The sequence below is a fragment of the Molothrus aeneus genome, chromosome 1, assembly GCF_037042795.1.
Source record: "Molothrus aeneus isolate 106 chromosome 1, BPBGC_Maene_1.0, whole genome shotgun sequence".
Classification (NCBI taxonomy): Eukaryota; Metazoa; Chordata; class Aves; order Passeriformes; family Icteridae; genus Molothrus; species Molothrus aeneus.
In genome coordinates this window covers 1,081,256-1,193,460 of record NC_089646.1, presented here as the reverse complement: position 1 = coordinate 1,193,460, position 112,205 = coordinate 1,081,256, and the positions used below count along the sequence as shown (strand labels likewise).

Here is a 112,205-nt window from a genome sequence, read left to right as displayed (position 1 = left end):
TAGCTCCACACGCACGTGTGACAAGTTTGGGGGGTCTCAGTGGCTGTACAGACACCTGTCATCAGTGTGGGGGTCCCCAGCAGCAGCTGTACATAAGTGTGACAAACGGGGGGGGGGGGGGTCTCAGCAGCTGTGCACCCCCATGTCACAAGTTTAGGGGGTCTCAGCAGGTCCCCATATGTGTCATGAGTTTAGGGGGTCTCAGCAGCTCCCCACACATGTGTCATGAGTTTAGGGGGTCTCAGCAGCTCCCCACACGTGTGTCACGAGTTTAGGGGGTCTCAGCAGCTCTCCACACGTGTGTCACAAGTTTAGGGGGTCTCAGCAGCTCCCCACACGTGTGTTACAAGTTTAGGGGGTCTCAGCAGGTCCCCACACATGTGTCACGAGTTTGGGGGGGGGGGTCTCAGCAGGTCCCCATATGTGTCATGAGTTTAGGGGGGGTCTCAGCAGCTCCCCACACATGTGTCACGAGTGTAGGGGGGTTTCAGCAGGTCCCCATATGTGTCACGAGTTTAGGGGGGGTCTCAGCAGCATCAGCTGTGTCCCCCGTGTCCCAGGCAGGGGCAGTGGGTCCCCAGCAGCCCCTCACCCGTGTCAGGAGCACGAGTGGCCCCAGCCCCCCCGTCCCGTGTCCGAGCCCGGGGGATCTCGGCCGGTCCCGCTCTGGCTTTGGCTCCCTGCGCGTCCCTCCCGGCTCCGGCCGTGCCCGGCCCTGGCAGCCGCTCCTGTCCTGGCCGCGGCTGCCGAGCGTGTCCTGCGCTGGCCCTGCCACCCCGGCGAGGCCCCTCGGCTGGCAGTGACCCTTGTCCCCGCTCTGGCGGCCGTGCCACGGCGTCACGTGGGGCCGAGGGCACCCGCGGCGCCACCGCAGCCACCGCCGGGACGGCCGGGACAGCCGGACGGAGCCATGGACGGACGCACGGACAGGTGGGCAGGGCCGGGAGGGGACACGCGCGGGGGCAGGTGACACCGCGGCGGAGGGGACACGCTGCTGGAGGGTGTTCCCGTCCCGATGGAGGGTGGACTGGTGTCCCTGTTCCCCGATTTTGGCTCAGATGGCTCCATCCCAGGGTGACACAGCTCCCTCCGGGCATCCTGTCCCAAGGAGCGCCCCCAAAGTGCTCCTTTTCCCAGGTGTCTCAGCCCCAGGTGTCCCTCTGCCCCGTGTCCCCATCCCAGACCACCCATTTCCAGGTGTTCCTGTCCCAAGTGTCCCAATCCCAGCTTTCCCAGTCCCAGGTATCCCAGTCGTCCCAGTCGTCCCAATCCCAGGTGTCCCAGTCCCAAGTGTCCCTGTTCCATAGATCCCAGTCCCAGGTATCCCTGCTTCCAGTATCCCTCTCCAAGGTGACCCAGGTGTCCTTGTCCCAGGTGTCCCAGTCCTCAGTTTCCCACTCTCCCATATCCCAGTCCCAGCATCCACCTGATTCCAGGAAACCCCAAGGTGGAAGGGACACCTGGAGCTGCCCCAGCACCATCCCCACCCAAAATCCCCCCAGGGCCACATCCCTGGGGGATCCCACTGCCCCCACCCGGGGACAGGGACCCCCAGCACCCTCTTCTGGGGCTGCAGGGTGGTGTAAGGTGGGCACCAGGGGTTTCTGAGGGTGCAGGGTGGGTTCACAGCAGGTTCTGAGGATGCAGGGTGGGTTTAGGCTGGGGAGGGTTCACAGCAGGTTCTGAGGGTGCAGGGTGGGTTTAGGTTGGGGGGCGTTCACAGCAGGTTCTCCCAGCCCTCCCCACATTCCCAGCTCGTGGCTGGGAGCCCCCCTGGAGCAGTTGCCCACCCCGGCACTGACCCTGGACCTGGCCACGCTGCGCGGGAACGCTGAGAGGATGCGGGAGCGCTGCCGGGCGCTGGGGCTGCGCCTGCGGCCCCACGTCAAAACACACAAAACCCTGTGAGTGCCACCCCAGAGCCACCAGGAGCCACCCGGGGTCTCCCCTGAATCCCCCCCATCCCTCTGGGTCCCCTCAGTACCCCTCAGCCTTCACACAGTTTTCCCCCAGCATCTCCCCATCCTCACTCCAAAATCCTTCTCCAGCATCTCCCCCTCCTCCCCATCAGCATCCCACCCCAGTGTCCCCCAGTTTGTCCAGCATCCTCCCAGTATCCGTCCCAGTGTCTCCCCATCTCCCCCTCAGGACACCCCACCTTCCCACCCAGCATCTCCCAGTCCTGCCCCAGTTTTCCTCAGCTTCACCACCAGCCTCTCCCCATCATCCCTCCAGAATCCTCCCCACATTCCCCCAGAGAATTCCTCCAGCATTCCCCATATCCCCCCTCAGCACTCCTCACCTTCCCCCTCCCCAGTATCCCTCCATTATTCCTACAGATCCCTCCCAGTATCCCCCCTTAGCACCCCTCAGCTTCCCTCAGGCACCTCCCCAGAATCCCTCCCAGCACCCCCTCCTCAGCCCCACCTTCCCCCCAGGTATTTCCCCATCCTCTCTCTTCCACCCAGCTTCTCCCCCAGCATCCCTGCAGCATCTCCCCAGTATCCCTCCAGGAGCCTCCTCACTCTCCCTCTCATAATCCCCACCCTCCCTCCCAGTATCCCCTCATCCTCACTCCCAGTATCCCCCCACCCTATCTCCCAGTATCTCGCTATCCTCCCAGTACCCCCCCACCCTATCCCCAGTATCCCCCCATCCTCACTCCCAGTATCCCCCCACCCACATTCCCAGTATCCCCCCATTCTCACCCCCAGTATCCCCCCATCCTCACCCCCAGTATCCCCCCATTCTCACTCCCAGTATCCCCCCATCCTCACCCCCAGTATCCCCCCATCCTCACCCCCAGTATCCCCCCATTCTCACTCCCAGTATCCCCTCATCCTCCCTCCCAGTATCCCCCCATTCTCACTCCCAGTATCCCCCCATTCTCACTCCCAGTATCCCCCCATCCTCACTCCCAATATCCCCCCCTCCTCCCTCCCGGTATCCCCCCACCCTAACTCCCTCCTCCTCCTCCTCCTCCTCCTCCTCACTCCCGCATTCCCAGGGAGGGCGCGGAGCTGGCGACGGGCGGGACCCGCCGTGGCATCGTGGTGTCCACGCTGGCCGAGGCTCATTTCTTCGCGGCCGGGGGCTTCGATGACATCCTGTACGCCTTCCCTGTGCCGCGCTGGCGCCTGGCCGAGTGCTCGGCGCTGGCCCAGCGCCTGCAGCAATTCCAGGTGCTCCTGGACAGCCCCCAGGGGCTGGAGATGCTGCTCCAGAACCCCCTGCCCAGTGGGAAGCGCTGGCTGGTCTGGCTCAAGCTGGACTGCGGCAATGCCCGGGGTAGGTGAGACCCAAATCCCATCCCGGGCTGCAGGGAGGGGACCTCGTGTGCTGTCCTGTGGGGTGGGATGCTCTGAGTGCTCCCAGGTCCGGCATCTCAACCAGGATGGGGCATTGAAGCCCCCTAAAAGTCATTAATCAAGGGTGTTCCTCGGGGGAGGATGTCTTGTGTCCCTCCAAGACCCCAAATCCTCCATCAAAACCATGATGGAGCATCTCAGCCCCCCCCAAAATCGTTATTTAAGGATGGTCCATAGGGAGGGATCCTCATGTTCCTCCAAGCCCCCAGATCCTCCATCAAAACCATGATGGAGAATCTCACCCCCCCCCAAAATCGTTATTTAAGGGCGTTCCATGAGAAGGAATCCCCATGTCCCTCCAAGACCCCCAAATCCTCCATCAAAACCATGATGGAACATCTCAGCCCCCCCAAATCGTTATTTAAGGATGCTCCATAGGGAGGGATCCCCATGTCCCTCCAAGCCCCCAGATCCTCCATCAAAACCCCAAATTCTCCATCAAAACCACGATGGAGCATCTAAACGCCCCCTAAATCGTTATTTAAGGATGGTCCATGAGAAGGAATCCCCATGTCCCTCCAAGCCCCCAGATCCTCCATCCCAACCACGATGGAGCCTCTCAGCCCCTCCAAAGTCATTTTTCCCAGCCACACCTGGAAAATGCAGCAGAAATGTCCCCAGAGCCCCACCATGGCACTTTCAGACCCCATTCCCGCATTCCCACCGCCAGGATGCTCCATGGGGGCGATGTCCCGGTGTCCCCTCACCCATGTCCCCAAACCCCCTGCCACGCTCGTGTCCCCTCTCCAGCCGGGATTCGTCCCACGGATCCCGAGGCGCTGGCGCTGGCCCGGGCCATCGCCCAGGGTTCCCCGGAGCTGGTGACACTGGTGGGGGTCTACGCCCACTGCGGGAACACCTACGGCTGTCGCGACATCCCGGCCATCCAGGCCATCGCCAGGGACACCACGGCCGCCGTGCTGGAATTCGTCACCGCGTGAGTGGCCGGGATGGGCAGGATTTGGGGATTTGGGGACAGGAAGGGTCAAGGCGGCCGCTGTCCCCTTGCCAAGGCGCGGCTGTTGGCTGTAAATGCGAATCACCCCCATAAAGGGGCCCTCAAAGCCCCCCCGGGGGGCACCGGGGGGTGGTGGCGGCGCCGCTGGCCTTTGATGTGGCTGTGACCTGGGGCATTGTCCCCTCCCTCCCGCCTGTCACCCTTTCATCCCGGCGGGGGTCCGCATCCTGCGGGGAATTGCGGCCGGATGGGCCCTGCTGGGAAAAGGGGGAGGGACCCCCACCCCCCACCACGCCAGGGACAGGGATGTGCCCACCTGGGGACACGTCCCGGGGGCCACCGGCCCGTGGTGGCACCGCGTGGTGGTGGGGAAAGCCCAGATCCCACCCCCTCCCCAAAATCTGCGGGGGTCCCGGGCACATCGGGGGCTGGTTCCAAGCACATCTGGGGGTCCAGAAATATCTGGGAGGGGTGCCAGGCACCACTGGGGGTGCCCTGACACATCTGGGGGGCATTTCTGGCACATCTGGGAAACGGCCTGGCACAGCTGAGGGGATCCCAGGCACATCTGGGGGCTCCCAGAACCACCTGGAGGGGTCTCCAGCACATCTGGGGGTTCTCAGACACATCTGGGAGTGCTTTAAAACATCTGGGGGGGTTGTCCAGCTCAAACGGGTGGATCTCTGGCATATCTGAGGATGGCTGGGCACATCTGGAGAGGGCTCTGCCACATCTGGAGGGGGATCTGGAGGGACACCCACCAGCCCTGAGTCTTTGGAGGGGGCTCTCGGGCACATCTGGCTGGCACCTGGGTACATCTGGATGTGTCCCCAGCACATCTTGAGTTCTTCCTGGCACGCTGGGGGGAGGCTCTGCCACATCTGGATGGCTCCCCTGAGTGTTTGGGGCACCCAGAGGTGCAGGACCCACCTCTGCTCTTGTTCCCGGTGGTGCCCAGGGGTGACAGACCCACCTCTGGTGACCGGGGGGTGACATCCCGCACCCCGATCACCCAGAGGGTGCCCCCCGTGTCCCCCCCAGGCTGCGGCAGGCGGGGATCCCGTGTCCCCAGGCCACCATCGGCTCCACCCCGTCCTGCAGCCACCCGGTGCCGGAGATGTCGCAGCTCACCGAGGTGCACCCGGGCAATTACCTCTTCTACGGTGAGCGGGACGGGACCCCCCTGGCCGGGAGGGACCCCGGGAGGGTGGGACACGGCCAGGCTGAGCCTGTGTCCCCCGCAGACCTGCAGCAGACCCAGCTGGGCTCGTGCCGGCCCGAGGAGGTGGCGATCCGTGTCCTCACCAGGGTCATCGGGCACTATCCCCACCGCGGGCAGCTGCTGCTGGACTGCGGCTGGGCCGCCCTGAGCCTGCACGGCCGCGACCAGGGACCCCCGGGCTGTGCGGCCATCGAGGGCCACCCCCAGCTCAGGTGACAGCCGCGGGGCGTGCGAGGGAGCGGAGGGGACAGGCGGGGCCGGGGGTGACACCCGTGCCTCGCGTCCCCGCAGGCTGGTGGGGCTGACCCAGGAGCACGGGCTGGTGGAGGCCGTGGATGGGCAGCTGGATTTCGAGCGATTCCCGCTGGGAAGCACCTTGGCGCTGATCCCGTTCCACGTGAGTGTCAGCCCCGCGTGTCCCCCCCCGTGCCAGCGCCGTGTCACAGCTCGGTGTCCCCTCTGTCACAGGCCTGTGCCACGGCCGCCATGCATCCCGTGTACTTCGTGCACGCTGCCGGCAAGGTGGTGGAGCTCTGGCGCCCCGTGCGCGGCTGGTAGGGAGGAGAGAGAGGAGATTGCGAGGGGGATGCAGCCGCACCCAGACCCTGCACCCACCCGGGCACCCTGCACCCACCCTGGACCAAGGCTCTGCACCCACAGCGAGACCCTGCAGCCGCTCCGAGTCACTCTGTGCACCCACGCTGGGGTCCTGCAGCCCCGTCAGGGTCCTGCAACCACATGGGATGCTGCACCCACTCCCACACCCTGCACCCACTCCCACACACTGCACCCATTCCCACTCCCACACTCTGCACCCATTCCTACCCTGCACCCATTCCCACCCTGCACCCACTCCAGGATGCTGCACCCACATCGGGGCTCAATAAATCTGCTTCTCTCGCTTCCAGGCGCTTATTCCCGAGGGGAAGAGCCGTGGGGAGGTGGCGGGAGGAGTGGGTGACGCCGTCCCTTCGGTGCCCTCTATCCCAGTTCGGACCGGCCCGGTCCAAGTTGGACCCAAGTTCCGATGGGCGGGACTCGAACCCAGGATCCCGGAGTTGTGACGGGCGGGGCTCCATGCCTGGTCACGCCCCTCAAGCCGCGCGCAGCCAATGGGAGCGCACCCCGCCCGGCCCTGCCCGGGGGAGCCACGCCCATCCCGGCCCGGCCCAGGCGCGACGGGGCGGCCGAGAGGAGCCGAGCGGGGCCGAACGGAGCCGAACGGAGCCGAACCGGGACCGAAGGGAACCGGACCGAGACCGAACGAGGCCGAGCCGGAACGCAGCGGGGCCGAACGGAGCCGACCTGGGACCCAACAGGGCTAAGCCGGGACCCAGCGGAGTCAAGCGGAGCCGAACCGGGACCCAGCGGAGCCGAACGGAACCGAACGAGACAGAACAGGGACGGAGCGGGGCCGAGCGGTGCCGGACGGGACCGAAGCGGTTCGGAGCGGCTCGGAGCAGTTCGGCGCCGCTCGGCCCCGGTTCGGCCCGGCCCGGAGCGGGTCCCGGGCCGGTGCCGGCGATGCGGCCGCTCCCGGTGCCGCTGCTGCTGCTGCTGCTGAGCCCGGTGCGGGCGGGACGGGGGCGGGAGGGGAACGGGACCGGGATGGGACGGGCCGGGTCTCCCGCTGCCCCGGGGCGCTCCGGGTCACTTCGCTCCGTGGCTTTTGTTGAAGTTTTTTGCGTTTGGTTCGGTTAAATTTGGGTCATTTGGGTTCAGTTCCTTTTCCTTCATTTTATTCCATTTTCCTCCATTTTTTCCTCTATATTTTCCTTTTATTTTCCTCGTTTATTTTCTTTTTATGTTCCTTTTTACAATTTTCCTTTTATTTTTATTTTTATCTTCCTTTTTCATTTTTTCTTTTATTTTTATTTTTCTATTTTATTTCATTCTCCTTTTATTGAATTTCACTTTATTTTCCTCTTTTACTTTTTATTTTCCTTTTTAATTCTGTTTAATTTTCCCTGGTTTATTTCATCTTATCCTATTTTACTTTATTTTCCTACTTTACTATTTTACTTCACTTATCCTCTTTTCTTTTCCTTTCTTTTCCTTTCTTTTCCTTTCTTTTCCTTTCTTTTCCTTCATTTCACGTTCTTTTCCTTCCTTCCACTTTAATTTAGTTCAGCTTTTCCCTTCCTTTTTCCTCCTTTTATTTCGTTGGTTTCTCTTCATTCCTTTCCATTCCAATACCTTTTATCTCATTTTTATTTACTATTTATTTCCTTTTTTACTCTTCCCGTTTGATTCTCCGCTTTTATTTCTCTCCCTTTCTCATCATTTGTTTTTACTGCCCCTCAATCCCCCCCCGTCCAAACCCCTTTCCCACGGTAGGGGGGCTCCCAGTGGGAACTGGGGGATTGAAGGGAAACTGAGGCAGGACCGCTGTGCCCGCAGGTGCCGGGGCGGGGCGGGGGGTGCCCCCCGTGTCCCCGCGGTGTCCCCGAGCCCTGCGACAGCCGCTGCCCACCCTGCGCCCGCAGTGAGTACCCAGAACCACCCCGAACCCAGAAACACCCTCAAAAACGACCCCAAAAACCCCAAAATGCTCCAACCCCGCAGCGCGGAGCCCCGCGGACGAGGAGCCGGAGGAGCCGTGCCCGCCCTGCCCGCCCTGCAGCCGTGAGTGGCACCGGGACCCGGGGGGGCACCGAGGGGGCTGGGCCAGGTCGCCTTGTGTGCCTCAGTTTCCCCATGTTGCTCCCTAATTTCCCCTCGTTGCTCCGCATTTCATCTTTCCGTGCCTCAGTTTCCCCATGCTGCTCCCTAATTTCACCATTTTGTGCCTCAGTTTCCCTTTTGTGCCTCAGTTTCCCCATGTTGCTCCCTAGTTTCCCCCTTTATGCCTCAGTTTCCCCTTGTTGCTCCCTAATTTCTCCTTTTTGTGCACCAGTTTCCCCTTGTTGCTCCCTAATTTCACTTTTTTGCGCCTCAGTTTCCCTTTTGTGCCTCAGTTTCCCCTTGTCACTCCCTAATTTCCCTTTTTTGTGCCCCCTTGTGGTTCCCTAATTTCCCCTTTTTGTGCCTCAGTTTCCCCTTGTGGTTCCTTCATTTCCCCATATTATGCCTCAATTTTCCCTTGTTGTGCCTCAGTTTCCCAGCTTGCCTCAGTTTCCCTGTGCTGCTCCTAATTTCCCCTTTTCATGCCTCAGTTTCCCCTCGTCGTGCCTCAGTTTCCCGTCGAGGTGCCTCTCTCCTCATATCATTCCTTGATTTCCCCACACTGTGCCTCAGTTTCCCCTTGTTTCTCTCACTGTCCCCTTTTGTGTCTCAGTTTCCCGTCCTGCTTCGTTTTCCTCACATTGTGCCTCAGTTTCCCCACACTGTCCACAATTTCCTCCCTTTGTGCCTCAGTTTCCCCTTTTTGTGCCTCTGTTTCCCATCCTGCTTCATTTTCCTTATGTCGTGCCTCAGTTTCCCCATCATTCCCTAATTTCCTCTTGTCCTGCCTCAGTTTCCCCTTTTGGGCCTCAATTTCCCCACATCCTACTTTAGTATCCTCATGTTGTGCCTCAGTTTCCCTTTTTTTACCTCATTCCCTTTTTCTGCCTCAGTTTCCCCCATTTTACCTCATTCCCTTGTGCCTCAGTTTCCCCTCGTGCCTCAGTTTCCCCTTTTGTTCCTCATTCCCCCTTTTTGTGCCTGTTTCCCTTTTCCCCCTCATTCCCCCTCACTGTGCCTCAGTTTCCCCTTTTCCCCCTCATTGTGCCTCAGTTTCTGCTTTTCCCCCTCACTGTGCCTCAGTTTCCCTTTTTTCCCTCATTTCCCCTTCACTGTGCCTCAGTTTCCCCTTTTTTCCCTCACTCTCCCTCCCTGTGCCTCAGTTTCCCCCTCACTGTGCCTCAGTTTCCCCTTTTCCCCCTCACTGTCCCTCAGCTGTCCCCAAACCCGGGGCTCTCTCCCCGCTCGCCTCCCCTGCCCCTCTCCAGAGGGAAACTGAGGCAGGGCCGCCATGTCCTCATTCCCTTCCCCTTTCCGGGGCTCCCACAGACGAGGCCACGGCGCCGCTCGCTGAGGGGACGCCGCCGGTGCCGGGGACCCCCCGAGTGACCCCGCCGGTGTCGGGGGCCCCCCCCGAGCCCCCCGGGGACATCATCCCCCTGTACTGCGCCCTCCTGGCCGGCCTCGTCGTGGGGCTCGTGGCCTACGTGGCTTTCAAGTGGTGAGTGAGGGGTTCCGGGGGGCCGAGGGGGTTTGGGGATCCCCGGTGAGCCCCGGTGTCCCCGCAGCTGGGACACCTGCAGGAAGAAGCGGCAGCTGGACAAGGCGCGGGACACGGGGGACGCGGCGGTGGCGGCGGACGCGGAGAAGCAGCGGGGGGACAGCGGAGTCTGCCCGGACAGCGCCGGCCTGGAGCCGCCTCAGCCCCGTGAGCGCCCCGGGGCCGCGGGTGGGGGGGGACAGCCGGGCCTGGGGGTGTGGGGACACCCAGATCTGGGGGAATGGGAGGACATCCGAGGGTGAGGGGACACCCAGTCCTGGGGAGGGGGGCGGTTGGGGACACCCAGATCTGGGGAACTGGGGGGACATCTGAGGGTGTGGGGACACCCAGCCCTGGGGAACTGGGGGGACATCCAAGGGTGTGGGGACATCCAGATCTGGGGGGATGTGGGGACACCCGGCCCTGGGGGACTGAGGGGACATCCAAGGGTGTGGGGACATCCAGATCTGGAGGGTTTGGGGACACCCAGCCCTGGGGAGTTGAGGGGACACCCACAGGTTTGGGGACACCCAGATCTGGGGGACTGGGGGACAGCCGGCCCTGGGGGCATTTAGGGAGACCCAGCCCTGGGGGGGTTTGGGGGGACATCCAAGGGTTTGAGGACACCAGGCCCTGGAGGTCTTTGGGGGACATTCGCGGGTTTGGGGACACACAGACCTGGGGAGGGTCAGGGTTTGGGGGCACCTGAGAATTTTGGGGTGGAAGGGATGGGATGGGATGGGACGGGACGGGATGGGATGGGATGGGATAGGATGGGATGGGATGGGATGGGATGACCTGGATGAGGTCAGGGAGCCCCCAAAGGGGATTGGGGAGCATCCAAATAGGGTCGAGGAGCACCCAAAGGGGCCGGGAAGCCCTTAAATGGGATTAGGGAGCACTTGAATGGGGTCGGGAAGCCCCGAGTGGGATCGGGGAGCACCTGGATGGGGTCGGGGGTCCCCTACACTTCCCAAGGCGGGTCAGGAGCCGCCCCCGCCCCTCGGTCCGTCTGTCCCGGGGTGGATTTCGGGGCGCTGACCCCGTCCCTCCCCGCAGCGCCCCCCGAGGGTCCCTCCCCGCTCCCGGGGTCCCCGCGGCGCCAGGAGGAGCCGGGAGAGCTGGAGCGGCTCCTGGAGCTGGGAGCGCCCGGCAGCGACCGGCGCGGCCCCGGCCCCGCGGGGACACCGGGGGACATCACCTCCGCCGTGTGACACCGCGGGGACACCAGGGGACATCACCTCCGCCGTGTGACACCCCCGGCGACACCGGGGCCGCGCTGCTGGCTGCTCCCAGCGGTGCTCCCGCTTCCCGATGGATTCCTTGGGAATTTTTTTACGTGGGTTTTGTACTTTTGTAGGGATTCTGGGGGGTGGGACGGGGATTTTTGGTGGCTGGTGCCTGGGTGGGGGCATTAAACGTGTCACTGGGTGCCACCAGGGTTTGTGTCCTCAGGTGTCTGTGTGTCCGTGTGTGTTCCAGGGATGTGTCCCTTCAGGTGTCCCCAGGTGTCCATGGGATATGTTCCTTGAGGTGTTGAAGTATTCCCACAGTCCCTTCAGGTGTCTGTCCCCAGAATGTGTTCCCTTGGGTGTCCCCAGTGTCCATGGGATGTGTCCCTTCGGGTGTCCATTTGTCCCTGGAATGTGTCCCCTGGGGTCTCCCAAGTGTCCCCAGCTGCCCATGAGTCCCCTCGGGTGTTCGTGTCTCCCTAGGATGTAGCCCAAGTGTCCCCAGGTGTCCCTTTGTCCCCAAGATGTGTCCCTGCATCCCTGAGATGTGAGTCTCCAGGTGTCCCCTATGTCCCCAGGGCCACGTCCCAAGGACAGGACCCATGACGTGTCCGTGTGTCCCTGGGATTTGTGTCCCTGGGCATCCACGTGTGTCACCAGGATGTGTCCTGGGGTGTCCGTGTGTCCCACACCCATCCCAGACCAGCCCAGGGAGGAGGAGGAGGGGACACCCCAAAGACCCCAAGGCAGGTGGCACTGGGGACAGAAAAAGCCATTTCTAACCCCAAAATGCTCCCAGGTCACCCCAAACTTCCCTTCCCAGGGGGTCCAGATTCCCGGGAATGCTGAGGGTGACAGGAGGTCCCCAAGGGAGAGGGGACAGCCCAAGCCAGGTCCCCCTTGTGGCCCTGCCCGGCGTCGATTTTGGGGTTTGGGTTTTGGTTTTTTTTTTTCTTTTGATTTTTTATTTTTTTCTCTTTTTTTGCTCCTTTTTTTTTTTACATAAAAAGTTCCGTAAAAATTGGATAAAGTAAAATGCTGGAAGCAGTAAAATCAATCTTATCAACATGGCCAGAAATCCGCAGTATTTACAGGGAAACAGAGGAAACCTCGCAGAACCAAAAGGAAAAACCAAGGAAACAAAAAAAAACAAAAAAAACCAAAAAAAAAAAAACAAAAACAAAAACAAAAACAAAAAAAAACAATAAAAATCTGAGAATAACCCCCCCAAAGTCTCCTGCCAAACGTTCCCGTGGGATCGGCACGTTTGGGGCTGAAAGCAACGGGAAAAAAGCAAATTATTATCAATATATTCACATATACGTTAAAATATAATACAGAGCTTGGGAGCAGCGCCGCCAGAGCCGGGCTTGGCAAAGCCTGGATCAGCAAAAGCAGGCTTGGGAAAGCCCAGCTCATCCTCAGCGACGGGAACCAAGTTTGTTTTCCTTAAAAAACCAAAAATCCATCGTCATAATAATAATAATAATATAATAATAATAATAATAATAAATTCACAGGTTGGTGGCTCGGGAGGGCGAATCCCAGCGGGAATCGGGGCTCCCGAGGGCCGGGGGTTATTCCAGGGGCTATTCCAGCTCCGTGTCCTCTTTGGGCTTGTAGAGGATCCCGAATTTCTGCATGTACTTCTTGATGTATTCCTTGGTTTTGTGTTTGACGTTCTCGTTGCACTCCAGGTCCTCGGGGTTCTTGCAGTACTTGAGCTCCTTGTTCATCACTCCGTGGGTCAGCTGGGGGAATGCTGGAGTCAGGCCTGGAATTCCCACCAAGCCCAGGCCTGGCCTCTCCCCAGGCCACTGTGCTCCCACTTCCAAATACTTCCTCTTATTCCCAAATATTCCCCGTGCCACTGTCATATTATTCCCCAAATATTCTCTAAATATTTGGCATAGTTCCCTCAATATCTGCTGTTATTTTCCAAGCATTCCCAAGCTATTTTCTTATTATTCCACAAATATTCCTCCTCTTATTTCCAGATACTGCCCAAGCTATTGCTATATTGTTCCCCAATTGTTCCCTAAATATTTCCCAGATGTTCCCCAAATATTCCCGAAATACTCCCCAAGTATCTCCCAAATAATCTCTAAATATTTGGGATTGTTCCCTCAATATCTGCTGTTATTTTCCAAACATTTCCAAGCTATTTTCCTAGTATTCCCCAAATATTGCCTGTTATTTCCAGATACTGCCCAAGCTATTGTTATATTATACCCCAAATATTCCCAAATATTCCCCAAATATTTGGGGTTGTTCCCTCAATATTTGCTATTGTTTTCCAAACATCCCCAAGCTATTTTCCTATTATTCCCCAAACATTCACTGCTACTTCCAGATATTGCCCAAGCCATTGTTATATTATTCCCCAAATGTTCCCCAAATATTCCTCAAATATTCCATAAATATTTGGGATTGTTCCCTCAATATCTGTTATTTTCCAAACATTCCCAAGCTATTTCCTATTATTCCCCAAATATCCCCTGTTATTTCCAGATACTGCCCAAGCTATTGTTATATTATTCCCCAAATATTCCTCAAATATTCCCCAAATATTCCTGAAATATTTGGTAGTGTTACCCCAACATCTGCTATAATTCCCAAACATCCCCCAAGCTATTTTCCTATTATTCCCCAAATATTCCCTGAGCTGCTGTCATATTATTGCTCAAATCTTTCCTGTTATTCCCCAAATATTCCCTAATATTTACTATTGTTCTCCCAATATCTGCTGTTCTTTTCCAAGCATTCCCAAGCTATTTTCCTGTTACTCCCCAAATATTTCCTGTTCTTCCCCAAATACTTCCTATTACTCCCTAAATTGTTTTTCTATAACTTCCCAAATATTCCCCAAATAATCCCTAATATTCAATTTGCTATTATTGCCCAAATAGTCCCTAAATATTCATTATTGCTGTGCCAATATTTGTAATCATTCCCCAAATATCTGCCATTATTCCCAAATATTCCCTAAATATTTCCTATTATTCCTCCATATTATTTATCTAGTATTCCCCAATTATTCCCTATTATTCCCCAATTATTCCCTGTTATTCCCCAAATATTCCCTGAGCTGCTGTCATATTATTGCCCAAATCTTTCCTGTTACTCCCCAAATATTTCCTAAATATTTCCTACTGTTCTCCCAGTCTCCCCCCACCCTTTCTCCTTCCCTTCCCTCATCCTCCAAGGAGCTGGAGGCAGTTGGAATGACACGATCCCATTTCCTGGGACCATCCCTTGGTCCCCATGTCCCCATATCCCATTGTCCCTGTACCTCCCATGTCCTCATGTCCCACACATCCCTGTGTCCCTGCAGCCACCAGATCCCTGTGTTCCCAAATCCCTGTGTCCTGTACTTCCCATGTCCTTGTGTCCCTATGTTCCTGCACCGTGTTCCCACATCCCTTTATCCCTGTGTCCCCATGTTCCTGTACCCTCCATGTTCCCATGTCCCACATCCCCCTTGTGCCTGTGTTTGCAAGTTCCCACGACCCTCATGTTCCCAAGTCCTTAAACCCCATGTCCCTGTGTCTCCATATCCTTCTGCGTCCCCATGTACCCACATCTTTGTGTCCCTGTAACACCCATGTTCCCACTTCCCACATTCCAGTGAACCTGCACTCTCCATGTCCCCAAGTCCCACATTCCATGTCCCTGTGTCCTCATTTCAGCATCCCTGTGTCCCCATGTCCCCATGCTCCCATGTCCCAAATCCCCATGTCCCTGTACACACTGTCCCTATGTCCCCACATTCCTGTCCCTGTGTCCCCATGTTCCTGTGTCCCTGCACCCACCGTGTTCCCACATCCTGGTGTCCCCACGTTCCCCCATGTCCCTCCATCCCCGTGCCCCCCACATTCCCACATTCCCACCTTGCGTGCCAGGTGTTTGAAGTCCTCGGTGGTGGTGATCCGGCCCACCTTGCAGTCGGGCTTCCGGTAGGGATTCAGGCACTGCACGATGAACTGGGACATCTGTGGGACACCAGAGCACTGGATCCACTCCCTGCTGCCACCATCCCATCCCATCCCATCCCATCCCATCCCATCCCATCCCATCCCATCCCATCCCATCCCATCCCATCCCATCCCATCCCATCTACAGGCCCATCTCATCCCATCCACAGCCCCATCCACAGCCCCATCCACAGCCCCATCCCATCCCATCCCATCCCATCCCATCCCATCCCATCCCATCCCATCCCATCCCATCCCATCCCATCCCATCCCTCACCTCTTTCCTGAACACCTCCTTGCTCTTCTTGGCCAGCTCGCTGGACGTGTCAGCTTCCGCCGTCTTGGGCTTCTTGGAAGACTGAAGATGGGAACACAGGGATGGAAACGATTCCCTGGCCCTGCCTTGGGGACAGTGCTCCTGTCCCACAGCCTGGTGGGCAGCACAACTTCCTGCTCACTCCCAGGGACATTCCCAGAGACGTTACCAGCCCAGTGCCAGCTCACTCCCCAGTCCAATCCAGATCTTCCCAGACCGATCCCAATAAGCTTCCAGGCTCATTCCAGCGCTCTCCTCAGCCCATTCCCAACACCCTTCCCACCCCAGCACATTTCCCAGGCTGATCCAGGTACAAATCCCAGACAAATGCCAGCATGCTCCCACCCCAAACCAGGGACTTCCCAGCCTGGTCCCATGAATTTCCCTGCCCTCTCCTGGTGCTCTTCCCAGCCTTATCCCAGCAAACCTCCCCACCCAGCCCTGGTTCAATCCTGGTGAACTTTCAGGTGAGCTTCCCAGTTCATCCCAGTGAAATTGCCAGCCCAATCCCAGTCTGATCCAGGCACACTTCCCAGGTGATTCCTGGGGAGTTTCCCAGCCCAGTCCCGGCACACTCCACACCCCAAAGCAGGCATTTCCCAGCCCAATCCCAGTGAGCTCCCCATCCCAATGCCAGCAGGCTCCTCACCCCAATCCAGGCACAATTCCCAGTCTGATCCCAGCCCAGTCCCAGCATTTCCCAGCCTTGCTCCTGCCACTCCCCAGCTCAGTCCCAACACATTGCCCAGCCCAATCCTGGCACAATTCCCAGCACACTCCTGGGCTGGGAGGCACAGGGACCACTCCTTGTTCTTGTTTTCTTTGGAAAAAAAGCTGGAAAAAGATCAGGAGTGTGTCCTGGGGAAGTCAGGCTGGTCCATAGTGGGAATAAGTTCTGTGGGGGTGGATTTTCCTTCAGGAATTCCCTGGGAGGGCTGGGGCCCCCCACAAGCATTCACACGGTTTATCTTTAGCTACAGTCAAGATAAAGGGAATTTTCTAGGAATTTCTGGCTGCTTCTCTGAGTACTGACCCCTGATTTACCAACGGAGTAGAATCCACTCCAGCTGCATCCCAGAGCCCATCCCTTCACAATGGATCCACACCCACCTCCCACATGCTCCCATCCCAAACTCTGCCATCTCCTTGGAGCCTGGGAAGGGAAAAGCAGCATCCCTGCACCAGCACCATTTTCTGGGAGAGGTCTGGGATCCAGGTCATCCCAACTTGGATTGAAAGGACAGGAAGAACAAAAGGATTTGGTAAAGGTTTGGAAAGCTGGGGGAGGTCTCCCTTCTTCTGCTCTTTGATGATGTCCCAATATTTCTTTTAATTTAAAAAATCCCACTTTTTAAAAGTATTTAACACTGAAAAAAGCAGGAAAAAGAATCCCTTTCAATCCCTAAAAATGTGCCTGGCTGTAGGGCAGAGCTGCACAATCCCGGGAGCAAAGGGACAGGGTGTAAATCAGCCGCGCCAGGGAGGTTTTATGGCCGAGGCTTGGCCGGAGCAGGGACATCAAAGCTCCTGCTCCAGCCCCAGGCTCGGCTGCCACTTCAAAAGGCCGGGAATGGGGAGCAGATGGCTCGGGATGGCTCCGGCACCGAGCCCTGCAGTGCTCCATCGGCAAAGTCACTCCCGAGCCTCTCGTCATTCCCAAACCCTCATCATTCATTCCTGAACTCCGTCATTCCCAAACCCTTTGTCATTCCCAAACCCTCATCATTCCCGAGCCCCTCGTCATTCCCAAACCCCTCGTCATTCCTGAGCCCCGCCATTCGCAAACCCTTCCCGAACTCGTCATTCCCAAACCCTTCCCGAACTCCTTGTCATTCCCAAACCCTTCCGAAACCCTTCCCCATTCCCGAACCCCTCATCATTCCCAAACTCTTCCCCATTCCTGAACCCCTCGTGATTTTCAAACCCTTCCCAAACCCCTTGTCATTCTCAAACCCTTCCCCATTCCCAAACCCTTCGTCATTCCCAAACCTTGTCATTCCCAAACTCTTTGTCATTCCTAAACCCTTCTACCACCCCAAATCCTTCTCCACTCACAGATCCTTCTCTATCCCCAAACCTTTCCCCACCAAATCCTTCTCCACCCCCAAATTCCTTCCCCATTACCAATCCCTTCTCCATTGAGAAATCCTTCCCCACTCTCAAAATCCTTCTCAGTCACTAAACTCTTCTCCACCAATCCCTTCTTCACCCCAAAATCCTTCTCCATCACCAAACCTTATTCCACCCCAAATCCTTCTCCACCCCCAAACCCTTCTACATGATGAATCCCTTCTCCATCAGCAATCCCTTCTCCTCCCCCCAATCCTTCTCCACCAATCCCTTCTCCATCCCCAAACCCTTCTCTGCCCCCAAACCCTTCCCCATCCAACCCCTCTCCACGTGGGATGAGGGCAAAAATTGGTGTCAAAGTTGGCAGGGAAGGATGAGGAGGAGAAATGAAAACTCCGTTTCCAAGCTCCTCCTTGTGCCAAGGTGCCAATTCCTCCTTGGGGAATTCTTCCTAATTTTAGATTTTAGGCTAAAATTCCATTTTAAATTTATTTTAATATCAAAACCTCCATATCAAGGCCTTCCTCCCTGACCCCTCCAAAGTGAAATCCCATAACCCAAAGGCTGCCGGGAAAACAAACACAGGAAAATCCCCAGAATGGTGCTGTCCCTCTTTTCCAGCCTCTGGAGGAGATGGGAATGGAGAGGCCACAAAGATGGGGGGAAAACCAGCCTGGGATGGGATCAAGAAGCCAAACACTTGGGAAAACCTGGGATTCTCTTTTCCAGCAGCTGTGATCTGCTCCACTGACACCCACCTTTCCATGGAGAACCAATGGGCACAGACAAACTCATCCCAAATCCAAACTTTTTCCATCTGAAAGGATGCAAAACCTTCAGCATCCAGCCTGGTGTCCCTGCCTGCCTTCCTGCAGGACCACTCCCTCAGGAAATCCATTTTCCAAGGGGAAACCAGGATTTCAAGTGTGCTTTAAAGGGAATAGTGATCCTGGCTTCCCACTCCTCTTGTGCCTTTCCATCAAAATCCTCCCCCACAGCCCGGGAACACCGGGAATAGCAGCAGCAGCAGCTGTCAGACACGGTGCCAGTGGGTTTAATCCCTCCTGGGTGGGTTTAATCCATCTGGGAAAGGTGTGGGGTGGGGAGGAGGGTAAAAAATCCAAGGAATGTGGTTGTAATTTCAGGGTGGAAGCGTTGGAGGCAGAAGCTGCAACCATGGGAATTCAGTGCCAGGAAAAACCCGACCTTCTGGCCATCCTGGCCCAGAAGAAAAGGATCAAAACTCTGGAGTGAGTAGGAACCACCTCAGCCTGAGGTCAGCCAGAGCCACTGCTCGTTTAGGAATGAAGGATTCAGGGAAATTCAGGGATTTAGGGTTTGGAGGGAGCAACAAGACCTGGAAGGAGCAGTCAGTTGGTGTCCAGCCTGAGGTGAAGCCCTTGGATGGTCACCTTGGCCCTCAGCTCCTCTTCATCCCAATTTCTGGGATAAAAGGCCACATTTATGGAAGCACCTTCCCCTGCTGCTGCCTCTGCTGTGCAGGCAGCACCGAGACCCTCAGAATTCCATGGGAAAACAACTCCCAAGCTGGAAAGCACCAGCACAGATCGATTTCCCTGCTCAGAAGAGCCCAACCTTCTCCTCAGCACCTCATTCCCATCCCAGGGATGTTCCCAAACATCCCCAAGCTGTTCTCCACCACTGAACTTCAGCTCATCCCTCCACAGGGATGCATTTCCCAGCTATTCCAGCTTCAAATCTCCCTATGGAGCCTCCAATTAACATTTTCTTGCTCAATCCCAAAATCCTTCAACAATACTTGCAACCCCAAGATCCCAGAATGTCATGGGATGAATGTGACACTGATCCAGGGATAAAAATCCTTGAAAAGGCTTCCCTGGATTCCTCTGTGGAAGCAAGAGCCCCTTGGCTGAGCAGGGAGTGCCAGCTCTGAGCTCATTTTCCAATTAACTTTTTTCCAGGGAGATAAATATTTGTCCGTAATTTCATCGGAGTGAACTCGCCAGGATTCCTGGCTGGAGCACTCGGAGGCGTTCTGGGAATGGGATTAACCCTTGGCATCCTGGCAGCACATGGAAAAGCAACAGCAGCCACGTGGAATGTTCCTGGGTACTGCAGGATGGACAACACCCCCAGGAAAACCCCAGGAATGTGGGAGCACCAGAGCAGGAGAATTGACTCCTCTCTTTCCATGGATTTTCTCCAGCTTGTTAAGGAATCAGAAAGGTATGGGAAAGGTTCCTGAGCGACACCCTTAGTTGGTCCTTTTTCACTGTTGCTCCCCCTCATTCCTGCTTTTCTGGCCAGCTCCACACACAGGCTGGAATCCAGGGCAGAACTCCAGGGAAGTCCGGTGTCCATTCGACACCAGAACAGCCAAGCCCTGAGTGTGGCCAACGGAGCCACTCCAAAGGATCCGGGCTCACTTCTGTCCCCCTGCCACCTCCCAGCTCCACAGTGACCTCCCATCCCATGGTCTGTCCCAAAGATTTGTCCCCCCCTCACCTTCATGGGGTTCTCGTCGTAGGTGGGGGTGCCCAGGTCCATCTCGGCCTCGTGCTCCAGGCTGGCATCGTCCCCGGGGCTGTCCCAGGTTGGAGGATCCCACTGGGTTTGTCTGGAGGAAGGAAAACACACCACTGACACCTCCTCAGAGAAACTGGGACTTGCTCATGGATTATCCCATCAGCTGGGACATCTGGACCCCATCAGAATTCCCGGCATGCGGAATTCACAGCCTCGCTCTTGATTTGAAGGGTTCTAAGTTGGAGAAGGTTAAAACCAAGCAAGAAGAACAGAAAAAAATGGAATCTGCACCATTTTCTGCCATGGTGACACTGTGGGATCAAGGATGTTCATCACCAGGATGGAATTCCCAGCATGGAAAGGTGGGAACATCCCAGCAGAGAGCCCAGGGAAGGTTCAGCCTCCACCAAGGCTCCCTGGAGTCTCCTCATCTCATCCCAGGACTTCCAAACAACACAATTCACCAATTCCTGCTCCACTGGTTTGAATTCCAGGTGTTTGAAGGTCTCCTGCTCTGCTGTGTGACAGGGAGCAGGGAGGAATCCACAAGGGAGATGGAAAAGATTTATGGATGCAGGGAAATGTGTGCCAGGAGCAAGAACTGATAGCAGGAAATGGATATGGAAAAAAATATTCTTGCTTATCGTTTCAGACGTGGATCCTCATCCACATCTCCCATGGAGTTGGAAATGTTAACAAAGTTCTTTTTAGAAGCTTAACATTCATTTTAATTTCAGGTAAATTCATAGGGATTGATCCAAAACCTGGTTCTTTCCAAAACTGATGGGAAAGGTGTAGGAAAAACATTGAGAAAATTGTGTTTCTTCCCATGGAGATGGGAGCTGGGCTCTTCTCCCAAAAAACAAGGAACAGGACAAGAGGGAACAGCCTCACGTTGCGCCAGGGGATGTTCAGGTTGGATACTGGGAAAACCCCTTCAGGGAAAGGGCTGTCCCTGGACAGGGGTGCAGGGCCCATCCCAAGGGACCTCCAAGCCTGTGGATGTGGCACCTGGGGACAGGGGTCAGCGATGCCCACACCCACCTGGTGACCACGTGGTAGTAGTAGATCTTTCCCTCAGGATCCCGGGCTGTTTTCCAGTTGGGAGGGAGGACGATGGTTTTGGGTTTGGGAGGGGAAGGCGGAGGCAGATCCAGGAGGTTGTTGGTGACCACCAGCTCTGGCTGCAGACAGCACGGAAGGGATGAAGAGAAAGTTGTGAGGAGTTACAAAAGGTGCCCTGGCAGCTCCTTATCCCACGGGAAAACCTCCCCATCCCTCTGGATGCTCACCTGCTGGATGGGCTGGGGCTGCCCGGCTGCCACGATGGTGGTGACGGCCGTGGGGGGCTGCACGATGACTCCCTGCGGGTGAGCCGTGTAGATCTGCTGGCCCTGGATGTACTGGAGACCTGGCTGGGCGTAGCTCTGGAACAGGGAATCACAATCAGCTGCTGTTCCCAAAAAATCCTTCACTGCAGGAGCGCAGATTCCACCAGACCAGGTGCTCCAAGCCCCGTCCAACCTGGCCTTGGACACCTCCAGGGATCCAGGGGCAGCCACAGCTGCTCTGGGAATTCTACCCCAGCCCCTCCTCACCCTCACAGCCAGGAATTCCTTCCCAATATTATCCTCAGATTTTTGTAATGTCATTAATTCTGGTAGCTCCAGACTCTGCTTCTAAAAGCCAGTGAAGTTGAGCTCCCACATCCAAGTTTTACTCACGGGCTCAGCTTTTATCCACACATCTCCATTCAGTCAAAAAAACCAAAATACTCCTGCAAACTGCCAGTTCCTGATAGTCCCCAACAACTATGGAATCATCACCCCTGGATGTTCTCAGTATCTCCCATCCCTGGATGTTCTCAGTATCTCCCATCCCTTGGAATGTCCAAGGCCAGGTTGGACAGGGTTTGGAGCAATCTGGGACAACAGAAGGTGTCCTGGCCACGGCAGGGGGTGGCACTGGACACTCTTTAAGGTTCCTTCCAACCCCACCCATTCCAGGATTCCATGATTCTCCAATTTATGCCATTTGTAGATGGAAAATACCCTCGGATGTGCTTTCCTCCTGCTCCTGGGTAGGAAGCTCCCTGGGAAGAGCTAAGAAGATGCTCCAAGAAGAGAAGCACAGAAGTTACAGTGAGTAACTTGTTGGGGAAGACAAAACAGGAAAGCCTTATCAATATGATTGTCTGGCAAAAGATTTTGAGAATATGGAAACTATAAGCGAGATTGAAATGAAAGCAAGCTTTGAGATCCCTCAGTTAGTGAACAACTGGAAAACAATGGTGTGGCTGGACTGAAGGCAATCAAACAACACCCTCTGCTCTCAGACAGCTCCAAGGGTCAGAGCAGACCCTACAGCTTGGCAGAAGGGACCCAAAGAGGAGTTTTTAGGGTTTAAAATGTAACACAGGATGGTAATGTAGTGATTCTTATAGGCTGTATGTAAATGCTGTAGGATTTGTATTTGTACTAGATTGGTTAGTGAGAATTAGAATATTCAACACAGAAGATTTATGGTATTGTAAAGGGAACTTTGCTCTCTTTACCCTTTTTACTCTCTTATCCTTTTTACTCTCTTACCCTTTTACTCTCTCACCCTCTCATCCTCTCTCCCCCTCTCTTCTCTTGTGCCTGCTCTGAGCTGTGCCTGGCAGCTCCCAGCAGGCCCCTGCCCCCAGGTCCTTTGCAATAAACCCCGAATTCCAAGACCTGGCTTCAGAGATCTCTCATCTCCATCCAACCTGACCGTCCTACCCCCCGGTGCTCCTACAGTATCTCAAGTGTTTTCCCAGCTGGCTGCCCTGGTCCCATGGTGTTCCCAGCTGGAATTACCTGGACGATGGGCGGGGTGGTCTGCGAGTAGGGCGAGGTCACCCCGTAGACGGTCTGGCAGGTCTGGCCCTGGTAGTAGATGGCAGGTTGGGACTGGGCTGGGGAGTAGGGCTGCTGCACAGCCACGGGGGGCTGCTGGCTGGAATCCCACACCGAGCCGTAGCTCTGGCTCTGCACCGCGCCGGCCGCGGCCACCGGCAGCACGGCCACGTTGGCCTCCTGGTGCACCACGGCGGCGTCGCCCTGCGCCCCCACGTACTGCGGCGTGGTCACCTCCATGGTGGTGGCCACGTGCTGCACCACGGGCACCGGCTGCGCCGTGCTCAGCGCCGGCTCCACCGCGTGCCCCACCAAAGTCTGGGAATGCTCGGGGTATCCCGCCGGAGAGCACATGGAGTCCATGCTGGGCGTGGGCAGCAGCACCTTGCCGGCGTTGGGGTTGCTGGGATCCACGTAGGCCTGCATGGGGTATCCCGGTGGGTATCCCATGAAGCTGTGGTGGGGGGTTCCGTAGCCCATGGAGTCGTAGGGAAGCGGGGAGGTCATTCCCAGGTTCTGGAGCTGCTGTTGCTGTTTCTGGGCTTCCCGTTGGGCCACCTCCTGCTCGAAGAGCTTCCGGCGCTCCTCCGTGGACAGCTTGTTGCGGTCCTTGGGCCGGACCTTCTTCTTGGAAGATGCTGGGGTGTCGTACCTGGGAGAGAGGGAACAGGGAAAGCACCTGTGAGGCCTCAGGAAGCGGCAGGCCCAGGGCTCCAGCAGCAAAAGGGACAGTGGGAAACCTGGAATGCCCAACAGCAGCATGAATTCCTAAGAACATTCCCCTTTTTCCAGCTGTTTGACCAACTCAAGAGGAACACCCGCTGGTCCTGCTCATCCACAGGGAGCCAGGGCAGAGGATGAGCAATCCCAGTGGATTGGCCAACATCAGCCTGGTGATGAAGGAGATGCAAGGATGCCACAGAAGTTGTCTGGAGGAGCTGCTCTGAAATACCTGGAGAGGGAGGGAACATCTCCAAGAGAAGCCAAGGAAAGGTCACAATCTGCAGGGCATCCCATACAGGCCCTGCTGGAAACACTCCACCATGTTTTCCCCAAGCAGGACAAACAAGGAATTTGGAAGAGGCTCCCAAACAGGAGCAACTCACAATGTAGCACCTTCCCCCCCAAATTCCAGTGCTGGGGTGAGAATTCCATCCTTCCCGTCCAGAACCCCCACATGGGAGCTGCAGACACAGCCAAGAACAAGGGAATCACAAGCAGCACATTCCTGTTTGGAATTCTGCTCGTTCCCAGGCCGCAGCTTCAGCTTCAAAAAATAATGGTGTGGATGGGTTTTTTTAATTCCTTAAGAGTTTTCATCCCAAAACACGCAGCAGCTGGAAGGATTTTTCCAGGGAATTAAAGGAGGAGGGGAAAAAAAAAGCCTAGGGACTTTGATCAAAGCCCAACCAAGGAAAATTTCAGATCAAAGGTGGATATTTCCAGACGTTACGAGTGTGGTAAAACAGGGATTACAAGGAAAAATGCTTTGCAGCCTTAATATAATGGATTCTACAAAGCATCCAGGATATTCTCCATATATTCTGTGTTCCTGGGATCCATTTACATATCAAAAGCACATTGCTACCAACAGATCCGCTGGAGCTGTTTCCAGGCACTCCCAGAGGAGCTGCAGGATCCATTAATGGGAACCTCATTGCCGGGAGGAGTTTGATTTCCCTAATTAAACTCTTTCCTGGCACTGCCTGGAGAGTTTGGAAGAGAAGCAGCTGCCATGGAGGGAGTGGGAAGAAAGAAACCGAGGGTTTAGCGTTGCTTTCTCCATCTATTTGATTATTTTAAATCAAAATATTAAATCCCTGGAATAACAAAGAGGGATGCTCAGAGTGGGGAGAACATTCCCAGAGAAGGAATTTGGTCCTTCACTGACACAGACATGGCACAGGGGGAAGAGCCAGAGCAGCAGCTGCTCGCCCAAAAAAACGCTTGTTCTGTTTAAAACAACCCCAAAAATCCAGGTTTTACTTCCTGGGGATGTTTCCAGCCTCGTTACAGAGGGATAGATTTACATCTGTACTTTTCGTCCAGATGTTTCCAACTTTCCCAGCTCAGCTCAGCGCGAGGTTTCCTCGTCTGGCTGACTCGGCACCAATTGTTCCCTAATTATGGAGTGGCTTTGAGAGGGACAACAGAGAAGTGACTTCTTTAAAGGAAATTCCATGGTATTTCTGCTGCCTTTAACACGATCTCCAGTCTCTCTGAACTGCAAGACATGGAATATTTTCCTTCTCTTCATTAGGAGTCGCATGCTCAGCCGTGGCAGTGATGCCACCATTCCCAAGGAAAGGCAGGAGACCTGGAAACAGCCTGCTGGGATCAGACCCCCCTGCACTGTTGTCCTCTCAGGTATTTTCAGGGAATAACCAGCCAAGGAAGTTTTGGAGTTAGAAATCCTGGTTTGGGCACTGCTCCCTCCTGTACAGGCAGGGATTGCTCCAAGCTCAGAACAATTCCCAGCACACTGCGAAGAGGTGGAGCAGGAGAAGGGAATGGGTTTTGAAGGATCCAAGGAGCTCTTTGCATTAGGAGGGCTGCATCCTGGAATTCCTGGATTCCCCGTCCCTGGCAGTGTCCCAGGCCAGGCTGGACAGGGCTTGGAGCAGCCTGGGACAGTGGAAGGTGTCCCCATGGCACGGGGTGGGACTGGATGGGCTTTAAGGTCCTTCCAATCCAAACCATTCCATGATCCCTAATTTCTGTGCGGGAGCTGGCACAGCTCCCCTCATTTCCCACCTCATTCCCAAAACACGCCTGAAAATGGAGGTGCAGGTTACCCCAGAGAAGAAGCCACCAACACCAAGGAACCGCCCAACTCCCACCACCAGGATCGAATCTCACCACCAGGATTCCTCCAGGAGAAAACTCCCATCCCCTTCCTGGGTGATTCCAAAGACCCCCAGGCCCGTTTCCCCTGGAGCTTTTACCCAGGAACGTGGCAGATCCCTGGAATATGGCAGCTCCCTGCCACCACTTGCCTGTCCTCTGGCCTCTTTGTGCCCCTCTCGTAGGCTGAGGACGGAGGGGACAGGGAATCTCTGCGTCTCTTCCTCTCCTTGCTCTGGCTCTGCCGCTCTGGATCCCGCTCCCGGCTCAGCACGGGGTTCTTGGGAGTGGGGGTCTGATCCCGGAGCCCAGCTGGGTCCCTCCCACGGTCAGCTGTTGGGAAAACAGGGGGAAAAAGGGAGGAAAATTTTATAATTTGGGTGTTGAGAGCTCCCTTCTCTTAGAAACGGCCTCAAGCGGTGCCAGGGGACGTTCAGGTTGGATATTGGGAATATTTCTCATGGAAAAGGATGGCCAGGGAGGGACAGGGCACGTGTGGAGTCCCCATCCCTGAAGGGATTTAAAAGCCACGTGGAGGTGACACTTGGGGACACGGATCGGTGGTGGCCTTGGCAGTGCTGGACTCAGACTTGGAGGGCTTTTCCAAGCTCACCAATTCCATGATTTTAATTCTAGGTTGTTCCATGTCACCCTCAGGGCCCCATCTCTCCCCACCCACCGCTCAGATTTTCCTCTCTATTCCCAGGAGCTGTTTCCCAGGAGTTGGAGCTATGGAGGCAGAACATCTCCTGACATTCCCAGCTGGGAAAATGAAGCATTTTCATGGGAGCAGAGGAAAACATGGGAGAAGGGGAGGACTTACCACTGCTTTCCTTTTCTGCTTGGCTCTTCTTCGGGATGCGATAGACCTCCTGTGGAAAAGCCACCAGCAGGGTCACAATTCCAGCTGCTCCCAAAACCACCCCAAACAGCCAAGAATCCCATAAACATTTACATCAAACATTTACAAGAAACCACCAGAAAAGGGTCTCTTGAAGGAAAGTTCTGGGGTTTTTGTGGTGCTTCCCATATATTTCCTCTGCTCAGTGTTTGATTTTTGATGGGTTTCGGTGGAATTTTGGGCAAAGAGCTGTAGGGTCGGTCCTACACCTTCCAAGGTGACAGAAGAGTGTCCCAGCAGCAGCTCCTGCTGTCCCTGTCCTGGTCTCCAGGGCAGTTTGAGATGGCCCAGCAAGGAGCAGGGAGCTGGGCTGGGTGATCCCAACAGATCCCTTCAGCCTGGAGACATTCCATGGCCAACATCTGCTCCCCCTGCTCAGGGACCACCCCTGGGCTTCTCCCAGCTCCCAACAGCCTCACTGCTGGGGACAGGGTCACATTTCCATGATGTTCCCAAGGTCTGATCCTTGATGTGGGAGCACCCCAAGGGAAATGAGCAGGACGAGCTCTGAGTGGCCCCTCTGACCAAGGAGCTGCTGAAGCTGCTGAGATCAGACCCGAGCGCCCACCACACCTTCAGCAGCAGCAAACCCCAAACCCTCTGCTCATCCAGCCCCTCCCTCGGCACAGGGAAGGCCTGGAGCTGCTGCAGAGATCCAGAGGAGGCCCCAGAGCTGCTGCAGGGCTGGAGCCAGGCTGGGAGAGCTGGGAATGTTCCCCCGGGGAGGAGAAGCTCCAGGGAGAGCTCAGAGCCCCTGGCAGGGCCTGGAGGGGCTCCAGGAGAGCTGGAGAGGGGCTGGGGACAAGGGATGGAGGGACAGGACACAGGGAATGGCTCCCAGTGCCAGAGGGCAGGCATGGATGGGAGATTGGGAATTGGGAATTCCTGGCTGGGCTGGAATTCCCAGAGCAGCTGTGGCTGCCCCTGGATCCCTGGCAGTGCCCAAGGCCAGGCTGGAGCAGCCTGGGACAGTGGGAGGTGTCCCTGCCACGGCAGGGGTGGCACTGGGTGGTCACAAAGGTCCTGACAACTCCAGGTGGAGATGGCACCATGGGAAGAAAGAGGAGAAGAGCTGGGAATGAGGATCAGAACTTCCCTGAAGTCCAGGTTTAGCACAATGTCCTCGTTAAACCCCCTGGACTGGGCAGGAACAGCCTTTCCCTTACCACTGGAACCAACTGTGCATCCCCCCAGTAAGAAATGAGGTTTATTAGCACCTTTCCATGTTGCATTGTATTTTTAATTGGAATATTCTGGCATTCCCAGTGCAAATCCCATTTTACCTCTGTGACGCTCATGATCCTACAGAGGTTTTACAGCATTCCTGACTGTCCAAGTACTGGAAGGTTGGAAAAAAAAGCTCATTTTTGTTTAATTGCAGCTTCTATCAAGCCCTTGCTCTGTTCCCTTCCTGAAGGAATACAGTATTCCCAAGAATTCCCAGTCATTTCCAGCAGGATGTGATGAACCAGCTGGTTTGTGCCTGATGGAGCATCCCTGCTGGAGCAGCAGCTGCATTCCAAAAAAAAAACCCCATTAAATCATAAAGGAGATGCTCAGTTTAACACAAATAAATTGTTTTGGGAAGCTGTGTTGACATTCCAGCTTTCCCAGAGCACCTTCCCTAAAATATCCTTTCATTTAGGCCCTGGATGAGGCAGAGTGGGAAAAAAGATGGATTTGACATTTCCTGGGGGGTGAAGGCTGCTCCAGCTGGGAATTTAAAGCTTCCAAATGCTCAGAAATGTGGAGTTTACCTTGACTCTCAGATTTTACAGAATATCCTCTTTTATTTAAATTCCTTGAGTTTTTAAAGCTGTTTGAGAATTAATTAATGGCTCAGGGGGCTCATTAGCAACGTGCTCACCCGCAGCACTGGATGGGCTAAAAATGAGAATTTCCTTTAGCAAAAAAAAAAAGGGAAGGAGAAGAAACCCTGCTGTGGTTTGTCCACAAGGCAAAACCACTTCAAAAGTGCTGCTGCTGGCTAAAAAAAAAGGGATTTGGGCCAAGATTTTTAGGTTTTTAAAGATATTTTTGCTTTTCTGTGGAGCTCAAACACACCACATGGAGTTTGAAGCATCTACAAAAAAGAGAGGCAATGAAATTCCCAAAAAATGCCCTTCAAATAAAGTTTTTAAAATTTATGTATGTGTTTGCTATGGGCTACAATACTCCAAATCCAGTTTTTTCAGATGAAATGTAAAGAAACAAAACAGCAGCTCCATGTTTGAGGTGGGGAGGGATGCAGGATAAACCCATAATTACATAGGATTTATATATTTATAAATGATGTAATCCATGTAATGTCTGATCATGGAATCATGGAATGGTTTGGGCGGGAAGCTCATCCAATTCCAACCCCTGCCACGTGCAGGGAACCTCCCACCAGGCCAGGGTGCTCCAAGCCCCATCCAGCCATAATCTACGGATTTAATTTTATTTTCCTAGAGAATTCCATAGCTATGGATGGCAGGGATGACTTTGCCTCTCCCTACCTCGTGTGGGACAGAGGTGACCACAGGGGCAGGTTCTGAAGCCCCAAAATCATCTTCCACCAGTGGGTTTTGCCAGGATTTTTTTATTTCCATGTTAAACTCCTAAAAATGTTCATTTTCAGAGCAGCACATCCAAAAAAATCCCCCCAAGCCTGCCCTGGCTGTTCCCAGGGGGGAATGAGGAGCCACCAAGGAATGGGATCATGGATGAAGATCATGGATATCCAGAAGGACAAGGCAACTGTTGGGAAGAGCTAAGCTACACCAAGTCCCCAGCTCCTAAAAAAGATCTGTCCCATTAAAGAGCAGGATGGGGAATGGAAATCACTGGGAAAAGGCTCAGTGGGAAGAGAAGGAGGATAAGGAGCACCTGGAGTAAGGGAACTTGGCAATGCTGGCATTGCCACGCTGCCATGCCTTGCTCCAGCTTCACCAGGACACTGGGGTGCCCACTCCAGGATCCACCCCAACAAACTGGCCAGCCCTAAAGTCCAGGAAGCCCAAAATCCACGGTGATGATGAGGAGGGAGCGAGCTCCGTGCTGGTGGAGAGAAACTCCAGCCCCGCTCAACGGAGCCTCCAGCATCCATTCCATGCGGGAAGATGGAGGCAGCAAAGGCTTTGAACCAGGAACAAATGGAGGGATTTGTCCAAATTGCTCCATGAGAAGCAGATGGTGGTCAGAGCAGGGCTGGGGAAACTCCCAAGAAAAGCCAGTTTTATTTTTGGAAACGGAAGCTGCTGGCTCGGAGCTGCAGAATTCCTCAATCAACGCGGCCGCCGCTAACGGGCTCCAAATGGCTCCCGAGCTCCCAGCACGGCTTTGAAGGGACTGCACGCAAAATTAAATGCAGGAGGAAAAGTGACACGAGTCTGTTCGACACAAAAGAGGGGGAAAAATGGGATTTAGGCCGTCCAGCCTCAGGCACGAGCCAGCCTTGGCTTGGGAAAGGGAGGAGAGCTGCAGGATGGAGTCGCGACTCAAAGGATTCTGCAGTGGGAAAGGAAGATTGTGTCTTGATGGAACCTTCTCCACAAATCTGCCCCTCAGCTGCCAGTCATTCCTGAACTAACAGTTGGACTTGATGGCCTTGGAGGTCTTTTCCAACCTTAATGATTCCATGAGTTTATCCTATGATTCTATGAACTTCTGTGGATTTGTTGAAGGAAGAACGCAACCAAATCCATCCCCTACCAGGCTGGATCCTCTTCCCTCCCTTCCTCTCTTCTCTTAGTCCTGCTCTGCTTTGGAGACTTGTTTTGGGTATCCAGATTGAGTTGTTCCTTTGGAACAGCTGTCCTCCACACTCATGTACACAGAACAGCACAGAGAAAACGATAAAATATTAATAAAATCTGTGAAATTTCACAAAACTCCCCCAAAATGTTGGTTTAAGACCAAACTTGATATGATGGTGTCGTTTTATCCCCAGGATTTGTGTTTTCTTTGGACCAACACCATGAAATCCCTGCTTGAAGGCCAGAAGATCCCACAGCAAACCACGGCCTGGCCGCTCCCCAGTCCTATTGTTTTGCCCAGCTATTCTTTGCTCTAAGTTATAACAAATTATAAAATCCCTGATTAAAACACGGGATGTATGTGCTGGAGCTGGAGACGGGCACTCCAGGATGGCTTCCCTGGGAAAGGGACAGGCCAGAGCAGCTTCAAGGGGCTTTGCCAGGATAAATCAGAGGAGACTTGGAAAGATCACCCCAGGGGAAGATGGACACTCAGCTGCCTTTGGTCACCCAAGATGTCCCATGCAGGGTGAAATGGCTTCCTGGGAAGGTTCAGGTGGGATATTGGGAAAATTCCTTATGGAAAGGGTTGACCAGCAGTGAACAGGCTGCCCAGGGCAGGGGGGAATTGCCATCCCTGGAGGGATTTAAAATCCCTGTGGATGTGGCACTTGGGGACAGGGGCAGCGGTGGCCTCAGCAGTGCTGGGGGATGGTTGGACTCAATCATCTCTGAGGGCTTTTCCAACCTCACCAATTCCCTGATTCCATGATTATTAAGTGCAAAAAAAAGTCCACTTTGGCCCAGGTCAGGGTGAGGACTCAGCCTTGAGCTCCAAGTCACCACAATCGCTCGCAAGGCCAGAAGTATCCAAATAAAACCTTTCAAACCCAAGACTGGCTCTTCCAAAAGATTTTTCCTAAAACCAAGATCTTCTCCAAGCCACAAGGAAAGGACCTGTGGATCCTCAGAGCCACAACCCTTTCCAGAAGGTGAAGGCCTCCTCAGGGGTGGGGGAAGATTCCCAAAGCTCAGACCCCGCATGAGGCAGAGCAGCACCAAAACCTCCTCTCTGTCCCTCAGCTCAGCTACTCAACCTCAGCCCTCAAGAGGACATTGGGAAGAGCTTCCCAAGCTCAGCCCCACGGCGTGTTCCGGTGATTCCAAGAGTTCTGTTGGCCATCACACCACGTGTCACCTCCGGCATGGCCTCTCCACACGGATCAGCCCACGGAGCCTTACCTGAGGACAATCCACCTGGAAGAACCACGTGGAACCACCGCCTGTGCCCTTGCTGGGTGTTTTGGCCCCTGGGAGGGAGTTTTCAGCCCGGGAGAAGCCATGCAGCGCTTCCTCGGAGAGCGGGAACGGCGCCCACGAGCCCGGGCTGAAAACTCATCCCACTGGGAATGTGACTCTGTGTGTGTGTGTGTGTCGTGCCAGGGGTGTGGCCGTGGCCAGCACTCCTCAGGGAGCCCTGGAAGGACTTACAAGTCCTGTGTGTAGAGGTAGAGAAAAAAATTAAGCTCACTTAATCCTTTCAGGCCAGGAGCTGGGATTTCCCCGGAGCGACGTCCATTGCCGGCAATGGACGCACCAAAATAACGTCGGCATCCCCGAGTTAACCACCTCTGTCCTCCTTTCACCTATCACACTGCTCATGCATCAGCCAGCTTCCCAACCATCTTCCCGGCTCTTGGCGCTATGTCCTCTCCCTTCTTCCGCACGGAGTTGGAGAAAAGGAGCCCCTTGGTCAGCTCTGGCTGCCCGGAGAAGCTGGATGGAAACGGTGGAAATTACAAGGGGGTCATCAGCAAGGCTGGAGAGGACAGCGCTAAAGTCACCACGTTTCCGACCCTCCCACCCCCCAGACAAGGCCAAGGTGTTCCACCACTCCAAAATCCCGGCTTTTCCAAAGCTTGGATGTGCTGGGAAAGGCACCTGGGGGTGAGTTATCCATCCCCCTTCCAGCTTGGATTTGTCTTTTAGACATCCGGGGTGGGCTTTGATGGCACCTTATGAGGTGAGAGTTGGACAGAGGCAGTTAACTCCTGGAGCCATGAAAAAGTCCAGGACAGGATAAATTCCCAGCTCCCAGTTTCCCTAAAATTGTTTTATGGGAGAGAAATGAACTGTCACAGCCCCGTGTCACGATCCTGCTTTTTTGGGGTGGATTTGCTGGGATTACTCCAAGCTCATGAGATCCAACCCCATCCCTACAACCAGACCACGACCTGAGGTTCATTAATAAATACACAGAGAGGATGAGGATCCACATCTAAAATATGGGAATGTGTCAGGACTCCATGGTCCCACCACAACTTCAACAAAATTCTGTAGATTCCCAAGCTGAGCTTCTCCAAGCTCCAAAGAAAACACAAATCCTGGGGATAAAACAACACCATCAGATCAAATTTGGTCTTAAACCAATGTTTTGGGGGAGTTTTGTGAAATTTCACAGATTTTATTAATATTTTATCGTTTTCTCTGTGCTGTTCTGTGTACATGAGTGTGGAAGGGAACACAGCTGTTCCAAAGGAGAAACTCAGTCTGGATACCCAAAACAAATCTCCAAGGCCTGACTTAACTTTTAGTTTAAAACAGGTTGGACTTGACCTTGGAGGTCTTTTCCAACCTTAACAATTCCCTTGGCAATGATGGAAAAGGACTTTTCCCAACTGAACCACAAATTCAACCTGACGGTGTCGCTTCAAGAGGAAAACCATACCAAGAGTCTGCAAATTCAAATCTGGTGAGTGATCAGATCCACTTGGAAAAAAGGAAGAAAAGCACCAAACCACAACCCAATCTCTCTACAGAAATGTGCTTTACCTCACCCCTTCCCCTCTAAGATTTGTGTCCCAAATGATTGTGCCCAAAATCTGTGAAAGTTCAGGAGTATCTGATCCTCCTGAAAAATTCAGACTGAGGTAAAATGTCCCTGAATTCTCCTGGGAATCTCTGCATTTCTAAATCCTGGTGTTTGCAGCTCCAGAAATGGCACAAGCAAAGCTTAAGGTGAGGTCTCCTCCACCTGTGCTGGCTCCGCTGCACAATTAACACCCATTATTTTAATTAGCTTCTTTCAATCATTACTCATTATCAAAACCAATGGGTAAATAAACTCCTTAGCTCCATGATGCATCAGAAAACATGAATTTGCTTCAAACTACTTCCAGTAATTAAAGCTGGGCTGGTGGTTGATTAAGAGAAGGGCAGAAGAGCCTCCAAGTCCCACCAAGCCCACAAGAAGCTGGAACTGTGGCAGTGCCTTCAATTCCCGCTGGATCCTCAGGAATCTCTGGGTTTGGACTTACTAAAGAGGCTCCCAGCCCTCCTGGCCTTGAATGTAAGGAATGTGAAATAATACATGGAATGCAATCCTACAGGAGCAGCGGATCCGTGAGGAGTTTCCAAAGATCTCTAAAGGAACCCAAGGAATGGCTGAAGTGTCGAGTGGGGAGTGAGATCCACAGAGCCATGGAATGGTTTGGATGGGGAGGGACATTAAAGGACATCCAGTGCCACCCCTGCCATGGCAGGGACACCTCCCACTGTCCCAGGGTGCTCCGAGCCCTGTCCAGCCTGGCCTTGGGCACTGCCAGGGATCCAGGGGCAGCCACAGCTGTGCCACCCTCACAGGAGGAATTAATTCTTTCTTAACCACTAATCTAAATCTTTCCTCTTTTAGTTTAGAACCATCACTGGAATGTCATCCTACATCCCACCAAAAAGCTGGTGATGGCTGCAGATCCCATTGGCCACCTATGGGACAGGGACACAATTCCAGAGGACAGAGGGAGCCACCAAGCCCTTCTCTTGAAGAGGTTTTCTGCTCCAGAAGACCTTGATGGGAGCGAAACCACTGAAATCCCAAATAACACCCAAGTCTGGGCACTTCCAACTGTGAACACCCAGGGGATGATCCAACACTGCCTTTGAGAGAACTTGGCATGGCCAACAGAGCCTTCTCTGGAGGCACCACACGGTGCAGATCAAAAGCAGAGGTTGAAAGGACAGGAAAAGCTGGGAATGTTGGGATAACTCAATTCAGAGAATCCCAGAATGGATGGTTGGGGGGAACCTTAAGGATCATCCAATCCCACTCCCTGTCATGGGCAGGGACACCTTCCACTATGCCAGGCTGCTCCAAGCCCTGTCCAACCTTGGACATTTCCAGGGATGGGCCATTTAGGAGTAGCCTTGAACACCTCCAAGGATGGAATTCAGGAGCAGGCAGTCCATCCATCTGTTTCCACATTGAGGGATGTGGGCAACTTCCACCCAAAATGCTCATGGGAATCTCAATCCCTCAGAGCTGCCCATTCCCTGGAAGTCTAAGGGGATGACCAAGGTGTCCTTGTGTGCCCAAACCCAACGAGCTGCTGGTTTCACCAACACCTGGACATTTCTCAGGTCACACCCAGGGCAGCTGCCACCAGAGGACTTGTACAGAAAGCACTTTTTGTGTGGAAAAGGCCATTTAGTTACCACATATCGACCAAAAGACATCAAACCAGCCCCATGTGCACCACACCACCACCAAATCCACGTTTTCCTTAGCTCCAGGTGCTGGAGCTGCACGGAGCTGCTTCTTACCTTGAGCTCCTTCCAGCTGTCGAGCAGCCTGGTGGCCAAGTCGCTCACATCCACGATTTTATCTGTCTGCTCCTGGCTCCTCTCACTCTCCACGTCAGAAACGCCTTCCTCCTCATCCTGTGACGGCGTCTCCATGGCCATGGGCTCCTCCAGCTTCGCTCCATTGCTCTCCTTGACCTCTGCCTCGGGCTCGGCCTCCAGCTCTGCAGGCTGGGATTTGCTGCTCTCCACTGGTGTCTCCACAGCACTTTTGATCTCCTGCTGCTGCTGCTGCTGCTGCTGCTCCTCTGTCACCTCCATTGGGGCAGCCTCCAGCTGGTCCAGGTCCTCCTTGCCCTCCTTCCCTTCCAGCTCGCTGGTGGTGTCCGAGATGGCGCTGTCCATGCTGTTCTCACTGATGATCTTCAGCCTGCGGAACACCAACTTCTTGGGGGTGTCCGTGTCCCCCTCCACGCCCTGCTTGGCCGAGAGCTCGGGGGTGTTGAGGGGGGTGTGGGCCCGGGACGTGTTCTCGCTGGAGTATCCGTCGCCCTCGCTGAGCTGCGGCACCGCCGTCTTGGTCTGAGCCCAGCGCTGGATGATGGGCAGCACCTTGCTCTCCTCCAGCATGTTCTTGGTGGGGATGGGCAGCAGCTCCAGGGTCTTCATGATCTAAGGGCAAGGACAAGCAGGGCGTTAGAGCCAGCAGGATTTAAAGCTGTGTCCAACCTGGAATAATTCACTTTTCTCAGGAAGGATTAACTCTGGAATATCAAGGTGATCATAAAATCCTGGTTTGGGTGGGAAGGGACCTTAAGGCTCATTCAGTTCTCCTTGCCATGGGCAATGGCACCTTCCTCTACCCCAGGCTGCTCCAAGCCCTGTCCAACCTGGCCTTGGACACTTCCAGGGATGGGAAGTGCACAACCTCTCTGGACAACCCGTGCCAGGACCTCACCACCCTCACAGGAGTAATTAATTCTTTCTTAACCACTGATGTAAATCTTTCCAAGAATTCCTTCCCAATGTCCTAAAATATAAAACTTAAATATCTGATCTCCTCTATCTAGTGACAGTCACGGGTGACAGATTTTGGGAAGAGTTTCTTCATGGAAAGGGTTGGTAAACATTGGAATGGGCTGCTCAGGGAGGTGGTGGAGTCCCATCCCTGGGGGTGTCCAAGGAACACCTGGAGATGGCACTCAGTGCTCTGGGCTGGGAAAAAGGTGGGGAATGGGCACAGCGTAGACACAAAGACCTTGAACTTCAAGAAGTCTTTGGGCATCCAATCCCAAGCTGTTTATGGAAAACTGAAACATTCCAGCTCCACTTCAGACTGTCAGGATCTCAAATTCCCTGTGCTTCAGCACGGAATAAACAGCAACAGCAAAAACCTTCAAGTTCTGGCTCATGGAATCTATGTCAGGAATCTCAGGAAAACCACAGGAGCAAACTCCTTCCGTTTATTAAGGATCTGCCTGAGGGCAGAAGTTTCAGACCTGTAGTTCTGAGGCACCTGAGGTTGTTTTCCATGAACACTTGGCACAGATTTGTATTTAAAAAAACAGAAGGAAAAGAAAATTCTCGTGATCCCGAGCATTCAGTCAAAGCTGCCAAAACCCTTTTCCCCAAAAAGGGCTGGCCAGCCCTGGCACAGGCTGGAGTCACCATTCCTGGAGGGATTTAAGGGCCCTGTGGATGTGGCACTTGGGGACAAGGGTGAGTGGTGGCCTCGGCAGCGCTGTGGAATGGTTGGACTCGATCTCAAAGGGCTTTTGCCACCTCGAGGATCCCGTGAGAGCTCCCAATGCCAGGGAATCACTGACCTCCAGCTGCAGCTTCAGGTTGTTGGCCGTGCTCCCTCTGCCATCGCCCAGCTCTGTCATCCAGATCCAGAGCAGGGACAGGCCGTGACACTCCAGGAAGGACTTGAGGCAGGACTGCGAGTGCGTGTTCTGGAGAGCCAGAGGTGGGAACAGTCAGACACTTCCAGGCAGAAACAGGGAAAACTGCTCCGCTGGGATCATGGTCAAAGCCATGGCAGAGCCAGAACTCAGCACCTGAGCAGGTCCAAGCTGATTTGAGTGGCTGGAACTGCTGGGGTTGGAGCAGGGATCCAGCAGCAGGACCACCCCAAGCACTACAGCTCATACTGGGGAATAACACTGAAGGACAATGGATCCTGGAGCTGCTCAGCTGAGCTTGGGATGCAGCAAAAAGGGCGGGATCTGCCTCCCACACTCCCCCTGCTCCTCTGAGGATGTCACTGGAACAGGACGTGGATCCCTCCCCTCCCAGGCCGCTCCTCACCTGGATGAGCTTGAGGCAGGTGAGTTTCTGCTCCAGGGTTTCGATGCGCACCATGAGCCGGGACAAGCTCAGCACCTGGTTTTTATCAGAGAGCCCCTCCCCGTTCTCCAACAGCGCCTCCAGCTCCCCATCCACCTGCAGAGCCACAGCAAAACACCCTCAGGCTCAGGCCAGGCAATTCCCTGACTCCAAGCTCCCTTTTCCCTAATTCTCCATTTTCCCATTTCCCATTTTCCACCTTGCAGCTCTGCTGGAAATTCCAGGTGGTTGCATCAAAACCCTCCCGGCCCTGAGTTTATCTTTTCATGCAGGAAAACAAACTAAGAAATTATCTTTAATTGCAGGTAAAACTTATTATTTATATTCTGAGTTGTATAAATTCTTTATAAATTTGTAATGATTAATGGATTATAAACTATAACAGATTTATAATCCTTACAGCCAGAGAGTCACTCTCCACACGGACACTGAAATATCACCCTCTCATTTAGTGACTAATTAGTGTTTTAAAACACCCTATAAATGATTTAGGAATTATTTCTTGGCTTACTCACTCTCTAGAAATGATTTAGGAATTATTTCTTGGTTTTCTCCCTCTCTGATACAGCACATTAAAATGAAACTGGCATTTTTAAACTTCCCAAAAGAATTAGGAATAAATCTTTTCCATAGGAACACAGGTTTGTCCCTTCAAGGATGGAATAAATTTGTAAGAATTAAAGGAGAGCCTGTGCAGGTTCTTCCAGAAGATTTCACCCAAAAAAATTCCTCTTGCTTTGGATTCTCTGCACTTTTTCCACATGGCATGAACCCTTCCCTGCAATTCCATGTGTTGTCTCTAAAATTCCACCTCCCAACCTGGAAATGGTGAAACTCTGCCCTTGGAACTGCCAAATTTCAGGTGATGCCCTAAATGGCAAAGCCAATATTGTTCATCTTTCATCAATGTTTAAAAATCATGGAAAGCAACCCACATTTTTAAATCCAATTTATGGTAGGATTTAGTTATGGATGAGCAGATACTGGGAAAGTCACTCTCTGGTGAGACTTTAAAAAACCAGGAGAAAGGAAATTGGATTTAACTGAAGATCCAAGAAAACACAAATCTTGAGGGACCTTGTGAAATAAAATCACTGGAGTTGGAAAAGATCTCCAAGATCATCAATCCAACCTTTGATGACACTGAACCCTGAGGTCATCAGGAGCAAACTCCTCCCAAAGGAACAGTGACAGAATGAGAGGAAATGGCCTCAAGCTGCGCCAGAGGTGGCTCAGGTCGGATATTGGGGAAATTCCTTCATGGAAAGGGCTGGTGCTGGGGGAACCCCCATTCCTGGAGGGATTAAAGCCACGTGGGTGTGGCACTTGGGGACACGGGTGGTTTTGGCAGTGCTGGGGAGCGGCTGGGCTCAGTGGCAGAGGCTCAGTGCCCAGACTCACCGAATCCTTTTTGCGGGAGCGTTCCTTCTTCATCTTCCCTCCGGCCGCGCGGATGCTGACCCTGTTCTCCCCACCCAGGTACCCCCGGCAGTTGGAGGAGCCACAGAAACATTTCTGGGCCTCTTTGCTGTGGGGGGGACACAAAGGGAGGTTCAACAACAGCTCAACCCCAGCCACAGCCAGCCCTGCACCCTCCAAAGCCAGGAACGGGAATGGCTCTGCATGGAAAAGCCACTGAAAACCCAAATAAAGGCTTCATTCCCAACACAGCTGCCATGATCCCCAGCTGTGGCAGCTGGAAAGCCAAGCCTGCCTCACTTCCAGGCTCTCCACAGGCCAAGAACCAGGAGCCAGAGAGGAAAAGGTGGAGCTGGTGGGGCTGACAACTTCTTATCCCGCATTGCTATCAATATCCTAATTTTCCTAAGGCATTTAGCCTCAGGATTATACATCCATTAGGAAAAACTTGCATTTCATAGCATTTTATAGCTCGTATATTGAATTTGAGAGCTCAAAACAGGATAAAGAATGAGCTCAGGATTCACAGAAGCAGCAAAATCCACATGGAAAATTTGTTTTGGATGTTCAGCCATGGATACTAAATAGAATATATATAATAAATACAATAAATACAATAAATGCAATAAATATAGTTCCCAAGGAATATTTCTACCAAGGCTCTGTATTTCCCACTTGACAAACCATCTATTTTAAACTCCATTCCACAATTTCTTGGGAAAATGGTAGGGTTTTATTTTAAATATGTGGAACCCACTGGATGAATGTGGCCCTGCAGTGGTAAAAAGCAGGAAAGCTCAATTCCAGGAACTTCTAGGAATGAGGAATTATCTTAAAATGCAACTAAAAACTCATTCCTGCTTACAGGAAGGGCCTGGAGAAAGATCCAGAAGGAAAAGGAAGGGATGTTCCTCAAGTTATACTTCACCACAGAGTAATGGAGGAATCTGAGGCTCAGGTTTAGCAAAGGGATCCCAATTCCAGGCTGGAACTTTCCCTGCAGCCCTGGATTAGGCCAGGAAGAGGGGATGAGTTATCCAGGGGGTTTCACAGCTCCTCAAAGCTTGCAAAGCCATAAAACAGGAGTGGGAAGGGAAGAACAGGAATTCTTGAGGAATATGCCAAAGTCTAATTAACAACCAGGCAAGAAGAAGCAGGGAAGGGAATTATCTGGGAAAGGGATGGAGCAGGAGCAGTGACAGTGGGAGAGGGGAAGAGCAGGAATTCCTGGGCCAGGAAAGGGGACATACCCGTATCTCTGGAATTGGTAATCAAACGTCAGCTCCGAGCCCGACGGGACCAGCTTGGTGGTGAAAAACCCAACCCGCAGCTGCCCATTCACAGTCCACTGTGGAGAGAAGGTGCCAGCAGTTATTCCAGCCTCAACTCCAGGTCTGCTTTCCCTGAACACACCAATCCTTGGAAAAGCAGCACTGGGGAGTTTAAAACCAGGCAAAGCGCCCGGTTGAAATCCAGGTGTTTTCATGTCACTGATACAACAGCAACAAAAACCCCCAAAATAAAGAAGGAAAACGTTTCACTCTGAGCTCTGCAGAGGGAGGAGCTGCTGGATTTGATCCAGCATTTTACCTTTTGGGTCTCACAGTTTGGCTCACAGCTGTGGTTCATGAAGCGGGAGCAGTTTCCTTTCTGGGTGGCATCGATGATCTGAAAAGGGACAAGAAATGCAGGAAAATGCTCATGACTTGGGATGGGAAAAAGCTACAAACACAACCCATGTGGGAATCATCTCCTTTCCCACTCTATTTGATATTCCCCAGCTTTATTTTAGGGAGTGGGGTTTGTTAGAACATTAAATCCCCACAAAAAGAGCACTTAGGTATACGGCTCCTCATTTTCCAGAGTTCTCCAGCTGGGTGCAGATCCTGGATTTTGTTTTTGATACAGCCATGAGGGGTTAGGACAGCGAATTTTTCTCCCACACAGCTCATGCACCAAGGGAAAAGTCATCCCATAAATACAAACACTTTTATAACTGGAAATGCTCCTTTGTGACAGTTAGAATCACAAAACAACCTCAAAAATCCTTATTTTAGGAGGCAAAACACCCAGGAAAAACCACTCTGAGTATTTTTAGCTCCTTTTCTCTCAAGTTCCCCAGACCCAAAAAGTCCTGACAGGAGAGACAAGGAGAATAAGAGATGGAATTTCTATTTATCCCCCTTGTTCTCAGGCAGAGAGAACAGCTCCACATCCCTTGGAGCTGAAGCAGCCATAAATAATTAAGGATATCCCATTTATAAATATTCCAGTGGCAATCCTCCACAGAGGGACTGTGCCAGCTTAAAATATCCCAATTTCATGGAGTTTAATGTGAAAGGAAATGTGGATTTTTGGTGTATCTGGGCACCCAAAAAGGGTGAGTTTGGCTTGGAGCATGTTCCCAATCTTCTCTCCCATGGAACAATGAGCCAGGCACCATTTTCTCCTTTGGAAAGACACTTTCCCCTCCCTAAGGACACTGGGATACATTTAATCTGCCAGAATTTTGTTGGAACTGAGCAATGGGTTAAAAAATCCTGAGGCTTGAAGTTTCCTTTCCTCAGGAAAACATTCCCAACGGATTCAGGATGTTGCTCTGTGGGTTCCCAAGGAGCTGGTGCTGTACACAGCTAAATCCAGCCTTTCCCAAAGCAATCCCATCCTAGCAATGCACTGCTCACCTCATCATTCTTCAGGGCCATGAAATAATAGTGGATGTTCTTGTTCCGGGCATATTCCTTCACCCGAGCCTTGAATTCCTTGTGATCCAGCACCTCCCCACAGTATTCCAAGACAAAAGTGTTGCTGCAAGAGGGAAAAACATCAGTTTTCTTAGCAAAAAAACCCACACAAATAACATAAAATAATCCCTATTCAGGTGGATTCTCTGAACACAACTCCCAGCCTGGCCATCCTGGTGGTGTAGCAATGATGATGTGCCTTAACCTCAGGGAATTCTGATTAATCTGGGATTTTGTGCTGTCACATGGGAAGGTGACAGAAGGATGAAGCTCCCCTTGGAGCAGGGCTTGTTCTATAAATTCAGTATATTCACAGAATTACAGGATGGCTTGGGTTGGAAGGGAATTTTGAGCTCATCCCATTCCAACACCATTCCATGGGCAGGGACACCTGCGACTGTCCCAGGCTGCTCCAAGCCTCATCCAACCGAGCCTTGGACACTTCCAGGGATCCAGGGGCAGCCACAGCTTCTCTGGGCTGGAAAACACTTTTCAGGAGGAATTTTCCCAGTTTCCACCCTGAGCCTGCCCTGGCCCAGCCTGAGGCCGTTCCCTCTGCTCCTGTCCCTGTTCCCTGGGATAAGATCCCAAATCCCCCCGGCTGTGCCCTCCTGGCAGGAGCTGTGCAGAGCCACAAGGGCCCCCCTGATCCCCCTTTGCTCCAGGCTGAGCTCCCACAGCTCCCTCAGGAATTCTCCAGCACCTTCCCAGCTCTGTTCCCTGCCCTGGACACACTCCAGGATGCTCCCTTCTCCCTCATCTTGGTCTCCCCATCCTGGTCCTCCCTTGTGCCTCAGGAGATCTCAGTGTCCTCACTCCTCTCTCCTTTCCTGGCCTCCCCTAACCCAGCTCTTGGAATTACAATCCTGAATTAACAACAGGAAGAAAGATCCCCTCTGGATCCTCTCATTGTCCAAAGGGGAAGAAGAGGAGGAGAACTCAGAGAGAGAAGTTTTGCAGAGATGGGACGAGAAGGATGGACACAACTGGAGTGAAATAGGGACAGAGAAAGGGGAGGCAGATTCATCCCAAGAATAAGCCATGGAAAACCAGGAAGAGCAAAAGCAGAGTGGGAGATCAAAGAACAGATGGGCAGATGCCAAGGAGGAAGAGGGACACCCAGCAGGGACAAGGACAAGCTGGAAGAACCTCAGCCCATCTCCTGGCAGGGAAATCCAGACCCCACAGGCCCTTTTCTCTTCAGGAGGGAATAAAAGGGTGGGAAAAGGCTGTGGGAAGAGGGAAGGCTTACGATGGCAGGTCCTTGGCAGCTCTGAGCCCCCAGCCCTTCTTCTCAGTCAGGATCACCTCCACATCCGCGTGCTGCTTCTTCTGGAAGCGCCGGTTGGAGCAGTAGTCACCGTTTGGACACCGGGAGGAGCTGAGGGGAGGGAAGGGAAGGGAGCAAATCAATTCCCAGCAGGAAAACAGCGCCAACAGGAAGGGCTCAGATGGGAAATAAACCCCAAATAATCGCAAGAAATTCCGTGTGAAACCTTCAAATGTGGTTTGCTATAAAAAGCACAACCACGTGACTGTCAGCGTGCAAATGCAGATCGTTTATTTCTGGAAAGATAAAAACATTTGGAATGCTGATCCCGCTGTATTTCTGTATCAGGGCATCCCAGTGGGGAGAACTGGGCTCTTCTCCCCTTGTTTTGGGGGTTATTCCTTCAAGATATTTCCTGTCCTACGTCTGGCCTATGAGATAAGAGAAAAAATTGGGATTCTACCAGGTAATTCCAATCCTTCCACAATCCTCGTGGGAGGAAGGTGGGGGGGAATCCCACCAAGCACCCTGTCCCTGCCTCCAGCTCCCATGGAGCAGCAAACCTCTCCAGAGGGAGAAGGAGACACCAGCCATAGGCTGGAGAGGCTCTGGGGAAAGGAGATCCAGGAGGCTGTGAGGGCTGATCTCCTGCAGATGATCCAAAGACTTAAATCATGGAATTGTGAAATGGTTTGGGTGGGAAGGGACCCTATGGATCATCTCATTCCACCACCTTGCCATGGACAAGGACACTTCCCACTGTCCCAGGCTGCTCAAAGCCCCATCCAAACCCTGAAACCTTCCAGGGATGGAGCAGCCACAGCTTCTGCTGGCAGCTCCGAAGGTCACTCCAGGCCAGCACAGACACTTCACTGTCACAGACACATTTTATGGAAAATCCTTTCCTTAGGATCCTTTCTCCTGAGAAGCTGAGAGGCCTCAGAAATGAAATGTAACCAATGGTTATCTGCTGCTGTGGAATGCAACAGCTGCATCTGGGATTGGTCTCATGTGGTTGTTTTTAATTAATGGCCAATCACAGTCCGGCTGTCTCAGACTCTCTGAGAGTCACAAGATTTTATCATTCCATTCCATTCTTTTCCTTTCAAGCCTTCTGATGAAATCCTTTCTTCTATTCTATTCTAGTATAGTTTTAATACAATATATAGACCATAAAATAATAAATCAGCCTTCTGAAACACGGAGTCAAGATTCTCATCTCTCCCCTCGTCCTGGGACCCCTGCGAACACCACCACACTCCCTCTGCCACCTGCCAAGAATTCCCAAGTTATTTGAGGGATTCCCAGGACACCTGCAGGCCAAAGCATGGACCCCAGCTCACCACTCGATCATGAGCAGGCGATTGAGACAATCCTCTCCACAGGCCACCTCGCCCTGCGCCCGCTCCTCCTTGGACAGAGGGGGACACTCACACAGCATCCGCTTGATATCCCGGTGGGATTTGTTCTTCTTCCTGGGAAGCCAAGGCATGGAAATACAGGTGAGACAGCAGCCAGGTGGAGAAATTCCTCCTCAATCCTTATCAGTGGTTTTTGGAAAAAATGGAAAATAAATGTCTTGAGGTATGGATTGGTAACCCTAGGGACAGGAATACCCAAGGACACTTGGCTTGGTGATGATTTTGTGATGACAAAAGGTGATTCCTTAAAGAGAATTCCCAAGATATTAGCTGTTTTTCCTTCCTCCTCCCTGTCTATGTTTATTTGGACACCCATATTTTAATAAGGCAAATTGGAGGGTTTGGTTACTTCAGCTTCTGCTTTGCTGTCAAGTGAGAGGGTGAAAAAGAGGAGAAAATCAGAAGTAGACAAAAAGCAGGGCATCCATTACTCCACATTTTAGCTTCCATAAAGAATTTGGGGAATGCTCTGGAGTGTGGATCCCAACAAGGCAACAAAACTATAAGAAAAAAAAAATTAAATTATGGCCATTAAATTTTTAAAAGCTCCTCTGAGATGACAAATGAAGACATGGAAGTAACCAAAGCCTTTGGAAAAGTGCCTTGTTTGTCCAAAGGCTTTTCCACACCCAGACAGAATTCCCAGTGCCAACAGAAAGGGAGTGAGCTGGCATTTGGGGACATTAAACAGGCAGGATCTGGTAAAGCCATAAAAAAGGGTACAAATAAATCAATCTTTCCCTCTGATCCTCCCATTTTCTAACTCTTCTCAGCACTTGGGAGTGTCTGGGGCAAACTAGGCGATTCTCTTTAGGAGAAAAGAGCCTGGGGTGGCTTTGCCAAACGTGGGGAATGCAACATCCCCGCCCCTCCCTCCAATCTGGCCATAAAAACCCAACCATCCTGGAACCAAATGGAAGCTAAATCCCAAACTCTCTCCAGGGAATTAAAACACGGATAAAGCAGCAGTTACCTCTCTGTCAAGTAGACGTTCTCCTCGATGAGGTCGAAGTAACAGGGCATCTTCCCCTGCTTGGCAAACTCCTTCCAGCGCTGGGGGTCCCTGAAGTCATCCATGATGCATAACCTGCCCACCATGGAGGAATCCTGCGGCGCTGGCTCCACCTGCTCTCCCTCCAGCTTCCCCTTCCTCTTCTCCCCAGAGTCCCCATCGCTCTCCGAGTCGCTCTCCAACTCCGGCCGCCTCTTTTTTGGTGGGCCTCGTTCCTTGACGTCGTTTTTCTCCAAAGTTTTCACCTCGTCCTTCTTCTCCCCGCCCGGCACCGGCTCCTTGGTGGAATTGCTGCTGATCTCGTGTGCCTGCACTGAGCCCTTCTCCTTCTGCCCGGGCATCAGGGATTTTCCAGAGGGGCTGGGAAAGCGGGGCTTGCACTCCTCATCCCAACGCTCATCCTCTTCATACTCCTCGTGGTCTTCCGTGAGGGAATCCGGCACCTGCCCTTGGCCGCGTTCGTAGTTAACCACGGAGGCTCTGCTGGCTGCCCTCGCATCCCAGTAACCGTTGCCTTGCCAGTAGCTCTGGGAGCTGGGATAGGCTCCTGGTCCTGGCTGGTAAACATAGCCTGAGTACATCCCAAAGCTGCTGTCTGGCTGCTGGTAGGTGCTGCTGGGCTTCTCCGGCTGGGAGAAGTCCCAGCCTGCAGCACGCATCTCCTCCGGGGCACGGAAACCGTCCAGCCTGGAGTAGTCTCCATGGCCAGACTGGTTCAGCCCGCCCGGTCCTTGCCGACTGTCCGGCTTGGAAGAGCTCATCTGGTGCCGGGATGTGTCGGTGCTTTCCAAGCTCTCTGGGACACAGAAGGGCTGCTCCTCTGGCCGGCCCATGGGCCTCCCCATGGCCACCACGTCCGGCAGCACCATCCTCTCCTCCGTGCCGGCTTTGCCGTGGCAATCGGCCGTCAGGTCCGCCTGGCTCGTGCTGTCCACGCCGTCGCTCTGGGCCTGGCACGGATCCACCCGCAGCTCCTCCGGCTCCTTCCTGCTCAGCTCCGTGGAGGTTGCTGGACTCTTCTCCATCCCTCTGGGAGAACACCGGCTCTCCACCTGGGGACCACCTTTACCCCCCATATTTTCTGACCTCTCCTCATAGTAGGGCCTGCTGGGCTCGGGCCGCTCATCATCCCAGTGGTCGGAGAAGCGCCGGTTGCTCCGGGAGGAGCCCGGGCTGCTCTCCTCCATGGCTATGGTGGAGTTCTTGGGAACCACCACGACCGACTGGAGCTTCTTCCGTGGCGTCCCATCATCGGAATCCGAGTCCTCCGTGTCGCTGTCCTCGCTGCCCCGCTCACTGTCACTGTCCCCCATGTCGGAATAATCGTCGTGGCCGGCGGGAATGAATTCTGAGGCGTTGCCACTGCTGTCACACGTTGGGGTTTGGGTCACCATCTCCGTGTCCTCTGCAGTGACAATGACATCAGAGGAGGGATACAAAGCATCTGGAAAAACCGAGGCCACCAAGGGCTCGCTTCCCTCATCCCTCTCGGCCGATACACCGGGACACTGAACCCTCAGCTCATCCAGCTCAGCTCCCTCGGTGGAAACAGCACTTTCTTCCACCACCTCCCTGCCGCGGTGCTCCAGCGGCACTTCCGAATAGTAGGAATGTTCATTCTGGAACGATGACTTGCCTTTTGCTGAGCCAAAATCAATGTGCTGAGCATCTGACTCCAGCATCTCTTCAGCTTCCGAATGCTGGAGCAGCTCCTGGCACACACCCGGCGGGGGCACGTCCCATTTGGAAGAGACGCTTTCCTCCAGCATGGGATGATCCGACTGGAGCCTCTGGGAACAGCCATCCTGGGAGGAATCCCTGCTCGAGCTTTCCACTGCCAGGCTGATTTTATGGGAAGGATGGCTGTGTTCATCCTCCCCAGCAGACTTGGAATGGGAATCCTCCGTGCTCTCGTAATCGCACGTCACCGTCTGCGGCTCCACCTGCACGTCCAGGAAAGTCTCGGATGTCACTTTCAGATCCGCAGGTTCCGCTTCGATTTCCACTTCCGAGTGGTACAAACCAGGGGTGGCATCATCAGAAATGTAGCAAAAAACAGGTTCTTTGGTTTTGTCACACGGAGTCACCTCCTCATCCAGCTTCTTAAGGACAGTGTTACTGGGGTCTACATTCAAGGCAGGGAGAGGGGCGGCTTCCTCCAGCTGCTGCGGCTCTGGAGCCTCCGCTTCCTGGAACAGGCTGTTGCACTCGCTGGACTGCACCCGGGAATCATCCAGCTCTTGCTCTTGGGACACATCCGTACTCTCAAACCCATTGGATGGCAATGGATATGATGGGCTGGTCTTGACGGCAGGTGATGCTTCTGATGGGCCCGGGCCGTGCTGAGAGGATGCAGTGACATCCTCTGCTTTGCAGGCACTGGAGGTTGCCAGGCCCTCATCCTGACCCTCTGGGGAGCCGTTCATGCTCGATTCCGTGGGGAAACACGCTTTAAAGGGATCGTGCTTTGCCTTTAAACATGTTTCTTGCTCCTTAACACTGTCACGGACTTCAGTTGCTGCAAGTTCCTCGGATTTTGAGTTTGCCAAATCCACCTTGGATTCGTCGGCCTTCGGCAAAGCGGGAGAATTGCTGAACTGATTTAACGGAGAAAGTGTCTTTTCCCTTTCCAACTTTTTCACACTGGACACCCTGATCTCATTGTTCTTTACACAAGAGGTCTCTAAATCTAGAGAATTAGACTTGGACTTGATTTCTTCAATCGATTCTGTACAACAGAAAGAACTCTTAAATTTATCAGGCTTTGGTGCGGGGGCCTTGGAAGGGGTGGATTTATAGCGGGAGGAATTCACATTACTGTCGGGCTTGGAATGGGATGTCCCCTTCCGATAGCCCAGTTCATCGAGGGGAGAGCACCTTTTGGATACTTCACTTTCAGAAGTCCTTCTGGAATCTCGATCCGCTTTCGAAGACGACCTCCCTCGCCTGTCCACGTCGGCGTGAGACGACTCCACTTTGCTGTCCCTGTCCGACTTGGAGTAAGAGGATCTCGAGTCTCTGTAGGAGGAGGAGGAATGGGAGGACGTACGCCTGGAGTCGCTGGACCTGGAATGTGTCCTCCTGTACTCATCCTCCGAGTCCGAGCTCTCCCGCGCCCGGCTGTCCGCGTACGACCGGGAGTAGCGCGACCGTTCCCGGTACGGGGAGCTCCGGTGGTACCGGCGGTCGGAGTCGTAGTAATGTGAGCGCTCCGACCTCGAGTAGGAGGAGCTGGTTCGGGAGCTGCGATCGGAGCGGGAACGGGAATGAGACCGGCTTCGCCTCCTCTCTCTGTCCGAGCGGGAGCGGGAGGACGAGTACCGTGAGTCTCTCTCCGATTTGGAATAGCTCGAGTACTTCTCATCCCTGTCCGACCTGGAGCGCGACGAGGACTTGCCCAGGTCATCACCACGGAGGGACGTGGAGCTCCGTCTGGAATCTCTCTCCTTTTCCGTGCTGGAGATCTTCTGATCGTGCGACCGCTGGCTGGAGGAGGTCCTCACGGAATCCTCGTCGGACTCGGAGCCCTGCGGCGCGCCATCCGACTGGGAGAACTTCCTCTTGGCCCCCTGCCTCCGGGAGCACACAGGAGCACCCTTGGAGCTGTCAGAAACCTCATCCTCCTTCCCAATATGGGAATCCTCCTTCGGCGGGGTAATCTCCGTCTGCTCGGGCTGAGTGCCGCGCTCCTCCGAGCCGCGCGATGCCGGATCCTGCTTGGCGCCGTCCGGCTCCAAGGCTTCCCTGGGCAGCGCGTGGCTCGGCTCCCTCGGCACGGGGGCCTCGGCTTCGCCGGGCGGCGACAGCAGCAGCGCCGGCATCGGCGTCACCGGCAGCAGCGGCGGGGCCGTGGCTCCAGGAACCGGCATCGGCGACGCCGGCGGTGGCGGCGGGGGTGGGGGAGGCGGCGGCGTGGGGGGGAAATCCACGGCCAAGGCCACCGGTTCCGGTACTGGTGCCACCGGTTCCGGTACTGGTGCCGCCGGAGCCAGGGGTGGCTTTGCCGTGACGTTCAGTAAATGTTTTTTAAAATGAATCTTCCCCAATTCTACTTTCGGTTTTGGAGGTGAAGATTCCTCGGCTGAACTGGCGGTGTCCCCCAGGTCCAGTTTATTTTTGGGGTTAAAATCAGTCGGAAGGGGAACCGCCGGAGGGGTGGGAGTTTCATTTTGTTTCTCGTTTCCCAGAGCAGCCAGGAATCTATTGGGTAAAGTTTTCTTGGTTAAACTAAAGCTGAAAGACACTTTTTGTCTTCCCTGCTCCTCAAGGTTAACCTTGGTTTTGGTGCCTTTGGGCAAAAAGCGGCTCGAGGCGACGCCTTTGAACACGGGGCCTTTGATAAAACCGGCTCTCGGCACCGTTTCAGGTTTGCCCTGTGGAAGAAAAAGAAGATTGAGTAGGAGGAATTGGATTTTGGGGGGTTTGAACTCAGTTCTGCAGCATTTTCTTTCACCTGGTGAATTTTTCATGATGATAAAAGAGAAATGCATATCCTGGGTCTGTCTTTATTGCCTGGCTCTGTCCTGAAAAAATCAATTCCTCAGACTTCTCCAGCTTGAAACTAAGCCTCCTCTGAGGTTTGGGCTGAGGCTTTTTATCTGACTTATTAATGACCAAGCTCAAAGTCCTTTTATAATTTAATTCTTATTTTTAAAAAATAGAGTTCCGCTTACAAAGTTAATTGAGGGCAAAAATCTGCTTTTTAATGCTGTTTCTGTGGTCCCAGGCTACAAAGGATCCTGGGTTTTAAGCTCAAAGTGCATTTGTTTATGTGAATCCACCTAGATGCAGACTTCCAGTACTGGAGAAGGCTCCAGGGAGAGCTCAAAGCCCCTGGCAGGGCCTGAAGGGGCTCCAGGAGAGCTGGAGAGGGACTGGGGACAAGGCATGGAGGGACAGGACACAGGGAATGGCTCCCAGTGCCAGAGGGCAGGGATGGATGGGAGATTGGGAATTGGGAATTCCTGGCTGGGAGGGTGGGGAGGGGCTGGGATGGAATTGCCAGAGCAGCTGTGGCTGCCCCTGGATCCCTGGCAGTGCCCAAGGCCAGGTTGGACATTGGGGCTTGGAGCAGCCTGGGACAGTGGAGGTGTCCCTGCCATGGCAGGGGTGGCACTGGATGATCTTGAGGGTCCCTTCCCACCTAAACCATTCTGGGATTCTGGAATATGAATCCAGCGTAAACCAGACCAACAAAAATTACAGCAGGAATTCAAAGCCCATCCTTTCCCACCTCCCCCCAGCGGCCTTCTCCTGGTCATCATTAATTCCTGCAAGTTCCCAGGCTCAGGCCTGGACCAGCATTAATTAACAACTCCCCAAGAATTCCCATCAGGAGCCAGTGGTGCATGATGACTCTGTCACCTCTGGATCAACCGACCATTCCAAGCTCCATGTCCTTCCCATCCGGAGCTTCTGGCTGCCTCCTGCCCAGGAGCTCACTCAGCACTTTCCAAACCCAAACCCAGGAATTTTCAGAGCACACAGCACCTTATATTCACCCATTTGGCCATTTCTCCCTCTGTTTTAAATCTTAGAGCTCATCTGTGTCCCAGAAATAAAATCCCGGAGAAGATAAAGTGGGAAAAGGACTTTGTTGTCAACAGCCCCTATCCCCAAAAATCCAAATTGCATCAGAATCATGGAATTCCAGAATGGTTTGGGTTGAAGGGACCCTTAAGATTATCCTGCTTCAATCCTGTCATGGCAGGGACGTCTTTCACTATTCCAGGTTACTCCAAGCCCTGTCCAACCTGGGCTTGGACACTTCCAGGGATCCAGGGGCAGCCACAGCTGCTCTGGAAATTACATTTTTTGTGTTAACCCTAATTCCAACGGAAAGAGTCGTTTCCAAATTGTCCAGAGCCGGGTTTTGCTGCTGTAGCTGTGCCACGAGCACATTTCTGGCAGGAGCAGCAGTTTCCTGCAGCCCTCTGTGAATTATTAAGGATTTTGTTATCCTTTAACTCATGAAACAACATGGAGCTGCCCAGGATCAAGGCACCACAGTAAATGATTAAATGAGACATTGGTGGATTGGAAATCCTGTGTTTTCTGCACCCTGGGACATCACATATCCCAAAAATTCCTCTTTTTCAACACATTGGGGGTTTCATTGTGAGCACCTGTTAATGGTCTATCCATGACTCATCCTGGAGACCCAATACAGCATCTGGATCTGGGTCTGCAGCAGCAAATTCCCTTCACTCCCAGTGGGAAAACTGGGAGCAAAACCCAAAAGCATTTCCTTGAAATCCGTGTTTTTTTTATGAGGGGTCATTTCAGGGACAATTTAAAGGAGTTTCATGGCTAAAAGGGAACCCAAAACATTGACTTTGGAAAAAAGGAGAATCTCCAGCTCTGGAATGGGCTCCTCTCACCACAACTCACAACCATCTCCACAAAGTCCTGCTGGAAATGAAATCCCTGTTTTTCAGATAATCCAAACATCACAAGTGATCCTGGGATTAATCCACATTAATTCATGGAAGAATGAAGGACAAAACGAACACTACTGAGGCCACCCTCCTGTAGGAGTTCAGCCTCCTGAAGAGTGAGGGAACAGCATTTTGGGGGATTCCTGGATCCACTGTTATCCTTACAACCAGAAATTCCAGTTTTTTTTACTCCAACCTGGGACAAGAGAAGGGAGCAGGTTCCTCTCCAACCATACCCTGAAGGATCTCCACAGGTCTGAACCCAAATTCTTATCAGGGATAGGATTTTTTAATCATATCAACTATAAATAACAAATTAATAAATATACAGGTAAAAATACTGGAAATTCAGGGAATCAGCATTTCAGAGTTTTCCGTCTTGCTACAACTTTGGTGCCATTATTTTAAGTGTCAATGTTTTGATCAAAATCCTTCTAATTTCAAGCACAACAGCTCTGAAATAATGGGGATAAGGGGGTTTGGATAAATCCACCTTTCCCCAAATATGGGATGTGCAGGCAAAAAAGAGCTGCCACATTTCCATTCCTCCCCTTCCCACAGCAAATCAGCAGAGCTGACATAATCCAGGATATTTCCACTCATGGATTTTTATCCTTAAATAACAGCAACTTGAACAAAACACAATTCCCAGAATTTGGGACACACTCCACAGGTAACTTGGTGAATGTAAAAGGTGGGAATTAATGAAAAGCTCTCCAGGAGAAGAGGAATTCTTCTTCTTCTCCTGCTTTACAGAAAGAGAACACTACTCAAAATGGAAAGAAAAAAGCACATCCAAAATGATTAACAGCCTTCGTTCCAAAGCCAGGAGATTAAAATATATCCCAGGCCTCCAAGTTTTCTCTTTTCCCAACAAATTCATTGAGTCACAGGCAGCAAAACTCATTATTTTTACAAATTAAGTCTTTAAATAATCAGCACCAACCCACACCAAGCTGTGCCATCACCTCCCGTGCGCTTGTGGCACAAGTGGTACTGGAATTATTGCCACTTTTTCCCAAATTTAATGGGAATTACTGCCCTTCCTTCCCAAATTTAATGAAAATTATTGCACTTCATTTCCAAATTTAATGTGAATTATTGCCCTTCCTTCCCAAATTCAATGAAAATATTGCACTTCATTTCCAAATTTAATGTGAATTATTGCCCTTCCTTCCCAAATTCAATGAAAATTATTGCACTTCATTCCCAAATTTAATGAGAATTATTGCCCTTCCTTCCCAAATTTAATGAAAATTATTGCCCCTCCTTCCCAGTTTGAACCAGAGGGATCCCAGAAAAGCACCCATTTTCTCTATCCAGCCCCTCAGTGACTCTGGATTCATGGAATGCCTCAGTCAAACCTACCCAAGCTGGGCTCACAGGAGATCCAGGAACGTTGGAATTGGTTTTACTCACCTCATTTTCCTCTTCTCTATTGCAATCCAGCCGGGGAAACATGGAAAAAAAAACAGGAAAAGAAGGTGTGAACAACAGGTAGGAACAAGAAATGGAACACTGGACATCTGGATTTGGGATGGGAAGGACTTGGGACGTGGAGCGAGGGAAACACCGACGGCACCCGGACACAAACCCGGCTCTGAGGGGAGCACAGCACAGCTGGGAGGCTCCAAAATTCCCTGGAAAATCCCACATGGATCAGGACAGAGCAAACCTTTTTGGAGAGAAGTGCTGGCTTCGTGTTGTCTCCAGTTATCCCAACACGCTGCAGGAATAAAACCCTCAAAAATGTCACTGGAAAAGGTGGATTTGGGATTCTTTCCATTTGAATACTTCCCTGAATAACTGAAAGCTTCTGCCTCTCATTGACAGAAATTAAAGATATTAACGAAGGTCTGTCCGCTGTGCATCTGCCCTGGCTATTTGCATAATTAATCCCTGTTTTGGCAGCTTGAAAATGAATTAATTAGCATCATTCTCCATGCTGAGCCAACAGGAAAGTTGGGTTTTCCCAGCTTTCCACTCTTCCCAAGTCCTCTGCTCCGATCCCACAGCAAAGTCATTTTTTCTCAGGGAAGAAGGAACAGGAACACAACTCCCTCTCCTTGTTTTGCCCAATTCCTTGGAGAGTGCCAGGGAATTTTTTGGCCCTACCAACACACCTCAGCCAAGACATCAACAGTTCCTGTGTCATGGATCTACCCGAGATCCCGAAACCCCTCTCCAGCACTCCAGCACAGCCCAGAGCCAGAACTCTACATTTTACCAGCTTTTATTCAGTGCTCTTGGGGTGACAAAGCCAAAGATTTCCCACAGAAAAGTTCAGAGATTCCACCTCAAGCATCAGCTCAATGAGAAATACCCAATTCTGGAAGAAAAAGTCAAAATTTTCATTTCGGAGGGACGCGGATGCGGTGACGGCACAAGAACCACCCGGGTCCCCACTGAAACCATCCCCAGCTGGGAACTGGGAGCAAAGGGAAGTGCTGGGAAGAACTTTCCCCTCAGGAATATTCTCCTGCCCCTCCAAAGGCTCCCACCCAATTGATCCAGCTTGCTAAAAGACCATAAATTAACCCCAATGGGGTTTGATTCCATCAAGGAAACCCCAAAGGCAGGAGTTCGATTCAATGGGGTCAGGCAGGGCAGGAATTCCAAACCCCACAGGTTCAGGAGCTCTCCAAGAGCACCACTTCCACTGGAATTAGGGCCCAAAAGGAGCTTTCAATTTCAGTTTGGGACTTTCAGGAGTTTGGGACTTTCAGGAAGCATCACATGGTTTGGGTTTGAGGTTTTGTGGGGTCAACGCTCAACAAAAACCTTGCACTTGGTGATTTAAGGGTCTTTCCCAACCTCAGCGATTCCAGGGAGATTTTCCAGATATCCCAAACAGATGCAGCAGAGAATTACCACCACCAGGTGGAAGCTGAGGGTTCTAAGGCAAAAATAACTCTCTTTACACACAAAAATCCATCTTAAATCAGCTGTATATTGGGAGAGAGGTAATTAAATTTCATATTTATAGTTAATAACAAGGATAATTAATGATAAGGAGAAAAGAGAGTCTGGATCCTTCAAATCCCAGAAAAATCCCACAGGAAGAAGAGAGGAAACAGGTGATCCCCATCCATGGAAGTGTCCAAGGCCAGGCTGGACAGGGCCTGGAGCACCCTGGGACAGTGGAAGGTGTCCCTGGGTGGGACAGGATGATCCCATTCCAACCCAAACCATTTGGGATTCTGGGATTCCATCAACTAAAATAAAAGGTGTTGACCTTCCTAAAAGCAGGGTTATGAATCCCATTTCCTTCCCAGCCTCTTCCTTCTCCCTAAATAAAAAAATAAAATAAAAAAACCCCATAAAAATAGAATTCCAAAATTAGGGAAGGCGCTGCCGTTCCCTCAGGAACCTTGTGCCAAATTCCTCCCACGCTGGGATGAAGTTACATAAAACCCCCCTGCTCCAAGCTTGGGATCCATCCCAACACATCACCCAGGGCTTCTCCAGCACTTTCCCAGATCCACAGGTTTGGAACAATTCCCTCAGCTGCACCTTGCTCCCTGCAGGCATCAAAAAATAAAACTGAGATGAAAGTGAACACGGAATTCCTGCACTTCTGTGGCTCTTTCCTGGGAAAGTCAGGAGAAAAGAGTTGGTAAAACCCAAAATAAAACTGAACACCCTGAGAAGTCCTGAATCAATTTTAAAAATAACCTAAAGAACCACAAAATCAAGCGAAGAACAAAAAAATAACCCCACCACCAGGAAGCTTCAGCACCTTTGATCTGTTTCCAGCAGCTTGATGCACTAATTTTGTTAAAAAACAAAAATTAAACACCAATTAAATCCCAGGAAAAGCTTTTCTAAGGCTATAGAACCACATTTATACCAAAATTCTTTACATGGGTCTCACTTCTATATATTTTTTTTTTTAATATGGACCCACATTTCAACCAAAATTACATATCTGAGGCCACATTTCCAAAAAAATTCCTTACATGGAATTTTCCTTACATATATTTTGACCTTACATATATTTTGAGCAAAACTTTTTATATTTAAACTTTGTCAGCTTCTCTCCTGATGGAAACATCCCAATTTTGTCACGGGAATGGTGTTAAAAGTAAAATTGTATTTAAATTCAAGAGTTCAGCAGCTCCAGCATTTCTTGGTGCTTCAACAGGTTGAGCTGAAGATTTTTCTCTTTTTTAAGGCAACCCACACAATAACTGGAATTTTACCCTGGTTTTCCTTATGTAAAAGGAGCCCCAAAAATGCCCTCAGCCTTCTAAAGTCTAAAAGACAAAACTTAAGGAGCCTCATCTCCCCTAAATCCTGAGGTTTTTTTCTTTTCTTCCCTTTAAAAGAGGAAAATCTGGAAGCTTGGGGCTTTTCTTATCTAAGTATCAGCAGCCTTACAGCCCAGGGAGCTGAAAAGGCCCATTCCCAGCAGGAATTCAGCTCAGGAATTCACAGAGATCCATCTGAAAGCCACCACAATGTCCAAAGAAAGGGAAGCCCAGCTCAGGAAATTGGGATTTAACCTGTTTTGTTCAGGCTGGGTTAGCCAGAAATATCCTGGATGCAGCTGCAATTCCATGGATCATCACCCTCATCCACAGCAGGGCTAAGGAAACTGGAAGGCAACGGAACACCAAACCAAATTTCAGGTGGGAATTTGGGATTCCAACAGGATCCTGAAGCCCAAAATGAATTTTTACCACTTTTCCTGGATGCTGATGGAGAGCTGCACCCATGGGGTTCTGCTGGGAATGCAATTCCCTGAAAGCTGGGGAGGAAATTCCCTCTCTGCTGCTCTCATGAACAGAATCCCAGAATTCCAGAATGGAAGGGACCCTCAAGCTCATCCCATTCCCAGCCCTGCCAGGAGCTCCTTCCACTACCCCAGGCTGCTCCCAGCCCTTGGACACCTCCAGGGATGGAACATCCACAGTTTCTCTGGGAAAACTGCTCCAGTGCCTCACTCCCCCCACAGCCAGGAATTCCTTCCACATGTTTATTCCCATTTTCCCCTCAATTTCCATCCTCCAGACTGAAGGATTTGCTGGAACACTCCCAGGCCTGAAGTGCTTCTGCTCCTTTGTTTATGAATCCCTAAGGTGGGATAAAAACCAAGGACAGAAGTGCAGCTGTCCCTGTGTTTAATGGGATATTAATGGAATATTGGGAGGAATTCCTGGGAAGGTTTTTGTGCAGAGCACTGGGCTTTTAATATCCCAAAAACACCACACTACAAATGGAGAATGAACAGCAGGAAAAAAAGTTGAGAAAGTACAAGGCAATCCTACTCCTTCCCACAAAAAAAAACCCATGGAAAATGGAAAGGCAAAAGCACTCATGTGAGGAGGGAAAATTCCTGGGAAAAAAAAATCTTATTTATTTAAAGGAGGTGGAATCCAAGCTGAGTTTCCTGGGAAATGAGGTCAAGGTACCTCCCAAAATCCCCAGATTCAGCTGTCCTGCTTCCCAAAATCCCCATTTCCTGGTTTAGACATTCCCACTGAGGGTTTGGAGCTGGAAGTCTGGAGCAAGGGAAGTGACACTGTTTGTCCTGTGCTGGAACAGGAAATAACAGGGAGGGCTGGATATTCCAGGGAAAGAAGGAGACAAATATATTGAAAATAGGGATTTATCCTTTCATTCATAAAAAATTAGGAGGGGCTGAGTGACATCATTTATTAATTATTCTATAATTTATCTAAAATTTATTCCATAATGGAATTATGGAATAATTCTAGGATCTTACAGAAGTCAAGATGTGCTCCAGGAAAAAAAAATCCAGTAAAGAAAAAATACCCAGTTTCTCTGCTCCTTCTCCCAAATGCCTGAGAATTCCCAAACTCCCCCCCAAATCCTGCTTTTCTCTTTCTGCTCAGGGCACACCTCAGGAAGAAATTCCACTTGAAATCCTGACAGGGATCAGGAAAAACAAAGCTGCTCCCATGGAGCATGGGAAAGGGATTCACCTGGCACGGGGAGAGAGAGGAGGATGGAAGGGTGAGGATGAGGATGGGGGTGGAAGTGGGATGGAACCCAAAATAGAGGCACAAATCCCCACTGGAATTCAAAGCATGGCTCTTGGAAAACTTTCCCCTCCTCCTCTGGGAGCAGGGAAGGAGATTCCAGCAGCAGCTTTGGGAGTCAGCACCTTCCCAAAAATCACATGGCCACGGGGTCACTTTCCAGGTAATCCCTGCCCCAAATCCCTCCTGGGGCACAAAGAGCCTTCCAAGGAAAAATCCCACAAAAAGGGAAAAGGGAGATGGAAGTGCATCTTCCCAACCTAAATCCCAAACTCTGGGCACATCCCTGAGCCCATCCAGGGTGTAGAGGGAAGGATGGGCCTGGATCCACACACAAACAAATCCAGCTCAGCTCCTCCAGGGTGGGTTCCCATGGATCTCTCCCTGTGGGAGGGATGGACAGGCAGGAATTGCACCAAGAACCCCAAAATCCACATTAAAACCCAGCTGTACAAAGAACCCCAAAATTCACATTACATCCAAAATTCCATGGAAACTTTGGACACAGGTGTGGGGCATTCCTGGGATCAGAGCAGCCAAGGGCATCATTTCATTCCAGATTTCCCCCCCTTATTAACAATTCCTGATTCAAATTAAAACTGTCCTAGAGCCAAAGTTAGGCCAGAGTTAAAGCTCAAGCTCAGTTCCACCACCAAAACATTTCCCACTACCAGCACAAGGCCACTTCCAGGACTGAAAATGGAATTAGTGGGAATAGTAGGGAAAAAAAACCCTATTTTTATCATTTTGCTCAAATCCCAAAATTATCTGTGCCCAGATAAAGTTCCAATGTTTAAGTTCCTTTTTTTAAAATTGCTCTTCGTAAATTCCTCGATTTAAGTTAGAACAGGTTTGAGCAGGAAAAAGATTTCAGGAGGGAGTCCTGGAACCTGAAAACTTGAGGAATTTCAGAATTTTAAAATAAAATAATTAATCAGATAAATCCCAGTTTACTTACAATTGCTGCCATCAGGGATTGATTCCCAAGGATGAGGATTCATTCCCAGGGACTGGGATTCATTCCCAGCACCTGGACATGCAGAGGTGCTGAGGCTCCACCTGAGCTGAGCAAAGAATTTGGGATTTGTGCTAAAAATCAGGGAAAGAACTCGAGGAGCAGCAAAGCAAGCCCCTCCCTCAGAGGGGGAGGGTTTAGGAACGGCCCCCAGCACCCAGCACTTGCTGCTTTCCCGGGAAATCCAGGGAAATCCAGGATTTCCAGCCCTCCATCCCCTCCCTGACCTATCAGGTATCTCCATCCCGGGGGGTTTTCCCTGAATGGGGCAGCAAATTCCAACTGGGATTTTATGGAGCCTGAATGACATCACCCCCCAGGCAATGCACGGCACCTTTGTCTCCCAAAATGCCTGGAAAACAAGGAATTCTCTCTTTGGGACACAGATGGATACTGGCACCCACTCCCAACATCCCCAAAAACAGAAGCCATCCTGTCCCCTCATCCCAAGATTCACAGTGAGGAAAACCATGAAAACCATGAAATTTTAGTGTCACCACCTCCTGCTTCACACGCGTGCAACACCAAATATTCCCAAAATTCACCAGATCAAAGGCTCAAATGTCCCGTTCTGAGCCCAAACTCATCCCAAATTTAACAGGGAGGCAACTCCCAATCATGAGGTGGCCCTAAAATCCCGTTCCAAAGGGGAGCAGCTGCAACCTGCAACCCAAAAAATATAAACCAGAACATTGCAAGGCCCTGGCTGAGCTCAGAGTCACTCCTTTGATAGAAATAAATAGAAGTAAATAGAAATAAATAGAAATAAATAAAAATAAATAGAAATTCTCAGGGGATTTATTTCTTACCTAATTATAGCTGAAATTTAATGTCCTGGGATTTTGCCCAGCAGGAGCAAGGACACCTTGGGAATTGCTCTCAGTTCCACAGGAGAGAATAAATCCCTTTCATGCTCCCTTACACCAGAAATTTGCCATTAAATTCCAAACTGGGAATGGGTTGTGCAGGCAAACACCAAGCACCAGGCTCTGGAGATTTTCCCTGGTGGATTTCCAGCTGCAAAAAGCTGGAAATTATAATTATTTCCTGCTACCTGGGAATGACACACTTTGGATTTCCAGCTGGAAAACTTCCACTGGTGCATTTCAAACAGGAAGGGGAAAATGGAATTACAAAGATGCTGGGGAAGCTGTAAAATCTTGGAGGAATCCAGAGGGAATCCACTGGAAATGAGGCTCCACAAGGAGCTCCAGCTCCTTCCTGATCCAGCCTCTTCCTCACATCAATATTTTGGGATCAAGTTTTGACTCCTGGCTCATATTCTCATGAATTTTAGGTCCAGCTCCACATCATTCCCAGGGATTGCAGCCTCTAGGGTGGATCCCAAAAAGCTGAAGCTCACAGGAGAGGTGCAGCTGCAGGGATGGAGCATTTTTAGGGAAGTTTGCCTCCAAAAAATGGGAAAAGTCAGGAAAAAAAAATCAAGGAAAAAGAAAATAACCTGTTCTACCAACACTCCATCAACCAGAGCCACACTTGGATATCCTCAAGACTTTTCTTCGAGGAGTTCTAAAATTCTGGAAGGAAAAATGCCCATTAAAAACAGGTGTGGATAAATGCTCTCTTCCCTTCTAAACATCCAAACAAATCATATTCAAAATGCCATCAGCAGATCCGGGAACAGGCTGCCCCAAGAAGCTCCAGCTGCCCCATTCCTGGAAATGTCCCAGGTCAGGATCCCAAATTCCCTATTCAGGCTCCCAAAGCCAAACATATAAAGTGAATTTTCCATAAATAATCCAACTTTCCAGACACATTAAAGCTGGAAAATCCATAGATACACTCAGGAAACGAGTCAAGTTTCTCCCTCTCTCCAACCCACAGCCCATGGAATCATCATTAATCTCCATAATAAAGGGGAGGAGCATTCCAAGGGAAATGCAGGTGGAAAACTCAGCCTTTCCCTCCCCTCAGCATCTCCCATTGGATTGGAACGTGCTCCAGGATCCAAATGTGGGTGTTTAACCACAGCACATTTACCAGGAGCTTGTGCTGAGGGAACCAACCTTATGGATGGCTTTCCTTAGGGAAAGGCAGAAAATAGAATCCAGATTCCCAGAAAATACCATCCCAAAGTGACACCAACATGGAACAGCCTGGGAGATTCTACAGCTCCAATGAACATAAAAAAAAAAAAAAAATCCTTGGGAACAGCCACAACCAAAAACCTGGAGTTGCAGACTGTCTGAATCCATATGGGGTCACGTTAACAAAGCCAATGGAATATTCCATACCCTGATCCTAAATCCCAACCCTCCAAACCACCCAGCAAGCCCCACCAGGATCACCAGGATGGCTGGAAAAGCTTCTTCCCCCAAAAGGGAGCTGAATTCCTGCTGGGGAGGTCTCCAGAAGCAGATGGATAAATGGAGTTTCCAAATGACACAAGGGCGCGAGGAACAGAAATCCTTGGAGTCTGAATTCCGTCCTGTCACGGAGGTGTCACTGGTCCAAGAGGTTCCTGCACCCGCAGGACGGGGACAATCTTGGAATGTTCTTCCAGGAAACAGCAGCAGCAATAGATGAAGTGGCTGCTGCTCACAGCAGGATACAAACATCCATCCGTGCCCATCAGGAACAGCTTGTCCAGAGAAGCCGTGGCCGCTCCTGCATCCCTGGCAGTGCCCAAGGCCAGGTTGGGCCGGGCTTGGAGCAGCCTGGGACAGTGGGAGGTGTCCCTGCCCATGGCAGGGGTGGCATTGGATGAACATTGAGGTCACTTCCAACCCAAACCAGTCTGGGATTCTAAGCAGGTCCACGCTGGCATGGGCAGCTCCATGGAGAAGCTCCGTGTGGAATGTGGTGGCAGCTCTGAGCTCTGGGAATTGGGTCATTTAAGCATCCAAAGAGTCCAGGAGACCTGGTTCTGCTGGACACTGAAGCTCCCAGGAACGCGAGCTCTGGTTGACAAGTGGACACGGAGTGACCCACGAGGTAAAACTGAGCCAGAGTTCCTTTCCACAGGAAAATTCCAGTCAAAGCCATCGGCACGGACGCGCCATCGTTCAGCTCCCGGCTCAGCATCCACCTTCTCCAGCTTGCCTGGACCTCCAGCTCAGCAGCATCCCTGGAAGCGTCCAAGGCCAGGCTTGGAGCACCCTGGGACAGTGGAAGTTGTCCCTGCCCACGGCAGTGGGAGTATGAGATGATCCTTAGGGCCCCTTCCCACCCAAACCAGCCAGTGAATAATTCAGGAAGTGAATTCACAGGGCTCTGATCAAACCTCTCCAAGCAGCACAATCCCAACGTTCTGAGCTACAAAAGCAACTCATCCCAAAAAAGCAACCCTGCACGTCCCTCCTCATCCCACCCCGCGGTGGGTACGGAATGGGGGAAGCCACAAACATGCCACAGCCAGCATGGCTCCATTTGAATTCCACACTTCCCAAACACCCAACAGATCCTCACATGTTCCTCACAACCTCCAGCCAATTTTCCCAAGCGATCCCTTTCTCCAGGTAAAAGCTCTGTGCTGAGAAAAGCACACCCAAATTAAGGCACGCCACTAACGAACGCGACTCAGACGCGGAGGGAACGCCGGGATTCGAGGTGGGGACAGGGAAACAACAACCCTAAAAACACCAGGACACTTCACAAAAACTTCCTGAGTCCCAACATGCAACCCCCACCCCAAAATCAGGCCAATTAATCCATAATTCCATTAAAAAGTCGTTAGAGGAGCCACTCCCGCTCCTTTCAACAGCCCAGGTTGGCGCCACTGGACATTTTTAGACAACAAACAGCGACGTGAGACAACCTGGACACTACTGGACACCAAATTCCAAGTGCCAGATCAATCCCAGGCACGAGGGTCCCTCCACAGGCTCCAAACAAAAACGGTAAAACACCTGAATTAGCCTAAAAGTTTTGGGATGAACAAGAGTCCTTTGGACCCAGAGGGTCTCCCGGGAAGGGATCATCCCAGCAGGGTTAAAGTGAAGTAAACCAGGATTTACTCCCATCCTGGGAGCCACATTTAGCAAAACACAACCTGGACTCCAAAGGAAATCCTCCATTCCTCACTAATTTTAGAAGGCTCAGCCACCAGCACTGTTTCAGCTGCAACAAGGGGAAGCTGTTCCTCAGCTGCTCCAGGTGGGCACAGGCAGAACTCGCTCAAAAAAGGTTTGCTCTGTTGTCCCTGCTCAAAAAAACCACCATGTTAGTTGTGTCTCCAATCCGGCCGTCGCTTGGGGGGTGCTCCGTGCCAGATGTCTCCTCCTTCCACCCCAGAGCTGGCAAAGTTTATGGAGCCCCTGAATCCTTCGCCAAGGAAGTCTAAAAATGTAAAAATACCGTTGAGAACCAGCGGGAAAAGGGTGTGGGGGGAGAAACCCAGCAGGGACGGAGTGACTTCTCAGGAGAGGCGATAAAGCCGGAGGCCCTGGCGGGATCAGGAGGGTGGGTTGGTGAAATTCCCCATCCAAAGGAGAACCAGAGTTCCCGGCCATTAGGCTGCTCCCCCTTCCCCTGGCTCCTTCCTCCTGGCAGAAAATGGGGTCAGGGCAAAGGCCGCCCGGGGGGAGAGAATTCCAGGGGTAAAAGCAAGACGAGGCTCGGTAACTAGGAAAAACAGCATTAATAACAACAATAATAATAAAGAAGGTACAGAAAAATGGCCCCGCGGGGAGGCCGGGACACGTCCGCACGCTCCGCCCGGCTCCCCCCGCGCACCCCAGGCAGGGACGGGACAGGGAAAGGGACACGGACAGGGGCAGGGGGGACACAGCCTCCGAACCGACCCGCCACCCCCGGCGCGGCCGCTGCCGCCGCTCCCGCCGCCCGCTCTCCGCCCTCCCCGCGCTCCCTGCCCGCCCTCCCCGCGCCCGCCCCGGCCGCGGCCATCACGCAAGGCCGGGGATGCGCGGCCTACCCCGGACCGGCGGGAGGACGGCGGGAAGGGGAAGGGCGGCGGGACAGGGAAAGGGCAGGGGCAAAAGAACGGCAATGAGAAGGGGAATGGGAAGGGGAAAGGGCAGCGGCCCGGCTGCCGGCGGTCGCGCGGTGCCGGCGGGCCCGAGGCCGCGGAGGGCCCGCGCTTACTCCGGCGTGGGATGCTCCGGGTCGTAGAAATCCCCCATGGTGGGTGGGCGGGCGCGGGGCTCCGCAAGTGCCCCCTGGCCGGGGAGGCCCCGCTCGCCCCGTCGGGGCTCCTCACATGGTCCGGCGGGGCCCCCCCGCCACCCGCGCCCAGCCCGGCCCGGCCCCGCCGCGATCCGCCCCGGCCGCCGGCTCCTCCTCCCGCGGCACCGCGCAGCGCCCGGAGCCCTCCGGGAGCGGCCGCCGAGCCCCGGGACACGGCGGCATCGGGCCCGGCATGGGGCCGCGATCAGCCGCGGCACAGAGGGAATCTGCTCGGCACACAGCGGGATCGCCCCCGAGACCGCCGAGGCCACAGCGGGCACCGGCACCGGGATCGGCCGCGGTGCCACCGGGATCCCACCGGGATCGGCCGCAGCACCGCCGGGACTTTCTTGGGACCGTATTGGGATCATGGCAGGGATGGCCGGGGGCACGCCAGAATCAGCCTGGGTGTCACTGGGATCCCACCGGGATCAGCCGCGGGACTGCCGGGATCTCCTCCAGGTCAGCCCTTCACCTCCAGGTCAGCCCTGCACCTCCAGAATCTCCTCCAGGTCAGCCCTGCACCTCTAGGTCAGCCCTGCACCTCCAGAATCTCCTCCAGGTCAGCCCTGCACCTCCAGGTCAGCCCTGCACAACCACCACGATCTCCTCCTGGTCAGCCCTGCACCTCCAGAATCTCCTCCAGGTCAGCCCTGCACCTCTAGGTCAGCCCTGCACCTCCAGAATCTCCTCCAGGTCAGCCCTGCACCTCCAGGATCTCTTCCAGGTCAGCCCCTCACCTCCAGGTCAGCCCTGCACCACCAGGATCTCCTGCAGGTCAGCGCTGCACCTCCAGGATCTCCTCAGGATCACACCTGGGTCACTCCCAGGATCACCAGGATCAGCCATGGGATCAATAAATCTCCATGGAATCACCAGGCCCGTACCAGGCTCACCCTTGGGATCACCAGGGCCAACACCAGGTTCACCCACACTATTCCCAGGATCTCAGCAGGATTCCCCTGGGGGCACCCAGGATTAGCTGCAGGATCTCCTTGGGATCACCCCTGGGATCCTCAGGATCTCACCAGGAGCAGATGGGAGATCACCAGGGCCACACCTGGGTGAGCTGCAGGACTGTCAGGATCAGCAGGGCTACACCTGGATCACTCATGGGACAGGCAGGAACTTCCCAGGATCTCTCAGCATCACACTGGGATCACCCCAGGAGCACACCAGGATCAGCAGCACCCCCAGGATCACACCCTGAGATCACACCTGGACACCAACACCCCTTGGCACCAGATCCCTGGGGCTGTCCCAGGCCCCATTTGCCCTGAAAATCACTAAAACTCCTTTTTTTCCTTTCACAGGTCATTTCCCACCTTCCCAGTCCCTGGGAGAGCTCCTCCATGGAATGGTGCTGGAGCACTTCAGGAGACCCAGCTGCTTCTGGGATGCCTGTTCACATGGAATCCTCCAAACCACATTTACAGATTCCAATATTGAGATTTCGGGGCTTTTCCCAGATTTGGGAGCATGGTGTGGGCAGGAGGGACCCACAGGGATGAGGTGGGAAGCAGAGGAGGGGTGGATATAGGAAAGGACAAAGGAAGGTTTCGTTCCAGTCATGTGGAAGCGTTTTCCTGGGAAATCCAGCCTGGCCTGAATTCCCAGCAGCTTTTGGAACCTCTGGAATTGGATCATGACAAGGAAAAGGTGATTTCTGGCATATTCTCCAATGCCCTTCCAGGGGCCAGGTGCTGTTATGGGGACAGAAGGAAGCTCCAACAAATTCAAACAAACAGAGCACCGTGGATCCATTCCCTTTCCCAGTTCTCCATGGAGCTGGGGGTGGCCTGGGGAAAATCTGGGATGCCTGAATTTGGGATGCTCCTGCCGTGGCTGCTGCTGGTTTTGGCAGCGGGATGTTCCTGACAGCTGGGGGGTGCTGACTTTGGGGCTTTCAGCATTCTCCTCCTAGATCCCAAATCCTTCAGCTGGAGGGGCTCACCCTGGAGAAGAGGAGGCTCAGGGGGCACCTTCTGGCTCCTGCAATTCCCTGGAAGGAGGAAGGTTGGAGCCAGGAGGGGTCAGGCTCTGCTCCCAGGGAACAGGACAAGAGGGAATGGCCTCAAGGGCAGGTTCAGGTGGATATTGGGAATGTTCCTCCTGGAAAAGGCTCTCCAAGAGAGAGAGATCTCAAACTCTGCAAAGCTGCCCAGGGCAGGGGTGGTGTCCCCATCCCTGCAGGGATTTAGAAGCCCTGTGGATGTGGCACTTGGGGACATGGTCAGGGTTGGTCTTGGCAGTGCTGAGGAATGGTTGGACTAGATCTTGGAGGGCTTTTCCAACCAAAACCATTCGGTGATTCCCCAGAAATGAATCTTTGTTTCATTCCCTTCTCCAGGCAGATCCAACAGGCCAAGCCATGACTTGTGGCTCCAATGGGAGCAAGCCCAGGAGAGCTGCAGCTCCAGCACCAGGAGAGAGGGAATCAGGAGCAGCCTGAGTTCCCCACAGCAGCCTCTGTGCTGTGATCCTGCCTTTTCCAGAGGCTCAGGAACACCAGTGGTGCTGTTGGAGCTGCCTGGCTCGTGTCCTGTCCAAACAGCGCCATCGATCCCCAGTAACTCCCTGCCTGCCCAAAGGTTGCATGGGTCACTTTTCCTGCTGTTTATTTTTATAAATCGATGGTGGACGCGAGCAGGGGGCACTTCCTGAGGTGCCATTCCTTGGGGAATGCTGGGATCCAGGCTATGTGATGGGCAGGAAGGTCAGGGCTTTCTTCTTGCCAGCAGCCGGGAGCAGTCCGGGTTTCCTGTGCATGTTCTGGAGGGCAGCCATGGCGCTGCTGAAGGTTTGCTGGGAACAGGGAACACAAAGGGGTCACTGAGCTCAGCTCGGCTCTCAGAGCACAGTTCTCACCTGTAAAAACTTTTTTTTTTTTCCTGAAAAATAAAACCAAATGCCTTCCAGACTTTCCAAGTGGTGCTGGAAAGAGCTGGGAGAATCCCCATCACAGCAGCATTGCTCTGCTGAGAGCAGATCCCAGCAGGCTCCAAGGAGAGCACAGGAATCCCTAGGAAATTCTCCAGAGCACTGAAAAGATGTCTGAGATGTTTTCATGGAATCCCAGAATTATTTCACTTGGACCTTAAGGCTTATCCCAATCCACCCCATTCCATGGACAGAGACACCTTCCACTATCCCAGGCTGCTCCAAACCAAATCCAACCTGGCCTTGGACATTTCAGGGATCCAGGGGCATCCACAGCTGCTCTGAGAATTTCATCCCAGTCTCTCTCCCCACTCTCCAGCCAGGAATTCCTTCCCAATCTCCCATCCATCCCTGCCCTCTGGCAGTGGGAGCCATTCCCTGGGTCCTGTTCCTCTATCCCTTATGCCTCTCCAGCTCTTTAGGGTCTGGAAGGGCTCTGAGGTGTCTCTGGAGCCTTCTCCAGGTGAACATTCCCAGCTCTCTCTGGGTGAGTTTGTTCTGGCCAGGTTGGACAGGGCTTGGAGCAGCCTGGGATAGTGGGAGGTGTCTCTGCCCGTGGCAGGGGCTGGGACTGGATGATCCTGCAGGTCCCTTCCATCCCAATCCATTCTGGGGTTCTCCCTGGGGTTACCTTTTGATCTGTCTTCATCCTGGCCCTGTAGAAGGACACGGAGCCCGGGCAGTCCAGCAGCACCTTCTCCTGCACCTGCTCAAACCTGTCCTGCACATCTTCATCCTGCCAGGGAAAAGCATCCCCCATTCCATGTGCAAAACACACACCTGCACACCTGGGACAGCTGTCCCTTTTGTGGCACCAAACACCAACTCAGCCAGGAAAACCCTGGAAGTGAGAGGTTCCCTTTCCACACCTTGGAGGAGCAGCTTTGGGCAGGGCTTTGAGCAAAAACCTGCAAGGGTTGGGATTTTCCCACAGGAAAAATGAACATTTCCCAGCTCTCCCAGCCTGGCTCCAGCCCTGCAGCAGCTCCAGGGCGTCCTCTGGATCTCTCCAGCAGCTCCAGGTCCTTGTGCTGTTGGCCCTGGGGCTGGGGCAGCTCTGCAGGTGGGGTCTCACCTCAGAGGTGCAGAATTCCCCCCTTCTGGTCACACTTTTTTTAGATGCAATAATTCTGGGAAATGGGGAGTTGAACAGAAATGTGCTTTTCAGGATGAGAAAAGAGCCAGGTCCCCACATGGCTCCTACCACAGGACTGGTACTGGCAAGTTTGGCTGCAAAGCTGGGATCCCACAGGCTGGGAATCCAAACACCCCTGCACCCCCAGGCACTTTGCCCAGTTCCTGGTGTTCCACAGATGCCCAGGTGCCTCAGTCACTGTCCTGATTTAGTCTCTAAACAGTGAAGGGAATGTGACAGCAGGATGTGGCTCCAGATATTCCCTTTGTGCCTCATTCCTTCTCCTCCTCCTTCTCCTTTTTCTCCTCCTCCTCCTCCTCCTTCCACAGGCTCCCTCATTCCCTCACCACCCCACAAGTGGCTCCTGAGGAGAACCAGCAGAACTCTGGGATAACTCACCAGGCACATGACTCTGTTGATAGGAATCATTCCAGGTCTGATGTTCCCTCCAGGCTCCAGAGCTTCCTTCACATCCTTAGGGAGACGGTAATTTTCATTGTACCAGATCTCAAACTCTGCAAAACCAAGAGGGCCAATTCATGGCTGTAATTCATCACCCAAAAGACAGCATGGATTGCTTGTCCCTATGGATCAGGCAGCATCTCAGTGCTCTTAAACCCTCAGACAGGAGCTCAGAACTCCAGGATTTGGAGTTTAAACGATTGGAAAAGTGAATTTAAGGAGGCTGTTGGCTGTGCTGAGGTGGCCAGGAGGTGGTGGCCAGCTCTGGGGACAGTCCCCTGGCCATGAGAAGGCACCATTCCTGCAGCCCCCAGAATCCCTTTGGAATGGGCAGCACGGCTGGGGCTCGGATTTCAATCCCACACAGCCATTTGCCAACCCATAATAGGCAGTGAGAACACACAGCAGGTGGGAATTGTGTCCTTATTAATCCTGGGCATTTCCCAGGGCACTCCACTCCTGATCTGGGTGAGTCCTGCATGTTTGAACAAACTGCAAACATCTGGAGCACCCAAAAATGCCAAACCCAGATCCAAGAGGAAGCAGTGGCACAGCTGTGATTGGGTCCTGCTTATCCCTGGATTAATGGGAATGATGGGAATGATTATCCCATTTCTTCCTGCGTGGGATGCTCTGATGGATCCAAGCTGTCCCCTGGCAAATGCTGTATCCAAATGTTTGGGGCTCTGGAATTCCTACAGGGACTGGCTTCCCTCAGAGGGGCAGATACGGGGATACAGCAGGGCCAGTTGGAACCCACAGATTTCAAGGTGGAGCCCAGCAGGAATTTGCAGGGATTTCCCAGGCAGAGCTGTGGCTAAGGTCCTTTTCCTGATAAGGCTGCAGCTCTGGAAGCTGGAAATCACAGAGGGACAGAAGAAATATTGGGAATCCAGAGGCAAAGCCCTATCCCAGGGCAATTCCTTAACCACCACCTCTATTAAATTAAATCAAGGATGAGATTGGGGTCAGCAGTGTAAGATTCCTTGTGGGGTGGGACCTATGTAAGGGTGGGACCAAGGACTAGAGGGACATTATCTGTGAGAGAAAATCTGCAGCAATTCAAGGTAAGGTCAGAAAACCCCACCTGATTATGGATAAAATCTGGTCTGGAAGGCAACAGGACAAAGGACAGCAGAGATGGTAATTTGGCAGGGAGCTGGAGGGACAGGACACAGGGAATGGCTCCCACTGCCAGAGGTCAGGGATGGATGGGAGATTGGGAATTGGGAATTCCTGGCTGGAGGGTGGGCAGGCCCCGGCACAGGGTGCCCAGAGCAGCTGTGGCTGCCCCTGGATCCCTGAAGTGTCCAAGGCCAGGTTGGACATTGGGGTGGGAGCACCCTGGGACAGTGGGAGGGGATTGGAACTGGATAAACTTTAAGGTCCCTTCCAACCCAAACCATTGTGGGATCCCATGATGTTTGGGAGTGCTCCAGTCTGGATTTATCCCAGCTGAGCCCTGGTGCTCTGTACCTGAGATGAGCCTTTTCCTGCACTTATCCACGAGGTGCTGGCAGTACTGGATCTCTGCCTTTAGGTCCTTGAGCTCTGTAAAGCCAGCCCTGTGCTCCTCCTTCAGCTCCTTCAGCTTCACAATGAGGGAGAACTCCTTCTCATCGATGATCACCTGTCCTTTCTCATCCGTGTATTCTCCTGGAGAGGAAGAAAAGGAAGGGAAGGTTCTGCTGAGGGTGGAGAGCAGGGACAGAGCTCTGCAGATGTCACACCTGATCTGATGGAGGGTCTGACTTGGCTCCCAGGAGAAAAAAATCCCTGGGATTGCTTAGATAGGATATTGGGAAGGAATTCCTGGCTGGGAGGGTTGGGAGGCACAGGTTGTCCAGAGAAGCTGTGGCTGCTCCTGGATCCCTGGCAGTGTCCCAGGCCAGGCTGGATTTGGTTTGGAGCAACCTGGGACAGTGGAAGGTGTCCCTGCCCATGGCAGGGGTGGAGTGGGATGATCCTTAACATCCCTTCCAACCCAAACTATTCTGGAATTCTGTGACCACCCAAAACTGCTCTGGAACCTGGAAATCACAGAGGGACAGAGGAAATATTGGGATTCCAGAGGCAAAGCCCTATCCCAGGGCAATTCCTTAACCACCATCTCTATTAAATTAAATTAAATCCAATCAAGGATGAGATCTGGAGATCATGAGAGCTCCATCCCCTGTCCCCTGCTGCCTCCTCACCCTCCTGCCTCCGCTTCTGCTTCTGAGCCTCCAGAGCCTCCTTGGTTGCCTCCATCTCCTCCTTGAGGCTGTTGATCCTCTGGGCCACAGAATGGCTTCCCTTCTTCTTGGCAATGAGGATTCTCTTGTTGTCCCTGAAGATCCTGTGGATCTCCTGTCCAGTCTCCTTCTTAAACATCTCAAAGGCCTGTTGCTTGGACAGAAGGGGCCTGAAAGCAGATACAGACACAGGAGCTCACTCTGTCCTGCCCTGCAGCGTGCAGTGAATGATTCAGGTTGGAAAAGCTCTCCAAGATTGAGTCCAAGCATCCCTCAGCACTGCCAAGGCCACCCCTGGCCATGTCCCCAAGTGCCACATCCACATGGATGTCACATTCCTCCAGGGATGGGGAACCACCATGCCCTGGGCAGCTGGGCCAGGGCTGGAGAACCTTTCCAGGAGGAACATTCCCACTTTCCACCCTGAGCCTTCCTGGCCCAGCCTGAGGCCGTTCCCTCTCCTCCTGTCCCTGTTCCCCCCTGGCTGTCCCCTCCTGGCAGGAGCTGTGCAGAGCCACAAGGTCCCCCCTGAGTCCCCTTCTCTCCAGGCTGAGCCCCTTCCCAGCTCCCTCAGCCCCTCCTGGGGCTCCAGCTCCATTCCCTGGACATGCTCCAGCCCCTCAGTGTGGTGAGGGGCCCAGAACTCCACTCAGGATTTGAGGTGTGGCTTCCCCAGTCCTTGGGAATAGCCACAGCTGAGCTCTGATGGGATTTCTGTGGGTTCCTTTGGGGTCCCTAGCACTGCTCCCATGCCAACCCCAACACCCAGTGGCCCCAGAACAAAGCTCTTCACACAGACACCATATTCCTCAGGAGATGCCTCAGAACTGAGTATTCCCTGGAAAGCCAGCCTTTCATGGGTTGAATTTTCACCAAAATAATGGATATTGTTCCTCCCTATTGTTAAACAAATGCCTGTGCTCTGCCCATGCTGCATTCCCAGCAGGATCAGCCCCTTCTGAAGCCAAACCCCGCAGCTCCAAGCTCTGGCCAGCTCCACAGCACTGCTGCCATGCCTTGGAAGTCCTGCCTGTTTCCCAAGTCAGAATTCCAAGTGCCATTCCTGACTTTTCTGTGAAATGGCTTTGATGCCAGCGTGTCCAGTGAACACCTGCTGTTGTTCCAGTATGAGCCACCCCAGGCATAAAAAGGAGAATGTCACAGTCCACAGATGCTGCTCTGTGCTGGTGACATTCCTGGAGAGCAGGATGGCTTTGGGAGCAGAAGGAAGAGAGAAAACCATGGAATGATTTGGGTTGGAGGGGACCTTAAAGCTCATTTTATTCCAAGGCAGGTGCCCAGAGAGCTCCACGTTCCTCACTCCAAACTGCAGCTCCTGCCTTCCCTGAGTGACCTCTTAAGGGCATTTTCCAGCTCCTGCAGGGCTGGGTGAGCTGGCACAGGGCTGTAAACAAGAGCCCCTGGGCAAAGTGCCACAGCTCCAGCTGCCAGCTGCTGCAAGGGCTCTGGGATGTGCCTCCTGCAGCTGCAGCAGCCTGTCCTGCCAGCCCTGGGAACCCCAGAGGGACACAAACCCCGTGTGGAGGGCACAGAGGGGATGGAGGCACGGTGAGGAGCTCCAGGAGGGAATTCTGCAACAGCTTCACTGCCCCTGCTGCAACTCAGAAACCACATCCTGGGCTGATGCCAGCCTGGGCCGCAGGAAATGGGGATTCTGCCCCTCTGCCCCTCAGGTGAGAGAGACCCCACTGCAGAGCTGCCCCAGATCCACCAGCACAGGGACCTGGAGCTGCTGCAGGGCTGGAGCCGGGCTGGGAGAGCTGGGAATGTTCCCCTGGAGAGGAGAAGGCTCCAGGGAGAGCTCAGAGCCCCTGGCAGGGCCTGGAGGGGCTCCAGGAGAGCTGGAGAGGGACTGGGGACAAGGCATGGAGGGACAGGACACAGGGAATGGCTCCCAGTGCCAGAGGGCAGGGATGGATGGGAGATTGGGAATTGGGAATTCCTGGCTGGGATGGAATTCCCAGAGCAGCTGTGGCTGCCCCTGGATCCCTGGCAGTGCCCAAGGCCAGGCTGGATGGGCTTGGAGCACCTGGGACAGTGGAGGTGTCCCTGCCATGGCAGGGGCTGGAATGGGATAATCCCTAAATTCCCTTCCAACCCAAGCCAGTCTGGAATTCTCTAATTCCAAATAGCTCCATTTCCATGACTGTGGGGATTTCTGGCTGCATGTGAAGTCTCCCTGCAGTTTTCCCACTCACCAAAGGGATGCTGCAGTTTTCAGAGATTAAAGGAATTAAATGAATTTAAATAAAATAAAATAAAAATAAATTAAAATAAAAATAAAATAAAATAAAATAAAATAAAATAAAATTAAATTAAATTAAATTAAATTAAATTAAATTAAATTAAATTAAATTAAATTAAAGAAATTAAATGAATTGAAGTTTTTAAATATTCAAGAGCAAGTGGCCAGGGCAGAGCTGGAAGCACAGAGGTGACCCCCACCACCACCATGTGGAGCTCAGGGGGTTCCCACCACCATCCTGTCCTGTACTCCTGCAGATCTCCAAATCTCTCCCCTTTGCCTTGGAGCTGCACTCAGGGAACATAACCCAGTGCAAAGCACCCTCTGGAAAAGGGGATTTATTCCCTCCCAGGGAAAACCTACCTGAGGTTCTGGGCATCCTGGGCATCCTCAGAAGATCGGATCGAGGACTCTTCATCACTGTCCTGGTCACCTCCTTCCTCTTTCTCTTCCTCTTCTTGTCCTTCTTCTTCTTCTTCTTTCTCTTCTTCCTCATCCTCTTCCAGATCCTTGGTGGGACTTTTGGTTGATGAGGTTTCATCCTGACCTGTCTCAGGAAGAGGGCTCCCAATTCCTTCCTTCCTGCCAGGGGAGGAAAGACAAACCAGATTCCTTCATTTCTTCACCAGAGGGATCTGGAACCAAAACATGCTGCAGGTTTGGCTTTGCTGAGTTCAAAACTCATCTGAGGTAGCTTCTACCAAAGTTTCTGGAGGAATATCCCCTGGAAATCAGCCTTGTTCCCACAAATCCCTCATCCTCAGAGTGGAGGACCTGCCCTGGATGCAGTGGGATACAGGCCAGGCTGGAGGAGCTCTCCTGAGAAGGATCCCAAGGAGAGCAGTCCCACCCTGCCCAGCTTTGGGCACACCTGGACAAAGGTTAACCCTCTCCAAAAGGAATCTCCAGGGATTTGATCCCAGCCCACAGTTAAACCAAGCCTGGCTCCCTGCTCCTTTTCCTCCACAAACCCCTCCAGCATCAACTGCAGGGAACAGAAATAGAATCATCATGGAATCATGGAATGGGTTCACTTGGAAGGGACCTTAAAACCCATCCCAATCCACCCCTGCCATGGCAGGGACACCTCCCACTGTCCCAGGGTGATCCAAACTCAGTCAATCCTGCCAGGGCTCCAGGGGCAGCCACAGCTGCTCTGGGCACCCTGTGCCAGGGCCTGCCCACCCTCCCAGGGGATTTTTTCCTAAGGAATGCTGTGACCAGGAGAGTGGGATTTGGAACACATTCAGAGTGTTTGCCACATCTCCTGAAACCAAACCAGCACAGCAGAGCCCAGGGGTCATGTGGACACCAAAGCCTTGGTGGTTCCTCTGCTCCCTCCACGAGGACTTTGGGGAAGTGTCAGGGAGGAACCAAGCCAGGGTTTACCTCTGTAAACTCTTCCTCTGCTCAGGACTGGCTGCTTCCCCCTCCCCTCCCCAAATCTCTGCTGTTCCTCTGGCAGCTCCCTCCATTCCTTCCTGCATGGGCAGCACATCCCTGCCTGACCACAGCTGGGCACTGGCAACTGCTGGGTCCTGCACTGGGGTGCCACAAGGATTGGGGACAGCAGCTGGGAAAGGCCCTGAGGGGAACAGGAGGTGCCAGGGAACAGGCACAGGACAAGGGGAAGCAGCCCCAAGCTGGGCCAGGGGAGTTCAAGTTGGATATTGGGAATATTCCTTCTCCAAAAAGTCTGTCCAGCCCTGGCTCAGCTGCCCAGGGCAGTGGTGGAGTCCCCTTTGCTGGAGGGATTTAAAATCCCTGTGCATGTGGCACCTGGGGACATGGTCAGGGGTGGCCTTGGCATACTGTGGGATGGCTGGACTGGATGATCTGGGAGGGCTTTTCCAATCTTGACAATTCCATGATTCCACAATTATCAGCGGTAAAGGAGAGGTGTGTGACTGCTTAACTCACTCATCAGCTTCCTTCTCCCCATCAGAAATGGGGGATGTGGGAGGAGTTCCAATCTCAATAGTCCCTGCATCAACCTCCAAATCCTCATCCTGGTCAACTGTACTTTCCTAGAAAAGAAAGAAATATCCCATTTGTGCACGCCATGGAAGCACAGAAAGGAAACATGGAAAAGAAAGGAATATCCCATTTGTGCACAGCCTGGAAAGATGGAAACACAAAGGAATATCCCATTTGTGCACACCATGGAAAGATGGAAACACAAAGGAATATCCCATTTGTGCACAGCCTGGAAAGATGGAAAAAAAGGAATATCCCATTTGTGCACACCATGGAAAGATGGAAAAAAAGGAATATCCCATTTGTGCACACCATGGAAGCACAGAAAGGAAACATGGAAAAGAAAGGAATATCCCATTTGTGCACAGCCTGGAAGTACAGAAAGGAAAGATGGAAACACAAAGGAATATCCCATTTGTGCACAGCCTGGAAAGATGGAAACACAAAGGAATATCCCATTTGTGCACAGCCTGGAAGCTGTGCAGGCCTCACCCAGCAGCTCCTCCATCCCCTGGAACAGCCTAATGTGGGAATTAAAAACTCTGTGAGAGCCCACAGGAGGATTTATGGATTAGGTGGGATTTATACACCAGGCTCCAGACTTTATAAGGATTAAAAAAGGGATCTCAGCAGAGGCAGGACCTCACCTTCTCCAACCCAGTGACACACAGGTCATTTTGGAGATTGCATTGTACAGGACCTTGAGGGGGCTTTAAACTGAAAGGGGCACTGTTTAAACGGGATATTGGGAAGCAATTCCTGGCTGGGAGGGTGGGGAGTCCCTCGATGGAATTCCCAGAGCAGCTGTGGCTGCCCCTGGATCCCTGGAAGTGTCCAAGGCCAGGCTGGATTTGGTTTGGAGCAACCTGGGATAGTGGGAGGTGTCCCTGCCCATGGAATGGGATGATCTTTAATGTTCCTTCCAACCCAAACCTTTCTGGGATTCTAATTCCCATTTCCTAAATTATTCTGTGCAGATAAAGGGTCAAATTAATCCCTCTGCTGCCTGGAATTCCTCTTTGTTAATGGTGCATCTCTGCCCTGGACACATTTTTTGACAAACTCAGCCCAGTGACATTTCTGAGTTCGATTTCAACAGGCAAAAAATCTGCTTTATACAATTCCCATTTTGGCACAAAGGATCCAGCTCTCAGGTGGAGTCTGGACCAGGTGAAGCCCCAGGTATTACCTCCTCCTCCACCTCCTCTTCCTCCTGCTCCTCCTCAGCCTCCTCCAGGTGCAGATCAGAGCTAGAAATGGAGCCAGCCCCAGCCACGTATCCCAGCCCGTACTTGTTCCAGAGCCTGCTCTCCAGTTCTTCCTCCTGTTGGCTAAGGAAAAAACAGCCCTTTAGGAATCCTTTCCCATCTGTCATCCCTGCCAAAGGCAGATTCCCAAAAAAAACCCCCTTTACCTGTGGTTTTATCCCTCAACACCCCTCCCAGGCTTCCCATGATAACCTTTGTCCACTCTCTTCCTCTCCTTTTCCATGACATTCCTTTAGGGCTCTTTAACATTAAAGCTTTTTGATGGTTATTTTAATACTTTCCAGGACCTTTTAATGGTCCACATCAAACCATGCTATCTCTGCACAGTCCCATCCCCTTGTTTGAACCTCTAATCCAGGTTGGAGGGGGCTTGGAGCAGCCTGGGATAGTGGGAGGTGTCCCTGCCCATGGGATGATCCTTAAGGTTCTTCCCAACCCAAACCACTCTGGGATCTCTGGACTTACCTTAAAATTACTTTGAACTGTCTAAACACCTCCTGGATCTGCCTGACATTCACAATCTGAGGAAGAGAGGTACAAAGCCATCAATTTTGGTATTAACTACATAAATGAGTTTAAAAAAAATCAGTTTAAGGGGTTTTAAGATTAAGGAAAATACTTCCAGAGCCTCCAAATCAGCAAAAATGGAATGAAAACATGCAACAGACTTAACAAAGCAAAAAGAAATTAAATTACAATTCTGTAGTGGGTTTGGGGTGAAAAACAGCCTCTTCAAAAGACACTGTCACTGCTCTTGGAGGAAAAGAGGATGGAATCAGTGTTTAAATCCTTTTTTTCACTACTTACATCGATTTCCTCAATGACTCCTCTGAGGTATTTCTGGACCTGGGATCTGATTTCTGCTCTCTGAGCTGTAGTCAGGGGGTTGTAAGTCATCAAGGAATGACTTGTCTAAAAAAAACCCAAAAGATTGGAAAACTGAGAACCAGGGAGTTGCAAACAGCTGAGGGAGCCTGTGAGAACAACAGGGACAAAGCTTTGGGCAGGTCCTGTCGTGGTGGGACAAAGAGTGATGGTAAAGAGGGGAGATTCAGGATGGATTTGAGGAAGGAATTGTTCCTGGGAGGCTGGGGAGGCCCTGAGATGGAATTCCCAGAGCAGCCGTGGCTGCCCCTGGATCTCTGGCAGTGCCCAAGGCCAGGCTTGGAACACCCTGGGATAGTGGGAGGTGTCCTTGGCCACGGCAGGGGTGGGAATGGGATGGACTTTAAGGTCCCTTCCAACCCAAACCATTCTGGAATTCTGTGATTCCACTGCTCTGGCAAACACCTGGAATTGCTGTGCCCATTTCTGCCTGGGATTCTCATCACCTGACTTGGCAGGAGATGGGATTTGGGAGCAACCCACCAACAGAAGAGTCTGGAAAAAACCCAAACTCCATCTCCAGTGGCTGGGGATTGAAATTCCAACACCATCCCTCTGTGTGGGATCTTCAGAGGTTTCCCTAAGCCCTGGAGGGTGGTGCTGGGAGCAGAGGGAAGGACACAACCCCACTGGACAATGAGCTCACTGCTCCTCACCAAGTTGACATGCATGATCAGCTCTTGCTTCAGGAGCTGGATCTCCTCCTCCAGAGCCTTCACTGATGGCTAACAGGGAAAAAAAGGGTGAGAAAACCACTAAATTATATTGGGAAAAAAAAAATAAACTGCTAAAACAGCACGAAATTGGCTGCTGGAGAATATCCCAGCTCCCTCAGGGCCTGCAGCAGGGAATCAGTGGTTCTGGAAATCAGTTTGATTTTCCTTTGATTATTATTTTATATTTTATTATTACTCCCTACAGGGCAGTTTCTGCTGGGTGCTGCCTGCAGAGCCTGCCCAAGGCACCGCTGCATTTTAATGGGATGATTTCCTGGTCTGGAATTGCAGGGACCATCAAATTCCAGGATCTGGGATATTATCCTGGAAGCCAAGCATTGTGCAGGGCTCACCTCTGCCCTGAACTCAGCAGCTCTGTCAGTAAATGGGACAAAGGGGAGACTTTCCTGTGCTGGATTTGACTGGATTTCTCCCTAACATGAAATATCTTCAAGGATTCACTTTTTAAAATGTGTTTCCAGAAAGGTGAGCACAAAAATCTTGGGATTCAGGGAGAAGTGGGCACTGAGCTGCTTTGCAGTGACCTCTGGAGCACCAAAGCACAAAGTTTCCTTCCAATTTCAGCTCCTTCAGTTTGGTTTTCATTTTCACTCTGAAAGTGCACTCTAATATCCTGTGATCACTTCCTTTAAATGAGTTCCTTAATTACCCAAGTTTTCTAATTGTGGAGAAGCTGTTCTGTTACCAGCAGCAACAGGGGTGAAGCTGCAGGAGCACTGGAGATGATTTCCTGCATGTCAGGGGAATAATTCACCATAAAATCTCTCTGTTGAGAGCTGAATCTCATCAGAAAAATGTGGGATATGCAGAAGAAAGAATTCCCAGGAAGATGTGACCACCTGCATGGCTGTGCCATAGACCAGAGAGCTGCAATTAAAAACCTATAAAAAGGCTTAATATTGATCCATTTTATCACCCACCTAAAAATCAGCAGTGCCAGCTTGGCTGAGGAAGGGTTATTTATGAAACTACCTGATTTTCCTCAGGGTTTTTGGGCTATTAGCCTAAATATTAATGGTAAAATGAAAGCATTTCCCTTCCCCAGGCCCCTGCTGTCCCTACCTCCCTATAGAAGGGCTCATTGGGGACAGGCTCAGCTGTCACCCAGTTCATCCTGGTGGCAAAGCGGAGGGAGGACAGCTGGAAAATAAAGGGTTAAAATAAATAAAATAACTTGGCAGAAATATCATTTTCTTTCTACTTAATTCTGTCAGATCCAAGAGCAGAGAGGTACAAAATCTGTGAATTGTTCCAGGGGATTCCTCCCTGTTTGCTACAGATCCAGCTCGCACAGGGGGATTTTCACCCATTTGATCATTTACAGGTTAAGAAACAATCCCTGGGAACTTCCTGCTCATTCCTGCTGCAGCAGGGAGCCAGCTCAGCTCTGCTGGGAGCTGGGCAATGCCAGGGAGTCCATCAGGGGATGTCCCATGGAAAAAAATAATATTAATATTAATATTAATATTAATTATTATCAATACTATTATTATATTATTGCTAATATTATATAATAATATACTATATTATATAATAATAATATAAATATATAGTAATTGCTATTATTATATATTATTATACTATAACATAATATAATATTATAATATAATAATATAATATCATATTATAATATAATTTAATATTGTATATTATATAAATAATATATAATATAATATAATATAATATAATATAATATAATATAATATAATATAATATAATATAATATATATAATTATATTTAATTATATTAGTAATAAATTATTATTAATATAGATAATTACATTAATAAAATTAACATATTATTAATAATTACCAATTAATAACGATATTGAAATTAATAGATTATTATATATTCTATATTATTACAGATTATTTATTAATGATAATACCACCGTGTAATAACATCATTGTTATTATTGCTATTATTGATAATAATAATATTAATAATAATTATATAATATTATATAATAATATTATACTATATTATAATATAGATACATAATAATATATTATTACTATTATTATATTATACTATATCATTACATTCTATAATATTAATATATTATTATGCTATTACATATTATATATTATTAGTAATAAATTATTATTAATGTATATAATTACATTAATAAAATTAATATATACATAATTACTAATTATTAAGAACTACATTAATAATTGATATATAATGGTATATCTATTATTATTATTGTTGTTGTTGTTGTTGTTGTTATTTCTTCTGCAGTGAGCTTAAATCTGAGCAGCTCCTGCCTGCTCAGGCTCTCATCTGACAGGAGTCTGGATTTGAGCCTTTGGGATCAGATGAGTTCTCCAAAGTTTGGGATGAATTAGGAATTCCTCCCACTCACGGTCTCTTCCACGTGCTCAGCTTCCCCATAGATGTTTGTCACCAGGGCAGTGTTGCAGCCTCCCCCTGGGAAAAAATCATAATAAAAATAAATCAAATAATATCATTTTGGCTGATTTTTATTTTGTTGTTTCCTTTCCTGCAGTGTATTTTATTATGTGCTGATTAAAATAGAGGAGAGGTAAAAATGGAGTTGTATTTTTTTATAATTTATTTTTTAAATGATAAATTGTTTAATTAAGAAATGATACTTAAATTATTTTTAACTTAAGAACTAATTATTTGTGACTTGTAATGTGGATTTTTTTATTTAATTACATAATATTATTTAAACTTATAAAGAAGAAGGTGAAGAAAAAGGTAAAGAAGAAGGACTAGATTCTGTCTTAGAACTTCTATATTGTTTTATATATATTACTGTATTTTAAAATTTTAAGTTTTCTACTATGTGATATTAGACAATTTTATTTAAATTATATACTTATAATTTTAGTTTTATTATTTAATTTTGGAAGTTTTTTCTACGGTTTTACGTTAAATGTAATGTTTGCTTGGGGGTCAGTGTCTGTTAACACAGAAAGTCTAAAATTTTCAGTAGCCAGGGTTCCAACAGAATCCCAGGATGGTTCGGGGTGGAAGGGATTTAGTGATCACCCAGTGCCACCCCTGCCATGGCAGGGACACCTCCCACTGTCCCAGGTGCTCCAAACCAAATCCAGCCTTGGACACTTCCAGGGAACAGCCACAGCTGCTCTGGGAATTCCAGCCCAGCCAGGAATTCCTGCCCAGGATCCCACCTAAGGCTTCTTTCAGTTTAAAGAAGCACAAAGGATGTAACTGTCCCTCCAAAGGGCACAGAAACAGAGGCACAGAGTGACTAAAAAGGTGAAATTTGTGTCTCAAGGAATGAGGATGCAGGAAGAGAATGGGAATAAAAACTCTGAGTTCCAGGTGTTGGTAAAGATTCTGTTTCTCAGGATGCCCAGAGCAGCTGTGGCCACCCCTGGATCCCTGGAAATGTCCAAGGTTGGACACTTGGAGCAGCCTGGGACAGTGGGAGGTGTCCCTGCCATGGCAGGGGAGGAATGGATGATCCTTAAGGTCCCTTCCAGCCCAAACCATTGCAGGATTCCCTGATAAATGATGACCTTAGGACTTGCCCTGCCCAGTTTTGCAGGAGCTGGGGGCAGTGCCAGCCCTTACCCAGCGAGTCCTTGAGGACGTGGGTGAGTTTGCTCTGCCTGAAGGGGATGTGCTCCCTCTTGGGATCGGCCAGCGCGATGATCAGCTGCTCCAGGAACGACAGGGACTTGTTGATGTAGGAGGCCTCCACCCTCACCTGGCCCTCAGACTGCAATGGAGAGCAAGAGGAGACAGTTCTGGTCACACACAGGAGAGGGATGATGTTGTTTTGATTCTGATCAATGCAGAATGTCACAGAATCAGGGAATTGCTGAGGTTGGAAAAGGTCTCTTAGATCAGTCCAATCATCCCCCAGCACTGCCAAGGCCACCCCTGACCATGTCCCCAAGTGCCACAGGCACAGGGATTTAAATCCCTCCAGCAATGGGGACTCCACCACTGCCCTGAGCAGCTGGGCCAGGGCTGGACAGACTTTTCCAGGAGATACATTCCCAATATCCAACCTCTCCCTGAAGCCATTTCCTCCTGTCCCTGTTCCCTGGCAGCAGAGCCTGACCCCCCCCCGGCTGTCCCCTCCTGTCAGGAGCTGTGCAGAGCCACAAGGTCCCCCCTGATCCCCCTTTTCTCCAGGCTGAGCCCCTTCCCAGCTCCTTTAAGCCCTCCTGGGGCTCCAGGCCCTCCCCAGCTCTGTTCCCTTCCCTGTTTTTCCAAAAGGACCCAAAGGAACCCGAGGAGCTCCCAGCACTCACCCCAGTCTTGCTCAGCCTCTCAGACCCTGCCAGGTCAATTAAGGTGATTTTAGATTTAAGGCATTTGTGATTTGTGTAATCTCTGGAACGACACTGAGGGAGAGAGGAAGAGAAACTGCACTTAGGGGCAGAAAAAACTGAAATACAGGAAAAAACAAAGATCCTCTTGGATCCCTAGAAAGTTGTCCCAATCCACAGGAACAAGGCTGGAGCCCTCACCTCAATGTACATGGTGAAGATGCAGTGGGATCTGGAGGAATTCTTATTCAGGCTGTGCTCTCCTATCACTCTGTTGGTCTCACCCTGCCAATGGAGAGAAAATTCCAGGCTCTGCTCATGGAATTGTGGCTTTTTGAGGATAAGCCAGGCAACATCTCTGTGGCTCTTTCCATTTCCTGATGACTGGAAAAGCAAAGAGCTCCCCAAGCTTCAAATGGCACTGAAAATTCCCACAGGTGTGGTGGGCAGGGATCTGAACCTCTGCCAGGAACATGAAGGGGTGTGGGAAAGATCCTTAAAGTCCATCCCATCCAACCCCCTGGATGGGCAGGGACACCTCCCACTGTCCCAGGTGCTCCAAGCCCCATCCTTGGACACTTCCAGGGGTGCAGGGGCAGCCACAGCTGCTCTGGGAACTCCAGCCCAGCCAGGAATTCCCAATTCCCAATCTCCCATCCATCCCTGCCCTCTGGCACTGGGAGCCATTCCCTGTGTCCTGTCCCTCCATGCCTTGTCCCCAGTCCCTCTCCAGCTCTCTTGGAGCCCCTTTAGGGCACTGGAAGGGGCTCTGAGCTCTCCCTGGATCCTTCTCTTCTCCAGGTGAGCATTCCCAGCTCTCTCAGCCATCATCACCCTCCTTCTGCTCTTTAAAAAGGAAGAGGCAGCTCCTGCACATTCTGGAGCTCAGGACACCACTGAGTTATTAAAAAGGCCAGATTTTAAGGACAGCAGATGGCTCTGGGTGAGGATCCACCTCCTGCAGCCAGCTCCAATTATTCATCCCTGTTTTCCTCACCAACTGAAGCATCCATGAGGAAAAGATGCTGACCTCGGTAATCAAACCCCCTTACAAACCTCTCACCCTGAACAGCCCTGCTGTGAATTCCAACAGTGCCGTGATCACCCCAAACCATCTTTTCTTGGAGCATCTTCCAGAATCCCTGAGCCAGGGACATTTTCCTGGCAAGACCAAAAGTTTTCCCCCACAATCAAGATGGGTTCAATGGCTGAACCTCATTCCACCACCTTGGCCACCCACTCCTGCTTTTCCACTTCAGCCAGCACCCACAACCACGGGATTAAAGGGAATATTTGGGTTCTCTTGCCTCAAAGAGGAGATGCAGAGCCTCCTCCTCATGGCTGACAGGGTGGATGGAGAGCCCCTTCACATAAACCCCCTGGGGACCATCCATGACACACAGCTGGTTGTCCTTGCAGCCCCGGCCCAGCGCCGGCGCCAGGAGGTCAAACAGGGCCTCGTTGTAGATCTCCAGGTAGGAAATTCGGACAGTCACCAGGATATTGAGGAATGCTGCAGCTGATTTGAAGACCTGCACCAAGACAAAGGGTTTGTGTCCGTTCACAGGGAGGATTTTCAGTTATTTGTGGCTTTTTAGAGAAGATATTTGGGTAGATGTTGATATAAGATATAAAATCTGTGGTGGTACAAGTAGATGTAAGATGTAAGATGTAAAATCTGTGTGGTATAAGTAGATGTAAGATATAAACAGAGAAGATATAAAAAGATAAGTTTCCCATTAAAAGCAGCTGTGGGTAAAGAGTTGCTGAAAATTCCTTCTGGCCTTGTCCTGCTTGGAAATCTGAGAATGTGAAATGAGAAGGGTATAAAATATAATTAGATATCAAATATAAATAAATACATTGAGGTGTATACAAGACATCAATTTCTGTAATACAGAGATAGATATTGAGAGAGAAATAGTTCTGAACAGCTCCAAGTGCATCTAGGGGTGTGTGGGGCAAAATCTGAGCTCCTAGGGCTCAGGTTGGATGTGGATTTAATGATCTTATAGAAGTATGGAATTCTGGAATGGTTTGGGTTGGAAGGGACTTAAAAGCCATTCCATTCCACTCCTGCCATGGCAGGGACATTTTCCACTGTCCCAGGTTGCTCCAAGCCCTGTCCAGCCTGGCCTTGGGCACTTCCAGGGATCCAGGGGCAGCCACAGCTGCTCTGGGCACTCTGTGCCAGTGTCTCTGTGCCTTAGAGGTGTTTTCAAATTATTTTATGATCAGTTTTATCCTGATTTCACAAAATAACAGTTTGGAAAACACCTCTTTTGAAGGCTCAGTGACATTTGGGGAGCAGCAAGAATTCAAACAGGAACTAAAGGGGAACAACCTCTGAAAATGACAATAAAACCCCTTTATTCTTTAACCATCATCCCTGGGGTAAAATGAAGGGGAAAAAAAACCACATAAAACTTATTCACTGTGTTCAAACACTTTTCTATCAGCAAGAGGTGACAGAAGAGTTCCCTGGTGTCTCTCCCTCCTCCCCTCCCAGCCAGCTGCAGTCAGTACCTGCTGGATAGCTCTGGGGATGATCCCTCTGTTCCTGTACTCAGAGGCTGTTCCTGTCATGGTGTAGGTTTTGCCAGCTCCAGTTTGCCCATAGCACATGATGGTGCCTAAAAAAATCCCAAAGCAAAAGGAAAAACTCAGGAGAGAGCCTCCAACAGGACAGCAAATGGCTCTCTGCTCAAACCCAATCTCTTGTGATCAAAAGAACAAGAATTGCAATAAATCACCGTTGTAGCCCTGCAAAGCTTTGCACACCAAGTCCTTTGCCACAGTCTCATAAACCATTTCCTGGGAAGTGTTGTGGAGGACCCCATCCAGCTTGAAGGACCAGTCAGTCTGAGAGTTGTTCACAACTCCTCCCCTGGGACTCTTCTGGATGTAGATATCGATGCTCTGCAAGCCAACAAGAGAGGGAGATCAACTCAACAACCCTGAGGGTTTTCAGCACTTCAGGACCTGGGGTTAAGTAGAAAAGGGAGCACAAATAACAGAGTTATTTTACTGCCTTGGATGGTTCTAGATGTCCTTAAAGTATCTGGTAATGCTCTCAAAATTTCTGGTGACAAACATTATAAAAATAAAAGGAAATGTGGTTAAGCTCATCTGTTTAACTTTCAGTGATTTTGTGCCTCAGGGAAATTAATTAAGCAAAAGAAGGCAAAGGGAGGAATTTGCATAAGAGAGGATGGAAATAGACTGTGCCAATTTGTGGTTAGCACTGGGAAATCCTCATGGATCAGCCAGCCCCAGTCCTTTGGAGGGTTTTCCTGGTGATTGTACCACAGGAATTGTGTTTTCCATCCTCACACTCACTGTGACAAAACCACAGCCGAGCAGGAACACACCAACCAACACCCCCAAAACATTATCCACGGCTTCAAGGGATGGAAAAGTCCTGGTTTTCCATTGGAAAAGCTGCAGCCAAACTCCAAAACGTTCCCACTTCAGCTTCTTTGGCTCTACCTTGTTGTCTGCCCCAAGCCTGATCATGTCTTGGGCAAAATGAGCAGTTGGCTTGACCCGCACGAACGCCAGGACTCGACTTGGTGTTCTAGGGAGGGAGAAAAACAAGGAAAAGAATCATCTTGCACTGTCTAAACTGAAATTTACATTATTTCTCAGCAAAAGGTGAGGCAGAGGAGTCAAAATTCAAAGCAAAGTGTTGGCAATTATTCAGCTGCAGTTTTTATTCCCCGTTAAAAGCAACTGCTGGCAAAGAGTGGCTGAAAATTCCTTCCAGTCTTGGAAATCCGAGGGTGTGAAAGGAGAAGGGTCAAACTGATCCTGATTTCCTGATTTCCTCATGTGCACCAGGCTCAGGAGCACTGGAGAACACCACTTTTCCTCCACTTAGCCTTGGGAAGCAAAATATTCACAGGAATGGGAGAGGGATTTCCATTTGTCACACACAGACTTTTATTTTAAAAATAATTTCAATTCCCAGTTAAATATCCACAGGCTGGAGGATCTGCTGGATAAAACCCTCACAAGGAAGGCCCAGGGATCATCCAGCTGCTGAAGCCACAAGCACTGAGGATTTTTAAATCCCTGGAAATGTGTAAATCCCACATTTTCCCTCAAACAGTTCCTGCAGACAGCCCGTGCTCAATAATTGTGCAATAAGCAGTGACAGCTTCTGGTTTGGGACAAAATCTTTGGGATTTCTGGTACATCCAGGATTTTTTTAACCCTCACAGTTTACCTGCTGTAAAATGAATTGTGGGGGTTGGAGCTGAGCCAGGATTTTTTGGGTTTAAAGCAGGGTGTCAGGAACAAAGTTCCCTGGGCAGCTGTTATTCACAAGAAAATTAAAAACCACAAAAAAACTGTTTTTTTCCTTCTTGTAAAAAAATCTCCATAACCTTAACAAAAAAGACTTCTCTCCCTAAACAAACTTAAAAAAAAAATAAAACACTATTCTAAAAATAATAAACTAAATTTAAAAATTTAGGTATCATTTCTTTATATTATTAATTTTTTAAAAAGTAGGGGAGGGAAAAGAAGTATTCTGAAAGGTTTATTTTAATTCTCACTACTTTTTTTTTCCTTTGAATCACTATTAATAAAACTTTCTTTATACCCTTTTAAAAGTTTTAAACCTACTTCACCTTTCTCCTAATCCTATCTCACAACAAAAAATAAATACACTAGTAATTAACCAATTAACCAGCCCAGCACACTCATAAACATTAATTTAAAAAAATTAAATTAAAAAAGTTTTAAATTAAGAAATCTAAACCACTGCACAGGGGAACATTTGAGGCATACCTGGGGCTTTCACCTTCGTGCTCTTTGTCACAGAGCAGTGAGGAGATGATGCTCTCCTGGTCCTCATCCTTCTCTTTCTTCCCCTGCTCTGGGCTGTGCTTCTGCTCCTGCTCCTGGAATTTCACAGAGCTCACAGAAACCTGTCCAAAAAAACCCCAAAACCCAATGTTGGAGCAGTTGGGAATTACTTCTCCAAAGCAAGAAAAACAGTAGAGAAAGAAGGAAGGGAAAATTTTTGGGGAAGAGCTTCACTAGGAATCAAAGAGAGGAGAAATTCTAAACAAATGGCATTTTCCTTGCTGCAACTTTGTGGGATTTGGGCAGATGAGGACAACAGCAATCATTGCTGGGAGTGGTTGTGAACACCAGGAGAGGGGAGGGAATTCCCAGAGCAGCCCTGGAAGTGTCCCAGGCCAGGCTGGACACTGGGGCTTTGTGAAAAGTGCATGTTAGATGGCTCTTTGCAGATATTAAAAAGAATACTAGATGTGTTATGCTGTATTCATTAGTAGTACTATATTCATTTTTTAAAGTAATGTGGTAAATATAATTTTATATTTATAAAATTCTATAATTATATATATTATTACATTGTATATACATATTATATAATGTAAATATAATATATATAAAATATATATTATATATTATATATTATATACATTATATATAATATAATATTTAATAATATATATAATATATATTATTATATATTTTATCTATTTTATATATCATGTATTATATTATATATTATAATATTATATCTAATATCTAATATCTAATATATAATATATAATATAATATATATAATTACATTGTATATATGTATTATATAATGTAAATATAATATTATATACATTATATAATATTACATTATATAATATTATAATCATATAATTTAACTATAGTATTACCTTATATAATATTTTATTTATTTTATATATTTATATTCAATATTTACATTATATAATTACATGATACATATATTTTTACATTATATAATGTTAAAATAGAAACTATGAGATGTAAGATACTTTTTGCAACTAGCTCAAGAAAAGGATGAGATAATCAAGGAATTCTTTGCACAGAGATAACAGCAACAAGACACCAAAAATCCCCAAGAAAAGAATTATTGCCTCCTTATCAGGAAAGACACAAGCTGCTTCCTTCCAGACATGAAGGAGCCAACAAGATGAAGGGGGGGAGCTGACAATAACCAAAGAATTTTTGCATCATGTATGAGATATATAAATATGCAACAGGCTGTTGGTTTTAAGGGTTAATCCTTTGTTAGTGTGGGTTAATTTGCCCAGGAAGGCACCTGAATTGTCCATCTGTCTTTGTTTTTATTCTCCTAACTCCCATTGTCCAAATTCTTATTACTCTAATTTGTATTACTATTTTTATAACCATTTTATTACTAAAAATTTAAATTTTAAAATTTAAAATTACTTTTAAAAAAATTTAAAATCGCTAAAAATTTAAGTTGCTAAAAATTCAAAATTTTAAATTTAAACTTTTAACATTTTAAACCAAGCGACTGGCATTATTCCCAGCCTTGGAGCTGCCTGGGGCAGGGGATGGGTTTGAGATCACTCCCCACCCCAACCATGCCAGGATCCGTTGGAATTACCTCTTGTTCACTCTCTTCTTTGGCCGCAGAAGTGGCACTCTTTTCCTGCCCCTGAGAGCTCTCCTGCTCCTCTTCCTCCTGCCAGGGAAAAACAGCCCCAAATCCCACGTGGGCATCATCCACACATCTCCAAAGCCTCGCCAGTGGGAGGCTCCCCTCCCACAGCTCAGATTTTGGCAGGATTTTGGGGAAAGTCCCTCTGGAAGGGCTGGGACCTGCCCGGGAAAGCCTTGCCAGTGGGATGCTCCCCTTCCCACAGCTCAGATTTCGGCAGGAATTTGGGGAAAATCCCTCTGGAAGGGCTGGGACCTGTCCAGGGAAGCTGTGGATGCCCCTGCACCCCCGGCAGTGCCCCAGGTCAGGTTGGACACTGGGGCTGGGAGCACCCTGGGACAGTGGGAGGTGTTCCTGCCATGGCAGAGGGTGGAATTGGATGATCTTTAGGTCCCTTCAAACCGAATCACGCCGTGTTTCCCTCCAGCGCACCCGCCGAGACGGGTGGGGGGCGATGCCCGGGGGCAGGGGGGCGACGCCTGGGGGGGCTGATGCCGCCTGTGCGGGGATACGACCTCCGATCGCCCCTCGAGGAGGGGAGGGCGAGCCCCGGGGCCTGTCCCACCTGCGACCCCTCTGCAGTCGATTCCGGCGTGGCGTCCGGGGTCGCCATGGCAGCGTCCACTTCCGGGTTCTCTATGGCAACGGCTACTTCCGGGAGAGCCCGGAAGTAGCCCCGCATACGGCGGCCGGGCGGGGCCAGCGCACGGCGGGGGCGAAGCGAGACGGCAGCGGGACGGGAGTGGCCGGGACGATGCTGGAAGCGGCGGCGGCGGACCCGGAGCTGGATCCCGAGGATCTGGTGCATTTCTCGGTGGGAGACTTGCCCAGCCGCGGGTATGGAGTGATGGGCGAGATCCGGCGGCAGGGAAAGCTCTGCGATGTTACGCTCAAGGTGCGGCCCGGCCCCCGGGGGCGGCGGGGGCGAGGGTGCACCGGAGGGGTCGGAGCGGGGCTGGGAGAGCTCGGACCCCGAGGGAACCCCGGTCACTGATGGGGATGAGGGACCCCGAACCCTCAGGGGGCTCAGAGAGCTCGAGGGACCCCCCCGGCTCCTGAGGGGGACCTGGACCCCTGAGGAGGTCACGGGTTTTGGGGAGGGGGAGGCTGAGGGGGAATCTGGGGGTCCCTGAGGGGGGCTGAGGGACCCTCACAGCCTTTGAGGGGGGCTGAGGGTCCGCAGCCTCAGAAATGGGAGCTGAGGGACCCCCCCATGCCCATTCCTGGGGGCTCAGCTTCTGGAGGGGGGACTTGAGGAACCCCCAGACCCATAAGGGAGGTCCCCAACCCTTAACAGAGGGGGCTGAGGGACTCCCACAGCCATTGAGAGGGGCTGAGGTAGCCCAGCCTCAGACAGAGGAGCTGAGGGACCCCCCCATCCCCATTCCTGGGGACTCAGCTTCTGGAGGGATCTTATTGAAGAATCCCCTGAGGAGGGATCCCACCCCTTAACAGAGGGGGCTGAGGGTCCCCAACAGGCTTTGAGGAGGGCTGAGGGTCCCCAGCCTCAGAAGGGGGAGCTGAGGGACCCCTCCGTCCCCATTCCTGGGGGATCTGAGGAACCTCAGCTTCTGGAGAGGGCACTTGAGGAACCCCCAGACCCGTGAGAGGGGACCCCAACCCTTAACAGAGGGGGCTGAGGGACCTCCCCATTCTCTTTTCCAGAGGGAAGGAGGCAGCTGGATCTCCCCCAGACCCCTCTGGTGGGGGATACAGGGAACAGGAGCAGGAGCTGAGGTCCCCCCTTCCCATGGCTTTGGCAGCAGAGACAGAGCTGAGACCCCCCCTCAAACCCCCTTATTGTGGGGTGTCAGGGGTGTTGGACCTCCCCAGCCCAGTGGGGTCTCAGAGGATCCAGGTTTAGGGACCAACTTCTGGATACCTTTCCCTAGGTTGTTATCCAGGGAATTCTCTTATGGGAGCATCCCTTCTTAGCATTCAAAGAAATTGATCCAAATTAATCAACAACAACCAATCCACAAGCGTGGTGAGCGCTCAGGATCGTGGTGAGCGCTCAGGATCGTGTCCCTGGCTCTGCTGGGGGGGCTGGCAGTGTCCCTGTGCCAGGCAAGAGCTGCTGGAATCCCTCAGGATTGCAGCCTCGCAGGAGCTGGTGGGCTGGGAGCTCCACGCAGCTCTGAGTCACTGCACAATTAACTCTGCGCTTTAATTAACCGGGGAGGTGCTGCCAGCCTACTCAGCCTCCTGAAACCCGCCGGGCTGTGGGGTGGGGAGCATTCCATGGGCACGGGAGGAGGGGCTGGGATCCTCCTTGGGAGAGCTCCTCCCTTCTGCAGGGTGATGCTGGTGACAGCCTGGGCTGGAACCTGGGGGAATTCTGTGGCAAAGCTGGTTTGGGGTGCAGAGTGTAGTGGGTTTAGGATTAAACTGGGTGTTGGTGTGGCAGGAGAAGATCCTGACCAGATCCTGGCAGTCCCACGTTTCTGGGAGACAATAGGAGGAGGTTTAGGATCCCAGTCTTATCTTGGATAAATTCCTCACCATTGTTTCTAAAATTCCTGAGAATAATTATCCATTTCTGTGAATTTTCCATAGCAAAGAGCTGTTTGAATCCTCTTTATCCCTACAGAGGTTTAAAACATATTAGGGAAGATCAAAACCATCACAGACCAGTTTGGGATGGAAGGAACCTTAAGGATCATCCAGTGCCACCCCTTGGATGGGCAGGGACACGTCCCACTGTCCCTGGCTGCTCCAAGCCCCAGCCAGCCTGGCCTGGGACACTGCCAGGGATCCAGAGCTGCTCTGGGAATTCCATCCCAGCCCCTCCCCACTCTCACAGGGAAGAATTCCTTCCCAAAATCCCCAAGACAGATTCCAGCAGCACCTGCCTCCTTGTCAGTCCTCTGTCCCTCTTGTTTCAAGCATACCAGCTTTTCCTCCTACACCCACAGCTTGGAATTCCAAGCATTTCATTCATTTCTCTTGAGTCATGCTGTGAAAATATCCCACCTTGAGCTGACTCTGCCCCTGGCCATCCCCTCTCCCAGTGCCCACGTGGTGGTTCTGGGATCGGTGCAGCCAAACCTTCCCTCCCCATTCCCAGCCCAGCCTGGCTGCTCCAGCTGCTGGGGCTCTGAGCAGGAGTTTGTCCCAGCTGGAGCTTGGAGGTGCCTTTGGATCACTCAGGCCCCCCAGACACAGCCAGCACAAACGGGCCCTGCCCTGGCTCAGGAATGTTTTCCCACTGGAAATCCAGGCTGGGTTTCCAGCAGGGACAGAATTTGGGTGATTCTCACCCAGAATAAGGAAGGAATGTGAAGGTCATGGAGCTGCTGCAGGGCTGGAGCCGGGCTGGGAGAGCTGGGAATGTTCCCCTGGAGAGGAGAAGGCTCCAGGGAGAGCTCAGAGCCCCTGGCAGGGCCTGGAGGGGCTCCAGGAGAGCTGCAGAGGGACTGGGGACAAGGGATGGAGGGACAGGACACAGGGAATGGCTCCCAGTGCCAGAGGGCAGGGATGGATGGGAGATTGGGAATTCCTGGCTGGGATGGAATTCCCAGAGCAGCTGGGGCTGCCCCTGGATCCCTGGCAGTTTCCAGGTCCAGGTTGGACACTGGGGCTGGAGCACCTGGGACAGTGGGAGGTGTCCCTGCCATGGCAGGGGTGGCACTGGATGATCCTTGAGATCCCTCCCAGCCCAGCCCATTCCAGGATTCTCAGATAAAAGCTTGGAGAAATATTCCAAGTCCATTCCAGAGGAACCTCCAGGTGGATCCTGATGCTCCCACACCACTGCAGTGAATTTATTCCCCTTTTTTCCTTCCCCTTTTTTCCACTCCTGCTACTTTTTGTCTGTCCCATCTCTAAACCAAAAAGCTTCCAAACACCCCTTTGTCCCAGAAGTTGGATCTTGATGTGCCCAATGCTCCAGCTCATGGATTTGGGAATTCTTTTGGGGGATTTCTTTTCTCTCCCTGTCTCTTTAACAGCTGCAGGTCAGGGCTGCTCCCGATGTTCCCTCAGAGCTCCCTTTGGAGCCTCTCCGAAATGTTTAATTAAATATTCATTTGCTAGGAACACACATGGATGGACTGCAGGGAGGAGGGCAGGGAGGAGACACACCTCAGGCTGTGGTTAGTCCTTTTCCTTTGGAAAAAAAAAAATCGGAATTTTGCTTAGCAAAGCCACATTTCTGCTTTCTTGTCTGCGAATCACTGGGCTGGGCATTGGTGTGGCCATGAAATAACCAAGGCAGCCCTTCTCCCCAGCTGATCCCCATCCCAGTTGTGTTCTGGGAGGGGAAGCTGTGCTTTCCTCCTCATCCAGTCCTGCTGGTGATGGAAAAGGTGATGGAGGTTCCACAGGGGCAGGGAAACACCAGGCCTGGAATAGTCATGGACAGAGCAGACATGAGGCTCTGAGCCTTTTTTTCTTCTAATTTGGTGGGGTTTGAGGCTTTGAACTCCAGCTGGGGACAAGCCAAAGGTCAGAATTCCTCTCTCAGAACTTCTCCTCCTTATTTTTAGTGGGTTTCCAGTCTTTTTCCCTTCACAGCTCCCCACTAAACACTGCAAAACCCCAAGAGAATTCTGGCTCGCGTGTTCATTCCCTGAGCTGCAGATCCTGATCTTTACCAGCACAAAAGCAATTCCTCAGTGCTGGTGTTCTTCCTGAGCATTGTTTCTGGAATTGTTTCATCCCTGCAGGATGAAAGCAGCCTGGGCAGTTTTGTTTTCTGAGATTTGGGTTCTGTCTGTGCTCCAGGCCGGGTGCGAGCGCTCTCCAGGGACACATCAGAGGCTGCTGGAATGCAGAAACCAGGGCAAGCAGATCCATCCTATTCCTTCCTTACAAATCAAGAGGGATAAATCCCTTTCCAGCTGGGGGAGAATGATCCAAGTGCCAGGCTGGCACCTCCAGCAATCCTGGCCAAACTGTGGCAAGAGGGAGGGGTTGTGCCTCCCCAAATCCTTGGAGGGCAGAGTTGATGTGAGCTCCTCTTGCTGCTGCAGCTCCTCCTGTGGATCTCAGCCACTCCAATGCCATTTTTCCATGACTAACTCCAAGACCAGTTAGAAAAGTCTCCTAAAATATAACCCAGGTCTGGCAAACTGAAACAATTCCCAGCTGTGGAGAGGGTACAATATTTGCTTTGTGTCCAATCCCAATGGCACCAACAGGTCATAGCCCTGGTGGATTCTCTCCCAGCCTGGTCCCAGGTTTTCCAGAGCAGACTGTTAACTCCAAACCACTCAAAAACTGGAGCAGTTGCACCCCTGAGAGCTGATGCAGAGGTGGAGGAGCCTCTGGAAAAGTGGAATTCCAGACAGCTCAGGCTGCCTGCCTGATCCCAGCAGGATCCTTGGAAACTCAGTGCCTGGCTGTGCTGCAGATGTTGCAGCATGTTTGGGAGATCCTCCAGGAAAGCAGGCCTGGAAAGAGAGGGAATATCTGTTTTATGGGAGAGATTGGAAGAGCAGATGATGCATTGTGCACAGGAGAGCTGCAGGTGAGGGTGTGATTCCAACCTTGGCACCCAGCAGACAGGAATTCTTTGGGATTCTGCCTGGATGTGATTCCCCCGAGCTCTGGGCTGCTGTCTACTCTCCCCTTACAGAAATATGAGGTTTTTTAGTTCCAGGATAACACAAAATTCCTTTTTGCTGTCCCTTCAGGAGCATTGAAGAGAGCAGGGCTGGAGCTGATCCCCTCAGGATGCTCCCTGTCCCTGTGGGAAGGGGAGGAACTGGAATTCCAAAAAGGAGTTGGGTTTCTCTGAGCTGGCAGGGAATTCTCTGGGAGTTTGGCTTTGTTGTACCTCCAGAGGGGATGTGTCCTCTGCTTCAAAGGAATTGGTCACAATTCTCATGGAATCCTGGAATGCTCTGGCCTGGAGGGACCTTCAGGACCATCCCATTCCCACCCCTGCCATGGCAGGGACACTTCCCACCATCCCAGCTGCTCCAAACCCCAATGTCCAGCCTGGACTGGGCACTGCCAGGGATCCAGGGGCAGCCACAGCTGCTCTGGCAATTCCATCCCAGCCAGGAATTCCCAATTCCCAATGTCCCATCCATCCCTGCCCTCTGGCACTGGGAGCCATTCAGAATTCCCTCTTTCCTGCTGCCCACACTGGGGGATCAGCCCAGGACAGGGGGGTTTCTGTCCAGGGAATGTGGAGCTCCTCATCCACCCACAGCCCCAAATCCTTCCCTTCTCATTGTCCCCCTTGTCCCCCCAGCCTGGATTTGTGTTTGGGATTGTCCTGATCCAGCTGCATCCCATTACCTATCCCTGGCAAAACAGGGAACAGGGCTGGGAGGGGTTGGACACCAGCTCTGTCCTCAGTGCCAGCATCCCACAGAAAAGGTGGATTTGGGGTTTTCTGAGACCTCTGCAGCACAAAACTCTGCGAGTTCTCAGCTCTGCAGGGTGGTGACGTCAGGAACACAAGAAATGCCTTTCTCCCACCTACACCCTTTTCCTTGGAGAAAGGCTCCTTGTGCCCTGGAATTTGTTAGCATGTGGGGCTGTGGGGGTGTCCAGGGCCAGATTCCTTTGTCACCCACTCAGAAGGGAATTCCAGGATTGCTGGGCTCAGGAGGGATGCTTGCAAAGCTCCTTCTTCTGGAAAACAGAATCCTTGGCCTTAAAAGCAAAGGACCTAAAATTATAAATTGTAAAACAGAACATCCTGGAATGGTGTTGATGCCTCAGGTGTGAGCTTTTATATTTTCAGATTCTGTGCTGCTTTAGTGTGTGGGTCTGGGCTTCACATCAGGGGATGCTGAGCTCTGTGCACAGAGCAGGGAGACAAAACAATTCCTGCTCCAGCTGGGCACCAAGGACAAATGATCCAAATCTCAGCCCCAAGAGCACAAACCCCGTGGGCTGGAGAGAGAAAAACAAGCAGGGTGGGACTGCAGGGGCTAAAGCTGGAATGGGACAATGAACTGCAAGATGCAAATGGAGCAGAACTGATCCCAGGGAGAGAGCCCGGGAGCGCTGGTGCATTTTGGGGCCATTTTGGTTCATCTTGGGTGCAGCCCTGGCTGGGCTCTTGTGCTGCCCAAGGTGCATCCATTGAGGCCTTTTAATAAATCCCTGCTTTATTCTTTAACTCTGTCCAGTCTCTGCTCTGGGTCAGCCTGCACAAGGCATCAGGAAGAGGATGAGCTCTTTCCCACTTTCCCCTTATGTGACTCCATCAGGAAAGTGCATTAAGTTACTCCTGGAAAGGGAGAGCCTTTGGCTCTGGAGGTAGGGAGCCCTTTTTGGGAAAGAAGATATGAGGATGAGCTGAATGGACTCATCCTTGGAAGGATTTTCCATATTCCACAGGAAAATCTTGTCCTTTGCCTGCAGCAGGAAATGCAGCTGTTCCTTGGGGACTCTCCATGAAGCACTGATGGAATGAACACAATGATGCTTTTAGAGCAGAGATCCCAATTTCTCCATCTCCCCAAGGGCTCTCCACCATTCCAGGAGCAAGTTCCAAAGAGAAGGAGTCCCAGCTTTTGTCTTGTCCAGCACCAGGGAGTATTTCCCAGGCTCTGGATCTCACTGCTCACAGGGACCATTCCCAGTCTGGGAGCACAGGAGGGGCAGTACTGGGTAATCCCAGACCCAAAAGATTTCGTCCCAGTGGTGATTGATCCCAGCTGTCCTTACCCCACAGGAACCCTGCAGGATGCTCTGCAAGGCCCAGCTGTGTAGGAGATCATGAGGCTGTTTGGTGGCAGCTCCTCTGGTGCAGCCCTGGAGAGGTTCTTGCTGGAACCCTTCACCCTTGGCCAGGGACTGGGCCGTGGAATCATGGAATGGTTTAGGTTGGAAAAGCCCTCCTGGATCACTGAGTCCAGCCATGACCCAGCACTGCCAAAGCCACCCCTGACCGTGTCCCCAGGTGCCACATGCACATGGAGATGTCACGTCCCACCAGGGATGGGGAGCCACCACTGCCCTGGGCTGTCCCTTCCAAGGCCTCACCCCCTTTTTCCATGAGGAAATTTTCCCAATTTCCACCCTGAGTCTCCCCTGGCCCAGCCTGAGGCCATTCCCTCTGCTCCTGTCCCTGTTCCCTGGGATAAGATCCCAAATCCCCCCGGCTGTCCCCTCCTGGCAGGAGCTGTGCAGAGCCACAAGGGCCCCCCTGATCCCCCTTTGCTCCAGGCTGAGCCCCTTCCCAGCTCCCTCAGGAGTTTTCCAGCCCCTTCTCAGCTCCATTCCCTTCCCTGGACACCCTCCAGCTCCTCAATGTCACTCTTGTCATGAGGGCCCCAGAGCTGCCACCTGGGCTCTGTAAATTGCAGTTATTTTCTGAAATAAGGGCCTTTTTCTCCTCCTTGGGTCACACTATAGGCTTGGGGTTTGAGTCAATACAACCTTGGTGTTGAAATTCCTGTTATCTTTAGTTATAAAGATAATTTTGCCTATAAATAGAAGGTCACTGTATGCATTTGAAGCAGGTGTTTCACTTTAAGAGGTGCCTGTTCAATTTTAGCACCACGTTTCATTTATTAAAAAGCTGAAATGAGATTTGGACAGTTGTGATTTTTGGCAGCTTGAGCTTAGTGGGGAAATGAAAGTCAAGTAAAATGTTGCTTTTCTTGCACACTCAGCCTGAATGGGAGCACTCATGCAAACAAACCAAAGGAACTGTTCCAGTTGGAGTGAATTCCTTACAGGATTTCAGAGATAAGAGGAGGCCTTGTTCTCTCACCTTTCAGAAACAGCAGAAGGAAAACTGGAGTGTTTCTGTGTGTTGGGATGTTTGAGACACACAGGAAGGGATTTCCCAGCAGCGGGGAGGGGTATCAATAATGGGATTTATTATTGATAAATCACTGGCTTGGGCTGGGAGAGCTGCTGAGGGAATGGGCAGGGGATGGGCTGGAAGTGCTGGAGCTGCTGGGCAGGGAGGGTTCCTGAGCCTCCAGGCTGGAATGGGGACAGGCCAAGCAGCAAAATTGTGCCCTTGGTCACCCAGGCTGTGGCTGCTCCTGTGTTGTGGGAATCTGAAAGATAGAAATCCTCACAAACACAAAAGTACAGCCTTAGAAGAAGCCTAAATTGATGTGAAAACAAGGTACACAGACACTGGACAGAGAAATCATAAACTTATGTTTCTATAAGTTATATATAACTGTCTATAAGTTGTGTTTCTATAAGTTATATATATATCTATAACTTTCTATAAGCTATGTTTCTATAAGTTATATATATCTACACCTTTCTATAAGTTGTGTTTCTCTAAGTTATATATATATCTATAATTTTCTATAAGTAAGAATATACCTTAAATAAGTAATAAACTCTTAGATAAGGTGATGAAGGGTTTTATAATATAATAATGCAGTAATGTGATTATATAGAATAAGAGTTTAGATATTATTATAGAAACATATGTGTGTACATGTAATCAGACCTTATTAGACAAAAGTATCCACATTATAGTAGAAAAAATAAAGGTAATAAGAAAACAGGTAATAAAAAGGTAAAAAAAAATAAAGGTAATTAAAAAACCAAAACATACTCTATAACAACTGTCCATTGGATTAGAAAGTTATATACTGTCTTACAACAAAGAATTTATTACTATCTTAGACTATGGCTGACTACTTACTATCTTATAAATCTCATCACCTTTGAGACTGATGTTATCTAAACAATAAATCATTCTTAATCTAACCATAATCCCATCCCTTCCATGAATACAACAACACCTACACTGTGCCAGCCCTTCCCACTGGGAATTCCCAAACCCAGAGCTCAGCAGTGTCCTGAGGGATTTCCCTGTCCTGAGCAGCACCTGGGCACACAGAGAGTCCTCACCTGGCAGGGAGGGAGGGAATGGAAACCCCAGGGATGTGGGCAGGGGCTGTCAGCTCCCAGGTTCTGGAATCACTTCCCTTTGTGGCCTTGCCTTATGAAATTTGCTGTCTTTTTGTGTTTCTAAAGCTCTGGCCAGGCTGGAGTTTGTGCTCTCTGTGTGAAGTCAGGGTGGGAAGCTGCTCTGCCAACATTCCTTCCTCTCCAGGGCCTGGAGCTCCATCCCCTCGTGGGATGCTGCATGTTGGAATCCAAAATGCTGGGAGCTCTCAGAGCCTTGGGGCTGTAAGCCAAAGCTTAGAATGAAACCCAGGATTTGATCGGAGACCTTGGAAAAGGCTTCCCAACTGAGGTGCTAGAAACTAGAATGTGGATTTGTAGTTTAAAGCAGAGACGTGTTAAGCTAAGAAGAGGAAAGTTTAGAGTTTTAGAATTCAAGATACAAAAATAAAAGCAGTTACAGAGGTAAACAAGGAGTTTAGAATGCAGTACTGTAAGTTTGTGTGCCATAACATGATTGGCTAAGAAAGCTTACACTGTAGCATAAGACAAAAGATTTAAGGATATAATATTAATATTTAGGATATAGTTCAGGATGTAATATTTAAGGACAAAATATTTAAGGTCAAAAACATAAATACCATGTTTAGGTCACCTGGCCACCTGGCCATGTTGGCAGTGATCTATTGGTCAATAAATCCTTAAAAGATCTTTAAGTAAGGGTCCTGTGACCTTGTGAGCCGTGCAGTGAAGGTGTGAGCTGAGCTCACCCTTCCTGCCTGTGTGGAAGATAAGAAAATAAATCACATCATCAAAAACAGCTCAGAGGTCCTGTCTCAGATTCCTTCCAGAGCTGCCCACAGGTGAATTGTCCCAGCTGCAGGGAGTCCCTGGAGCAGTGGCTGGTGCTGATCCCTTCTCCTCCCTGCTCTCCCTGCTGTAGGTGGGGGACCACAAGTTCAGCGCTCACCGGATCGTGCTGGCCGCGTCCATCCCCTACTTCCACGCCATGTTCACCAACGACATGATGGAGTGCAAGCAGGACGAGATTGTCATGCAGGGCATGGATCCCAGGTAAAACTCCCAGGGGGAGTCCCAGGGACCACGGCTGCCCTGCCTCGCTGTGTGTGCAAGGCTCAAAGCCTGTTCCCATGTGAGTGGTCCCACAGAGCATCCTGCTGTTGGCAGAGTGCTGTCCCAGCTGGAGTTCAGTGCATTTCCTGCCCTTTCTCCTTGTTTTCAGTGCTCTGGAGGCTCTGATCAACTTTGCCTACAATGGTCACCTGGCCATAGACCAGCAGAATGTGCAGTCTCTGCTCATGGGGGCGAGTTTCCTGCAGCTGCAGAACATCAAGGACGCTTGTTGCACCTTCCTCAGGGAGAGGTGAGTGGGGCTGGGGGGATCCTGGGGGGATTCCAGCAGCAAGGTTCTGTCACCTGTGTCCAGCTTGGGAGGAGCAGGATGTGTCCTTCTAGAGGGATGAGGAGTGTGCATCCCAAAACTTGGCATCCATACAGTTATGGAACACAAAATGGGTTGGGAGGGATCTTAAAGCCCATCCCAATCCCCCCCTGCAGGGCAGGGACACCTCCCACTGTCCCAGGCTGCTCCAAGCCCCAATGTCCAACCTGGCCTTGGACACTTCAGGGACCCAGGGGCAGCCACAGCTGCTCTGGGAATTCCAGGTCCTCCCCACTCTCCCAGCCAGGAATTCCTCATTCCCAATCTCCCATCCCTCTGGCAGTGAGAAGCCATGCCCTCTTCTCCTTCTCCATTCTCATTCCCTTCAGAATAACCTATCACTCCTTTTTGGGCACACAGTAAAAGACCTTGGCCAGCCACAGAAATCAAAACTCAGAGCAAAACTGAGGAGACATTTCCCTTTTTGAGAGCCCATAGTGGCAGGAATTGCCCTTCCTGCTGCTGGGTGTGCTAAAGGGGAGGAACACAGTGCCTCAGCCCAGGAGCTGGACAGGAAACTGTGCCACAGCCCTAAACTGGTCCCAGGTTTTTCAATTTCCTCACTGGTGTTTGGCTGTGAGGCTGTTCCAGCAGCAGGGTGTGGAAATGGAAAGCTGGGATACTCTTTGTCCACATTCCACATGGATTCTCAGCCCTGCCAGGGAGTCTGACGTGTTCACTTTTCCCAGCTTGGCTTCTCTGCAGCTGCTCAGGGCATTCTGTGGTGTGATGTTAAACACACCCACCAAATACAGGGATTGGCCACCAAAATGCTCCCACATCCACCAGGAGCAGCCAGGAGCAGCAGTCCTAAGTGAAGTCCTGGCTTTGAGTGCACAGCTGCCAGTTTGGTTAATAACCAAAACTTAGTGGGTTCTGGCCACCCTGGAGAGCTGGGACGTGGACACTGAGCTCTCCTTCTTAAGTGGAATTGAGAATTTGGATATTTTTAGGCAGCTGTGTTGTAACCAAGCCCTCAGAGTCACCCTCATGTGACAGTTCCCCACCCATCAGCACAAGGACCTGAAGCTGCTGCAGAGATCCTGAGCTGGCCCCAGAGCTGCTCCAGGGCTGGAGCCAGGCTGGGAGAGCTGGGAATGCTCCTCTGGAGAGGAGAAGCTCCAGGGAGAGCTCAGAGCCCCTGGCAGGGCCTGGAGGGGCTCCAGGAGAGCTGGGGAGGGACTGGGGACAAGGCATGGAGGGACAGGACACAGGGAATGGCTCCCAGTGCCAGAGGGCAGGGATGGATGGGAGATTGGGAATTGGGAATTCCTGGCTGGGAGGGTGGGGAGGAACTGGCACAGGGTGCCCAAGGAAGCTGTGGATGCTCCCAGAGCCACCTGGATCTATCCAATGCCTCTTTGGCAGGGACAAGGGGACATTTGTGTTTCCATCCTCTGGCTCTGGCTTGGATTCACCTGGAGCTCCCTGTGCAGGAGCTCCTGGGTGAGAGGACACTTGTGACCATGTTCACAGGGTCTTAGGATGAGGGAAGAGACGAGGATCTGACTCCATGTTTCAGAAGGCTGATTTATTATTTTATGATCTATATTATATTGAAACTATACTAAAAGAATAGAAGAAAGGATTTCATCAGAAGGATAGCAAGGAATAGAAAAAGAAGGAATGATAACAAAGGCTTGTGTCTCAGACAGAGAGTCTGAGCCAGCTGGGCTGTGATTGGCCCTTAATTAGAAACAACCACATGAGCCCAATCACAGATCCACCTGTTGCATTCCACAGCAGATAACCATTGGTTACATTTTGTTCCTGAGGCCTCTCAGCTTCTCAGGAGAAAAAATCCTAGGGAAAGGATTTTTCATAAAATGTGTCTGTGACAGACACTGGAGAGGACAGGACACATCTTCCACTGCACTGTGTGTCCTCCTGTGCTTCCCAGAATCCTGGAATGGTTTGGGTTGGAAGGGACCTGAAATCCCATCCCATTCCACCCCTGCCATGGCAGGGACACCTCCCACAGTCCCAGGCTGCTCCAAGCCCCAGTGTCCAACCTTGGGCACTCCCAGGGATCCAGGAGCAGCCATCTTCTCCCCCGTTATCCTGACATTCCTGTTCTCTCCTGCTCCCCTTTCCAGGCTTCACCCCAAGAACTGCCTGGGTGTGCGGCAGTTTGCAGAGACCATGATGTGCACGGTGCTCTACGACGCTGCCAACAGCTTCATCCACCAGCACTTCGTGGAGGTCTCCATGTCCGAGGAGTTCCTGGCCCTGCCCTTCGAGGATGTCCTGGAGCTCGTTTCCAGGGATGAGCTCAACGTGAAGTCTGAAGAGCAGGTGGGTACCTGGAGTGGGGCTTGGCCAAGGAAGGTTTGACCTTGAGGGGTTTCTTGCTGCTTGGGAGTGGAATGGGAATGGGAATTGTTCTGTGCCTGGGCTGAGTGAAGCTGAGATGTCCTGGCACAGTGGGGACACTCAGAGGTGCTGGACAGAGCTGTGATGGTTTCCTGTGCCTGGTCCTAAAGAAACAGAAGGCAGGGCTTTTTTAGGATCACAGAATCACAGAGCTTGGAAAAGCCCTCAGAGGGCATCGAGTCCAACACCTCCACCAGCACTGCCAAGGCCACCACTGACCATGTCCCCAAGTGCCACATCCACATGGCTTTCAAATCCCTGCAGGGATAGGGACTCCACCATGCCCTGGGCAGTTGTGCCACATCTGGACAGCTCTTCCCATGAAGGAATTTTTGCAAATTCCCACCTAAATCTCTGCTGGGACAACATGAGGCTGTTTCCTCTCCTCCTGTCCCTTGTCCCCAGGGAGAACAGCTGGAATCCCACCTGGCTGCACCCTCCTGTCAGGGAGTTTGTGGGAGTGGAGTTTGTGGGAGTGAGAGGAGTTTAGGGTGTTCCCACAGCCTTGAGAATCCATCAGTGTGGGCTGACAGTGAGCAGGGAAAACAGAGCCTGTCCTTGAGCCTGGAAATGTGTCCTGCTGTTCCTGAGGAGGTGACAAAGGCAGAGCACACCTCCAGCTTCTCCTTGTAGGGTAAAAATGTGCTTCTTTAATCAGGCTAAGAGAGGGAGGGGAACCTGCCCCACATTCCAGTCACATTCCTGTGTCATACCAAGAATTCCTCACTCTGTTTTTCCCAAAGCAGGTAGGATCCAAAGAGTCCATCCCGGGGACATTTCCCCTTGCCCTGGCAACTGCCAGCCCCACCCTTCAGAAATTCCAGTAGCACCCTGCAGAGTGGAAGAAAGTTGGTTTGGGGTTTTTAATCCCTGTGGTGCTGTTGGAGAAGCATTTTTGCACTGGAAAGTTTGGGAATTGTTTTGGGAGAAACTCCAGATGCCACTATGCAAGAAAGAGTTGATGATTTGTTCTGGTCAGTCATAAAGGCTGCAATAACTTTAATGGGGAGTCCTGTGAACCCAGGAATGTGGATCCCAAATTAAACTGGGACCAGGGCACCAGGATCCTTCTGTAGCTGGAGTCATCCAGTGGGGCTTCAGAGAGGGGCTTCACTGTCCCCTCCAGTGTCTGGGATGGAGCCTAAAGGGGCCAGCTCAGCTCCAGGTGTCTCCAGTGCAGTCATCCAGAGATGGATCCCTGTCATCAAACCTGTCTCCTGGTTTCTCATGGAGCAGCACCATTCCCAGTTTGCAGATTTCTGACACTAAATAAACACAATTTTGTGTTCTGTGCCACCTCCTCTGCCAAAATCCTCCTTGCAGCTCCCTCATCTCCCTGCAAACTTCTGTGCTGAATGTCCCATCCCACGGGACAGGAGATCAGGATTGTCAGAGGCAGGGAAAGAAACATGCATGGAGCCAGGCTGGGAGAGCTGGGAATGTTCCCTTGGAGAGGAGAAGGCTCCAGGGAGAGCTCAGAGCCCCTGGCAGGGCCTGGAGGGGCTCCAGGAGAGCTGGAGAGGGACTGGGGACAAGGGATGGAGAGACAGGACACAGGGAATGGCTCCCAGTGCCAGAGGGCAGGGATGGATGGGAGATTGGGAATTGGGAATTCCTGGCTGGGATGGAATTGCCAGAGCAGCTGTGGCTGCCCCTGGATCCCTGGAAGTCTCCAGAGCCAGGTTAAACAGGGCTTAGAGCAGCCTGGGATAGTGGAAGGTGTCCCTGCCCATGGCAAGGGTGGCACTGGATGATCCTTGAGATTCCTTCCAACCGAAACCATTCCAAGATTTCATGTCATTTCATTCCCATCTGTGAGAATTGAATTTGTAGAGAATTTTTAAAGTTTGACAGAAGGTTCACATTGTATATATTTATATGTAAACATGGAGACAAAAAAAAATGTTAACGTAGAAATGCCATGGGATAGGATAGATATTGTTGAGAGAGAAATGGAACTAGAAGCAAGTTTTAAAGAAATGTTAACTTAGAAGTGCCATGGAATAGGTTAGATATTGTTGAGAGAGAAATGGAACTAGAAGCAAGTTTTAAAGGATAGTTTTGTAAAAAAGACTGGATATTTTGGAGAAGTAGAACTATGAAAGATGTAGGACTCACAGGGGGTAGTTTTAGATTATTAGCTTTAAAGTATTTCTAGTATAGTGTGGTAAAAGTTGATAAGCTAAGACACACTTATAATGTATTGTAATTAGGAAATAGTTGGGTTTTGATTGTAATAACATGAATTATAACATCTGTATTGTCTCATTCTTCACATGAGACTAAAAATGGAATAAAAGTTTTTAAAACACCTCTCAGTTGTCCCACCTCTGGGTCAGAAAATCCAACACCCATCCACTTGCACCACCCCCAGACTGCACCTTGGCCCTGCTGTCTCCTGGCAGGTGTTTGAAGCTGCCCTGGCGTGGATCAGGTACGAGAGGGAGCAGAGGGAGCCCTTCCTGCCCGAGCTGCTGTCCCGGATCCGGCTGCCGCTGTGCCGGCCGCAGTTCCTCAGCGACCGCGTGCAGCAGGACGACCTGGTGCGCTGCTGCCACAAGTGCAGGTGAGCCTGGGGCCAGCAGGCTGCCACAGTCACATCCTGCAGCCTCTGGGGGAGAGTCAGGGGGTAGGACAGTGGGCATGGACAGAGACCAGAGATCTCTGCAGCCAGGTCGTGGAACTTGGGGTTTATTGCAAAGGGCCTGGGTGCAGGGGCCTTTTGGGATTTGGAGTTTATTGCAAAGGGCCTGGGTGCAGGGGCCTTTTGGGATTTGGGGTTTATTGCAAAGGGCCGGGGTGCAGGGGCCTTTTGGGATTTGGGGTTTATTGCAAAGGGCCTGGGTGCAGGGGCCTTTTGGGATTTGGGGTTTATTGCAAAGGGCCGGGGTGCAGGGGCCTTTTGGGATTTGGGGTTTATTGCAAAGGGCCGGGGTGCAGGGGCCTTTTGGGATTTGGGGTTTATTGCCAAGGGCCGGGGTGCAGGGCCCTGCTGGGAGCTGCCAGCCACAGCTCAGAGCAGGCACAAGAGAAGAGAGGGGGAGAGAGGATGAGAGGGTGAGAGAGTATGAGGGTAAGAGCGTAAGGGAGTAAAAAAAGTAAGAGAGTGAGGTTCCCATTACAATACAATAAATCTTCTTCTGTGTTGAATATTCTAATTCTCACTAACCAATCTAGTACAAATACAAATCCTATAGCATTTACATACAGCCTATAAGAATCACTACATTACCATCCTGTGTTACATTTTAAACCATAAAAACTCCTCTTTAGGTCCCTTCTGCCAAGCTGGCAGGGTCTGCTCTGACCCTTGGAGCTGTCTGCAGGCAGAGGGTGTTGTTTGATCAAAAGGGGATTGCCTTCAGTCCAACCACACCATTGTTTTCCAGTTGTTCAGCAACTGAGGGATCTCAAAGCTTGCTTTCATTTCAATCTCACTTACAGTTTCCATATTCTCAAAATCTTTTGCCGGGCAATATATAAATCATATTGATAAGGCCTTCCTGTTTCATCTTCCCCAACAAGTCTCAGTCTCCAGCCAGTCAGATCTCCTCTCTAACACTGCACCACTGGGTTTCAGGGATCTGGTGGATGAAGCCAAGGATTACCACCTGATGCCCGAGCGCCGGCCGCACCTGCCGGCGTTCAAGACGCGGCCGCGGTGCTGCACGTCCATCGCGGGGCTGATCTACGCCGTGGGGGGACTCAACTCAGCAGGTACCTTGCAGTGGAAAGACCACCAGGGGCTGGGTGGGATGATGATGGGATGCTGGAATTCCCTCCTGTGGAAGCATGGTGCAGTTTTTCCTCCTCCATGCAGCACTTTGACCCTTCCAGTGACACCCTCGGGGTGGTTGTGTCTGTAGTTTAACATCTTCCATTCTGAAATCCTGTCCAAGTGAGGCTTATTTAGGACATATTCCTAAAGACTTTGATATGCCTGGAGCCCCAAGCAGAACTTGCAGGGATCTCCACAATGTCGTTGGGGTTGTGGGATCACTACACTTTGACATGAGCCTCACCATGGCATAAAAAGGGAACAGAAAGTGACCAAGGAGAAACCTTCTACAGAGGAGCTGCACTCCCCGGAAGCAGCGACACCACAGATGGGACTTGCAGGTCTCTGCTGCCCCTTGGAGGACAGTGGAGGTGCCACTTCCACAGAGGGAACTTGTCCAGGCTCCTCGTGCAGAGCACGGCAGGGCTTGGAAACGTTCCCCGATCTTTTTGAGTGTGGGAACAACGGGGATTGTTCAGAGTGGCATCTCTGGGGGTGAGCAGGGATATGTGGCTGGGAAATGCCTCTGTGGGAGCAGGAGGGCTGGAATAGGGTCTGAGAGCCCAGGATAGGAAGAGAATCCCAGAATGGTCTGGATTGGAAGGGATCTTAAGGATCATCCTGTCACCCTGGTATTTTAAGTTTTTCTAAGCCTTCTGATGTGTACATTCTTGTAATGAACTTCCTCACGCACTTTATGTAAATAACTTACTGGTTTGCATTCTTTTATGGAGGAGGAGAAATTTGATGGACTGTTGGTTTGTCCAGTATCATTGGAGAGGTGGCAGTGTCACCTTCCAATCCACTGTCACTTTTGGAAATCTGGGAATGTTAGAGTCAGAAATTAAACACCCTCTTTTTTGCCTTGGAGAGCTGCATGTCCACATCATTTTATTTCATGTCCTATAGTGACCATCATCCCATTCCACTCCCTGCCATGGCAGGGACACCTTCCACTGTCCCAGGCTGCTCCAAACCCTGTCCAACCTGGCCTTGGGCACTTCCAGGTAGCCAGGTGCAGCACTCTGCATTTGGCCTTGTTGAATCTTTCCCCAGATATTTTCCCAAAGAAAAGCCGGCAATTTCCCCGTGCCAACCCCATCTTTACGCACCCCTCTACCCCTCCTCGCCATCCTAGGGCTTCATCAGGTCTCCCTCTTTTAATTTGAGTAGCAAATTTCTATGCAGGCGACTCCCTGAACGTGGTGGAGGTGTTTGACCCCATTGCCAACCGCTGGGAGCGGTGCCAGCCCATGGGCACGGCGCGCAGCCGCGTCGGCGTGGCCGTGCTCAACGGGCTCCTCTACGCCATCGGCGGCTACGACGGCCAGCTCAGGCTCAGCACCGTGGAGGTCTACAACCCTGACACCGACTCCTGGTCCAAAGTGGAAAGCATGAACAGTAAGAGGAGGTATGGGCAGCTCAGAGGGAGGAGACGTCTGGAAAAGCTGGGGGAAACGAGGTTGGAGGGAGAGCGGCTCTTGAAACGCAAGGAGAAATGATTTTGGAGGAAGAGTGTGGTGGCAGGTGGTGGGCGCCCAGCGGGATGTGTGTGTGTAGGGGAAAAAATGGGAAAGGAGGAGTGGGGCAGTGTGGAGGCAGCTGGGATTTCCTTGGTTAGTTGCTGGTGCAGCCGGGTGGGGGCCGGGCTCTGCTCCCAGGGAACAGGGACAGGACAAGGCTTCAAGCTGTGCCAGGAGAGTTCAGGTTGGATACAGGGAAAATTCCTCCTGGAAGGGGTTGTCCAGCCCTGGCCCAGGCTGTCCAGGGCAGAGGGTGTACATGCTCCTCACCAGGTTTCTCTGGAGCTCCCTCAGCCACTCCTGGTGCTCCAGCCCCTTCCCCAGCTCCATTCCCTTCTCTGGACACACTCCAGCCCCGCAGTGTATTTTTCTCTTGAGAGGCGCCCAAATCCACACTCAGGATTTGAGGTGCTCCTGCCGTGAGCACCTTTCTCCTTTGTGAGCTCAGAGTTGAAGTGGGACTGAGCAGTTTGGAGGTGAATTCAGGGAAAAGGCAGTTTGGTGGGATGCCACAGGCAGACTGTGTGGGGTCACAGCGTTGGGGACAGGGTGACAGCACCTCCAGGCACCTCAGAGGGTCCTGCTGTTCCTTGCAGTGCCATGGGAACGGTGGTGCTGGATGGGCAGATCTACGTGTGTGGTGGCTACGATGGAAACTCATCCCTCAACTCGGTGGAGTCCTACTCTCCAGAAACAAACAAGTAAGAGCCCTTGGTGTCCCAGAGCTTTTCCAGAAGGTTCCTCTCCAGCATTCCACGTCCTGGCACCGCTGGGCGTCAGGGCTATGAGAATGGCTTGAATAAGGAGTGGGCAAAGGAGAGGTGGTAGAATCCAGCGCTAGGAAAGCTTGGAACGATCTGTGGGAGTCCTGCTGACCTGTCCCCTCTCCCCCCAGGTGGACAGCAGTGACCCCCATGAGCTCCAACCGCAGCGCTGCCGGTGTCACCGTGTTCGAGGGCCGGATCTACGTGTCCGGAGGGCACGACGGGCTCCAGATCTTCAACAGTGTAAGGCCCTGGCCAGGGCTCAGCCCCTGCACCTGAGCACAAGGCTGGAGGGCTCTGTGTCCCATCCCTGGGCATCCAAACAGCCCCCAGTGGTTGTGCCACCAAATTGTGTCACTTCCACGCATAACAGAAAAACCTGAGGGGGAACAGAAGTGGCTCATTCATCCCCTTGGGGCCATGGAGATGTTCTGAGGGCTGGAGCCCCTTGGACATGGAGACAGGCTGAGAGAGAAGAGAAGGCTCCAGAGAGCCTCTTCCAGGGCCTAAAGGGGCTCCAGGAGAGCTGGAAAGTGACTGGGGACAAGGCATGGAGGGACAGGATACAGGGAACGGCTTTGAGCTGAAGGAGAGGAGATTTAGGTGGGATATTGGGATGTAGTTCCTGGCCATGAGAGTGGGCAGGCCCTGGCACAGAGTGGATCCCTGGAAGTGTCCCAGGCCAGGCTGGACAGGGCTTGGAGCAGCCTGGGACAGTGGGAGGTGTCCCTGCCCACAGCAGGGGTGGCACTGGATGAGCTTTAAGGTCCCTTCCAACCCAAACCCTTCAGGCACCATCCCATAACAGCCAAACTTTTAACTGAAAGCAGTTCAGTCCTTTCAGCTCCCTCAGCCACTCCTCCTGCTCCAGACCCTTCCCCGATTTACCACAAGAAACCCCAAACTGCCCCAGGTTTGGAGGTGCCCCAGCACCGCAGGGGATGCCCCAGGGCGATTCCCAAGCAGAGCAGCAGCAGCAGCAGCATCCCTGACCGTGCTCGTTCCCCCTGGCAGGTGGAGTACTACAACCCGCACACATCCAGCTGGCACTCGGTGGCGCCCATGCTGAACAAGCGCTGCCGGCACGGCGCGGCCGCCCTGGGCAGCCGCATGTTCGTCTGCGGCGGCTACGACGGCTCCGGCTTCCTGAGCGCCGCCGAGCTCTACAGCTCCGACCAGTGGTACCTGATGGTGCCCATGAACAGCCGCCGCAGCCGCGTCTCCCTGGTGGCCAACTGCGGCCGGCTCTACGCCGTGGGCGGCTACGACGGACAGTCCAACCTCAGCTCGGTGGAGATGTACGACCCCGAGAGCGACCGCTGGACGTTCATGGCGCCCATGGTGTGCCACGAGGGCGGCGTGGGCGTGGGCTGCGTGCCGCTCCTCACCATCTGACACCACCGGGGGGTTTGGGTTTGGGTTTGGGGTTTGGGGTTTGGGGGGCATCTCGTCTGCAGCGAGCGTGCCAGGATTTCCAGGTGCTCGATCCGGACACAAACTTGACTTGAGAGTAATCCCCACCTGTAAGTTTTTGGGCTGAAGGTCCTGAAGGGTCAGATGTGGCGAGCAAAGACCCCTTGGCCTTGTCCAGAGCCAAGGCCGAGCGGATCCGTCCACCCATCGTCCGTTTTCCTGCGGTTGCACCTTTGGGAAGTGCCGTTGCGGGCTGGAGGAGGGGGCCAGGCTTCATTATGACATAAAAACAGACACTTGGAGGACTTGGAAAACCCATCTGCACCTTCTGGGAGCAGCAAAACCACCTGAGCCCTCCCAGGGGCACCAGCAGCGATTTGGGGGGTCCTGGTTGCACAAGGGGTCTCCAAACAGGACAAACACAGTGCTGTCACTTCCAGGAGCTTCTTACACAAGACACCCCCAGTTTCTCGTGCTTTCCTCAGCTTGATGTGGAAAATTTCTCCACAAAAGCCACAGGATGGAGAAACCAGGAAGAGGAAAAGTTCGGTTAAACCAGGATTGTTTGGGCAAGCTCTGGAGAAGGATGGATGGAAACGACTCCAGGCAACAGCCTGAGGGTTTCAAAATGGAAAATAGATTATCAGGATGTCCTTTAAATTAAATATCAAGGTATTTTCCAAGCCTAAGAGGCAGCTGGAACAGAAAGGCTGGGATATTTTAGGAGAGGCAAGGAAAATACTTTGTGCGTTTGTCGTGCTCTGCTAGGAAAGCTCTTTGCCATGGGTTTTGTGCCAGGAAACTTTGGAATGCTGGCAGAGCCAAAGAGCTGCCTGGCAGCATCTTCCCTGCAGCATCAGCCCTTCAGCCCCTGCCCTGCATGGTCCATGATCCCTCTGGAGCTCTCCGTGCCCGGCTCTCCCCGTGCCACCCTGGGCACAGCCATACCTCCTCCGGGCAGGCAGGGCCAGGCAGCTGCCAGGGACTTGGGATCTCCCCCTGTGCCCAGCCCCATCCCGGTGTTCCAGGGGCTGGGAGGAGCTGGATGTGCCCCCCAGCCCCGCTCCTGGTCTCTGCTCCTGCTCCCAGCATCCCTGGGACTGACTCTGGCTGTACATGTGGATGTCTATATTGGGGTACTGTGTATATTTTAGGGTCTATAATGAGCATATCTGGTTATCAATGTGATCTATCAGGACATATCCATTTCTCCCACATCTATCCACTGCTGGCTTCCCAGGAATGGGAATCCTTTGGACTTTTCTGTGCTGCTCAGACTTTAAAAAGGAAAAATAAGAAAAAACACGGTCAGAATGAAGTTGTTGCCTGTGGCATCTTCTCTTCTCCAAGACCCCTCCCGATGGTCTCCGTGGGCAGAGGAGGCTCTGGTGAGCTGCTCTCCTGGTGTTCCATTATCCCTTTTCCCTCCCACCATCTCCCACCTGGGGCTTGTGTCCGTAGGAATGGGAATATTGGAACAAAGACCTTTGGAAGAGCAGCAGCTCCCCTGACCCCAGGGCTGTTCATGGCCCCAGGGTTTCCAGAGTGCTGTTCCCAGGGATCCTGGGAGGCTCAGGTGTCTCCCAGATGTGCTTCCCGGGATTCCTTCCTCAGGGATTTCTTTGCTTTTCCACTGTGGATGAAGCAAGGAGAAAGGGGAGCTCCTAGCTCCAAAGGCAACAGGAAAATCCTGAATTCTGGGGTAACAAGACCCGCTCTCCTGGGGAAGGCAAATTGGAGAGCAGGATGCACACTGTGGAGTCCTTGGTAAACCCTGTGTTCCTGAATCTAAGGAAAACCTGGGGCTGGGGTGTTTGGATGGATCTGAGCTGGGTGAGAGGGATTTTAAAACCCCAAATCGTGTAAGGAAGCTGGGAGAGGGGAGGGGGCTCCTGGTTCTTCTCTCTCTGGGAAGCAGGAGGATGCTGTGGCTCCCGGCTCGGGAGGAGCAGGATCTCGGTAGGACCAGCGTTCCAAGGAACCGGGAGCAGCCACAGGGCAGGGGCCGCGGAGGGGGATCAGCCCTGCCGAGCTCCAGCATCGCCGCATCCCCTGCAGGTCCAGGCGCGTTCCCCCGCGGCACCGGGCCAAGGAAAACAGCGGCAACCCGATCCCTTCCCGCGGGCGGCACGGGAGGGGGCCGCTGTTTACCCTGCCTGGAGCCGCAGCCGGGGGCCCCGAGCCGGAGCCGGGGCTCATTGCCGGACCCATGGCGCTGCTGCTGGGGGCCGTGCTGCTGGCGGCGGGCGCTGCCGTGCCCCCGGCCGTGCCCCCGGCCGTGCCCGCGCCCCGGGAGCTGGCGCGCTCCGTGCTGGAGACGCACGGGCAGGAGCTGCGGCTGCTGCGGCTGCTGGGAGTGGCCAGGACGGTAGGAAAAGGGGTGCGGGGGGTGCTCCCGGCTCGGGCACCATCCCGTGCGGGGCCCCACGGAGCTTTTCTGCCGGCAGAGCTTCGACTGGGGGACCCACTTCAGCATCAACTTCACGGCCCGGCAGCCGCCGTGCCCCAAGCCCGCCCCGGACCCCCGCGGCTGCCGGGGCCGCCCGGGCAGGGTGAGCGTGGGGTGGGACCCCCGAACCCGGGGAATCGGGGGGTCCTCGGCGTGCTGAGGCCGCTGTGTCCGCAGGTGCAGCGCTGCTCGGCCCAGGTGTCCGTGTTCACCTTCCTGCCCGACGTGCCGCTGTCGATGGTGGAGTGCGGCCGGGAGCCGGTGAGGGCTCCGGGAGCGCATCCCGGGGTGGGACACGCATCCCCCTCACTTCGGGGGGGGTTTTGGCTCTGGAGTGAACCCCCCCCCCTCTTTATTTCTCCCCGCAGCAGCCCGGTGAC

General features: G+C 51.7%; 4 protein-coding genes across 5 annotated transcripts; 2 read left to right on the top strand and 2 right to left on the bottom strand.

Moving 5' to 3' along the window:
- The first annotated feature begins 855 nt into the window (after positions 1 to 855).
- On the top strand, positions 856 to 6,451 carry LOC136558329 (D-serine dehydratase-like). Its single transcript, XM_066552734.1, has 8 exons — positions 856 to 930; positions 1,755 to 1,904; positions 3,008 to 3,288; positions 4,119 to 4,305; positions 5,368 to 5,489; positions 5,571 to 5,760; positions 5,840 to 5,945; positions 6,017 to 6,451. The coding sequence occupies exons 1-8, from the start codon at positions 911 to 913 to the stop codon at positions 6,104 to 6,106; spliced, it is 1,146 nt and encodes a 381-aa protein (XP_066408831.1). The 5' UTR covers positions 856 to 910; the 3' UTR covers positions 6,107 to 6,451.
- A 5,826-nt stretch (positions 6,452 to 12,277) lies between these two features.
- On the bottom strand, positions 12,278 to 63,329 carry SETD2 (SET domain containing 2, histone lysine methyltransferase). The gene is made up of 20 exons (XM_066549424.1): positions 63,195 to 63,329; positions 44,968 to 49,379; positions 43,917 to 44,048; positions 42,556 to 42,684; positions 41,244 to 41,367; positions 40,150 to 40,227; positions 39,810 to 39,907; positions 38,542 to 38,668; positions 37,102 to 37,236; positions 36,618 to 36,746; positions 34,813 to 35,463; positions 26,399 to 26,447; positions 25,728 to 25,908; positions 22,693 to 23,383; positions 21,145 to 21,279; positions 20,897 to 21,036; positions 19,832 to 19,943; positions 15,236 to 15,316; positions 14,875 to 14,976; positions 12,278 to 12,735 (listed from the first exon to the last, which is right to left on the bottom strand). The coding sequence occupies exons 1-20, from the start codon at positions 63,327 to 63,329 to the stop codon at positions 12,574 to 12,576; spliced, it is 7,803 nt and encodes a 2,600-aa protein (XP_066405521.1). The 3' UTR covers positions 12,278 to 12,573.
- A 2,880-nt stretch (positions 63,330 to 66,209) lies between these two features.
- On the bottom strand, positions 66,210 to 89,079 carry KIF9 (kinesin family member 9). Of its 2 annotated transcripts, XM_066550306.1 has the most exons (23): positions 88,837 to 89,079; positions 88,218 to 88,295; positions 86,585 to 86,724; positions 85,280 to 85,367; positions 84,544 to 84,709; positions 84,317 to 84,423; positions 83,098 to 83,322; positions 81,992 to 82,075; positions 81,773 to 81,865; positions 81,084 to 81,231; positions 79,882 to 79,946; positions 78,575 to 78,652; positions 77,432 to 77,500; positions 76,698 to 76,802; positions 76,356 to 76,411; positions 75,812 to 75,953; positions 74,566 to 74,672; positions 73,009 to 73,227; positions 70,341 to 70,549; positions 69,622 to 69,801; positions 68,083 to 68,198; positions 67,180 to 67,284; positions 66,210 to 66,413 (listed from the first exon to the last, which is right to left on the bottom strand). In XM_066550306.1, exons 1-23 carry the CDS (start codon positions 89,077 to 89,079, stop codon positions 66,306 to 66,308), a joined length of 2,931 nt encoding a protein of 976 aa, XP_066406403.1. In that variant the 3' UTR covers positions 66,210 to 66,305. The 2 variants fall into 2 exon arrangements, with proteins under 2 accessions (XP_066406403.1, XP_066406414.1); XM_066550317.1 differs by lacking the exon at positions 78,575 to 78,652.
- A 39-nt stretch (positions 89,080 to 89,118) lies between these two features.
- Positions 89,119 to 109,358, top strand: KLHL18 (kelch like family member 18). Its single transcript, XM_066549417.1, has 10 exons — positions 89,119 to 89,166; positions 99,007 to 99,137; positions 99,307 to 99,447; positions 101,622 to 101,820; positions 104,304 to 104,464; positions 105,479 to 105,615; positions 106,865 to 107,087; positions 107,796 to 107,900; positions 108,095 to 108,206; positions 108,978 to 109,358. Exons 1-10 carry the CDS (start codon positions 89,119 to 89,121, stop codon positions 109,356 to 109,358), a joined length of 1,638 nt encoding a protein of 545 aa, XP_066405514.1.
- Positions 109,359 to 112,205: the final 2,847 nt, after the last annotated feature.

Coding starts and splice junctions, on each gene's coding strand:
- KIF9 (XM_066550306.1), bottom strand. CDS start 89,079: ATGCACCAGATCCTCGGGATCCAGCTCCGGGTCCGCCGCCGCCGCTTC. Junction 86,725..88,217: donor AAGAAGAGAGTGAACAAGAG/GTAATTCCAACG, acceptor TTTTTTGGACAG/GTTTCTGTGAGCTCTGTGAA. Junction 74,673..75,811: donor AAGAGGAGGTGGAGGAGGAG/GTAATACCTGGG, acceptor TTTCTTTTCTAG/GAAAGTACAGTTGACCAGGA.
- KLHL18 (XM_066549417.1), top strand. CDS start 89,119: ATGGGCGAGATCCGGCGGCAGGGAAAGCTCTGCGATGTTACGCTCAAG. Junction 89,167..99,006: donor TCTGCGATGTTACGCTCAAG/GTGCGGCCCGGC, acceptor TCCCTGCTGTAG/GTGGGGGACCACAAGTTCAG. Junction 108,207..108,977: donor GGCTCCAGATCTTCAACAGT/GTAAGGCCCTGG, acceptor TCCCCCTGGCAG/GTGGAGTACTACAACCCGCA.
- SETD2 (XM_066549424.1), bottom strand. CDS start 63,329: ATGGCCGCGGCCGGGGCGGGCGCGGGGAGGGCGGGCAGGGAGCGCGGG. Junction 39,908..40,149: donor CAAACTGTGAGACCCAAAAG/GTAAAATGCTGG, acceptor TTCTCTCCACAG/TGGACTGTGAATGGGCAGCT. Junction 23,384..25,727: donor ACAAAGAGGCCAGAGGACAG/GCAAGTGGTGGC, acceptor CCTCTCTCCCAG/GTACGACACCCCAGCATCTT.
- LOC136558329 (XM_066552734.1), top strand. CDS start 911: ATGGACGGACGCACGGACAG. Junction 1,905..3,007: donor GTCAAAACACACAAAACCCT/GTGAGTGCCACC, acceptor CCGCATTCCCAG/GGAGGGCGCGGAGCTGGCGA. Junction 5,761..5,839: donor GAGGGCCACCCCCAGCTCAG/GTGACAGCCGCG, acceptor GCGTCCCCGCAG/GCTGGTGGGGCTGACCCAGG.